The sequence below is a fragment of the Topomyia yanbarensis genome, chromosome 3, assembly GCF_030247195.1.
Source record: "Topomyia yanbarensis strain Yona2022 chromosome 3, ASM3024719v1, whole genome shotgun sequence".
Lineage (NCBI taxonomy): Eukaryota > Metazoa > Arthropoda > Insecta > Diptera > Culicidae > Topomyia > Topomyia yanbarensis.
In genome coordinates this window covers 50,021,058-50,165,236 of record NC_080672.1, presented here as the reverse complement: position 1 = coordinate 50,165,236, position 144,179 = coordinate 50,021,058, and the positions used below count along the sequence as shown (strand labels likewise).

General features: G+C 39.5%; 1 protein-coding gene across 1 annotated transcript; it reads left to right on the top strand.

Moving 5' to 3' along the window:
- The first annotated feature begins 60,696 nt into the window (after window positions 1-60,696).
- Window positions 60,697-132,026, top strand: LOC131690290 (MOXD1 homolog 2-like). The gene is made up of 7 exons (XM_058975949.1): window positions 60,697-61,410; window positions 84,074-84,530; window positions 110,433-110,588; window positions 120,605-120,883; window positions 121,750-121,935; window positions 129,857-130,684; window positions 131,211-132,026. The coding sequence occupies exons 2-7, from the start codon at window positions 84,240-84,242 to the stop codon at window positions 131,535-131,537; spliced, it is 2,067 nt and encodes a 688-aa protein (XP_058831932.1). The 5' UTR covers window positions 60,697-61,410; window positions 84,074-84,239; the 3' UTR covers window positions 131,538-132,026.
- Window positions 132,027-144,179: the final 12,153 nt, after the last annotated feature.

The following is a 144,179-nucleotide window of genomic DNA, read 5'->3' as shown; positions in this document are numbered from 1 at the left end:
TTTTGAGGGATTTGCGTCGAGCCGGCGCTAATCTATTCCGACAATAAGTTAGTGTCGGTTTCTGATGAGGCGAAGCCGAAACACAACAGATTATACAAAATCTCCTTAGTTTCATTTAAAAATCATAAAAAAATCAATATGTGATCCCCTAGTTTTAAGAAATTTAAAATGTAAAATAAAAGAAAATTGACACCTTTAAGCTAACGCTAACATACCTTATCAAATAAACGATTGAATGAAAAAGGACATGGTCACCGGCACCGCCTAATGGCAGTATTCTGCAATAATCTGTGTACCACTTCGATTCCCGGAAATTTTTTAGCGGTTTTCGTTTATACTGACACTAGACACTGTTGATGTTTCATGCTGTTTTTAGACATGCTTCGACGATTATTTTTCGATTTTCAACATTTCATGTACTCTGCCCCTTCGGAATTTTTCGAATATTGAAAAATCAATATTCGAACATTGCACTCCCTTTATGATGTCCGATCGAGAAAATTTAAGATGAACTTTCTCATTGATATCATCCCTATAGAACCACCCTATATCTCCATACAAACTTTGGTTTTCAACTCTGAAGCCCCGTTCCAATATTTTTCAAAAAATTTTAGATCAGAATTTTCCTGGAACCCCAAATGTTGACATTTTTTCATTCTGCTCTCCGATCTTATGTTGAACAGTGAATAAATGAAAACCAACTGAATTTACAAATCATATCTTGCATATGAAGCTTAAATTCATAAAATAAAACAAAAAAAAAAGTTTGACCCGATTATCCGGGGTGAGATTCTTTTTAAATCCCCGGATATCCGAGTTTCTAATTTCATGTTCCGAATTTTTACTAACATACCCGCGCAATAGGTTATCGATACCTTGTATTCCCGTTCGACAATCGTTGTTATCACTCGTATACGCGCATTCTAAAAAGAAATCCGATATTTCTTTGATCTATAATATTTCACGTTATCATAACTATTTGTCCATATTACTTGTTATCTCTCGGAGGCTTCCAACCCACCTCCCAATGTATTAATTTATTGTAAAGTTGATATAATGAAAGTTAGATGTTGCTATAAATGATACGATAAGTTCAAATTGCGTTCGATTAGAAGACATAGATTACTCTCGGCAGCCGGCTGCCGAGAGCTTAAAAAGCTCAAAAACTAAACAAGATCTTTTCTTTTTTGAGTAACCGTGTTCTCTAATACTAACTAAACAATTAGATAATAATCGATGCTCGCGATGCATCGCTTGCTTGGGACTAATCCTAGACATTAACATTTCTAAATCTCAAACTCAGCGACACCTATGAAAGAGTCTTCCGTTCAGTAGGTGAAACATCAACACATCCCGTCTACCCTACCATTTATCCTTCCCCGTGAGCTATGGAGATTGGGGCGGCCGGGAATGGTAGCATCATTTTGTTGAGGTTTTAATATGGGTCGGATTGGTAAGAATTTCTACTCCGCAATCCGCCAATATCATCGTCATGACGCAACGCAACGCATTTAATTATTGATTGATTTTAATAAAGATCTAGCAAACGGTGTAGAAAAAACTGCTTTTTTCGTTTTCCATTTTCGTACCATTCAACTCTAAATATCGTGCTCAATCTATTTCATATACATGTAATTATTTTTATCAAGAAAATCAGTTGTGTTGTACGGTAAGTTTTTTAAGACAAAATAAAATGTGGGTTTTTGTTAATTCACACTGCAAAATAACATGTGACATGTCCATTATCCTGCACTCCATTTCCGACAAAACTCCCCGTTCGCTTAATAGAATCCCGCTGGCAAAACTTCCCTCACCAGATAGACACAGCAAAGCCAACCGCTCCAGCACAATTGGCTTCTGACTGCTTAATGAAACGGAAAAATATCGATGGCGACCGCGGCATTATCCGCAATCTACACAGCTCAGTTCACTCAACAATAGAAAACCGCATCCTCGGCTGAAGTAACCTTGGCCAATAGAAAAAAAAATCCTTCCTATGTTTCTGATAGAGACTGTCAATTTGCCAACTCACTGCACAGTAGCACCACAACGAGGCGTGTTCTGGAGAGCAGACATCTAGTCTAGAAGAATGCATCCAGAATCTGCGTTTGCCCCGGTTGCATCATTTAGGGGAGGTGAGGTCAATTATGCGTCGTCGTCGTCGCCGTCGTTTCCATGCTCGTCGTGTGTCATTTTGTACTTCACAATGCTTATCGCTACCGATCAAAGACTCCATGCTGCTACCATCAAGGCAAGGCAAAAGTAAAAGCACTATATCTACCCACAAGACAACAGCGTGCAAGCAGCTGCTCCAAACAGCGGCAGCAACAGCAGCTACCGACCGCACTTGATGAGCACTTATCTGTTGACTTCTCGGCTCGTTTCTACACATGTTGTTTGATGAGAAGATACTGACGATTGCGCGAGAAGAGTTTCGCTCGACGCGGCGGGACCGAGCGGATGACAATATACCACAAAAGTTTATTTCACTTGTCACTTGACGGGACATTCACTTCATTGGCGGCAAACGAGGTTAAAACGAAAATAAGATGTAATTTGCTGATAATTTTCTTCTTCCCTGCGACAACCAACGGTTCACTTATGTGCGGACGGACGTGTGTGTGTGACGCTTGGCCGAGAATGGTAATTTGCGTACGTCGCCAGGCTAAAGAGTTTGACAGCAAAAATGGCACTTTGGAAAACGTGAAGTAAAACAGCACAGCACCACTTCTGAACTGGTTGATGGATGCTACCTTGAGAATGGTCAATTGGAGCAGGGAAATGGGCGATTGTTGAGTTTTGAAATTGCTGCACCGCGGATAATAAGCACGTGTGTTACGTGTGGGAAAATTCTCGGAAGCTGTGCAGTGCGTAGACAAACGGTGGAAAACAGGGCAAATGCAGGTTTTTTGTAATTATAGCAAGTTGACAAACACTTACCATGGTAAACTGTATTCATCATCAAGTCAATTGGCTTCCGACCCATAGCAGATATCGCTATAAAAATTCAATATTTACATCACGTATTTAACAAAACCATCATATCTATTGATTGCTGAGTAACTGTGTAGACTGCACCAATTAGGTTTAATTATCCAATGTGACAATCAAGCAGTTTTTTACAATTCCAAGCAATTCCGAGTAGTAATAAAGAAAATTTCTCTGCACCTAATTATCTTAAACCTTACACCGTCGGGTATTATTCCGAACAAACTATTCCATGTTCTAAATCCTGTGCTCATAATTTTTCGACCACCTCATGATAAAATGTTGCTGGACCCTTTCCCGGAAACCCCTATATTGCCGCCCATGTCCGAGACTAGTTCAACAACGAACAAATAAACCCATATAATATCTTAATTTAAGTTATCGTAACCGGTTGAGAAGGGACAACACAACAATAATTAGTGAGGAAAAACATGTGTAGAGAACACTCATTTGTATTAGATGACACTGAATGAGGCAGAATTTATGATTACTGCAGATACCGACCCCGGTCACCTCCTCCGGAGTCGATGTCACACAGCGTGTCCTCGGAATTGTCAATAAAAAAATGAAATGATAAAAAAGGAGAAGCATACAGAAACGCATCCGTCTCGGTTTGGTTGGGTTGTTGTTGTTGTTGATGTTGGCGGTTGGCGGTGAGAACGCTCGAGGATACGAAGAAAGCCGAACGAAGCGCTGCCATTCGACAGTCCCGCGGAGAAAAGGTAATGATTATAAATTAATCCCACCAAAAGGTATCTCAACAACGTCCCCCTGTGGGACGGAAGGTGTGCGACTCAGAATGAGTCCATCGTGGAGGGAGATCGCAAGAAAGAATATTCCTGAGAATTTCGACTGGTAACCGGAGCTAAAGCGAGGTAGCGCTAGCTCCGAAACGCAGCTTTAAACCCGTGGAGAATGCCCAATTAAATTTATCCATTCGAGATCTGTGGAGTATTTTTTACAGTGCAAACAAGCGCATGGTGGAGGAGTGTACTGTTAACCAAAACTGCAAAACCTTACAATTTTATAAACGTGGTAAAATAACAACAATTATCCCTACTGCACAACTATCAGCACTTTATTGATTTTTAAAGCTTCTTTCGTTTTCACTATGCGTACGACTTTGATGCTTTAGTTGTGACATTTTTAATTTGAACTAATTTAAATCCAGAGCTTATTATTTTTACTCATAGAGCAAACCAAATACATAGCGAGGGGAAGGGGGTTGTAAAAAACAATTTTTTTTGCGAATTTTGGTGAACTTGGCGTGAAGCAAATTTATCAAAACTTTTGTACATTATAGTGTAACATTTGCAGTGTTACCTGCCATTCAAAAACTACTTAAACGATTTCTTTCAAACTTTGCATACACATTCTATGTTAAAAATACCTAACCCCTACGTTGAGTTTTTGAGATAATTTTTCATTTTAGAGGGGTGTTTACTCACTTAAAGGCGAAATGTTTCGTGAAAAATAATAATTTTTATTTAAAATGAGTATAAACCCCCTTAATTGAAAATTATTCTCAAAAACTCAACGTAAGAGTTAGATATTTTTAACATAGAAAGTGTATGCAAAGTTTGAAAGTAATCGGTTATGTAGTTCTGGAATGGCCCGTAACACCGCATATCAGGTTTTTCCGGAGACATTCTACAAAAAGCTTCGTCACCGAGTCGTTTGTCGATATTTTTGCATAGAAAAATGACAGCACGTTATTGAAATGTTACACTATAACGTACAAAAGTTTTGATGAATTTTCTGCACGCAATCGCAAAATGTGTTTTTTTTTCACGCTGAAACCCTTTCCCCCATTAATAGATTAGTGCCAATTATAATTTTATAGTATTTATTTAGCAAATAAGATCCCACAATATTCCTCATCCATCATTTCGAAATTAGTAAATGAATTTACTTAGAAAGCGTGGAATGCACTATTTGAATGTTTGTTGGATTATTTCTTTATTCGTGCCTTAAACTCAAAAGTAACATCCCGACAGGCAAAATGCGAAGGACGAGAACTATTATTAAAAAGTTTCAACATCGCAAAATGCTTATTCGTTCCGATTAAGTATGGACAAAGTGATTCAGTTTAACTCCGTAGGTGCCAGAGCCGTAGCAATCTAAGGGACAAGGCAAGCTTCGACCCACCATGCGTTTTCCGTCGCACCACGCCACAGTGCACAGTGGTCCAGAATGCAAATTTAGCAGGAATTTCAACTTTTTGCTAAAATTAAATGACTTAGCCGTACAACATGTTTGGCAAAGTTGTTGTACTTTGCAAGGTCCTTCTTTTTGTTTAAACCGATGCTAGGGTGGTTCTAAATTTAGCAATATTTACAATAGAACTTATTAACGGTTTGAGATAGAGCTTTACTGTCTTCGATGAAGTTGTAGAGCAACACATTTTAGACAAATTTGCTGAAGACATGCAAGCTCTAGCTTTTATATTTTTCATTGCACGAGAAATTCAAATGTAAGCTTTAGGGTGTTCCTTAAAAAAACGGTTTTATTTCTATAACGTTTGATGTTTTTATTTTACGCTAAAGTACCCTTTGGACAATTTAAAAATTATTTAAGGGCGCATAATTTGATTTAAAACACCAACTACTTAACTTTTTTCGTTTTAAAGTAGAACTTTTATATAAAAATATAACTTTTTCAAATAGAATTATCTTCGATTCGGGCACTCAACATTGAATACTATTGCTTTCATATGAAATAGCATGCTTTGTAGTGTATATCACCAAAAAATCGCAAATACGATATTTTTTTATATCTTGCAATATTTACTCAAAAAATTGTTTATTTTTAGTAAAAAGTATGTATAACTTTCTAACGAGCGAAGCTAGAGGTTCAATATATTAAGACAAACTGTTCTCCTTCAAAATATCTGAAAGTATTTTAAAGTGATCTTAATGAAAAATCATAACTGCAAAAGTTATACAAAGAAAACCATTTTTTAAGAAACACCCTAATTTTTTTTGGTAAATTTCTTGTTAAACTAAAAGTATACGACATAGAGTTTCAGTGTCTTCGACAAAGCTTTTCAAAATTTCATTATCTTCAATTTTATGGAAGACAGCGAAACTCTATCTCGAACCATTAAAAAGTTGTTTTTCTGATTTAAAAAAAATTAGAACCACCCTACCCACTATTTAAAATAATAGAAAAGTATTGTAAAGTGCAATATTTTATCATGAAAACGAAACTACATTCTTTATATTATTCACCGTGAAAGTAATTTACACATATTACAAAGAGTCAATTCATGAAAAACCAAATTTTTAATATAACTTTTTCAGTTTTCATTTTTTTACAACCTATCCTTCAGATGTTTTTCAGAGTTTCTGAAGACGAACATTTTCTTCTAATACATCAAAACTCTAGTTTTTATTGTTCAGAAGATATAAGCACTTAATATTTCAAAAATAGAGTTTTTTAAATCAATTTTATGAAATTTTTAAAAATATCGTATTCGCCATTTTTTGCTTAATTATTCCTCTAATCGTGACCTTATTTATAGTTCAAAAAGAATTATCTTTTATTTGCCCCAAATGAGTGATATTGTTATTCAAAACAACCCCATTTTTGGCGAAAAAGTGCTCATAACTTTTCAACGCAAATAGCTAGATATATAGTGCCACGAAACAAATTATTCGCTTTGAAACAATCTTAAAGTTGTCTGAAGATTACTTCAGTTTTTAATGAATACAGCAAAAGTTATTGGAATAAAACTGTATTTCGAAGAAACACCCTAAGCTCCGACTGTAAATTTATTGTAAAATAAAAAGTATGACAGATAGAGCTTACATGTCTTCAGCAAACTTTTCCAAAATTTATTGTTCTGCAAATTCGCTGAAGGTCGTTTGGCTCTAGCTAGAATGAACAAAAAGTTAATTTTTTGATCTTGGTAAAATTAGAGCCACCCTAACTGTTGTTTTAACAAAAAGAGGGGGCTCATAATCTACGAAAACTTCTTCAAAGACTTAATAAAGCTAAGTTGTTTAGTTTTAGTAAAATCTCAAAATTCATGCTAAATTTGCATTCTGGACCACTGTACAGTGGGACGAGCCCAGATTTAAGTCCATATATGCGATATTCTTGCTAATATTTTTCTCGTATCAGCCCTCAGAGACATTTTCGCGAAATTTTAGGTGAATGAATTTTTGACAACTTTTTAAAGGGCATAAATCAAGTGTTTTTTGCATTATTCGAGCATAGGAACTATCCGGTTATTTTCGTTTTTCAAAGATATGGTTGATTTTATGCATTGCATTACTTCACCAAAATTATTATTATAGTAATTCTTATTATTATTACTGTGAATGGAGACGCCTGGTTATAACTGATATTAAATTTGAATAACCGCATTATAGCTAGAATAATGACACGAATACATGCACAACTTTCAGATAGTGTTGAGAGCATGGTCTTAGAGGGTTTTACTAGTGATTAAAAGCGAGGAGCCGAGTGAAAAGTATGGTTTTTTGAATGGTAAAGGTATTCAGAATGTTTAAAAATCAATAAATATTTTCAACCTATTGAAATATGTCATAAAATGTTTCTGGAACTATTACTTGCTAACTTACACAGTAACTGTCAAATTGAATGAACTCAGTTGAGTTCTAGAAAATTGGTAAGACTTTTTTGATCAGAATTTGTATAGCACTGATATATCTTAAAAGTAAGCAATGTTATTTAAATAAAATGAACCATACACGCGAAAAAAGGCATTTTGTTTTATTTTTATGTAAGATATGAAATAAGCAATCCAAAAAACACACCTGCGAAAAAACATCGTTAACCATCTTGTTGATTATTGAATGAAATGAAACATTCCACTAAGACGCTCAAAATGTTTGTTTTGAAAATTAAAGAAAATGTAGTTTTCATATCAAGCAACCCATTAATGAAACAAACATTCCAAAGTTGGTCGAACATATCTTATTTGATCCGTAAAAACTAAATAATCATTTCTGAAGCACCATAATGCGATGTAAATCAATTCGTTTCAATATAGAAAATGAATTCAGCTTACCATAATTACTATCGAAAAAATCATTATAAAAGCCAAAATACTTTTGAGCCACCCTAATAAGTAGTAAAGTTAATTTCTATTTTTATAACTAAAATAGGAAGTAAGCGTACAAAAAATTCTCTAAAGATTTTTTTTGAACTTTCGCAAAGATAATAATTATTTTGAGCCACCCTAATGTATAATGAAGGTCATTTTACAGGTGTTAATATCAAAAACGATTTGGCATACGGCAAATAAATTAATAGTAAATGTTCATTTTTAATATGTTTTAATATGAAATACGAGTTCAGCGTACCAATGTTACATATAACCGTCCTATTTGAACCGATACGCCAATGTTTTGACTTTAGTCCTCCTTTTGTACTAAGTCGTGCCACTGTACAGTGTGCATGCGCTTTTCTCGTACATGAAATAAATACTAGGAAGAAAGTTAGGAATAATCAAATAAAAAGCAATAAAGTGCTTATTTTTTTATTTCGATTATAGGAATTTTAACCTTAAGGTCTTTCGCCTCCTCGGGTTAGAAAAATCTCTTATGAAAAATTGCTAACCCCATGTGCGGGGTTGGGACTCGAACCCTGGTGCGCTGCATACAAGGCAATCGATTTACCAACTACGCTACACCCACCCCCATTTATTTGTTTAGTTTATACTGTGTTAATTAGTATCGGCCCGAAATTTCACCGCCGCAAACCGTCACAACACGCGTGTATGTGTTGACGGTTTACTACCCACTAAACGACCAGTGGGCGATATCAGGCAACTTTTCCACAGTGAGTATTTACTAGATTGTGGTCCAGTCCAGGAACGGCGACGTCGAGCCTTGTTGTGATATAGGAATTGGTCCGATAAAACAGTGCGATCCCAGTACAGCTTAAAAAGAAGTATTTCGCAGAACAGGCATAGGCAGATAACGGTAGTTCGGCACAATCTCTTCCAAAAGACCATGTTGTGACGCTCAATGTGGGCTGTGTTAGCTAATACGCAATAGTCTGGCATAATGAGCTCGATGGTCTGATCCAAACCGGACGAGTCTAGCTACTTGACCAACGCGTTCGAAGTTTGTATGGGATTGTTCGACAATTTATGTGTAAAAAGCCTACTAAGTTGCATTTTTACCGCTAGGTGGCACTGTATAAATCATTTTATCACTGCAAGTGAAAATTGGAAAGATAATTATCTTACCCATAACTTTTCCGAAGACTGTAAATCAATTTAAATTCATTTGGAGAAATTATTAAACTTTTAATGAAATGCTGTCTGAATCAGCTTTTTATTGAGCCTAACAACACATGATGGTGAATCATTAGTCGAATCCCACGAACTTTATTTTTTGCGAAATAATAGTTGGGTTTATGTGAATAGTATGTTTGGAACTATTTTAGAACATCATTTTTCAGTTCCATATTTCACAATACAGAGGGCGTCAACACTAAATTTTAAAAGATAGAATATGAACATGTTCACATGAATTACTGGAAAAGGTTTGATCCACAACTTTGTAGAAGACACCTAATTTCTATCTTTAACAAAAGCACTGTTTTGAGCGACTTAGTGGAATGTTATATTAAACACTTTAAACCGTTGTCTTCCGTTTTAATTCCACTATGATGCATCATAGTGGAATTAAAACGGAAGACAACGGTTTAAAGTGTTTAATTTCTATCACTTTCCGCTGGTGTCCTCTAGGTGGTGAAATGTAGAACTAAAATTTTATAGTTAAAAGATGACTCATAGTATGTTTTTAAATTCATTCAAATATACTATTTAGCTAACCCAACCAATATTTCGCAAAAAAAAGTTCATGTAAATCGACTACTGATACCATGTGCTGTTAGGCCTCATGCAACACTGACTCAGCCATAACTTCATTAAAAGTTTAATAACTTCTCCTAAGGAAGTTGGATTGATTTGCAGTCTTCGACAAAGTTGTAGAAAATTATATTATCTTTCTTATTATTATTTTCAGTAATAAACTGATTCCTACAGTGCTACCTAGCTGTGGAAATGCCAGTTAGGGGGCTTCCTCGATGTAAATGTATCTGATATGGCTAAAATATGGAGGAGACATTCCCGGTAGGACTAGGAATCGACTCAGACTCGGTGGGCATTTTCCACAAAATATTCTCGCCTGCGCTACGAATAGTGCCTGGATGTCGACTATTCCTTGCCCCCATGGCAATGTAAATCTCTCCAGCGCCGACTGAGGATAACGCATTCCTGCTTGTCTAAAAGGCTTCCTCAATTTTATCTCAAGAAATTCTAGGTCAGTTCATCATTACACGAATCATTTCGCATTCGTTGACCTCGCAGCCTCCAGTGTCGACCAGTCGTCCTGGCAGTAGCTGAACAGATCGGTATTTCTCTAGGCCAAACGCCATGCCGATGTCGTCACTAAGGCTTTCGATTAGTTCGATGACTACGACCAGTCGTTCTGTCGAGTCAGCATAGATCTTTAAATCGTCCATATGAAAGGTATGGGTCATCTCTTCCGGTGAGCTTTCTTCATACCTTATTGCGTGTTCTACTGAAGGTTTTAGACCGCAACACGTCTTTCTAACTTCTGAACTGCAGAGTTGTCGTCCTCCTCTCCATCGCCTGCTGCATAAACCTCACGACTACAGGATCAACTTTATACATCTCCAATACCTTGATGAGGAACGAGTGCGGTATGGAGTCGTATACTTTCTTGTAATCGGTGTAGACCCTACTGAGGGTGCGTTGGTTACACACAACTTTTTCAACAATAATTGCATCGATGATGGTTTGATCTTTGCAGTCATGTGTGTTTTTTCTTGCATCACTTCCATTCCTCTGTCAGGATGTTACTCTACTTACAGTGGGCCCATACGTATGTGGTGATGAAGGTGATCATGATCTTATGCAGACTTGGTCTGTACTTTGATGGGTTTAACGTGTTGCTGTTCTTGTGGAGAAGAATTATCATACCACTGGTGATTAAATCCGGCAATAAGCATGGTTCGCGTAACGCTCCGTTTAAACGTACAGCCATCGTAGGACGTACAACGGTCAGCTTCGTGTACCAAAATTCTTTAACTCGTCAATGTTGAACGGGGGCATCCCAAATACTGTCCCAAAAGCTACCCTGATAATATAAATTCGTAAGTATAATGAAATCGATCATGCAACGCACGAATTCATTCGTCGTTTTCTGCAACGAAGTATTTTCGTGCATTGTAAATAGTAGGTTTCGTTCATTTCATGAACAAGAATGGTCACTTGGTAACGAAAGCTTTCGTAAATTTTACACGTTTAATGTTCACTGCACGAATTTTATCGTTGATAACGACATGATTTTTCGTGAATGAAACGAAATATTTTGTTTATTTTGGATAAGCGTTTGTGTACATTACGAACGATTTCGTTTGTCGCACGAATTCATTTCGTTTATTTTAGAAAAGTTTTCGTATTTATTAGCCTCTTATTGTTTACAGTCGATCTCTTGGGATCGATGTTTGATAACATCGATTTTTTTTTTAATTTAAAAAAATAGATGTGGCCAAATAGATTTTATTGTAGTGCCAAGAAATGGCCGCTTGATGATCGAAAGTTTTCGTCAATTTAACTTATTTAGTTTACATTGCACGAATGTAATCGTTGATAACGACTTTATTTTTCGTGAATGAAACGAAATGTTGTGTTTATTTTAATAAATGTTTGTGTATATTATGAATAATCTCGTTGGTCGCACGAATTTATTTCGTTCATCTAAAAGAAGTTTTCGTATTTAATAGCATATTATTTTGAAATTGCTCCGGCAGAGAAAAACTCAAAACCAACGAGCAGGTCGCGATGGCTCAACTGAATCCGTACTGCTCCGGATTCTGGAACAACTGGAAGCGAAAGAGGTTCAGAAAATCTTCATGAAACTGTTGGACACGGATACGGTTACTAAATAGTCAGACCGAGCCGTCGTGATGATCAACAATTTTCTGACTATAGCAACAATGACTCAATATTCTACCTCTATTGAAGCTCTTTTGTCGTTGACGGTTTGACGAATGGTGCTCGTAAATATTATAAAGATATTCTTATATAGCAGCGAACAATTCGTTTGCCGAATGAAGCTGTTGCGTAATAAGCCAACAAAAATCATTTCGTGGTTTTCACGAAAAACTCGTAATAAAAAAAAATGTTTCAATGGAACTACGAACGATTCATCATATGTATGAAAAATTCTTATATTTTATGAAAGTTGTCTGTACGAAACTAATTCCTAGCGATTTACGAATATATTCTATCAGTGTAGTGACATCGCCGATATCCAGTAGGCCTTCGTTTCGAGCTGATCGTGGCTGATTTGGTCATAGAAGTGTAACGCCTTAGCCATTTTGATAAGACACTCTTTTGCTATTTTAGTGGGTCGAGTTTTTCCATCAGCTGGTGAGCTCCCTGCACGCGAAGCCCAGTAAGTGCAATGATTACAGCCACATTACGACATAATTTCGCCGATCTTTTGCCGTCTCTGTATGCTAATAGCCAAAAGCCTTCCAATAGCGGCACGTTTCTTCGAGATCCCACTCTCCAATCTACGCTACCATAGAGGTACTCGCCTTTCCCGGTGATACTGAGCCGGGTTGCCTCTAGGTGTAAGTCGGTATCCTTAACATCTAACGGTTGCCACTGCAGCACAGAATACTATCTTCTAGGTTCTGCACAAATTCCATACTGCAGCTTTGGGATCCTGGGGCGCGACATTGGGTCCGTGTCGCGATACTGTGCAACCGCTTAGTCGTTATTGAAGACCAAATCGTATAGTAGGTGCCAACCAAAGCGTGGGTCTTCTGGAAATGATCCTCTTTTTTCTTTTTATTAACGACTAAGAGTGAGTATCGTTTTCATTTTTTTGCTGTAACGAGCGAGATGGTGAAGGAATAGAAAAGCGTGGAATAGAGTCATATCAGCTAGCTTTGAGTTTCTTGAAGACTTAGCCGCAGGTGTCAGAACCGTCGCTTCCTTGAATACTATGGCTCTTAATATTAAATAATACTTCGTGTCTTCCAGTCCCTTGCTAATTGAATGTCATTGCAACATAAAAAGTTTAAATGACGTTAAATTTAACAAAAAAAAAAATTGCGCCCCCTCACGCAAAACAGAATTGATACGACTCTGTGATTTCAGATGGCGAAATGAACGATACCAACTATTTACAATGCACGAAAACATGAAAACGCTTCGGAAACAATAAATGTGGTTCGGACGAGTTTGGACTATTTTGACACGCAGCAGTCTGCTTTTTTTTGACTGATACTGAACTAAATTATATTCTAAATCCATAGTTTTTTTTGAGAAGTTTATGCTACACGATGAACTAACCCAGAGTGCGTACAACTACTTGGTCCCGTATAGCGTATTGAGAGTTTATTCTCAACACATGCTGGTTATGTTTTGATGCGGAATCGATCTTAATGCTGATCAACTTTTATTTCAATTCGTCGCCCAACACACACAAATTTTGTGCGCAACAGATTCTAGGTGGAATTTCATGTTTGCTCGGTTTATTGTATTTGCAAGCGGGTCTAACAATTGCTTCAACTATTCCCACTTTAACCGTTATGTGTCCAAAAAAATCACCTTTAACAGGCCGACGTGGGTACCCGGGTGCCCACAAATTGAAATGCTCATAACTATGGCTTTCTTTAACCGATTTGGACACTTTTAGATGTTTTGGATTCAGGAACTTGTACACTTTTGATTATGTGAAATTGAACCGGATGAATCAATTCGGCTCTTGGTAATCCGGATTTCCCGGAGAAATGTTCCGGTACTAGGGTATGATTTATGAATTTTAATAATGTCTTAGCAATATGAGTATCAAGACTCTTCAAATTGTCCCGGAAGTCTGTAATTTATTGTTACGAGATTATATGACAATTTGACCTTGGAATGGCCGCTCACGGCCCCACGGGAACCTGCTCCGGAATGTCCGTTCCGGGGTCAAACCACCAAATGGTTCCAAAACCACGACATACAGCCTACTGAAGCAATTCCAAGAATCTTGATACCCGTATTGCCAGTATTCCACAGAAATTCACAAATCTCAACACTGGAACATGCTTCTGGAAATCCGCATTCCCGGGAACTGAATGAAGTAATCCCTTTAATTTTTACCAAGTCTAAAAGTGGATGTGTTCCTGAAACATCCAAAAGTGTCTAAATCGGTTGGAAATTGCCTTAGTTATTGGGATATCAGTTTTGTGGGTACCCGGGTACCTTCGGCGGCCTGTTATGTTGTAAAAAACAATCAGGAGCCCCTCCTCACTCCCCGTCTTACTATATCAATAATATTATTAACCCAAAGACTTGAATGAAGTTCTAAGATGTCACAAAGTTTGAACTGGAGCTATGGATAAAACATTGGAATTTCATTAATGGAAACCTAAAAAGGTACCCAGGTACCCCATCGGACACATAACGGTTAAGAACGATAACGGAAGTGAATGATAAGTAACTATTTTTTGTGTAGATTCAATGAATAATTGCCAATCCATGGCTACCAGTCGCTCGGCGACAATTCCAGCTTCATTGGCAGGAGAATTTTCAAATAAACCCTTTGAGATGGCCAGATCGTTGTGAGGAACGCGGAAGTGCCGTATAAAATCCCCGATGTCATATTCAAGAAAAATATTATTTTATATAATGATTTTGACAGGCAGTTAATGTAATTGTTGCCAACACAAATTCTTGTATTGGTCATTTTACAGTGAACATCGATACTAAGAAGGATCGAACAGTAAGATATTTAGCATTAGGGTAATTTATTTAGACTGTTGGAATTATATATGTGGGTGTCGTCTCTAAATTGCTTACTTATTTTACTAGAAAGAGTTGATATGCTAGAAAGCAGAAAAAACGGTCCAAAATATGTCATAAAGTAGAAAAAATAATTCCAAATCCAATAATTCCTTCTCACAAAAGCAGCAGCTGATTTTTCCGCTCCCTTGACGATCGCCGACTTCTCCCATAAATAACGATCAATGAGCCCTTTACCATTCCGACAATATCACCCCAAACAAAACAGAAAAAAACGAAGTCCGACTAAACGAAGAAATGTTTGTATCCTTCATTCTTCATCCCGTTATTGATAACCTATAAAAAAGGGATTTTTCGAATCGAAGATGTTACCGTTCCGAACAGAGATATCTCACATTTTATCTCTCTATTTCTCAATACGTGCCGTGCTTGAACGATCTGGAGCTAATGCGAATGGAGTTTTAATCTTTTTCGACGCATAAAACCACACAATACCTCGAGATCGAAGTGCTCTCGCAGGCTGAAAATCAGTTGCGTAGGATGCAATCGAATCGATTCGCTTCGGGAGTTTCTTGTGCCAGCCAAGAAACAGTGCCCTTGAACAGATCGGAACCAGTAAGAGGTTTTGAGAATTGGGAGAAAAGAAATTAACCCTTGGATCGGATGATTGCAGGCATGCCAGCACCCCCAGCCAGTCATCCCAGTCTCTCAGTTAGTCAGTCAGTCAGTCAATAAGTGAGTGAGTGGAAGGTCTAGGGCACATAAATTATAGATTTGGCTATGGCTGGTATGATCCGGACCCAAAAAAAATTAGATTCCACTTCTTCACGGTTGAAAAACTGAAAGAAAGGAAGACCAGCACAATAACCGAAATATGTGCGCACTTAGCCTGGAAGATGATCAACCTAACCGGAGTGTGCCCAATGAGGAAATCGGTTAACGATATGTTTCGGTATGCTTTTTTCACGCTCGATTCGAGCTGGGAATAAATATTTATGTTTCTCGTTCATTAGCCGCACGGCGAAGGCTACGGGGACCGCGCACTTGACTGTGCTTCGGGTCGTATCGAAAAGGAGTGGAGCCGAACCTCTTCATGGCTGTTTAAGTTGTAATTTTTTTGTGCGGAGTTCGCTGCCGACTGAGACTGAGACTGAGCGACTCGTAAGGAGCGGAGAAATTAATCGACTGGCACCGGGAATCGCTTCCATCCGGTGTGGAATGTTTACGCTAGTTTGGTTTAATCAGATAATTAATTCATAAATTTATGTGGGAATCTGGGAGGCATCCCCGCATGGGGTGCATTTTGAAATGTCTATCCCTAGTGGTCCGATGGTTTCGTGATTTGAATACAGGTCGATCAGATGGTTGGGGGTGATATACTAGAAATCAGGCTGAAACATTTTATATTTTGTTGAAAAATCATTAAAGAGCCATCAAAAGAACTCCAGTAAATTCTCATCATGTTTCAACAGCGTTTAAACGAGCTTGGATAGTTTGGGTTACCACACAGAAATTCTTAAATGTTTAAAACAAACCTTCAAATAACTCTAGAAAAAAAAATCATTCACACATGGAAAAGTTTAACGTTCGCATTTTCCATTATATCTCGCATAGTTTGTTTTCAAAAGATTGTATCAATCTAATAAAACTACCAAAGCACTACCTCTTCTTGGCTAAACGCCGCTAAGCCGCTTGAATTATGGCAACCTCAGTGATCATAAACATAGCTTTTCTCTACCTGAGCCGGCTTAATCGGCTTCCAGCTACAGACCAACCGTGTGCTCGTGTTGCGCTTTCAGCCTCCTACACGATCAGCTGCGTAGAACGCTACCGAGAATCGCCTGCAGAAGATTTTCGTAAAACACGACCCTGCCTCTCTGCTTCTTTGCCATTTTTTTCTTTCTTCGCGGAGGATTTATGAGCCCTTATCTGTTCCAATTTGCACAACACTGAACCGAGCGGCGCTGCATAAAAGGCGAGCTTGCATTTTCTGCATAAAAGTGCACCTCGGCTCACATCAGAAAGGGCACAGCAAATTTGTTTCCCGCGCACCTTTCCACTCCCTTCTTTCATCGTAGTTGGAGGCGGATCCGGTATCGAATCCTACCTGTAGTAAGCAGATAAAAAGATAGATTGACATGTGACGAAGAACAGCAACAGCTCAGCGAAAATTTAAAATCGATTCGTATCTACTTAGGAAGATTAAATCCCTTCCCTCGTCCCAAGCAGTGGAAGACGTAAATGCAAACTGCGATCGCAGTTCGCAATTCATCAGTCGCGGATAAGATCTGTGCGAGCCCGGTTTGCCCCGCGCGTTGTATTCAACTTTCGGCCCTCAGATCGTCAATATGTCAGCTTAGCAAGTGAAACGCTGAAGTGCCGGTGACGGGGTACACGGTGCAAACAGGACTGAATGATGGGATTTATCGGTTGCATCTGCCGGTCGTGAATCGATGCAGATTAGTTGCTGTCAGTTTTGAATTTATTTTTTACCTCGCTACGATTGACAAATATATGAGTTTCTTCGAGGGAGATGCATTTGATTCGATTTCGCAACAGATCATACGCTACTGGTGGAAAGTTCCCATTGGAGGGGCGAGCATAGTGCAATTGGTAAGACGATTGCTCACCTGGGTTCGATCTGCAACCGCGCCATAAGGTTAGAAATTTGTGTAATCTGAAAAAGGTCTTAATTGAAAGGTCTAAAATTGAAACAAAAAATATCTTCCCATAGTAAAATGAACTGCGTCTAGGAAAGCCTTACACATAATTGCATAATCGTCCCAAAAAACATTAAAGAATTCAGATTTATGTTGGTAGTTCAGATATCTTCCGTTCTTTTTTTGTTTAAGCTGATACTGGAATAAAAGGTTGCTTTTGGAATTGTTTACGGGTTGCACGCAGATTTGCCACAGAGAAAGAAGCCAACGTTCATTCGAATTCGAGGGAACCCCGGCAGAGCCTGTGATAGTAACAACACAAACTGCATCGATTGAACTAGGAATTTTTCTACGAATTCGAATTATTCTAAGGTTTAAAACTTTTATACTCGAAACAATAATAATATAGGAAAGTTTTTTTCTTCGGTTTTTTCTTTTAGCTGGTTTGATTTCATAGTTTGCATAGCTACAACTAGACGACCTATTCACATATTTCACTAATCTTTGCATTAAAATTAAAAAAAAAAAATAAGTATGTATGATTGTTTTTTTATGTTTCTCGGTCCAACGGCATACTGTGACGGATCCAAAGGGAGAGTTCTGGAGGTCTTGACCTCCCCCCAAAAATTTTTAACTTCATGAGAAATTTTAAAATTGTTTCTATTGTAAATTCGTTCTAAATTCAAAATCATTCCAAACCAGTTTCAACAACCAAAACTGATTCTAATTAAATGCGGGTATTCAGGGCCGTGCGCAAAGGGGGGGGGTTAGGTGTTCATGAGGGTTTTGAATTACTTTTAAAAAATTATTAACTTCCTGTTCAGGAAAAAAATATACTGCAAACCGTTTTAACACATAAAATTTCATTTGAGTTCGGTCACTCTAGAAACAAGTCAATAATGAAACCACGAAACTTTGTGAGGGTGGCTGGAAAGGGATGTATATCAAGTTGGACGGCTTCTCTGAAAGATCGGTTCACGTTTCGACAAGCTTTGATATTAGCAACAGTAGTGAGTAGACAGCAGATGTCGGTCAGCGGGCTAGCAACGGCAGCTAAGGAGGAATAACACGAAGTTGGAGAAAATCGGGATATCGTATTCTAGAGAAATTTTACCGCCGATGATTATTCCATTGGAGTGGCAGCGAAAAGGATCGCGAAAATCGGCATCGGTATAGAGTGAAATACCGCCGCCGATAAATTCTCAGCACCAGCTAGCCGATAAATATGAACGACTAGCACCAAGAAGGATAAGAAACCCGGCGAAGATAGTTGTAAACAGATGTAAATTCTTATGGTCGACACCTTCGGATTTTTTTGGATCCAAACAAACTGGTAAGCAATAGTGGATAAATAGTAGTTACGTGTTACGTGCAGCAGAAAAGTGTTGCCGACTAGCAACAATGTTTTTCAAATATATTTTTCAGTTATTTGACACGGCTTAATGCGCTATCTAAACGGAGCCGTGGGTCTTTTATATAGTTACATGATGTAAAAATTCAAAAAATAATAAAACATGTTTTAATGGTTGACCGTCGGATGACGTGCGCTCGACTTGCCATTGAGTGTTGTGACCTTTTGAAGCCACGGTTAAACATTTGTTTACTCGCTAACTGCGTCTTGGAGGTCACTTATTTCTCTGTCATTATTGATTATGCCCATGTCATCAGCTTGATTAGCACCTTGTTGTTTGCGATCAAATATTCTTTTCTTCTTCTAGACCTTACCTTGAGGTTCTTGACGCAGATTTCGCAGGTATAATCTTTTGCCTGAACAGCAGTCATTTGGCAAATTTGGCAAACATTTGTGGTTCAGGTACTGCTATTGGAAATTTGAATTTATTTCCGTGGATAATCTTTTCATCATCTGTCTGAGCAGAGTTGTCCGCAATGTGGCGTCTGTTCACTAAATTGACATGTATTAATTTGTTCTTGATATGTGCAAAAAGTTTTCTGTTTAATAGTCCTATCGCACAACAAAAATACGGTTTGAAATACCTAGCAAGTGGTTTCTCAGTACATCCTCCGACATGAGGTTTTGATTGGCACTTTGCAAGTATGAGATACCACATCATGTAATCGAACCTTGATTTATCTTCCATCCTTATTCGTCGGAGTGTTGATTTTAGCGATGTAACAACATTTAAGTAGCACTGCAAAATAAATCTATTTGGTCCAATCACCTTTGAATGCCTGACATGGGCGAAGTGGATAAAGGCGACTTCCAGAAACTCTATTTTCTGTTTTCGCAAATGTTTCCCAATTCTCGTGAAGTCACACAGTGTTCGACCCGAGTTCCACTGCTTGCTTGTGTGAGTCACTCATCACGATAAATCAGTACGATAATAAGAACAAAAACTGGGTGCTTTATTCTACAAACAATGCACATAAAAGCCACTCGTTCGGTGACTCTCGAATCGATTGGCCAATTTTTCCAGTCCATGCAGTGTAACGTTAAAAAAATAGTGTCAATTAGTTGCTGAGGTTATCTTGCGCATTCTGCGTCTCGTCGAGGTTTCAGTATTTTTTCCCTTCTTTTGTGTTTCTGCGCGTTTTACGTTATCCGGTCAGTGAGCAGTGAGGCAGTGTTTTTTTTAAGTAAGCCGTCTAGATATCGTTATATATACAAGTTAAGTACCGCAATAATATCATAATATCTTGTCTATAATGACAGCTTGAGCTGGGCAATAGGCCCAGTGGTCGATCCAGAGGGATGGTCCTGGGGGTCTAGACCCCTCCCGAAAATTTTCAAATTGCTGAGAAATTTAGAAATAGTTTGAATTTTATATTCGTTTCAAACTAAAATCAAACCAAATTTGACCACCAATACTGATTTTCATTAAATGAGGTTTTTACGTACTACGTACTGTACAATCTAAATTCCGGAAAAAAATTTCTGGATCCGCTCCTGAATAGGCCCGTGTAAAAATGGCTTCCCCTAATAACGATTTGCCTCAAGTCAAGACGGATGTAGAAATAAAATCGCCTCCCCGACTGACAATGTACCCACCCTCCGCGACCGGGCCATTTGTGATCTTCTTCCAGACCAAAGACGAGAAATGTTTGAATCTATTGCAGATTTCTCGAGTTCTGACGGAACGATATTAAGCTGTAACAGACATATCAAAAAATTGCGAAGGATTACAGAGTATATGCACCAGTCAATCGAGTTGAAATCTGTGGAGTCGTATCTGATTCGAGTTTGAATTGCACGAATCTGCTAACACATGGCTGTTAAAGACCTCATGCTTCAGACAGGTGAAAATACTGTAGTGCAAACGTTTGCATTCAGCATCAGTTGCAGCTGACGGAAAGAGGACATTTATCAACTCAGATTCCTATCGAGTGATTTTCGCTGGATCAGCGCTACCTAACTACCTACTCCTTGACAAGGTTCGACAACCTGTTCGTCTTTTTATGCCACGGGTTATGAACTGCATTAATTGCAAACGATTGGGACAGACAGCCTCCCATTGTAGCAATAAGGCTCTTTGAGGGAAATGCGGTGGGAATCATTTGGATGATTCCTGTATAAGGTATGTTGAAAAATGTCACTATTGTGAGGGAAATCCACGTGATCTCTCGACATGTCCAGCGTTCAAACAGCTCGGGGAGAAACTAACGCGATCTTTTGCAGAAATGCTAAAGATAGGCACGCCTCTGGTCCCTACGAACATCTATATTAACTTGTCTACTGGCGAAAGTGACTGTGATCAACCCCAGGAGGGAATATCTTCTGCTGTGCCTAGAAGCAATAGAAAACGGAGAAACATTTCCTCTTCTAAGCCTCGTTGTAAAGGCCAGAAGGTGTCTTTTCAAAGATCCTCCAAAAACAACTACTCGTGCAAGTACTGGTGTAAAATCGAAGCAAGCCAGTCTTAGATACTTGAGCTCAGAATGTTCCCAGCAGCTTCCTGGCACATCAAAAACCGCATGTGTTCCCATGCCTCAGCCGGAGAAAGAAGCCAGCGCTGGATTCATGAAATTCTCATGAAATTGGAGGAATTCCACGGAGATCCGTCTTTAAAATCGTGACCGACCACCTTAGATTCCGATGAAACTTTACACGTTTCACCAGCATATAAGACTAAACATTTTCCACAGTCAATCAGATTATTTGGAGTCAAGAGTAATTTTTTCAACAGGCGTAAACGTTTCTACGTGCCTTAATTTCAAATATTTTTGTTCGATTACTGTATTTTATACAGCAAAACTACAGAACGTGTTACAGGGAATGAATACTTCTATACGAAAACATTATGCACTGAAAAAAATGCTGTGTCATTTTTCACAAAAATAAAAATCAAAATGTTAAAAATTTACACAGGTATTTAACGGCTTTCTCAGTCTTAATACCCTAGGCAAACGATTTGATTTTAGATTGCCCAATCTAAAATCAAATCGTTTGCCTGGAGTATTAAGACTGAGAAAGCCGTCAATATTCCGTAACCAGTCGACAAACACCCAATCATAACCTCAATATGGTTAAAAATTTAATTTGCAAAAAAGCATTTCTTCTATTTTTTTATATTTTTTCAACGAAAATCTAAATAGAAAAGAAACATTTTGAATGTGATTACATGTTGGAGAACTTATCGGTAAAAAAGTTTTTCTAACAATAACTTTATACATGTTTTTAAATGTCATACTAATTGACATACAAAACAGTAATTTTAGTACAGAATGTAATTCTAAGAATTATTTTAAATCAAAATGCACTAAACAAAATGTTCCTAAATGCGGTATTTGTCGAGATATTTGGAATTTTCCTCCAACAAAAACAAATAATTCGTGTAATTATGCCCTTTTAACAGTTATTCGCATTACCCCATCATAAAATGTCAACAACATAATGTTCGTCATTTTAATGACGTAAAAAAAACTATTTCAATGAATTTTTATCATGGAGAAGCTTTCAATAAAAAGTTTTCCTAACAACAACTTTTGACATATTTTTATAATTCATAGGGGGAAGTGGCCCAATTCGGACCGCTGGCCAATTCGGATCCGCAACTGTTTCTCAGTTATGGTAATATTATGAAAAGGGTATATATCATTTTCATATCCGTTATGTAGCTCTGTTCTATCACACAGAATTTTTCGGTTCTTAGTTGTCGGAGCGCTTTTTTTGAAAAATGTGTAAACCGAAAAGCAAGAAATTTTTGGTAACAACAGTTAATTGAATCAAGTGCATTATCGTGATTGTGGATCTACCAGATAATATCTTTTATTCAATATTTTGTTTTGGGCGAGACTATCAACGTTTTCGTTTAATCGGTGTGTGAATATGAGTTGGTCCAATTCGGACCTTTTGGCGTATATACGATCTGATACGCATTCACGAAAAACCTTTTGAGAAGAAAATGTCGCAGTCAGTCGAGCTTTCAGGAAAGCATAAATTTTTGAAAATAAATTGACTGATTTAGACGTTATAGTTCATAACCTGTTTTTGGGTAATTTGGGCTGAGCTCTTACTTTTTATTGTATATTTACTACAAAGTTTTATATATAAAAGAGAACTTTGTATTTCACGATTCGAAATTTATTGAAAATCAAATAGGAACAACTTAGGTCAAAATAGGAATTCATTTCTATTGAAAAAATAATCAATAATAAATGGGTGGTCCGAATTGGAACATGGGTTGGGGTAATTCGAACCTTTCATGTACTTTTGCGCAGAACCAATACGGTAAAAGATAGGAAAAAATCGCCTTAGAAAAAAATGTGCGCAATTGATCAGGATTCCAGGAAAAAATATTTAATTGTGAATTGGTTGGCACGTTCCAGTTCTATAGTTCATAAACCCTTACTAGGTCCGAATTGGCCCAATTCTCCCTACTATTTGTAGTAAAAAATCCAACTTTCTTTTTGAATCTGATTCATAATACCAGCTATTTTTTACTACGACCTTTTCATAAGTTGTTCGCGTTTCTCCATCAATAACAATAGGTTTTTCAATAGGTCCATAATATTTTCTGTAACTTTTCCTTTGAAATCCAGGCGATATTGTGAATCATTTGAGAGTTACATGAAAACATGATTCAACTATATAGTTTAATCATCAGACCCTATGGTTGAATAATAATAATAATCATAATTAGAAGTTCAATGAGTCTTGCAATATTTCTTGTCATAGTACTCTTGAAAATTGGCAAATTTTGCAGGACAATGGAAATTTAGGAATTCCAAGCCTTGCTTCATGGGGATGGATGAAGGATGTGACTTCCTTCGGGTGATATCTTGGGGCATGTCCAATCGTTATAAATTGAATAGGCATCTCCGACGTATTGGAGTCGTGGAAAGCAATCTCTGCGCTAAAGGTGAAGGTTATCGCGCATTAAACATGTTGTCTGGTCATCCGTCTAATGCTCTAGCGCCAGATCTCCTTTAAACAAATGCCTTCGACCTCGTTCCAGTCCGAGATGTACTGACTATCCTCGATCTCACCTATATGTCTTTCATATACATATTTTAAACACGCTAGATATCCAAATTTAGTTACTTCTTATCTTTTGGTTGACATTGTAAAAGCTACCGGGAAATCCGATCCCAAAAGAGTTCCAAGCGAATCCAAAGAGGCCAGTCGGCGATCCGGTTAATGATGTCCTACAGGTTTGGCAAATAGCTGCAAGTTTAATTTCTTTTTCCCTGTCATTGTTGTCCGCCCTCTCTTCACTTTCCCCAGATACGGTCTCTGCTACTCTTATGTTGGAATCAATCCCTTTTATGTATGTCTTTTGCCTTGCTTATAAAATGCCTAATAGTGTTTCTACTTGTTTCAATTTTCCATCAAATAATAGTTCTTGTTAAAAAATTATAAATGGTATATCTAGTCTTTAAGAATAATACATAGTTCTAACGGCTGCACTTCACTTCCGAAGGAAGACGTGACAACAGATTTTTCACCTCAGAAAACCTCTTTGACTGGGATTGAACCCACATACCGATTGGTGTGAGAAGCGATCACGCTTACCACGCTTTCTACTTACGTCTTCACTGTACCGTTAAAAGCAGCACAACGGCATATCAGACTAAACCAGAGTTGAACTGCTTGACCACATACACAAATTGCCTACCTGATCATAAATTTCAGAGGAAATTTTTACATTTGCTTGACCGGTAGACGACATTGACCGTGGAATATCTCCGTCCATGGAGTTGGAAGAAGTCGACAAGCTTCAATTGACTTCTCAGCCGATCCTTGAGGTACACTGATACTGATATTCCTTCATGAGCCACGCTTTTTGTACTGCCGCACCACGGCTGTAAATTATAAAAAATCGCATTCGAAATGTATTTACGCATTAACATTGTGGGGACCTGTTTTTATCAGACCCACGGTGTATTTAAGTCTGAAAAAATGATGGAATTGACGAAATTGGGACATATTTTTACTTTCTTTTTAATTTATCGAAGCTGTCAAAATGTTGTTTTTAGTCACTACACATAGCCTTATAACCCTTTCTTATTACTAATTAAAAATTTCTTTTAAGAAGATCTTCCGGTGCAACATTCAAAATTGATGTTTTTATTTTTGCCTATTTTGCATCTTTACGACAAGAAAAATGAGCTCAAGATCGTGAGCTTATGCGACCACTTTTGGTTGCTACTCCATTATTGATGGCGATTAGCTGAAATTACAAAGAGAATCAATAGATGATTATGCCTGGGAGTAACAAACAATCCTTTAATGTACAACTCCGCTTAATCCACCTTTGTTTTGTTGATCAATACCGGTGCCGACCAGGCCCGAACATATATCGCAGAAGTAAAGAAAAGAAATGTTAGTTCGATATTTTCTTTTGTTAGAGGCTGTATATACAAATACGCACTCCACAAATGTCACGAGAGAGATTGTTAGTAGAGATAAAGATTCGAAATTGTGATGCAGCTCATGTGCGATTCAGGATTTTAGGAGTCTTTGTGCTCCCGATCACCAGGAGGAGGTAATTAGGTACCTAAAATACGCTCTTGATATATCCTAATAGCAAAAAACGAGAAAATGACTGGAAATATACTTGATTCAAATATTATTTTTATGGAAGACTTTGTTGTTTTTGCGACCAGAATATCATCTCGATTAGCATCACCCGCGGACACGCGTTCCCTCACAATGCCATTAATTTATAGGGGCCTTTAAGAAAATAATAGCTCCAAAAATATAAAAATCTACAAACAACCGAGTACCGATGACAAATCCTATAATATCTCAACATGTTATCACAAAACCATGGCTTGATGTTATTTTACGTAAGCTCTTCCAATCAACATAAATTGCGACGCCAAGGTAAAGTGCTTCTTCAACAAGGTTTTTTTTGATTGGCAGTACAAATATTATTTTAGACAGTCATCGACAGGAAATTAGTCACCATCTGTCAACCTTCCTCCCGAACAAAGCAGTCTGGCTTAACACAATAACAATTAGCATGATTGAATTACCGCGACCGAAGACTCCAGGCAACCATCAAAAGCATAAATCTTTACCTATGTACACTTCAGCGCCAAAGGCAAGTCACAAACGCCATCCAATCCGCCTCCCTAACCGTCGGATCAAAAGTCACGCCAACGACCGAAGAATCCAAGGAAAACAAATCGAATAGCCACACAACTGACCCGAAACCCGCCGGCCGGCCGCAGATAATCCGTGAAGGTGCGCGCTAATGTATTCACCGATCACTCAAATTAATAGTGATTATGTAATTATTCAATTACTACCAGACGGATTGCTCTACCGGATGAGCTGAATAAATAATGTCAGAATCCGAAATGTAAATATAGTGGCTGTTGTTCGGTAAGGGTCTACACGAAAAAAAAAGACGGAAGAAACCGATGACCGTCAAAAGGACGGTCGATTCACCGCCAGCAGGAAAACCTGAGGCGGTGGTTTGTTAGTTGTCATGACAGAGCAAAAATGTGTATGCTTTTCGGGATTCTGGCAGAACAAGTGAGTTTTTTGTGCTCGAATGCGGGTCTCTATCCTGTTCAGGTGCACTCGCCGCCCTGTAGATGCTGAAATGAGTACCACCGTATGTATGTAAATATGTACTGATTCAAACAAAAGCTTCTGCACTCTGTGGTTGAAGTGGGCCAACTTAGCCACTGATGATCAGTGGAACTTAAAAAAAACCACCCTCACCACCCCGAAGGTTTCGCCAGAAGTAGATGGAATTTGGCAAGAAAAAATCCACACGATCATCGATTTTAATGGTGTTTGTGGGGCTGGGAGAGAAGTACCAAGTAGTGAGATGAACTTCACGGATCATGCAGTTGTGTTTAAGATGTTATTTCTGAGACGATATGAGGTCATTGTTTGGCGATGATGATCGAACCCTGATTGCGGAGTTTTTTGGCATGCAAATTTGACGGTCAGCGAGAATAAGTAGCTGATTGCTGCTTTGTTTGGCTTGACGTGTCGCCGCGATCAATAGCTCGGAGGAGCGTTGTTGGAGTACAAGGTGGTTGAAAGGTAGTAATTTTTATTGCGATGAGTGGTGGGTACAATCAATGTAAGGGGATCGATAATTTCGGTTGAAAAAATACTGCAGTAGATTGTGATGAAAAACGCTTGCTCGTAAGCATAAAACCTTATAAACATAAAACAGCTTGGAGGATTTGCGAGTTGTGATCTTCGGTTTGATTTTGTATATAGTTAAAATCTAATCGAAATTTTCTAAGTAGTACGTAATACAGCCTTTATTATTATATATTGTCTTCGATTTAATAAATTTTCGTACAGACTGAAATACTATACTAACTTAAGCCTATTTTCAATTTGAACATTTCTCTACTTAAGTTAAAGTCAAAATGATGAAAAACGCTGTTGAAGAGCTGACAGCAAACATCTACCGGGTTATTCTGGCCGTACTGCGTGCGATAAGTAGAGCGCCGAAAGAAGTCCATTCTCCGCAGAGACCTACCTGGAACGCTGAAGTTCAGCTTAGCGAGAAGCAGAGGGCAGTCAATGTTGTCAGCGAGAAGATCGAACACAAAAAGTCGCTGCAGAAAAACTCTCCTGTTTCGTAGCGTAGGCTGGTTGATAAGAGCACAACGATGCTCATACGGTGGTAGTTCAAATCTATTTCGCCAGGGAAGCCGTCGAAGGGCATACCGGACGAAGCTCTTTTGCACCCGTTCTATGCGATTAATCTGTACGGTGTGATACGGGGCCCAAACGATAACTCCATACTCTAGAATGCTGCGTACCAGACTGATGTACAGTTCCTTCAGGCAGTAGACGTCGTTGAAATCTTGGGTGTTTCGTTTGATGGGTCCTAGTACTGCTATCACACCAACTCATGATCCTATCTATGTCCATCTGAAGTGCACAACAATCTACCAGAGTTGTTATGATGCGATAAATTTTCAGATCATCTGCGTACATCACCTTACACGATGTCAATTCGCTGAAAATGTCATTCACAAAGAGCACGAAGAGAAGAGGTCCAAGGTGACTCCCTTTATTTGGGTATTCGTGAAAACAAATTAAGAGTGAGTGATAACGCATACTGCCTCCGACGACGAAATTGTTCTGTACGCGCTCGCGACTTGTACGGACATCAGCTGGAACGTCCTGTTCAGCTTTTCACGGTTCAGCTTGGTTTTCAGCGCAGGCAGGTACTCCATATCGCAATATCGATGACGAAACACATGATAGCAGACGTCACGTGCTGCTTCTCGGGCCGCCGACGTTTGGCATGATCCTCACTATTGCGTTAGTTGCCTTCACCGACTTTTTCTAGGCGTAGTCGACGTGGTCTTTGAAACTCAACCGGGCGTCAGTTATCACTCCCAATCTTTTCAGTGCATGCTTCGATGGAATCACGTGCCCTCCGACGTCAATCTGCATCCGCTGAACCGCCTTGCAGTTACTAATTAATAACACCTCCGCCTTGTGGTGAGCTACTTGCAGCTTGCTTCATTCAGTTCTCGATTACGTCTAATGTCTCCCTCTCCGACACCTCCACTTCGTCAAGCGTTGCACCCATCACCGTCAGTGACACGTCGTCCGCGAAACCCATGATTTTAACTTTCCCGGGCAGCCGCAGTGTCAAGACCCCATCGTACATCCCGTTCCAAAGATTTGGGCCGAGAATGGAGCCCTGAGGAACACCCGCTATCACTCGCATGGACTTCTGTCTTTCGTTCGTCTTGTACAGCAGCGCTTTGCTCTGAAAGTAGCTCTTCGGCATAGGCACGTTTCGGGGAAATTGCCTTCATTTAGACCCTTATGCAACACCATCCTGAACATTTCCGGATACGCCACGATCGCAGCTTTCAGCACCATGTTCGGTATTCCATCCGGACCGGAAGCTTTCTTTGATTTCAGGCGCTTCGATACTTCTGCGAGCTCATCGTTAGTCACTTGTCAATCGTCCGTGTTTGCTCCTTCTTCGCCGTAAAGTGTTGGTGGCCAGCTAGTTGGATCGTGCTTTGGGAAAAGACCCTAGACGATTATCTTCTGCTTGCTCGGCCACATTTCGGCTGGCGTCGTCGAGCCCTTATTTTTGCCATCACGACTCGGTATGCGTCGCCTCTTGGGATTAGTGTCTTCTTCTCGACACAGCTCCTTTTTGCTACGCTTGATTTCCCGTTTTAAAGCGAAAGCTACCCGAAACGCTGCCTTGCGCTTTTTTCTACCTGTCTCCAATATTTCTTTCTGAGCCCGTTTTCTGGTTCAGAGACAAGCAACGCGTAGCGTACTAAGCGTCTCGTCTCACCAGTAAGCTGGACACCATTTATTGCGTGCTTCCAGTTTTCGCAACATTGTGGCGTCTTGTTAGGTCAGCAGCATCCACGTTCTCGGTCTCGCCGTTCAGTCGAAGTGCATCAAACGAAGAGGTCTTTGTTGGAGGTTATCGTCTTCCATTTTCGCTCACCGGTCATCCTTCTCCGTACTGCAGCAGGGTTCTGCGGTAGCGGTAGCGAATCGTCTGGTGGTCGTTGTGTGTATTCTTCTCGCGTACTCTCCAATCCAGGTTCGCCGTCAGTGAAGGCCTACAGAATGTAACGTCGATAATAGACTCCTTCCCGTCTTTCCGAAATGTGTTAACGGAGCCTTCATTGCACAATTGTACGTCTAACTTTGCTAAGAAGCTTCCTGCAGGATGTACCCTCTTGTGTTGGTTACTCTACTGCCTCACTCCACAGCCCGAGCATTGAAGTAACCACCAATGACTACCGGCTTTCGGTCGATCAACTGTTAGATTAACTACTGCAGAATTAGGCTGAATTGCTCAACTGTCCATCGTGGAGGAGGGCAACAGCTACACACGAAAACGCCGTTAATTTTGGCGATCATGAAGCCTTCGAATGAGCGTTCTAGTAGGTACTTCTTGAATGGATTATCTACCCATAACTTGTGTTGCAGCCGTTTCCAATCTGTCCGCCACCCAGTCATCAAGGGGGACTTGATATGGATCTGCAATCAAAGCGACATCACACATAGTCTCTATCGTAGAATACCACAACAGTTGGTGTTCGGTGTCATAGTGACTTCGGCCTCTACGTGCAGTCTCTCGCAAGATGTTCTGTCTCCCAGCATTTCCAGCACATCCTTGATCCTTCCGATCCTTTGCAAGCCCCTGCCAAATGTACACAGCCCAAATACTTGAAGCATTTCCCCCGCTTGTTTATTCACTCGCGGGGCGGTTCTCAGTGGGTATCTTGCTCATCCAACTGTAAATTTTCCTACTTGCAGCGTTTTGTCAGCTGCGGTTACCGGAAAATGAATCATCACTGTCTGAGTACTTCCGTATTGCTTCTTTAACCGGGTCCTCAGATGCACCACACCTAGGTTGCACTGCTGCTTTAGTGCACTTCTCAGCTCATCTTCCATCGCGATCTGATTCAGGTCCTTGCACACAATCGCCGTCTCTGGGCTTAAGTTTTTAACTTCCCCCTCTTCACCCAGTGATTTTCTAATAATCTCCTGCATAGTCGAGCTATCGAAGCTTCAACACGAAGAGCATCGCACCTTTTTGGCTACGCCTGGTTCTTACCATGTTTCCCCCATATCACTTAGCTCCGGAACCTTCCTGACCTTCTTGATGAGCGCTGCACACGTCGTCGCGTCATTGGCTTTTCTTTTCTCTTCTGCTCCTCTTTTCTCTCTTCCTTTCGCTTTTGCTTTTTCCTGAGTTTCACCTTCCGACCTACAACAGTTCTCCAGCTTGAGTGGCGTGCTTGCCTTCGGCATTAAGAGCCACCTCGCGTGTCTTCCTTTTGGGTCCGCCTGGTTCTATGGTTCCTGACGAGGTTCTTGCTTTCTTTGGAGTCACGGAAACATGCGTGTTCTCCAGGCACGTAGCCAGAGGGGGGGCTAGGGGGCTAAAGCCCCCCCCGAAAATTTTCAAAAATAAATTTAAGAAACAACATGTTTTTCGGTGACTCTTAAAAAAATTGTATCTTGTTTGGTTTCAACAAATTAATGCGAGAATTGTGAGGAAGATTGCTATTTCGAACCACCGAAGACAGCGGTCAGGATATCTACTCAGTATGCTGAGTGTGATAAAACAGTTCCCTTCATATTGTGTGACTCGTCGGAAGACAAACGAAACTGTTACTTTAATTCTTGCTGTGGGGATCTGTCGAATGATTGAGTCGCAGAAGCAAGAAGTAGTGCTCCAGCCAAATACGGAGGCTATTGACTTCAGGTCTTTTCGCATAAGATCGATCTTATGCGAAAAGACCTGAAGTCAGTAGCCTCCGTATTTGGCTGGAGCAACATTAATGATGTGAAATATTTGCTGAAGGTGATTATGGAGGTTATGCTTACGAACATCGCCTTTAACGAGTTTAACCATGTCAGGCGTTCAGTGCTGATGCCATTTAACAAATTAGCCCAGGCGAAACCAGTCATTTTGCATAACAACTTGTAACATGTGGTTGATCTTCATATATATGGACGATGAGAAAATCAATGCTCGGCTACAAGATCTGATACCACTTACTTGCACCGTGGCTATTAAAAGATTCCTGTCACATTTGGAAAAAATGGTATTCATTATAAAGGACACATCTAGGAAGTATATTAAATGGTGTTTTTGTGGTGAAAATCTAGGTGAACAGACATATTTCCTCCAACCTGACCCTGCACGTAAAAACTGAATGCGATAGTATTATTTTACACATTATATCTTTGCATATACATAGTCTCCAAAACCATTTCCTGAAAAACAAACATTTGCCAAATTTTGGCTGCTGTTCGGATAATATTGACGGCAAAAACTGCGTCTAGTATCTCAAAATCAACGGTCGGCACCATCATTGAGGAAGTCGACACTCGTGACCCGTCAGAAATTCGCGAACATGGACATGGCAGTAACCACTATGATGATAAGGAAGTGTACGAGATAGAAATGAACACCACCGCGACACTGTTGGTTAGGAAAAATATTTCCCAGCCTAGTAAATAGTTCTCCACATGCAATCGCTAGTTGTTCGCACGAGATCTGTAGGACAACCATTTACGTTTTATCACTTTCATTGTTCACATCATGGAAATATATTGAAGACACAAGGCTTCATTTAGCTAATGCATTGAACCGAATAAAATAAACGAAATATATAATAAAATTGCAGAAGTTTTATAGAAAAGTGAGCTCAAAAACTGTCCCAAAATGAGAACTTTATAGCTAGTGGTTGTGTCTAACAAAACTCAGATATTATGTTATATATTAGCCAGAATAAAGTTAGTTAAAGCATAAGCAGATTGAATTTCTGTAATAGGTTAGTGCACTGTACGCTTAGTAGAAACATCAGGCATCTCACTCAAGCGTGCTAGACAAAAACATTTCCGTTAGTTGATGACAATATAGTCGAGAAGACAGTTTTTGTTTTCGCGTCATTTTAATGCAATAGTATTTCTGTTGACACTCAATTTCATTTTATGCGGAGAATGCGGTCCGTATTTAAACATTATTAGTCCGCAAAGTAGTGATATTTTAAACAATCGAACAATAAGCAAGAAAAATGCCAAAAAATAAACAAGCCAAAAAGTGGTAAAACAGCGGTTTTTCTGAGGTGTTCATCAACCCAAGAATTGTATACCGTCGTATATTACTAATGTTGTTCACATACAGAAACGTACATAGTAGCGGTAGGACTATCTGTTGTGATTTTATCCTTACTTTTCAACGGATGTCAATAGATGCTAAACCACATATTAGTCAATCAATCATAATAAACTTAATGTTGTAAGCAGCAGCATTTCTGTCTCTTTCGATGGTTTCCAATTAATGTCCATGTAAGTCTAAAACGACGTGACGATACAGTGAACAAACATCAGTAGCCTATCACGGAGAGCGACTAAAATGTTGTAACTAGTTGAGTCTACAGTCAATAAATTGGGATTAATGTTTCGATTTCATGTTTTCGTTTTATTTGTGTTCGTTATGGAATAAAATGAGAGAGATGAGCAGAGATCACGAAGAAAAAGAGAGAGAAAATAATAAATAAATTGAAATCGACCCAAGAGCAGCTGTTCTATATTTTCTGGGCACTCAACTACAGAACAACAGAAATCATCAAAGAAAGTTGGCCTTACACCTACGTTACTCTTCGACAGAGGTGAAGTAAGTGCGATGTATACCCGTCCATATGTCGGAATAAAGGGATGCTGAAATTATTGAGCTTGTTCATATTTATAATATTTCTTTTTTTTTCAATCTAAAATTTTATTTGAAACGGCTCAATGCGTTAGCACAACTGATCCGTGGGTCTTTTAATTTTTTTTACAATAAGTAAAAATAAAAAAAATCTAAGAATGTCGGTCTACCAGATCTTGTTGACGCAGTTTGCTGCTGCGTGTTGAGATCTTTTTCCTTGGCGGTGAGGCCGCTTGGTGGTCATTCAGTCTGCCTTCTCTCGCGTTATCGTTCCCGTCCATGTCGTCATCGGTACTGCTTTCTTCCTGTTCACGATCAGAGGTTCTTATTTGTTTCTTGTTCTTATGGGTCGCTGTTGTATATCCGTCTTCATCGGTATTTGCTTCTTTATTGGCGATGCTAGTTGTTGGTTTGGGAGCGGTTGTCATGGTCGTTGTACCTGCATTATTGGGTAATTGGATCGTTGTTTTAGGTTTATCTGAAGGTATCGGTGGCTGCTTGTTAGAGTTGGCTGTAGTAGATGAGTTTTGACTAGTTGCTTCGGCGCATGTTTTTCCGTAGTAGGCTGTATAGTTACAGAATTGGCATGTTGGGGTCTGCCCGGGATATGTAATTAGCGTTGTTTGCTTATAGGTCACGCCATCCTTCGGTGATTTGAATTCGATAGTCATGTAAGAAGGTATTGGTTTAGTCACTCGCATTCTCACAATACGAACGCCATTGGGAATGCCGGAGAAAAAATTTCTCCAGGTGTCATTCGTAATAGATTCTACTTCCCCATATTGCGACATGATTTGTTTGATGAAATCCTCCTTCGTGCGCGGGGCCAAATCATGGATACGCACGTCCACCATGTCGTTTTCCATATGCACGGGGATCTTGATTCTGGTGTTATTAAATTCGACCTCGTGTTGCATGTTGTCCTTTGCAATAAAGTTTTCGGCCTGTGCCAAGCTTCTAAACGTGATCAAAACACAGTTTTTACGTGATGTAGCTGAATGTAGGTAACTTCAGCGAGATTAAGCTCCATTTTCACTTTAACTAATTGTTCCACTTCCTTAACTGTTCGTGTTATCCCGTAGCACAGGCACTTTTGCTTCATTTGGCAAACTCATTTTACTCCGCAGCCGGGGGCAACGATACAATTTGTATGTGCACTGATATAGAACAATAGCTAGCTTGATTCACTGGTGCCTGTAGCCTGCTATAGCGTAGCAATTTTTTTTGCTTCTGCTTTTTGCGACATCAGAAGGTAGACCTTCTAGTTCTTTTGGTAATACATTTAACAAATTTCACGTACCGTCAAGTCCCCAGTTACCGTGCGTTTAGGTGGATTTGACGTGACTTCAAATCCTGTTTTTTTTTATCAAAATGAAAACCGCCCTCATAGTCACCGTAAAAATACCTATCTAAATACGTCACAATTTAGAAATAATATAAAACTATTACCAACAAAACGAGAATAAGTAGTTGAGGACATTTGTTTGGCACCAGTGCACGTTATATGATCAACTTACGGTGTATTTAAAATTTTGATTCAACTTTAGTTGGAATGTTTCAATAAAACGATGAAACGAAAGGATTTGGGATCTGGATCTCTCCGATGGATTTAGGGAGCTAGTTCTTTAAATTTCGTGATTTTGAAACTGCACGGTGAACGACACATGCACGGCGACTGGCGATTTGAAGGAAAATTAGAAGATATTAGTAATCAGTGTTTTCATTTGATTTGTAGACAATTTTCTTTAATCAATTAAATTGTGGGCAGTTTCCTTCAGTTGATTTAATCATTTAAATTTATATTTTGATCCTATTGATTACCAAAAATCCTTCCTAACTGGGGTTCTAATCTACCCGACCAAGGCTAGTCTTGAAAATAGTTTCATTTAAATAGAATATATCAAAAAATTGTGTTAGCATGATGCCTTGGAACTGGTAATACTCGCAGAACACCAGACAAAGAAAATAGAAGTTGAACCGTCTCCGCGCATCTACAAATCGCTTGCTAAATCAGAAGATTTTGTACGAATTTCGACATTCTCTTCGTTCGAACATTTTATGGATATTTTTCTACTCATTTCGGTTTAGCATCTTCTACGCCTTTTAAAGGTGTAGCTTGGAACACCTAGTGTTTTCCAGCACCGTCAAGCATTGTCATATTCGGTTAGCGCATAAATACTGTGAACACTAGAATATACTTTGTTGTAACGAGAGTAAGTACTATAACCTTTCTTGTGACAATGAACATATTTTTAGGATTGTCTTTGATTTGGAATTGATTTCATTATGAACTTTTCAAAATTTAATTTAGTTTCTAGTGACTATATCAAATTGTCAGAATTAAAAGCTTTATGTAAATTTTTTTAAGCCCCTCCCGAAACAAAATCCTGGCTACGGGCCTGGTGTTCTCCACTCCAACCAGTTGCTCCTTCTTGATGCTTTGTAGGGGCTATGAAGATAGTAGCCTTAGTCGACCCCAACGCTCGCTCAGCTACATCTACTCTTAGCGTTGGTGTTTCGAACTCCTTAATGGCAGACATAACGGATTCGGATAACAGTCTCCTTAATGTCTTTTGGGACATTGTTTCTCGCATCCACAAACTTGTGAAGCTCCTCCATCAAGCTTTTCGCTGTTACTACCTTCGGCTTCTGTGGAGTATTGCTCACCTCGTCTGCTCTGGATGCTGCTGATTTTGTTCCTTTGCCGAATAACATCAGCTGCTGTTGGAGGTGGCAACCTCGCTGAACCACCCCTGGTGAATACATTCGCCGCGCCTAATTCATATATCCACCTTATGGGCTCCCAACTCTGGGCCACTATCTCCACTAGTTGTACGAAGTCGCCTCTTGTGATCCCATGGTTATTTATGGAAGCAGTGAGGCTATGCTAGGGATGACACTATCCTTCATGGGAAGTAGCGTTATGAGCCGGACCTGCGTAAAATCGGGCATGGTCCATCCAAACCTAGTACCATCAACTAGTGGTTTTAATGGGACAGAGGCCGTCGTGATGTTTGCCCAATCCTCAACAAGTTTTCTTTAAGCGCAGTTTTTACCCAAAACATGCTTATTTTCATCCTAATCATGTAATGTTAAGCATATTTATTCGCAACGGACTTTGAATGTACTGTGATGAGAATGATAACGGAAAAGTACACGTTCATCACGTAAAATATAGTATGAACTCTTCACACACGTCATATTTGAGTGCCATAAAATAATGAAATTACGTTCCGGAAAAATATTATGCATTATATTGTTGCTAAGAAACTTTGAAAAGTTGACCCATTAGAAGCTTGTGTTGGAAGAAAGTGGAACATAAAAGTATTCGAAGATGTGTATCTTTTTATGAGATGGAATTTTTGTTTTCCTTTACATTTTTACATGAAAGCTTCCCTCATATCAATCTAAATTATTCTGCAGAATTTAGTGAAGAAATATTCTGCACAATGTTAAACTTTTAAATTAAAGAAATCTAGCTTTGGATAAAAAATAACCAGAAAAAATATATTTTCAAAGTTCATACCCTATCTCGAAATAAATAGGAATTCAGAAGTAGCATAAATCGCCTGCGACAAAGCCTAAAGCTCTTTACTGCATTGGATAAGGTATTTTAGTATGTATCTGAGTTTCAGTAGTCCAAACACGGTATCGCAAAGATTTCTGCTTAGAATACAGTACAGTATCTACCTAGCGAGTGAAACTGTTCCAATCTCATTTGACGACAATAGACAGCAGCACCACACGACCCTCGTGTGACTGTTTCATTTTGTGCAGTGGATATTTAACTAAACTAACTTTCCTGATTTGATAATCAAAAATCCCTTCTAAAGGTTTTAAAAGAAAATGACTTAAGCTGATAGACCTTCAACTCTTAACTTCTTCACAACTTGAACACCTTCCTTTGGGAATAAATCTAACAGTTATGTTTCGCCATTCTTTCGGGATATACCCGGTGGCAATACTGATATGCATAATATTTTTCAAAACATGTTTGAGATTATCCAATCCCTTTTGTAGTAGCACGGGAAAGATTCCATCTTTTCCTGGAAATTTGTATGGAGCAAAGCTGTCAACTGCTCATTTGATCTTAACTCTCCACCAAGGGGTTCCCCTAGTCGATTTAACAGTACGAAGCGAACAAGTTTCTTCGTAAGATTCTACTATGAACTAGTTTGTTGTATCCACGACGTTAACCGAGTCGAATAGTCGACTAATTGTAGAAAAATATCCATGAAATTTAGTCGTCAAGTTTTCCAAAAAGTTATCTTTATTTTAGGATTACGACATATTACGACAATTAGGGCACGGTGTGTATAATAAAACAATATTATGACAAAAAAATAAGCATCGCTGAATTGTTCATTATTGGATGAAAGAAACTTTTACCTTTAATTTAAAACTAATTCGGAAATAATCCACCGAGGGATCCCGAACAAATTATTTTTAGTTCAAATCTAAATATCATGATTTATGAAACATACTACATTAGGCTGTCCCAAAAAAATCGATGTGCAAAAAGTCATGGTGCTCAACTCTTTAATGGAAGATAGGCATATTTTAAGCACTTTCGTAGAACAAATCAAGTTTCTAAAAAAATATCTAGAGGTTATACAAATGCGATTTATGAAAAATGGCCATTTTTGAGTAAAATTGTCGTTTATAAGCGGTTTTCGTAATTTTTTCGAAGTCCGATTATTTTTTAAATATTTTTTATTTTTCTGTGCACCTTGGAGAATAAATTACATTTAAAAGTTTTTCATAAAAAGGGCTTATGTCAATGATAGAACAAAACGATCAATGATCAATGATTAAACAAAGCGAAAACAATATTTTTAGTCAATTATGAAGAAAATCCTCACTAACAATTTTTTTTTCATTTAACGAAAGGCATGTATTAGAAAGTACTATTAATTACAAAAGTTTTCGTGAATAAATATTGTGAAAATTCGGTCGGGAGGCTGAGATATAGCATTTTTAGTAAATGCTTTCAAACCATGAAACTTTGTCACATTTTTTTTAATTGGTCAATATTTCAACCTTAACTTGACCAGTGTAGGCATTTTGGGTGTCAAATAAAAAGGATTTCTCTCTATCTTACAAAATTTTTCTATATATGGAATTTACCATCTTATTGTAAGATAGTTATTGAGATATTTTTGGAATTGTGCATGATCAACAACTTTTTCGAATAAGAAGTGATAACTTTAATGATGCTATAACCAGTATAACATTCACGATTGATTAGATTTTTTTTATTAATGTAAATGTATGATAAGTCTTGTAATAAAACACTTAAATATAATTTTAGGAGCGCATCCACTGGAAAACAGACAGAGAATGAATGACCGGAACGGTGAGAATGAAGAAACTTCAGCTCTAGTATTTCCGTAGAGGGTCGCCTTGGGGAGATCTGATTTTTCCAGCATTTGTTGTTTTTTTCTTGCACTTTAATTTGTTTATAAAGTAGTTTGCCCATTTAAAATTATCGCCATTGGAAAAAGAGCCATTTTCAATCAAAAAACGCTTTTAATCCACCTAACAGTGTGATGAGACATTTCTTATAACTCTTATCACTCTCTTCGGATATTATATCGTTTGAGAACATTTAGAACTTGATGCTTCGCGATGTTTTTGATAACACATACTACATGGGATAGTGGCAGGACTCAGAGAATCACTCAAATCAGCATAGGACAACATCAGTGCTAGAAATCTCAAACCAAATCAATGGGAAGGCAAAAAAATGGCCCATAAAATAGACATACAAACGAATTATTGCTAATGCTCTGTTAATAAAATATCTAAATTCCTCAATCAATGCATTGTGGTGGGAAAACTGATTTTTCTAAAGGGGTTATGTATATTGTACTGAGCCAAAAAAAATCGATTTTTTTTTAATCGATTTGAAGTTTATACTTTACTCAAATTTCCAACGCGACTGAGAATTAAGAAATCAACGCTTTTTCTTTAAAAAACCCACCATTCCACTATGGGTCACAAGGGCGGTTTTTCGGTACAAAAATCAATAACTTCCAAACCGTTCATTTTAGAGAAATTATGCTGAGAGAATATTTTTGGAAATTAAATTTTCTTACTTTTAAAGCAAAATGTAGCTAGGGTGGTCCTCTCAAACATTCTTTTCGAAAAATTATGTTTAGAACTAAATGGTGTAGCAAGGTACTTACTTCAGCAAAGTTGTAGAAAAATGTTTTTCAAGTAACATTTTCAAATGCATCACAGTTATAGCATTATAGCATTATCGGTTTTCATGTTATAATTATTTTTCTTCTTTATCTTAGGGTGTCATTTTAGTGTTTCTGAAAAAGTCAGTTTTTTAACTATAACTTTTTAAATAGTTAGTCTATCTTCATACTCTCTATGAAGCAATTTTAGTACTTTTCATTGCGCATATTTCTGCTGAAGAATGTGAATCGATATCATTTTTCGTTATCGAATTACGATCATTTTTTAAATAAAAATGATAGTTTTCAATGACCTCTAACTGCAAAACTAAATTAGCTAAATTTGTACTCTTTTGAAAGTGCATCAAAAATGCTATAAAATATTTCAAAATCAAAGTCAGCATTTTTGCCCTTCGATGTCAAATATAAACAACAACACCACGAGTCGTGACAGTTTAATTGGTATCAATCTCATTCATGAATCGAATCGCAGTAGCCGACGACTGCTTTGATCAACGCGTGTAGTGCTTTGTATTATTAGTGCTGTTAAAACGGATAAAATAAAGTTGTTCGATCTCTGGAAAGTGGCCAAAGGTGAAAATAAAAATAAAATAAAAGTTGTGTTTGAGGAAATAATGAGATAATTTGATGTGGGACAAAATGAAAAAAATAAGTTCACTCAAGTATAAGTTTTTCGGTCCCACCTATCAGCATTGAAGTATCGCCCTTACGTTTTTTTACAATACCAATTTTACAATTGGTGGGGGTTTGGTGAAAATCGATCTTAATGTCTAAACGGCATAATTCCGAAACCGTAATTTTTGAAGTTTTAAAATTATGCAGAATTAATTTTTCAGAAAATAGTAACAGAGCAAATAAGTCCAAAAAAATCAATTTTTGTCAAACGTTATTTTTTCGAGTTTACATCAAATCTCAATGTTTCATGCATTATAATGTCATTTGGCATCAAAAATACAAATTTGATTTTGAAAATTTTTCATTTCAGTTTATATGGGAATTTGTGTGATTGCACTCTTCAACTCGTAACTCCGGAACCGGAAGTCCAATCAATAAAAAATTCAATAGCAGCCGATGGGAAGATTGTACCTTTCATTTGAGACTAACTTTGTGCAAATCGATCCAGCCATCTCTGATTAACAGAGGTCACATTTTTTCCACATACACACATACATACACATACACACACATACATACAGACATACATACACACAGACATTTTCCGATCTCGACGAACTGAGTCGATTAGCATATGACACTCGGTCCTCCGGTGAATGAGAAAGGCAAAAACATTTTAAGCAATTGTTGAAATTTATGCATTTTTTGTTGAGCAGTTGTTATGTTTCATAGAATTAAATCAATTTTAACTTCGCTTCCTATTAAATAAAGACCCTTATTACAGTACATCTCTACAAAAACGAGATCAATTTGAAAATAAATCTGAGGATTATGATTGATTACAGAACTCTGGAATTTTCTATTGGAATGTTTTCAGACAGGAATTTGATATTGATGCTATTAGACAACTGTGAAATCAAGACCAAGAGATCGGTTACATATCAGGACCCCATTCCGACAATTTATCAAAAGTCCTCATGATGTTTACAACAACAGGTTATCAATCTACGGATCAGATAATTGTTATTGTAATATTGAATTAAATCAGTCTGCATCAATAAATTTTCAACTTCAATCCAATTTTTTTTGGGTTTTGGGGGGGGGGGGTTGTATGGTGTTAAACCCCAAAACCTTCTCTTGGCTACGCCGTTGCTTGGAGTTATTTATTTCGCTTCTCATTTTCCGATATGTTTCAGATCGATCCGATGGTTATAAGTTAGCAAAATTGCAGTCAGAAAGTTCGCACAAATGAACATTTTTGTACTGATAAGTTATCAAGTTCCTTCCAGATAACTTGGAAGTGTTCGGTGATTATTTCTAGCGGTTGTAGATAGTAAAATGAAATACAAAATTCGTTTTATCGAAATAATGTTTGGCTTATTTCAATGGATTATTACTATATTGAACAATAAATAAGCGACAAAGAGTAATCAACAAACAACAAGCCATAACTTTTAAAGTATTCAAAATAGATATTTGAAGTCTTCAGTAACGTTATTCGCAAAAGTAAGAGCTACAAATTTGCTGAAGGCATCATTTCGATATAATCACTTCCAAAAAAATTTGTGAAAATATCTCACTCATAGGGGGATTAATCAGCAAAAGCACAATACCAAAAGAAAGGGCATATTGCCTCCATTAAATTCTCCGAAGATACTATTGACCTAAAATAAGCCGTTTTGGCGTTAATAATAGATTACATGTTTTTGGTCATATTTCTGGCTATGGGAAATGATAAAAATCTTTCGTCCGCATTTAATGTTAAATATCTCTTTTGATAATAGTACGATTTCAACAATCTATAGCTTGTTCGAAAGGTATTCGTTAAAGCTGTCTAAAAACATATAAATTGTTAATCTACATTGTCAATTTCGGCAGATAATCTAAAAAAACTGCAAAAAACGCCATTTTTGCGCATTCAAACATTCATATCTTGGAAACTAAACATCAGAATCAAAAACAAATTAATAGCGTTCATACTGTTTTTTAGTTCTTTCATTTAAAATTGGTTTGGATAAGATCGGTTCAGCCATTGCTGAGAAACACGAATGAGAATTTGTCCGTTACATACACACACACACAGACACACACACACACAGACATTGTCCCAAATCGTCGAGCTGAGTCGATTGGTATATAAGACTCGGCCCTCCGGGCCTCGGAAAAAATCTTGAAAGTTTGAGCGAATTCTATACATTTCTTTTATAAGAAATGTAAAAAACCCTTTTTTGCTCTTTGGGACCACTGTGCGTTCCGGTCATTCTTTCTCTTTCTGTGTTCCTACAATCTCCTGAAAAAGGAAAAAAAACAAAAACTCGTGTTAAAACAAGGAATATACACTCAAACCATTGTATATGTTATTGAATACATATGGCATAATTGATTATTTTGGCCCCTTTTTCTTTTTGCGATAGTTCGCTAAATTGAATTGAAAAAATAAAAATGTTCGTCGACCCTCGGTGGATTATTTTCAAACAAGTCTTAAATTAAAGGTAAAAAGATCTGCTATCGAATAGCGAAAGATTGAGCGATGCTTATTTTTTTGTAATAAGGTCATTTTATATACACACCGTGATGGGGACATTGAGATGACCGGAATATCTAAATTTATGGTCGAATAGTTTCAGTTTAATTTGGAAACTGCCAATTTCCCAGCTCATGCGAAACTCTTTCAGAGCAAAGCGTTATGTCTAAATTGGTCGGTTTCATACATTCAAAATATGGAGATTTGTACCACTTATGTACTCTATTACTTCATAGCCCATAATGAGTGGAAGTCCATTTCTACTACAATGTGATATAACGCTTTTGAAATCATCAGAAGGTGATGACCCGGCAGATATGCTGATTGATCTAAGTGAAAATTCGCCGAGAATAGTTATTAACTAAAGAAGCAGCATGATTTCAAAACAAGTGGATTTTATTATTAATCATAGCAACCCTGTTTGAATAGCTGCATCGGCGAGCGGTGGGTGGCGAGTCTAGTTTACACTTGCATAACTATGGAGCTATTCAAGCAGGTTTGCTATGATTAATAATAAAATCCACTTGTTTTGAAATCATACTACTTCTTTAGTTAATAACTTTTTTCAGCAAATTTTCGCTAACTTACAATGTTCCACGAATGTGTTCAGTAGAAGAATACGTTTAGAAATAAATAGTTTTCTCATGAATTGATTGATGAGGTGATTTTTTAGGAATTTATTTTAATTTTAACCGATTTTCCATACTAATTTCCACATAAACTTTGAAATTTTTGGAGGGTCCGTAGACACAACCGATCGGTACCAAAATCTGCACAATTACTAAGGGTCATAAAAGGAATCAGTAGAGCCTGGGGGAGATAAAAGTCAAAAATTGAACCAGTCTAAATTGTAGAACGCTCTTATACAAGAATGGTTTTCCTTCGTTGAAACTCTGCGGTTTTAGGGTTTTACAATAGCATTATCAAGATAGATTACGCTAGATTAAGAATGTTTTGAAACTATATTTTGATTTTATGGAGGTTTGAAAATTATGTCTCAACAAGAATTTCACAAATGAGCATCTTTTGCACTACCAATCTACTAAGTTTGATACTCCAATTCCAACAGCCCTCGAATTGCATGATATTTGCAATATTAAATCTTGGTGGATGATCTAAACTGATTATTAAATTTGTTTTGTTAAGTTCGCTATTCAACCACATTGGCTGTTGTATGCAGGATTCCCATGAACATTGACAAGTTTGTACCTGTGTACAAAATTTCGAGCGCGCGTTCAACCTCGAACATGCTTCGTCTCGATGTACAGGTTCGCCTCGAACATCGAACCCAAGCAAAAAAATGTGCAAACTCTAGTCCAAACATTCATGTACGTACACCGGGTGCGTATACGAGAGCGATTCGAACAAGGCAAAAAGAGTCAACGCTAGTGATGATGAGCGTGAAAAAGAGATAACTGGTGCCACGAACCTATGCGTACGTACTCCGTGTACGTGCATGGGGTTTAGTTTTGCAGGTGAACATATGCTCGTGTTTCGGTGAGAAATAGCGTGTTTGAGTTCGTACACGAATTGGGGGTTTAATATGAGTATAGAACCAGAGCGAACATTGTGTACGATGTTCATTTAAGAAGACTGGTTGTACACTTTCCAAAACACAATAAAGAACGTCATTGACATTCTGATATGACCTAGTGCTACGTTTCGATTATTATCTAACAATTCACGTACAAAGAGTGGTTTTACCAAAAATGTTTACCCTAGGGTGAAATTTTAGTGTTTACCCAATTTTTCTCCTTAGTGGGCAATATAGCATAGTAACAATAAAATATAAGGTGTGGCAAATCATTGAATTCTAATGTTAATTAATGAGAAAGGCACAATTACTCCACTAGGTGGATTGATACTGGATTTTATTTATGGAGTTTGCGAAGAGTAAAACCAATCTACCAGTCTATCTGATTTTTTTCAGAATTCTTTTGTTGCCATAATAGCCAGTTTGTGTATTTCTATTGTAATTTGAATAAAAACTGCGGTTTGATGGTACAAAATCGGAATCTTCGGTAAAAAATAAGTTTTTTTGAAAAAAAAAAAAATAATCCATGCTGAAATACTTAATTCCTTAAAACGACACAAGCCATAGCAACAACAATTTGTCTACACGACACTTTCGATTGCAATCAGGCAAATTCTTTTGCGACTACCGCAACTTTACGACCGTTGCTCGCTCGCTTGATATAGCTATAGCTTCCACGGAAAAGAAGGTCAACCGGAGGAATAAAACAATAAAACCCAAGCCACACATCACAAACCGTGAGGCGAAGTGTTTCACGCAGGCAACGCGGGCTAGGATGGGCTAGGTTAGTGAATGCCATTACTTGCTGCAATAGAAAAAGTCATAAACATTCGTCTGTTTCCTTTTCAGTTTGTTTTGCTAGATTTTAGTTTTAGGCTGTTGCCTATTTCTACCTTATCTACTCCTGCTACGGGATGCTTTTTAATAATTTCGAAATGGGAAGATCTACGCTTTTGTCGTTATATTTTTTACGATGGTAGCACACAAAAAAAATACGTTGCCTGACGATTCTTGTGAATCAGGAATGACAAATTCGTCCAGTAGCCTTAGCTCCGTCGCCATCATCATCATCATCGTCGTCGTCGCGATCAGCAACCACATCACCATTCGAATCCAGCCAAACGGCAAGAAAGGGAAAAGATGATAAACTCGTCGCCTCGGATTTGGGGGTTGGGCGAACCGTTTGTACGCGCGGTAGTTTGGTTGTTTGTCTGGGATTTTTGTTTATGAGAGTGTTTTGACCAAAAATCATAAGAATGATGATGCGGTTTAATTGAGAAGAAGCTCGCTGGGAGGGTTAAATGGTCGTGCCCCCTTTTTCCTTTATCAAAAATAGGATCGGTGCTTAAAATCTATTCTAGTTTGAACTTTCTTATGGTCCTGCAAGGGCGAAGCCGACTATGAGTAATGCATCGGGAGTCTCCGCCTTGAACGATAGATGCCAGATACGATTAAGATAGCATTGGAACTCTGTAATCTACCTCACTTAGGTTATGTTACCTAATATGTATTACTCATTTGCTATTTTTTATTTGGCTGTTCCAGAATCGGAGCAACAATAACTAGTATTGCTCAGTACTGTGTTTTTTCATTACTTTTAGCCATTGGTCTTCAAAACGTGTATGGCTTAGCATAAGATATCGGTGGTTATTTGTTTATTTTGATTGCAGTTAATGAATTTTACTTAGGGTTTTTCCTTATTTTAAAATTTTCTACTGATCCACAATATCAGATTCATAATTTTCAGCAGCGAAATTCAGTTTTGCCGCTTCCCTCAATCATTCACTTCCAAGCTGACTGGTGTGTGTGCCGATAGGATCTAAATCCTTTTTCGTGGTCCTCCAAAACGCGGTTTCAAGAATGATGACAACAATTTGCCTTCGTGCGCCAAAATATGATGAAATATCCAGTAAAAACAGTTGAGTCCTATTATCTAAATTATCCTTTTTCAACTCCCGAATAATAAAACTTAGCAAAGATTCCAATCAGAGCACTCTGCGAAAACGTCAGCAAATACAACGCTGATCGTCGTTGGTGGCAGACTCTGCTCTCAGTTAGTAGGATAGCCCTCTAATAAAATTTTAGCAAATTTATAAATCCTCCTCACACGCTAAGCACAGGATCATGTTTCTCGATAATATGCTACTGATTGGCAAATGGGTTTCGTAATGAATCCTCCAATAAAGCATTCCACTCGTATCTCCTTTACCATTCGAGTGTGGATAGTATCCCACATCAGCAGGCAAACCCTGAAACCTGAGTGCTGCGAGGAACATTCTGTGATAAAAGAAAATTATTCGATTTCCATGTCTATTTGCGGGTCCGAAGAACCTTTCGGCGCACGCTGCTGCTGGCTACTGACCATTGCTGCTGCTGCTGTTGCTGGCTACCAGTCTTATCAGCGACTCGGATTAAGCGAATGCGTTTCATCAATTAATTCAAAACATGATTTTCCCGGGAGCCGGTAAATTGGCGTCACCCTTTTGGTGTTGCTTCCTCCGATGGCTATGGGGCCTGGAGCACCTGAACCAATTATTATCTTATGGGTTGGCACAAGTATGCACAGCTGCGATGCGCGGTGCTTTTTTAAAAGGATTTCCTTGAGGAGCTATCGTTGCCAAATTTGTACAGATAAAATTAAGTGGTCCAAAGAGGAAAAATAAAGATGTTATATTATTCTCTCTACCAGGATCAATAAAAAACACACGTACTGCGTAAACATAGAAAAATAGTTACTTAAAAACTGAAGCAGTTGCAAGTTCAAATGATACCACTTATTTTTTAAATTAGATCTAACATTCACACATCGCATCTAAGAACACACGAATGAGTATACATATATGAAACGACGTGGTATAACCACTTCCAACTAAGCAGAACCATTATCTTTCGTGTTCCATTTTTTCATCCAGACCTTTCTGGCTGATTGGTGTTGCTTGCTTTACTAACCTCACTGTGGGCTCGTGCAGCACCTCCGCTTCCGCGAGGAATTAAAAAAAGAGTTTTCGAGCGATAAGCAAAAATGTTTGCCCTGCGGTCAAGCTAAGCAAATCCTGCTGGGGGGAAGTGTTCTGGAAATCATTTGGTGCACAACTTGAAATTAAGATAATCCTTACTGCGAGAATACGTACTAAGTAATTTGTTTTCTGCGTGCAAGATTTCAGCTAGAAAGTCCGGTTTTACGCGGGGATGTCGCATTCTAAGTACCAGGCCCGGCTTGAGACTACTCGGGGTCCCTACATTGAGAGGTCGTTGTTATTGTACAGGGGTAAAACAGATTTTCATACGATGAAATAATAAGGTATCACTTCACACAAGCGATGAATTTCAGCATTCCAAGTTTTAACCTAAGTTGCCTAAAATGAGCCATACCATAGTGGCAACTGTAAGGAAAACAAAATATCTAGAATTTTAAACGGCTTTTTACAGTCCTTAGTAAATTAAAATAACTTGTTTGTTTTTAAATCCCAACGTTTCGACGCCTTGTTTGTGCCTTCTTCAGGGGCAATATAGATTGCGGATTAATAGAGCAGACGAAGTTTACATTTCACAATTACAAATACAATTACAAATTACAATAACTTACAAAAAACTGATTATCGTTCCTTGTTAATATCACTGACATGTAAGTGGATGGTCAATATATTTGGATTTTGCTTTTCGCACGAACGCTGCAAATAATACACAATAAATTTGACGAACTACACATAAACTTTGACGAGCTATTTAAACTGAAACTGGACTTACTGCAATAACGGTTAAATTACACATTTGGTTAAATATTCTTTGGCTATGATCGATTTGTTTAGAACAGACGTACAAAATGGGTGAAATATAGTTCTCCAGTGTGGTAATTCTTCCAACGACAAACTCACAATATAATATTACATTAAAGTGACCCTATATGCGAGATATAGAGAGTGCGGCATCTCATCCGAAATTATACTATGGCGATATCTATCTGTAAAGTTAGAAAAATGTGTTTTCTTCTGTTGTGGATACAATACTTTTCCTGGAATTAAATTGTTTTCCATTACCAACGATATGTTTCTTACATTTAAAGTTTACATTTACATTTACAGTTTCCTTTACTACGCCAAAGCAGACAACTAGTATGATTTTATGTTTAACCTAACTGCGGGCCTTCCAAAAATTCCGAGCCCCCGGCCATAGCACGGTGTGCCCATGCGTGAAGACGGCACTGTCGAATTTCGCGCCAACTCGAACAAATATTGGCAGCACCCTATCAGATTTTAATGAAACTTTCTGTACATGAGAACTTTGTCATAAAAAGCCACTCTTCATATTTTTTTCCAGAAATGATCTGTCTTTCCAGAAATCTGATCAGACTGTCTTTTGAAAAGGGTTAAACTTTTATATCAATTATTTTCAAATGGCTATAGTTTAAAAATGACAAATCTTACAAAAAATGTTGTAGGAGTGATTTTGTAACCGCTGAGGTTACAAAATGTTTTTTTGTGTAAATTTTGTTGTATATCTGGATAATTTGTTATGGTGGTTGTGGTCGTAATATATTCGTTAGATTATTAGAAAAAATTGGTAGAAAACCGTATTGTTTAGTTTAGTATAACTCTCGTTGGTGGCAGTGGATGTCTCTCAATAGGTGGCTATGTGGGTGGTTGGCTGCAGTGAGGCAAAACAGATGATCGCGGAACGGTTGGAAAATGGAATGAGATGGGTCGAGTGATCATGATCGAGAGACTCTCGATCTTGATGTTTCGACCGTGGAAGCGAGAAGACGTGCTTAAGTTAGCTGCTAGATATTTTATCAAACCTGGATACGGTGAAACCGGCTGTAATAGCCCTGGTCGCTGGTGTGGTCTTCGACCGTCAGCTAAACGCAAATGACCAGACAAAACGTGCCTATCTCGCCCTGATCAGCTTTCGAGCTGGTGTGGCTAATCGTAAGAGCAGACACCAGGCCGTCGTCGCGGGTTCCCCGATTGTTAGTCGGTATTCGCTCCACCCGCTAAAAGCTAAGGACGACCGCGTGACCCGTAAGTCCGCCATTGCAGTGCGATTGGTCGCAAGCCATGTACGACCAACAACCGTATGACCATCGAAAACTTACCGCTGGACGGATAAACCTCCGTGACGTTGCTGAGTTGCTCATCGCCTCGCCGAGATTGATAACCATCAGAGAAAGCCATCATCGAAACCGCCGCCACCCCACCAGACACGTAGAATAGAGTATAAACCAAATTGTGAGTAGGAATATATTAATTGTTCATAACCTTCAAATCAATTATCCAGATCCGAAAACCCTCCCACAACTGAATACGACCCTGGGACCCGAGGACCAAAAGAGGCCTTCCGTGCCCACTAGACTGCCCAGAAAAATAATGAATTTTTGAAAACTCAATCGGTCCACCCCTGATTCGATTCCTAGTCCCATCAGGAGTTCTTGCACCAAATTTGAAGCAAATTGGACAAGTCTAGCTACCGGACCAACGTGCCTGAAGTTTGTATGAGATTTTTCGACAATTTACATTGAGAAAACCCACTATCTCGCATTTTTGCCGCTAGGTGGCACTGTATACATCGTATTATCACTATAAATGAAAATAAGAAAGACAATTTAATTGTCTACAACTTTGTCGGAGACCGCTAGTCAATCCAGTTTTGTTAAAAAAAGTTATTAAAATTTTAACGAAGTGATGTCTGAGTCAGTTTTCCATGGGGCCTAGCAATGCAAGGTTGTGTATCAGTACTCGAGTCCCGCAAACTATCCATTTTTGTGAAATAACCGTTAGGTTTAGCTCAATAGTATGTTCAGAATAATTATATCACATAATACGAGTTATGTTTTGGTTGGAAAATTTTAGTTCCACCTGTGACCACATAGAGGGCGCCAACACTAACATTTCATAGAAGAGAGATAGAATATCGTGATGTTCGAAAAACGCCTGTTCAACAACTTTGTGGAAGACACCTAATTTCTATCTCTCTCCGTTGAAACGTTAGAGTAGGCGCCCACTATGCGGTACAATGTGGAACTAAAATTTTTAAACCAAACCATAACTCCAATTATTTACTACAATTCTTCTGAACATACTATTGAGCTAAATATAACGGTTATTTCACAAAAATGACTATTTCGTATGAATCGAGTACTGATGCACAACCATACACTGCTGGGCCCTGTGGAAAACTGACTCAGACATCACTTCGCTAAAAGTTTAATAACTTCTTTTAACAAAACCGGATTGACTAGCAGTCTTCGACAAAGTTGTAAACAATTAAATTATCTTTCTTATTTTCACTTACAGTGATAATACGATGTATACAGTGCCACCTAGCGGCAAAAATGCGAGATAGTGGGTTTTCTCCATGTAAATTGTCGAAAAATCTCATACAAACTTCAGGCACGTTTTTTTTCCTGTCACTCTAGTGCCCGCCCCGGAACGTCCGTACCAGGCGTTGAGGCTTAAGCGGGTTCCCTTCAGGAACTGCAACGACCATTCAAAATTAGTCAAATTTTTTAGTAAAAATATTGAAAAAATTCTTCATCGATTTCTCCACTGAAAAAAATCGATTTTAAAATGTAAAGTCGATTTAAAAAAAACCATCTTTGATTTGAATGAAATTTTGTTCTAAGATAGGTAATTATCTTCCCCACCCCCACGGTTCAAGTTAAGCACTTTCAAGGAAAAAAAGTTATTTGAAAAAAAATCCTTGACCAAACTAATTTTCAGTGAATTTTTATCAAAAACTAAACCAATGAAAGTCATAATCATCTCAGAATCCAATTTCCCAACTGCTACTTGCCTGTTACATGCAAAAAGTATCAGTAACGAATTTGGTATAGCATCGCAGACTGGACTGGAACGAGGCCGAAGGGATTCGTTTAACGGAGATCTGGCGCTAAAGTACTTAGCGCACCACCAGACAACATGATCAATATCGCGATAACCGTACGCCGGAGATGGCTCTTCTACGTATAATGATTGTGCATGATCCGAGACATCACCCGAATGAAGTCATGACCCTTATCCATTCTCTTGGGCCAAGGTTTGTTGATACCTTTGGGATTCCTTAACTTCCATCGCTTCACGAAATTTGCCAATTTTCAAGCGTCCTCTGAGAAGAAATATTTAAAAACTCGTAGAAGTTACGCGATCTTTCATAAATATCACCTTCTAATGCCTAAATATTCACCTTCTCATTATCATTCTAATCCAAGTTCACCTTCTCATTATTCGGAATGGAGCACTGGGAAAGAATTCAAACTCAGATAATCTGCAATGATTTCTCAGATTAAGTACTCAAAAACTCCCATGCTTCCCCTGAAATACAAATAGTGCTTTCCATGCTCCATCAAACGGAGAGCCTCATGTAACTAAAACGAAGTGGGTATGGTCGTTGATAGGTAAATATAAAACCATCAATTTTGTGGGGAGAATGTTGACAGCGGAGCCTCTTCTATGATTGCACTCACCACTACTCTCATAATAATTAGCATACAAGCATTGCATAGCTGTCATCATATGACAAACGTTCTGTGTACTCCAATCACAGGATGAATCGAATACACAACGTAGGCCCTAGCCACCAGACGAAACATTGTTTCTCTGATGATCTGTCCGTTAATCCGTCGACGGTCCGGTGCCAATAATCGCTTAGGAGAGAAAACTGATTTTCCTCTTTCGTAAATTTATAGGCACATTAGAAGATCTTCCCAGAGTCTGACCCTCGCTCTTTAGCTTACAAGGAAACGTAGAAATTAGTCGTTGTCGGTGGCGTAGCGCTCTTTTGCATTATTTGAGCGTTCCTTAAAAGAATGTTTTAATTTTGTCCACACATAATTTATATGCGGGAAATGTCGAAAGATCATGCGGAGTCTCTTCACAGTAGGAAAACTTTTCATGATTCTCTCCGCATTTTCCACAGCGTGTCTTGTTTCTACAATAAATCGCCATAGGCCCAATTGTTTGCAACAACGGCAGGTCATGCCTCGCGGCACAAAAAGGCGAACAGGTAGACTAGCCCCGTCCAAAAGATCAAAGTTTGGAAGAGCAGATTCGGCGAAAGGTTCCAAATGGAGCTGATGTAAAATAAGTTGTTTTCATATACTCCTTTATTTTTCCTGAGCGCAATTGCTTGCGAACGAGAATTTTCACTGGCCGAAGCATAGGTTTCTTGAGCGAACCCCATACTTCGCAATTAAGACCCCTCACACCATCAATCTCTACTTCCAGGGCGAGTACATAGACAAGATACTTCGTATCGTACACGGCCGAGTAGTATTTAGTTAAATTTCGAATATATTGATGATGTTAAATGGCTTATCTTTTCCCTCATTCAAGTTTGTTATGAATATATACCAAATTCGTTATTGATACTTTTTGCATGTATCAGGCAACTAGCAGTTGAGAAATTTGATTCAGAGATGATTCTGACTTTCATTGGTTTAGTTTTCGATAAATATTGACTGAAAAAATAAATTCAGTTTAGATAAGCTAGTTTTTTTTTCAAATAACTTTTTTCCCAGTGCCCAACTTGAATTTTTGACCGTAGGTAGGAAACATTATTACCTATCTTGGAACAAAAATTTATCCAAATCAAAGATGGTTTTTTTTTGTAAATCGACTTTAAATTTTTAAAATCGTTTTTTTTTCAGTGTAAGAGTCTATGAAGAATTTTTTCAATATTTTTATTCAAAAATTTAACTAATTTTGTTAAAATCACTCTTACAACATTTTTTTATAAAAGTTGTCTTTTTTAGACTATAGCCATTTGAAAAAAATTGGTTTAGAAAGTTTGACCCTTTGAAAGAACAGTCTAAATCATTTTTGAAAAAAAAAAACAAAGTATGCAAAGTGGCTTTTTGTGACAAAGTTCTCATGTACAGAAAGTTTCATTAAAATCTGAGAGGGTGTTGCCAACTCTGACTATGATTTAGCGTGAAATATGTCTACTGCTAAGTACATAGTTATTGTTCTAACCTTGCAAAAGAGACGGGTAGTGCCTCGAATATTTCCAGGCTTGATCATATTCCACTTAAAGCTCAACTCACCGATTGGTACGCTGCAGTCGAATCTCTAAATAGATATTTAGTACGTAAATTGTATTTTTGATATTAATCATTAGCCTGTTACGAAATTTTAATGATTAATAGGCTCTTCCGTGGCAATATGACCCGACTCTGTTCAAAGGATTATTTAAAATGTACTATAAACTATAAAGACATTCGAGAAATACTAAGGCATAAGTTTTTCGCAAAGAAATGATTAGTTCGAAGTGGACGATCGTTTTCATAAGGAGAACATGTAATTTGCATCGAAACACCTTGTTCTGTCAGCGATCTGTACCTGTGGGAAACGAATAAAAAATCTTTAAAGCGCATATCAACTCCATTCGACAATAAATCAATTATTTAACCCCAATGGTGTCTGTAGAGCACCATACCTTTAATAGCTATAACTTTTGGTTTTTACAAGATTTGCTTATAAAAAACAAGTAATCTTCATTACTGTGGACTATCAGCTTTCATTTTAGCACTCACAATAGTTAGTAATAACAGTAGAACTGAAGTTACTGCCAATGAATTAACTGAATTCCGTTGAAGCAGTGCTGCCAAGGATAGGTTTAATTAAAGGTGAAAAATGATGTTTTGATATAATTTCGTTATCTTGCCATCGTATTAGAAATTGCCATGCAGTTGGAGTATATTATATTATATTTCCTGATTGTTCATCATATTATCATGAGTTAATCTGTTCCACAATATTCCGCCACGTCAGTCGGTCAGTTGCTGCTTGTCTCCAACCTCTCAGGTGCCCGATACTCGCCAGGTTCTGCTCCACTTGGTCCAGGAACGCTGCGCTCCTCTCCGTCTTGTACCTGCCGGGTTGGAGGTGAAAACCAACTCTGTGGGGTTGTTGTCCGGCATCCTCACAACATGCCCCGCCCACCGTACCCTTCCAGCTTGAGCTACTTTCCGGATACTTGGCTCACCATAGAATCGCGCAAGTTCGTGGTTCATCCTTCTCCTCCACACGCCATCCTCCTGCGTACCACCGAATATCGTTCTCAGCACCCTTCTTTCGAAGACTTCGAGTGCTTGCAGATCTTCCTCGAGCATTGTCCACGTTTCGTGCCCGTAGAGAACCACCGGTCTAATCAGTGTGTTGTACATGGCGCATTTCGTGCGGTGGATCTCAAAGTTTTGTGGAGCCCATAGTAAGCACGACTTCCTGAGATAATACGCCTTCTGATCTCCCGGCTGGTGTTATTGTCCGCAGTCACCAATGAGCCTAGATAGATGAACTCGTCAACCACCTCGAACTCGTCACCATCGATCGTAATACAACTGCCCAAGCGTTCCCTATCGCGATCGGTTCCTCCAGCCAGCATGTACTTCTTCTTAGACACATTTATCTTTAGTCCTACTCGTGCTGCTTCGCGCTTCAGTCGGGTATACAGATCTGCTACCGTTTCCTTGTTTGTACCGAGTATGTCCACGTTGTCAGCGAAGCACACGAACTGTCCGGACCTAGTGAAAATCGTGCCCGCATGTTGAACCCCGCTCTTCGCATTATACCTTCCAGCGCTATATTGAACAGCAGGCAGGACACAACACCTTACACCATCCATCGTAGCCTAAATCAGTCTTGTCAGCTTCCCAGGGAAGCCGTTTTCGTCCATCATTTTCCATAGCTCTACACGGTCCACCGTGTCATATGCGGCTTTAAAGTCGATGAACAAGTGATGTGTCGGGACCTGGTATTTACGGCATTTTTGGAGGATTTGCCGTATAGTAAAGATTTGGTCGTCTGTTGATCTGCCGTTGATGAAACAGCCTGATAACTCCCGACAAATCCATTTATCAGCGATGATAGCCGCCGGAACAGAATCTGGGATAGCACTTTGTAAGCGGAATTTGTCACTGTGATCGCTCTGTAGTTTTCACAGTCCAATTTGTCGCCTTTTTTGTATATCGGGGTGATGACCCCTTGCAGTTGGAGTATAGTAAATATTTTAGGAGTCAGTCGATTTACAACTTCCAAAGACACCGGTCACGAAATTCTGCCGCTGTCTGAGCCAGCGCAAAACGAACCACAACACAGTACTGTTATCTTGTGTGCATTGTCCTAAGAACAAGGGAAACCATTCGATCTACTTTTACATCTGCCAAAGTCCCTCTAAACAAGAGTAATAAACGAGCAAAGTGAACGACAGTTAGTGCGTCTAGAACAAAAGAACCATTGTATGTACTCCTGCCATCATGAGTGAATTTGATGAAAAAGCGCTGTTTCGACCCAACACAGCGGTTGCTGACTTGAGATTTTGTTCTACACGACCGAGTCTCCGTGAGCTGGAACATTTTGTGAAGGTGAACATGAAGCTTAGGCTTAAGGACGTCACCTATATTCAATATCATCATCTGCGCAGTGCAGTATTGATATCATTCACCACATTAGACCAAGCAAAGAAATTCGCTTTACAGAAAAACCTGAAACACGTGATTAAAAGCGACAGTGTTGAAATGAAGATCCCAGTGTACATAGAAAATGAATTTATAGATTGAGATTACATGATTTATCACCGCGTACTCCCTGCGAATCAATTACAAAATACATGTCGCAATTCGGAGAAGTGGAATCCGTTACACCTGATACTTGGAGAAACTTCTTCCCGGGTACTCCTAACGGTGTTCTTGTGGTGAGGATGCGAGTGGAAGGACCTATTCCCTCCCACTTGCCTATACAATTCAATTATAAAGGAACTAACATTAAACAGACCACGCTATGCACCCACGAAGGGCAGACACCTACGTGCAAATACTGCAACCAGATGGCACATCATGGAATACCTTGTGCGGAAGATGCTGAGGAGAATTCATGACAGCCAATTCCTCACACACCTTCGGAAAACCAATCCGAAACACAGACTTCAATACCATCACCAGAACCACAAACGGTTACCAATTTTGTGGCAGCTGTTCAGGCCATAATAACTGCTATAGAAGCAGCATCTAATGCTTCAGAATCAACTGTTAGCACCATCGACAAGGAAGCCAATACTAATGACAGCAGCTTTACTCTCGTAACCCGTAAAGGCAATAAGAAAGGAGCAACATCTGATCGTAAACATGTAGACACCATAGACGATGATGACATCGACGGAATAAAAAAATTAATCGACCCACAATATGCACTAGGCGAGCAGACAAATGGTACCTTACCCCGCGCAATAGAAAGTTGCGTGGAAGAGACCCGAAGGATACTTCATAATATTTTTTTATTCATTTTTATTTTTACATATTGTAATAATTTAATAGACCCGTGGCTCCGTTAAGTTACCACAATGAGCCGTGTCAAATAAACGAAATACAAAAAAAATATTTTAGGAGAATCGTTTTCAGCATAGGAATGCAAAGATTGAGCAGCTTGTAGGACTGAGCAAGAAGCATAGGGGCCGTTCATAAACCACGTAGACTCATCGTCCCCCAAAAGTCTACGTTTGTCTACGAGGGGGGTAGGGGGTCTTTGAAAAAGTCTACGTAGACTTTTATTTTTTGTTATTCTCGAATTACTAATTATATTTTTTTTATAATTTAATTTAATTTTTATTTATTGATTTAAAAAAAAATTATTTATTGATTTCGGTGGTTAAAGCAGTAGTGTAGTTAAACTTCTACAACAAAGTGTTTACTCGAGTTAATCAGTTTCTCTTGCAATCATTTACACTGATTTCAAAATCTTTAAACACCCGTTAAATTTTACGTCTTGACCATACGCAACTCCGTGCAAACCGGTTCTACTATATTTATCTTCGAAAATATTCGGAGTTAAGCTTTGATACCTTGCCATTATACTCTCAGGTGATACGGCTATTAATTACATAAGAAAAATAAATATTTTTGGGAAGATTTGAAAAGCTTCGTTCCCTTAATCAAATAAGGCAATTTAGATTATCTTATTATCTTAGAAATATTGAAATTTGTTCACGAAAAGTGAAATTTGTGTGCATGTTTGGTTTACTATTTTAGTTAAGATGATAGTACATATCGACAGTATTACTTTGTAATTGTTTCTTATAATTTAACAATTGTGAATGCACCAGTAAGGCTCAACAAGTGTTTAGTAGAGTTAGGTGGGGTAAAAGTGCGCGTGGGGCAAAAGTGCGCATAGGCCTTTAGAAGCACACAAGCGCTAGAATCTGGCAACTCTGTATGGATTTAGTATATCATTAAGTCAACTAATCGCACATATAAGCATGAAAGGTTTGAATATGGGGCTTGAAATTAAGGGGGAAGGACCATTTTTCGCTGCTTTGATGTAATTTTTCGAATTTTGGGAATCATATATAGGCTGTTTGAATAAATCAGAATCTATAAAACTACAATACCCTAAAAATCTTCAACATATGGTTCGTTGCGAGATATATTTGATTTGATGAAAAAAATTCAGTAATTTTCGTAACAATTTAATAAGTTAAAAAAAACTAACGGTGGGGTAAAAGTGCGCATAGAATATCCGTCCCAATAAAAGACGCGAATGAAGCTTTTTATAGGAAAGCTGAACTAATTTTTCCGTGATTTAAAGAAGGGACTATCATCCTCAATAACTGCGAGCTCACCGGTCAAATTACGACTGATATGAGCGGTTTAGGAACAAAAGCATCAGCATAACTAGTACCAAGGGAAAATATAGAGTGCCGAAAGCTCAGAGTAATTAAAAAAGAAACAAAAAACAATGAATATGTAAATAAAGATGTATTTCCAATATAAATAGCATATTCGCAAGAATTCTTGTTGTGATCCACCCAACTATGACAAATAATGATGTTACGAGGGGTGGCAGTTTGATCATGAACGACATTATCTAAAAGATGAAACATCCAAGTTTTTTCAACATAATGGAAAACTGAACAACATCAACCGAGGCAGAGGGAGGGGTACTTTTTATTTATGAAGGAAGAGTAAGAGGGGATGGATATCCTAAAATTGATTAGTATAATTTATGGGCGGTAATAAATCGGCTATTCAATCAGTGCGCACTTTTGCCCCGTGCTATGCGCACTCTTGCCCCGACCATGGGGTAAAAGTGCGCATTTGAGTATTCATGAGAAAATAATTATTTCTCAGATTACAAGCAAAACCAAGAGATATCCACTATTGTGTTTTGAAGATGTGTGATGAGTGTATTAATTTGTAATTATGCCGATTTTCTAGTGCTTTTCTACCAATAGTCATTTTACGAAAACTGTTAGGTGCGCACTTTTGCCCCACCTTACTCTAATTCTGCATTGTTGGTGTAGGTCGCACTTCGGCCAAATTTTGAACTAGTTATAGCAATATATCTTTTTACATATACTTGACTGACTAACCTTGAAAAGAAGTATTCCGCTACACAAACGTTGGAAAGCACCTTGAATTCGTATTAATTGATTTGATCAGTCATAGACAAAAAAACAATGTGAAAAACCTTTCTTTAGTATTTAAAAAGCTTGAAATAAATCTGAACGCTAATTTTTAATTGAACATTATAATGTGCTTCTTGCTAATTTCACATTTCCCGCGAATATTAAAAGTCTACGTAGACATTTGTCGGTGGGAGGGGGGGGGGGGTTGGTAAAAGTCTTCTAAGGTCTACTAGAGGGGAGGGGGGTTAAAAATTCTCAAATTTCGGTCTACGTGGTTTATGAACGGTCCCATATATCTTGAACGATACAGGTTTTTCGTGTTCCATGGCCCCAACAGTTCTAAGGAAAAATAATTTTGGAACCCTATATAAGGTAGAAAAAAAATTGGTCCAAAAAGGGTTTTTCTTGCCTTTTGAGGTCCAAAAAAGTCCTAGAAAACACTTTTTTAAGAGCATCAAATGAGTAGATCCCGTTAAACTCCTAGCTAAGAATTTTAATTTTTGTAGTGATGAAATGAAAAGTTCTTTCAACATCTACATTTACTTAACTTTAATACAACTTTCCAGAAGACAATAACAATTGCTGTATTGGAATTAAATTTATTCTACTTCACTCCGACTATGTCTCTGGCATTACCCACACTTCGTTTAATCGAAATCTATTGATGAAAAATTGGTTATAATCAAATTTGTCTATGAGGACACTATACCTTATATCGATTAATCGCATTTTAGTGATTCTGCTTCGTCTCATCAGTAGCTGACAGACGGACTTGACCACCAACTGGACACTGAATCCGAAAAATGTTACACAACTTATATGCACAACTAAACTCATCGAACGGGATTCCTAATAAAAACCACAACGAAGTCGAAACTTTTTTGGTCAATATGACAATATTCGTTTTCTCTCTAGAGATCAAATTGAATTGAACCATATTTCATCACATAGCAAATAGTAATTTGGTGTTCGTCCTTTAATCTAATAGCTATTGCTATACACTCTTCAGCTTTTCTGCTAAAAATTGTATAACGATTACTGGTGATTGAATTTCAAACTTTAAGAAATAATTCAAATTTTTCGTGATATTTTTAGCTTTGATAGCAGGGCTCATAGTTCATCTCTACTCGAATATTAATTCGTCCCAATTACTTTGAATTTTCGCTCAATAATTGTTGTTTATACGAGGCTATTCTTATTCAGTTAAAATACATGTTTACATGCATCGATTTGCAGATATCCCGTAAGTAATGGCTGCACGATTCATCTTACATTTCACCAAAAATGCAGAAACTTTGTTTTACCCAATTAATTTTTATGACAAATACTTTCTGTCTCCTCCATCGCTCTCGGCCCGATTTAGTGGAAAAAACCGCCTAAAGTGAACATGCCGAAACCTGTGTAACTGCAAGGGCTCGCACCATGAGAAACTGCCAAATTCTCACTCGAGCTCAAAGCTGCGTAACCGCGAAGAACACACCGCGGCAGGGCGACTGGCGGAGCCATCCAACGGCGCACTTATGCCGAACGACAAGACAAGACAGTGAGACACTATTGCTGTGTACCCAGCGAAACGTGGATGACAAGAGAAGAATGGCTGACGAAGGCACGTAAGCACAGAAAGAATGAAAACAAGGCCCAGCGGGAAGTGACTACGAATTGGGAAAACAATGCAGAAGCGAAGACAGTCAGTCACGCATGGCCAACTATGCGTCGAAAGTTCGCACCAATACCAACGCAAACACCGTCCGATCGGCTTCGGTTATGCTCGGCCTGGTTCGGCTGTTTCGGTGGTGGGGGTAAACAGCAAAGCGCAAGATAAGCAGGACTGTTCGAAACGGACCAGCATGGTTTCCCCCACCCCTGGCAGCCATCAAAGTGGTGGGAGGTGATTCGGCCAGGTTCGTTCCCTTCGGAGCCATCGAAGTCGAACGAATTCAATTAAATTTTAATCGTGTGAGTGTGTCATAGGCCCGCTTTACACGTTCAATATTTTTGTCAATACCAGTATTGACGGTATTGTTACAATATTTCAGTCCCGTTTGAAATCCACATCGTCAATAAAAAAAATTCCATTACACGTACAATACTTTTGTCAATACTCTCTAGTATTGACAAAAATATTGAACGTGTAAGGGCCGCTATACAGACCGGGACCGGCTTCGGAGTTACAGGGACCAAAGCATAACCCGTAATGATGAACGAGGGTGAGAACGTGTGTGCGAGTTGTTTATCGAGTCCGAAGGCCTGGTGCGTTTGAGTGGTGTCGTGAGGCAGGCGGCTGCAACAACAACAATCAAACTTGAGGTTTTCTGTTTTTGTTTCCCCCTCTGGTTCGGCGAATGTGTTTCAGTTTCATCGTGACATCGCTAGAGTTAAGTTGGATTTTTGCTGCGCGCCGTTCCGTTCGATTGTCGGGGCTAGATTTTCTGTTTGTTGTTGCTTCCTCTTGCTAAGGGGCCTTCGTCGTCGGATTAAGTGCAAGAGGAACTGGACCTGGAGTGTGCGTGTTTTTGAGATCGCTCTGAACGCAGACGGTTTCGCGTGTGTGTTTACCGTACGACGTGTCCGTGCATGATCGCGCGGTGGTGCAGAACTGGTGAAATTTTGACGCTATCGCAGAAGGCGCTGATTCGTGGTTAGTGAAATAGCCAAAAAAAAAAACCAAATGATTGATGGATTTGGCTGCAGTGTTTAGGTGTGACTAAACCGATTATGGATTATGCCAAATGCGAGCGAGTGGAAATTGGGGCGGTGATAAGCGGTGAAAGAAATTTAGCTGCTTGAGAGAGGGAGCGGTAATAGTGAGGTCAATGCCTGAAAATGTGATAAGTTAGCTGATGACGAAAAGCTAAAGCGAGCGCGAGTGATTAACGAAGCAAATATTTGAGGCGATATGAGTTCTTGAGCTGGTAGAGTGAAAACAATTGTTCAGGGTGGTGCTAGAGTGTGCTGGGAGTCGAGTTTCCGTTTTTATCAGTTCGGTGCAAATATTGGATTAAGACCACAGAGAACCGGCGAGTTGAAAAACTGTGGAGTGCTGTTTGTTAGGAAAACTTCCGGTGGTTGCTTATCAAGGTTGGTGTTCCGGAAATCGGTTTTATGCTAATATCTTTCCAACGCTTACATCAGACGCAGTAAATCTAAAACAAAAAACTGGATCGGAAACAATTTACCAAAGTCATAAAAGTGTGTGCATTGTCTTTCTATTTCCTGGCCTAGTCAGTGGATAGCTAAACCTATAAAAGAGGGCTTGCGTTGGGCTTTTATGAAGTTTCAGATAGCAGTTTTATGGGGCGCTTGAAACAAACGTTAGAAATAGAACTGAAGTGGATTTATGTGCCACTGGTGGCGATGCTTCTGGTGAACATCTCAAATACTTGAAATTGTTTCCCTGTGGTTTGGAGTGGGCAGAACACTGTTTGAAGAGGAAGCAGCTCCATTCCGAGTGCAAACGAATTGAAACAATTGTGAATTTCTGTAGCATTCGGCTAACAGTTATTGCTGTGGAATGTACGTGTGGGAACCTAATTGTATACAATTTTCGAATTCAATTAGATTACGAAAATGGTTGCACTCATAGGCAGAACAGTAAAAGCCCAGCGCCTTCGCTGTAGGCCGGTTAGGAATTCCTAGACCAGCTCAGACAGTAATGATGAAGCTGATGCCGGGGAAGAAAATATGATGAATCATATGAAAATTAGCTGCCTTTCTCAAGAGCGGCGAAGAGATGTGCGAAGCAAACAAACAAAGTAATAACACAGTTCGATTATTACCATCCCAAGACCGCGTTCGAGATGCTCACCAAGTAGGAAATCAATGGCAAATTAACGTTATGAATAATTGCTGCACGCCAGTGCTCGTTCGAGGAGGGAAACATTCCACAGGGCCTTAACCTAGTTGGGAGTTTCGGGGGGGGGGGACCACGGGATTTTCGGACTAGTCATCGCTTCCAGAGGTGGGCAGCTAACGATAGGGGTTAATCGCGCGGTCCACCGTTGTACCGATGGCGGCCGAAGCTTATAATTTATGGATATCGAGATCGCTAATTTGCTGGTGGGAGCAGCAAAAGCGACGGTGTCGGCGCATCTGTCGGGATATAAATTCTGCGCCGACGGACGGTGTCAGGCGCAAAACTGTCTCACACTCAGCTTCGCCAGAAGGGACCGTAAAAATAGAGATATTTATGTTTTCATAATCGCAGGAGTTGCTCGTGTGTTGTTTTGTGTGCAGATTTAGCTCTCCAGCCGGGGGGCGTGGGAGGTGGTGACATTCTTGTTCGGAACTGTAAACAAGTAGGAGCTCCGAGCAGCACATCTGACGGGCTGAGGTTGCGAAGATGTTAGTGGATACTTTTTAATTGGGAAGTTCGGTTTCATGATGCATGACTTTATTGGATTCCAGTCCAGTTCATTGATCTTTCAATGAAAATTTGATTTTTAATATAACACGTTCGACGAAATTTCCGCGTAGAGGAATCGTAAACGTTCAAATTTAAAAACAACCTGCCTCATCTGCCATCGATACGCTGATTCTAACCTAGCGTGTCGGTAGCATGGAAGATAAACATCATAAATATCATCTAATGGACCATAATCTCATCCAGACGATGTCTCTTTTAGCCAATTTGTGCCTACACGAGTTTCAAATTGACCTCCGCTTCCAACTTTTATTTTGAAACAGCTGCAACGCATTTGTTAACGTACTTTGCCTGCGAACTGTGCGTATCCAGCAGCCGCCAATACTTGGTCCGGTTGTTCAGAAGTAGGTGTCGACCTCGCCACTTAGCTCGACTAATATCGATCATTAAAAATAGAACGTGTTCGTCATTTCATAACGTTCAACACTGGCCTGGCATATATGTCAAGTCAGCATCATCTTCATCACCACCGTCATCTCCTTTTTTTTTTTTTTTTTTTCATAAAGACGCATCTGTTGGCCGAGTCGTGTATGTCATTTGCTAAACGACCTTTTCGCCTCGGTCCTCAACAGTCCTCCTCTGAGCCTGGGTTCCTTCGTGAATGAGATTGCAGTTACCAAGTCCACCCCCTGTCGCGATATTAATTAATTCCATATCGGACAGAAAGGGACCTCTCTAACCGGTGACACATGGCTGCTGCCATAGTGCAAGCAAATATCAATTCAATTCGTTCGGTTTTTTTCTCTGCGTTGAACCATGATGGAAAAGGGTTCTCTCCCGTGTACCGTGTGTCATATTTCCGTGCGAAGACGACTCCTACTTTTATTGCAATCATAAAATTCTATAAATTATTATTCTAGTTGAAGTGCGCGCACACACAGTGCTGGCAGACGGCGGCGACGCCGGCATAAAATTTAATAAGTCCCGGAATTCATAATTGATCAGTGCGTCATACGGAGACCGACTGCGGTTTTACGACAATAACGGACCCCTCCTCCCGGGTTCGGGAATCGGGCAGCAAAACGTGCACTGGATTGTTTTAAAACAAACAAAAGCCCTTGCGGAAGACAACAGGAAATTGGATTAACGGCGAACACATTTTGAGAGTTCGTGAGGGCGGTGATCGCGACCCGCACTAGATCAGCTAGTTGAGGGAGAAAATTTGATGTAAATATTTATCTCTTGATCCCGGGGAGAAAATGAACATCGTCGGAGCGCAACGAGAAAAACATTCGAAGAAGATTCCGTAAACAGAATACACTCCGCTGCTGGAGTGGTTTTACGCAAACCCTCACGTGTTCTTCGACTTAAGCTGTTGATCTCGCTACAGAGGATCAACCATATGGTCGAGCAACATCGAAAAATTTGTATATTTGGTGAAGAAAAACGTACGATTGTTATTCTAGGGTGCTTAAAGGAGGATGAATAATGGTCGGATGAGGTTTGCTGGTCGGGACCTGCTCGTTGGGTGTAGCAGAAGCAACAGCGAAATTCGGAGGCCATAAAGATAATGAAATACTTCCTTTTGACGATTGCTGGTTGCGTTTTGGAACTGCAACCGCAACCGTTCAAGTGGATGCGGATGATGGAAACCATCAGGCAACATCAAAGCGACACTACGCAGAGACCGGTTGGTCCTGCTGGCGGTGAAAATGTATGTTTCCCAGTAATAGAGTCGTTTCGGCTGCTGTAATTAGCCCGAAAGATTTGTTACGACCACACGGGAAACACTTAGACCGATTGGTAATTTGTTGCCATCAGCTTCCTTTCCCTCGAGTGTTCAGTAATTTATTGACAGATTGACAGTTGACAGAGTGTTAGTGAAAATATGAATCATTGCACTTACCTTGATATGAGCTTATCTCATACACGAGCACGGTAATTACCTTCCTTGCATCCTACGTCTCGGAAGAAAACATCATCAAAATCACGCCATCAGCTAGACGTATGTAATCACAATTACATTTCCCACACCAGACCACCCAAATGCCAAAACCGGAATCCTCCAGCGAGCTCGCCATATCGCATTACACAACATTAACGAACAAGTGTGTGCCCGTTCAGAGCTGAGTGGATCGGAGTTTCGTAACTCGACGCCGGCCGTTCCAATTTCAAACCGCAGAAGTTAGCGAACTGAAGCAACAACGCGAGACGAAGCGAGCGAGAGAGAGAGCGATAGAGTGCACGTAAAAAAATCCAGTTCGCAACTCGGGAAACGCCCGATAAATCTCGTCGGGTTGTAATTTAATTTCGATTCGATTAGAGACTTGGAAAGGCGCCATAATTGGCACCTTGGCGGCGGCACTGATCTGCGGCAGCATGCGACACCATCTGTGTGACCGCCGGAGGCTACCCAAGGACGTTTGCCAAGTTCGTTGCTTAGGCAGCTTTATTAGTTAAATTGTCCGCTGCTGCTGTTCAAAACTGGTCCACACTAATTATCGTTCATAATAGTTTTTTTTGCTTGCGATTGATTTCTCGACCCGGCGGCATTGAGAAAACGCAAGAAAAAGCACTCGATTACGCCATCTGCTGTCCGTAAGATTGGGCAAAAAATCCCAGCGTAAAAACGTCTTGTTCAATTAATATAAACATTTCAACGTGTTCAAATGTTATTCGAATGAGAGTGAAGTGTTGTTAATCGGAATATTTTTGACACCTTGTTTCGTGGAACTGGTTTAATTATTCGCATCACCACCATCGCAATCGAGGCCGCAAACCACAACAGACGGGATCATGCTGATGTCTCGGATGTCATTCTAGTTGGGGAGGGGGCGGTGGAAGACTGCAAACAGCTTGATCAGCATCCCTACAAACCGCGTCCGTTTTCGGTATAAATATTTATATAAAGGAAAGCAAACCTTCCGGCGCACACAGACTGTCAAAACATCATACGCCACGGCACCGATTTCGATCCGTTTTGCTCGTTTGACAGCTTCTTGCCACCGCAACCGCGCTGACACGTATAAGCGGTAATCCAATACTTCCCGCAAAAGGGGCTTTACACAAAAATTAATTTGTACCCCCAGCTCGGTCGAAAACGGGAGCAACAAAAAAACCCCTAATCGGCAACCTTGAAAGTTTCACGAGACCATACCCAGGGCCGTAGCAACAGCTCATTTTCTACGATGTCCCGATTCGAACCTCTAATGCCATATTTTATTTACCACACTTTTTCAAGCCCAATTTCTCCTCGGGAAGCTGCTGCCGGGACTCCTAAAGCCGGAGCCGAAGCCGGAGCTACTCTCCACTCGGCTGAGGATGTATTAAATTTCAAAGCAGCCTTTTTCGGCCTTCGCATCTCAACAACATCAGCAGCGGCAGCCGCCGCCACCACAGCTTCCAGGGACCGAAACGCGACTCAAAAGCAACGAGTAGAAAAATCTGAACGTGATCCGACGGACTTAAGTGCTCTTGCTTTCTCACTCGCCTTGGTCGCTGAACGCCAGCCAGACCCACATTCCCGCAGCGTTCTTGATCTTGCTGTTGAGGTATTCTACCGTTTTCTTGTTGGTTTTGTTGTTGTTTTTCTCCATCTCGTATTAGTGTTCATTTTTGGCTCGGTTGGCTAGTCTCGAAGGAATGCTGTTTTAGATGAAAACAGAGAGGGAGAGAGAAAAGGCGTAAGGAAGAAAACAAAATCTCAGAAAGCAGAGCGCGATGGGCCTAACAGAGTGTGTTTGAGAAAACTGGTTTTTCGAGAGTTTTCAAACAGCAACCACAGATATTTCCTGATAAATCACCGTTTAGTGTCAGTGCTGGTACACGGATCGGAAATGTTTGGATTTTTTTTTTGTTGGTGGGTCCACCGGTGACTCATGTCGCTCTCGGCGGTCTAATTGATGGTGGAAATCGGTGGAATAGTTTTGGGTTTGGTGGATTGAAGCGACCGACGGCGTAATCAACTTTCGGAAGTAAAATGTTTCAATTTGTGCGTTCCGACTCAGTTGTTTCCAAAAGATCGAATCGATTCGAAAATGTGGTCCGATACAAGCAACACTGGAGTATTGATGCTTAAATCAGATTATTCGCCGCAGCTACAGATGTTCTGCCAAATATGGAGTTGTACGTGTCAGCTTAGCCCGTATTTCCGATTAGAATGAAATAACAAGATTTTATGAGAATGCGATTTTATTAGCTAACTCCCAACTAACCAATAAGCATTATAACGTACTGGCTGATTTAATGCTCGTATTATGCCAAAAAACGCGATGTGCTAATACTGTGCATATATCGTTTTTGCGTTATTAATGCTATTATATTGCATCAGTGTACACATGTTAAATTTGAAAGCTTGAGATTGGCACTACTTACGCTATTAAAAATCTTGAATTGGTTGGATTCGCAACAATTTTTAATGTTTTCTTTTCAGTATGATGCGCAAAAAGAAATAACATTAAAATATTGTTTAGAACCGTAATTGACCCTTCTGATGCATTGTCATGAATATCCTTATCGGAATTACGTTTTTTCACACGATATGAATAATGTTTTATGAAAATTACCTTTAGTAATCCTGTAAAGCATACCTGCATTAAAGTCCCTTGAAGCATGTACGCGTGATATCAGCTTTATATACTGCCCATAATCGTAAGTCAGTCCCATGTTCTATGCGATTCCCTATCTACATGGGACTGACTTGCGATTATAGGCAATATATTATATATTAGATTATATAGACGTATAGTCTATGGAAAAAGTGATGATATTTTATTTCGGCTGTCGGCTGTTTGCATATATGATGTTAATATAGAGCTTGATTGCATTTGTTAATGCTACACTAGAGTTTCAATGCAACATAAGTGCAAATATATAGCCAACATTGTGCAATGGGCGAATGTTTATGGTTTAAACTTGGTTTGTGTTGTGAATTAGTTAGTAGCTATAATAGAAAATTATAGTATCAATGCTAGATATAGTCTTGATAGTTTTTTTGTAACTTTTTGATCGACTGGGGGTGTTTTATGTTTAGCTATTGGCTTTCTCAGTCTTGTATATATGTACCGAACAACTTAATTTTTGATTTATCCAACGTTTCGGCCTTTTTGGCGGCCTTTTTCAAGGAAAACTATAATAAAACTATATTAAATTATCTTGCTTTACAGTGTACGCAAGTAACTTAATATAGTTTTGTTGCAGTTTTCCTTGAAAAACCCGCCAAAAACGACCGAAACGTCGGTTAATCAAAAATTAAGTCATTTGATACATACATACACGACTGAGAAAGCCAATAGCCAAAGATAGTTTTTTGTTACGATCTTCTGATTCGGTTGTGAGCCTGAATTATGCAAGAAGTTCTGACTAAATAGCGGAAGCCTTCCGCCACTAATATCAATATCTTGTAGATTTATAGTATTGACCGGGATTGTTAGTAATTGATACTTCAGCCTTTAAAATAAACGACTCGTTTCGATGGAAGGTTAGATTATTGGAATAGGCACAGCATTGTAGTACACACGAACTCCTCGACTGGCTGACTGCAACTTCAGATGCCTTGCCAGATAAACAAAATTTACGTACTAGCATATCGGCCGATGCAAGATTGAATCTTTTTGCTACTGATGCGTTCCGCCGTATTTCGTAAGACACTGTCACTGCAAAAGCCATACATGGTAGTTGGGGATCTGAACAGCAACGAAATTAGATTTATAACATTGATAGAATATTTGTTTTTCTTTCCGGATTTATTCAAATAAAGTAGTATTTTTATGTTTATTCAAATAAACTAGTATTGTTACAATCTGGTTTACAAATTTGGCGGAATTAGGGAAATATTTCAGATTTCTGAAACCTAAGTTGTTTCCAGTTTGATGGTTACGGTAGTTTTATGTTACGTATGACCAAAATACTATGATTCAGTTGAGGGAAGCTTAACCACTGCGACCACTTTTTCGCACACTTGTATGATCTATACCTAAGATTGAGCAATTAGCTTGATGCAATTTCAGTTGCAGTAATTTGTTCTTCTATCTATATTTGTGTAAACTTATTCACTATAATTTTTTGAAAGCCAAAAGACCATCGGAGGTTAAGGATTTTTAAACATAACCCCTCGGGAATATTGTCTATAAGACAACGTTTTAGAACTTCTATTATTTTGGTTTAGGCAAGATTTGCCCACAAAAGCAAGTGAATTTAGTACCTATTACTATTAGATTGGATTCAATTGTAGCCGTGCTGCCAGGAACAGTTGTCGTTAACTGTGAAAATGTTGTGTTGGTGTATTCTTGTTCTCTTGAAATATTATAGAAAAATGATAAACCTGTTGAATACCTATTCCGAGAAACCCAACTAATGTAAATGCTCATGGAGAATTAAAATAAGCATCAGAAGAAATAAATTGAGCAGCTTACAGCATTGCAAAAGATGCGCCTGAGATAATCAAAACAAGTTTTTTGTTACATAAAGTTTGGATTGATTTATCGATTCGTCGCTTCAGTAATTAGCTCCAACTTGAGGCCAATTGGACGATGAACCCAAACTAACACTAAGTTGGGCACCAATTGGGGGCTGAATTGAAACAGTCCATCAACTTACTTGAAAATCAAAAGCAATAGATTTTTGTGATCCTTATCGGCTAAAGTTTCTCGGATTTTTTCTACATGCGCTAGAAAAAGTTGGGCCTTAATGGTATTCAATTTTAATTTTTTTGATTTGTCTATGGTCTACATTATTTAATGTGGTTTCTGTGCAGTTCTGATTATTTTTGCGTATAGAATTATTCACAGAGGAAGATTGATTAAAGAGTTATATATTTTTGACACATGTTAAAATCATTTTTATCCAATTAATGTGTTATACAAAGTAGATAACAAATTTCTTAAAATTAAAAGAGCTATGGAACTTACCCTTAAAATTATCTTTTTAAAGTGTTTGTGGTAAGCACGATATCTCCAGACTACGCTCACCAACCGATCTGATATATTCAGGATTTTTTTCATTATAACAATAAATTCTTAAACAACAGTTTTGCGATTTTTTATTGAAGTTATAGGGGAACGTTTCCGGATACAGGTCACCCGCTCTTTTGGAAGTGTGCTTATTTCTAGTGCTCTGAAACTTTTCGTTGCGTCACATCTTAAAACATGCTAGTGTTGTAGTGCACTTTGAACCAAAAACATCTTTTCGCAGTTTTTATGTTGAATATAGTGTTGAAAAGTCAGCTTAAAAATCATGTTCCAAATTAAGTGATTGTTTTTATCACTTAAAATCATCGAAATTTTTCTAGGTGGCCCATAACCGGGGATCAACAGATAATGCTTAGAAGTATTTATTTCAAATTTAATCAAAATACTTTCTCTAGAGGAAAGTTGGACATTTGTCACACCTTTCAAATTATGGAAACGAGCCCTGCTTTTCATGATCAATTATTTTGGTAAACTCACACTTATTTTCGTTTTGTGTTTAAAACTTTTCTTTTAAGAGCTAGCTACTATAGCAAGAAAAAACAGGTGAAAAAATCAGTTGAGCCGGTGCACTGGTTGCGGAGATATGGTGTTCACCGCAAACACTATAATCAGAGATGTTTTGGGTCAATAGCCGTACGTCGTTATTTTCGGAAGATTTCTCGTCTACACATAGGAACACTTAGCTGATTAGTGTGAGATATGATTTATGTTGTCCGACGCCTTTCGTCTGTCGTCTGTCGTCTGTCGCCTGTCGTCTGTCGTCTGTCGCCTGTCTTCTGTAAGATTTTCGTAGAATATATTATCGTAGCTTTTGTGCTATCATATGATAAACGCCATTTTGGGGTAAAATGAGTACCAAGTCACTTGTCCGAAAAACCTCTATAAATTGGAGTTATCGAAATTTTGAAATTTTTTATGTTTACTGAAATATGACGAAAAAAGTTTTTGGCTTCTAATAACTGTATCTTGGAAATGACTAGTTATGTTGAAGTTTCAGATTTTGTACTTCTATGTGAGAATGTCTGAGAAACACAATGGCATAAATTTAAAAAAAATCCGATGCGAGAAAAATTCAGTTTTAGTTTTAAACTTTAAAAAATCGTATTTAACAACACTGTAACCAAGAATTGCTCTATTTGCTAGATTTCTTCACCAAGTTCCTTAAAATGCGACTCACTGATTGTTTCTAAATTAAATTAGGTCGAAAATAAAAGTTAAAATTCAATGCCTTTTTCTTATAGAAAATTTTCCATGCTCAATTGTGGCACGTCTTGCATATTTTATCATGAATACACATTAATGACACGTGTTAGTGCGACTTTTGTTTACATTGTTAGCAAAAAAAACTCTTAATATAGTCAACCAATCTTTGTAATAGTTGACTCAATAATTCAAAACAAGTATCAATTGTCTTTTTTATTTTTTTGTACCATTTATAAAATCTTCAATTTCAAACTTTAAAATTTGTTTGTCTCGAGATATGCTAGATGGCGCTTGCCCCAAGGTGGCACAACAATGACGATATACAGAACTGCAGAGTGGGTCATGCTATGTACATAAAGGGGTTTTAGGAATAGTAGCGTATGCTGTTTGGTATATCTGTGCAGAATTTCGTGTATGATGGAACTGTATAAATATAACTTCCTTAAGTGAATGCTCAACTTCTACATTCAATAAACGTTGCATCTTGTGGTAATATTAAAATTCAACAGTCATTGAGCTGGACCGTAATATATACCCAGTTTACTGTAGAACGTCACTTTCCGACTTCGGACAAATCATACGTAACTGGAGCAAATTCTATACATTTCTTTGGTTTTAGTGCATTATTTCTCTGCAATGTTTTATTTATTCTGTACCATTTTTCACGCCGTATTGTTACTATCAAAATGTTTCAAGCAATACCAAATATATATATATATATATATATATATATCCGTCGTCGGTCTACTTGAGGAACAATGGTTAGGAATAATAATTTTTCAAATCGAAGCGAGAACTTGGCCTAAGAGGAACCAGAGGTGGGCCACAAGCATCTTTACCGTATTTTAGGATATTAGAAAGGAAATTTAGATGTGGCACTTACTTAACGGAAGGCCCCGACTCGGTGACATTCCCACAGGTATCACGGATTGGGTAGTGGGTAGGTGTTTAGACAGGATTCATACATCTGAGAATATAATTTTGCGTTGTGGAAGTTTTGTATCTACTTGGGTCTGAACAGTTTACTGATACTTTAGAATAAATATACACAGTTTAGGTGAAATATTTAGACTCTGGGTAACTGATTATCGAAAGTAAATTTAGTCACAATCAAAATAATTTCAAATTTAAATTTTTTTCATTTATGCCATACAATAGCGTTAGTAATGCGAAAAACGAGTTGTCAATCTCTGCACAGTCGTCTTTTCTGGAATTAGATCAGCATTATATTAGAACATAGTTCTTAACGGTGCTTAAAGATTGCTCTATATGCAGATATGAAGCAGATATTAGGCTTCGTTCTAATGCATATTGGTTACTAGGGAATGGTTCGGAAAACTAACAAGCGCGCTAAATTTTTTTTTTCAATTAATGTTCAACTGAAAAAAATTCGAAATGCATCACTCTTCAATCACGAAAAAGAAATTTTTTGCACACCGTTGGTAGAATTATCACGTAAATCAATCAGTAATATTCTAACAACGCCACGAATACTTAGATTGATTTTTTGAAAATGTTGTGTAGAAGGAAGCAAAAAGACAGATTTAATCGTTCTCAAAAATGGTCGCCTCTTTGAGTTTTCTAAGTTGAAGTAGAGCTTACTGTACTGATTTTTCGAAATACCAAGTATAGAGAAATCCATAGGAGTGGAGAATGTATAATTAACTTTAATAAAAAAGAAATTGCAAGTGATGTTACGCAGCTTTTTTCATTTAAACATGGAAAAAGACAGAATTAAATATGCTAGCGCTGTTCATCTCCATACTGAGGAGCAATTCCTACATGCCGAGAACTTTTTTAAATCACCTACTGGAACACCGCCAATATTATATTTTTCTTTATTACTCAACAAATTACTAAAAAATACATAAAAATAGTCAACACCAAAATTACTTGAATCGATAAATGATGGCGGCATCATTCAATGTTAGTCGTATTAGTCAGGTGCATGAGATCACATTGTAAATACGACTCAAAATTAGCCTGTATTTCGTATGCCAGCATATGATTGGAGTCTACCAGAATACGAAGAAATTAGAATAATTCAGTATTCGCTACTGGTAGAGTGCTATATGAGAAAAAAAAACTCGCTAACTCACGAATGAGCGAAATCAATATTCGGAAAGCTAGACGCCTTAAAAAGTCATGCATTTAATGTAGGCCAAATTATTTTGAAAGTTTTGAAATATCTCTTAAACGGTATTTGGAATCAAAACCCTCCAGATTTCACTGTTACGTAAATACGTAACTGATAATAGCATTGTTTAAAAGTTTATAAATGTAATCTGTCTATATTTGTGTTCTTAGGACTTAGGACTTATTATCTTATTATATTGAAATTTCCTACTGAGCGATGAATTTTAACCCGTTTCGTATTATATAGCAGATAAAAACATTTTAGATTGTGATTTCCTTGTGATATACGCCTCGCTCGTAACCACCATGCGTATTTATCACGCATAATCATTTATTCACAAAAGAATCGTTTCCACCATCACGTAAAACAGAACAAACCGCTTATCAACTCCTGATCAACTGTATCAAACACGCATGGCATCCCAAACTGTCCAACTTGTCTTGGACCAGGTGGCCCGCAAGAACGATGGATCAAACCAAAACCTAACGGATAGTTTCCGTTCAATTTCTCGCTCAAAAAACCGAGGAAATTGAACTCGATCACTTCTACCTGCCCAAACGTGGCAGTAGATTTCGACTTTCACAGATTCTTTCCACCATCTTCAAAGAGCAAACAATCGATCGGTTCCCGGAGATAACACACTCGGGGCCATTGTTACGCAGAGCTATACAATGTAGGTACTGATCGGGGCCCAGAAGCGAGACCAATCTGTGCTGCTTGACCATAAATGAACTAGTAAATGTGGTTGCTGTGATGACGTTCGTGTCTTCGTTTGATTTTTCCTCTTCTTCAATCACAAAGTTCAGGTATTTGACCAAAATTAACTCCGGCGGAATAACAAGCTGGATCTCGCTGTGTGTGTAAAGCGAAACCAAAATCTGGCCAGTGTAGTCAGCTTGCAGCGAAAAACGACGACGGCAAAACGGAATCAGAATAATAAAACAGAAATAAAATATTTTCTTACATCAATATTCCGGTTCTTTGTATTCATAATTCTTTTGTGTGTTTTGACAGCATTTATTCTATTATTTATAGAGAGAAAGAGATTGTTTCCTTCTTCGGAATGGAAGGTACTTTTTTTAAGGTTGCTGCGATGCACACCGATAGAAAGGACTTTCGTCTCCGAGCAGGGATAACAACGGACCGGAAAAACTATTCACCCGGACTGGTGGCTGTTGCTCGGTCAGCACAAACCGAACGACCAACCCAACCAACCAATGTTTGTTTATGTAAAATATGAATTTCTGTTTACACGCCTTTGTCCCTTTTGACTGACTGTCTGCCTGCCTGCCTGCCAGCCAGCCTCCTTGGATGACCGTTTCGCATCAGGGAAGATGCGATGATCATAAAATTTCACACCTTTTCTCATTTCCTTCGTGTCATTTTGCACACTCGTCCCACCGGTTGCTATTGTCATCGTCCTGACAGTTGTACCTCAAAATATTGTCATTTACTAGACAATAGTTGCTCGTTTCTCGGTTGTCTGCTTTTCCGGTGAATTCCTTTTAGATTTTTTTTCTGTTTCTTATTCTGTCGAGCAGTAAGGGGGTGGAGAAGTACAAGAATGATAAATCAAACAAACATTGCTCTTTTGCTTGCGTTGAGTTTATTTTTCTGCCAAAAATCATACCCTGTCCGAATCGTACAACCTCTCATTCAGGGAAATGCTCAGTCCAAATTGAATTCCGTTCCGAGAATTCTGACAAACTAGACAGTTCCCAGACAATGGGCGAGTATCATAAATTCTGCCGAGTTTCGGGGTAAAAGAGACACACAACCAAAATATTTATATTAATGAATCGAACGCTCCTCTTTTCCTGCGTTACTGCTGAGAACCGAAGACCGCCTGATCATAAACAACCATCCTGATCATGCAAACGTCGAGAACTTCATTTGATTTCCCCCACCCAGGCCCTGGCAGCAATGCGATGGGCGGGGAAGAATCCTTCTGACGGTTTGGTTGGGATGATTTATCGGTCAGCCGAACCCGGGGAAACTCTCCAAAGCGCGCACCGTAGAGACACTCGCATTTTAATGGGAGAATGAAAAACAAGAATCGAAATTTATGAAGTTATGAGGAACTCCCTTTGCCACAGACCGGTGAGACCCTGGCCCTGGGACTGAACCGGAGCAGAGCCGAACGTTGATTAAATGATTTCTGGTAGAGTTTAATTACCAGAAACTCTCCCCATCCGAGTTTCGATGGGTGGAACTAATTTCGTTTTTTTTTTTCTCGGCACCGTTCGAGAAATGAAACAAAATAAAATAAACTAAACTAAAGGCAGTTACTTTGCTGCGCCTTGTTTAGACTGGGTTTTATGTTGCGTGGTAATTAAATGCACGAAAGCTCCGGAAAAAATGCGTTGGTTTTGGGCATGGACCTTTGCTTCGGGTGGTGAAAATTGTGTAGGACGGGCACGAGAGCCACTTTTTTTAATTGTAGCCAACAATTATCCCAAATCGTTAAATTAGTTTCGAAGATCTTCGAAGCCGAAACCGTACAGGGTCTCGTCAGGTGCGGTGTGAAAACATTTTGAATACATTTTTTTTTGTTTAGCTGCCGGCGTCTGGAGGATTGACCACTGGTAGATGCTTCGGAAATTATCCCATATTAGAGCGATTAAATAATTCACCTTCTTAAAAGCCTGCGAGACGGTCAGTGTCTGGCATTGCTGACTCAGTGACGAGTTAAAAAGTGGGCAAAGAGGGCACAATAAAAAACTTTACGACTGTTCCAATAATTATCAAACAAAAAGTAACCTTTTTCGGTCGGTGCTGGAGGGTCCAAGGTGTTTTGGTTTTTCGGTGGTTTTAAGGTGCGTGTCTGACTCATCCCGGGCGGAGATCGCTCCGGGCGGAAGGATAGATAGTGGTGTGAAAGAGGTAATTGAGAGAGAATAACTCGCGCGGCGACAACGTTGGTGATGGCGTCACTTATCGAATGGTGCCTAGTTTGCTCGACGCGAACAGCTTCGGTCGGATGTAGATAACAAAACCGGACGGTGGCGCCGTGTGGCGACCGTCGCTATGGGGATGCATTGGAATTTTGCTTATTGGATGAATGGAACTTGTTTGTAGTAAATTATCAGGCAAAATAACTGGAATTAATGGTTTAGAAGCTGGTGGATCAGAGAACTAGAGCCGTTTGAGCGAAACTGCCAAATGCACAACTTTGTTTAAGCGTTGGTTGTGTCCGGGTTTACAAATCAAAATCTAAATTTGAAAAGATGTAAGGTCAAGTCCTCTACATTCCCTACAATTTTTTAAACTTGCTTCCGAAATTTAAAAAAAAATCAATTGCGTCACTTGTTGATCGGTAGTATTTACGCTTTTGAAGTAGACCTCGTTTTCAGTAGTGGAAATAACCAGCTAAAACAAGATTAAGATCCACAAAAGACTCGATCGAGGAATTAAGCAGATCAGGAATCTATAAAAGAACTTGCCCACACTGTAACAAAATATATGTAAGACAAACAAAGAGGAATTTAGAAATCAGATTCAAAGAACACAATGCAGAAACAACAAAGGCAGAAAAAGCTATGTCAAAAGGAACTCTACACCACTTCAAGTCAAATGTAGAAGAGCACGTTTGTAACTAAAATCATCAACTTACCATCGAAAATATCCGCATTTTACGACAAATCTTAAACTTTTAGAAACTGGATGTATGTGAAAGAATAGAAATGCCTAAACAAGATCCATCTACTCTGCTTAATAGAGACCATGGCAACCGATATTCATTGCTTTTCAAATTTATACCCAAACCGCCACAACAAGCAGCAGAAAACAGCGAGACACCTGGTACCTATTAAAAAAATTATTTCCCTTTTTACCGTTAGACGTGGTAGCTCTAAATTTATACGTAGTTTACTACCTATTCCATATAAAACTACTGTAACTGCTCCCACTGTTGGCAATAAACGACTCTGACAAAAACGACAAGACTAGATTTTCCTTTGAAGAAGGCCACCAAAAACGGCCGAAACGTCGAGCAATCTAAAATTAAATCGCTTGCCTAGAGTATTAAGACTGAGAAAGCCGTTAAATACATGAGAGTAACTGCTATAGTTTCCTTCAATACTAAACTGTACAAGCACGTATACGTTCAATTTTATAAAGAGAAGAGGTGTTAGATGTAACTCTCTGTTCTGACGGTATTACGCATGAGTTGGCAAACTGGATCGTACCTAAGCGAGAAAGCCCACCTTGTGGAGCTTTGTCTTAAAGCCAACGAGAATTCTTTTGGGAGAGTTGGCATGGCGAAGATAAAGGGCCGAGCTGGACCACACGCAAAGTGCCTGGAGAAGATGAAGATTATAATCGAAAGTTTGTACTCGCAGCATGAATCAGCGATCTGGCCGATCCCACCCTACAGTGAGGAAAATGATTATGTAAAAGAAACCCGAATAACCAACGAAGAGCTAATTGAGATGGTGAAAGCCACGAAAGTGAAGCAGCCGCAGAACTAGACGGAATCCCAAACCTGGTACTGAAAACAGCGATACAGGAGAACCAAGATATTTTCAGGACTACGCTGCAGCAATGCATCGTTGAGGGTAGCTTCCCCGATAACTGGCAATGTCAGAAGCTGGTGTTGTTGCCGAATCCGGCAAAACTATCTGTATAGGCCGTATAGGACAATATGTTTGCTGGATCTGGTCGGAAGACTATTAGAGAGTATAACCCTGAACAGGTTTACTAAGTGCATGAAGACTATGGACGGCCTGTCCAACATGCAGCTCGGTTTCCGAAAAGGCAGGACTATCGTGGATGGCATCAGAACTGTTATGGGAACTGCGGAGCGGCACAGTATCAGAGTCCCTAAGTACTTCTGCAGGATATTGAAGACCTACTTTCAAACGCTGATCAACGAGACAGACAAGGGAGATAGGAGAATGACAATTACGGGGGACTTTTTCTTCGGCCCGACGCTATCGAACGCGATGTATGATGAAGTATTGAAGGTGTCTCCAGTCGAAAAATCAATGGTTGGAGAGTTTGAGGTGCTCGGAATATAGACAATAGACTCAACGTAAGATTGGATGCGGAAGAAAAATCTGGCCATCATAAAGCAGAGCTGCTGTTGATTAGGCAGTTCCAAGGCGAAAATCACGGTCGAAAATTATATCGACTCAAAGCGTGTTCTGAAGCTATTGGGCGACTGAATTTTAATAGAAACGTTGATTTTGACGGTGAACAAAATGGAAAGAGTGATCACAGCTTTGGTTGGAATCATGCCAAACAATTCGGCGATAAGCAATAGCAAGAGGAGACTCTGGCGAGCGCATCAACGTCAAATCTCCGGTACGGTAGTCCGGGCTGGTTTCCAACAACAAAGACGAGTTTGAACAGCACGTTCAAGTGCCAGCACCTACCGGACCTTGTCATTGGAAACGATCTGCGAGATTACCAGAATGATTCTCGATGTATTGCTACTGGAGGAGGAACAGAGAAACACGACGAAAAACGCGGATTGGCACCATGAGGAATTGATCCCGAGCGGGTCTACGTAGATGAACAGGAAGCATGGAGAAGTCACCTTTTGTCTGACGCAATTTCTGTCAGACAATGCAATGGCTGCTACAGGAATTACCTGCACAGATTCGGATACGTGGAGTCCCCTCTCTGTTCAGAGTGCATAGACGTTGAAGAGACATCGGAGCCCCTGACTTTTGACTGTCCACGGATGATCAAGCGAGTCGATGAGTGAAATGATATGTAATAGCCCCGTGGAGTAGGCCGGATGCACCGTCGGGGACTGGTTTGAGTAGTCCGGGTCGACGCTCCAGAAGCCCGTGAGCAGGCTAGTTCCACCGCCGAGGACTATATCGAGTAGGTCGCGTGAAATTCTAGTAGATCGCGGCATAACGGTGAGCTAAATGGCCCACACAACGAGTATAGGTATGAGGAGAAATTCTGCCTCCGAGAAACTCTCAGTCGGAATTGGGTAGATTCACCACAGGATACTAACTATCCGAGTAGATCGCGACAAAACTGGAAGTTAATGGCTCACACAACAGGCATCGGTGGGGGGAGAAATTTCGCCGCCGAGAAACTCTCAGTCGGAATTGGGTAGATTCACCACTGGATACTAACTGTCCGAGTAGATCGCGACAAAACTGGAAGCTAATGGCTCACACAACAGGAATCGGTGTGGGGAGAAATTCCGCAAGAAGCTCTCAGTCGGAATTGGATAGATTACCCGCCGGATACTAAATGTCTGAGTTGATCGCGACAAAACTGGAAGCTAAATGGCTTACGCAACAGGCATCAGTGTGGAGAGAAATTCCGCCGCCAATAAACTCTCAGTCGGAATTGGGTAGATTAACCGCCGGATACTAACTATCCGAGTAGATCGCAACAAAACTGGAAGCTAAATGGCTTACACAACAGACATCTGTGTGGGGAGAATTTCGCCGCCAAGAAGCTCTCATTCGGAATTGGGTAGATTAACCACCGAATGCTAAATATCCGAGTGGATCCCGACAAAACTGGAAGCTAAATGGCTTACGCAACAGGCATCGGTGTGGGGAGAAATTCCGCAAGAAACTCTCAGTCGGAATTGAGTAGATTAACCGCCGGATACTAACTATGCGAGTAGATCGTGACAAAACTGGAAGCTAATGGCTCACACAACAGGCATCGGTGTGGGGAGAAATTCTGCCACCAAGAAACTCTCAGTCGGAATTGGGTTGATTGTCCACCAGATACTAGCTATCCGAGTAGATCGCGACAAAACTGGAAGCTAAATGGCTTACGCAACAGACATCAGTGTGGAGAGAAATTCCGCTGCCAAGAAACTCTCAGTCGGAATTGGGTTGATTGTCCACCAGATACTAACTATCCGAGTGGATCGCGACAAAACTGGAAGCTAAATGGCTTACGCAACAGGCATCGGTGTGGGGAGAAATTCCGCAAGAAACTCTCAGTCGGATTTGGGTAGATTAACCGCCGGATACTAACTATCCGAGTAGATCGCAACAAAACTGGAAGCTAATGGCTCACACAACAGACATCGGTGTGGGGAGAAATTCTGCCGCCAAGAAACTCTCAGTCGGAATTGGGTAGATTACCCGTCGGATACTAACTATCCGAGAAGATGGCGACAAAACTGGAAGCTAAATGGCTTACGCAACAGGCATCGGTGTGGAGAGAAATTCCGCCGACAAGAAACTCTCAGTCGGAATTGGGTAGATTCACCACCAGATACTAATTATCCGAGTGGATCGCCACAAAACTGAAAGCTAAATTGCTTGCGGAAAAGGGAGCTGAGTGGCTCACGGAAACAGAAGATAAATGGCTCATTGAGACGGGAGTTAATTGGCTATAGGCACTAGTGTCCAGGCATTTGAATCTTTTTAAACCTTACTCTCGTTAGAAAAGTCAAGTTTCAGAGTGATTGTATATCCTTTCTTTATATGAGAAAGGCCACTGAAAGACTGAAATACACTGACGATTCATTTCTCTGATGTGGTGACATACTTTGCAACCAGTTGGAGAGAAATGCAAAGATTTTAACCTTGTGTACGAAAGTGACCCCATTGGCTTTGTATCACTGCAGGACAACATTTGAATAGTGACACGAAGCTACGTCCTGCTAGAAGATCGTAGGGCCCTCGAGTTACTTCAACAGAGGAAGCAGACGCTTCTATGGACACTCCTAGAAGTAGATCACCCCGTTTACAGTCCCGGAAGTCACGAATGGCGCACTTCGTTTGCCACATAAGCAGATCGCTTCCCAAATAATGCATTTATTGGAAAATTTTTGAAGTTTCTGCTTCCTTACTTCATCCGGAACTTCAAATTTGTGGTAGCCGGTGAAGAACAGTAGCTGGAAGTCCGCCTTGACGTAAGTCTCATCATCCATGATGAGACAGTCAGCATCTGGGTGTACAGTTTCCGGGCCCGTGACTTTTTCACTATATTTTGCCGTTCGTCACGATTTGGAGCCTTCTCCACTTTGTCCTTGGTTTTCTGAACGAAAGACTGGAACAGATTCAGCTTTTTGACCACATTTCTGACCGAAGCATTGGAATCCCACTTAAACGCTTATGATCCTGATCACTAATAGAACATTGATTCTGACACATTTTTCTCTTTCCGTTCGATGCTCAGAGTTTGGTAATAGCGTTTAATCACACGACTCACCGTTGACTGCACAATTCCGAGTTTTTTCCGATGTTCCGATGAGAGAGTTGAGGCTTTCTAGGTGCAGGGAAATTAAATAGATCAAATTTGTCGGGTTGTAGCTGCGATTGTGTGTGTCTCGCGTTAGAGGCAGTGTACGATTACTGTCGCCAATGTGATAATCTTGTTTTCTTTCTGGGACGTCATCATATCCCAGGGGTAGCATAAGGGTGTGGGTGCATTGGGTCGAAGTCCCAAGGGTTGCAGGTTCGAATCCTGCGTCTGAGGGTATTTTATTCATATAATTGCTTACGCTAACTCAACATTTCTCCTGTTTTACCCGTCGGATACCAGCTAAAGGTTCTCAATAAAGTATTGGTACTTACGTCAAAAATCCAGAAAAAAATGAATTATTTGTTCCTATTGTTGCATTAATAAAAAGTGTTTATATTTTTTGCCGCCCTCTTCAAAGTAAATGTTGTGCTGAAACATAATTATTCAGAAATATTTGTAACGGCTTAACTACCGTTGTGCTAAAGTAAACAACAAAGTTTTGGCGCTTTCTGATTGGAAATATTCACTAAAATTTTGTATTCAAATGTGTTTAATGTACGATTGATACAAATAACAAAACGATTTTATTAAATTGGTCATTATCTGTAACCTGCTTGGTTGTGTACTATTCTCTCGGCGAGCGAGCATTTTATTGAATTGCCAGCACCGCCCATTTGATGACTATGAACGTTGTCTACGCATAAAACGAAGATATCTGAAACAGAAATCAGTAACATTTTGCGATGGCCCTTACCAAGGAGACCGCTCGAAAGTATACCGAATGGAAGGCTGCTCGCTTAAGACATTTGCACGGCAAGCGAAAGAAGCAGAAGCATTCGAAGGTGCGTGAAGGAGTCATATTCTTATCGAAGGTCGCTATTAAAGTGAATGCAAAAAGCTAAGATGAACTGAATATTGACTCGTTGAAGAGACCTAAATTTAGTCAAATCATTCCGGCTAGACCTCTCATATTACCCACCTACCTATTTTCGTTTGTTTTCCAATTCAAAATATTCTGAAATTGACTCCCAGTTTTCCAGAACGCCTCCTTAAATTTGAATTGTTCGAAACGACTGACAAATTCTCCTTAACGCCATCGAGCCATCTTACTTCAAACCCAGTCAATGTCTCATAGCTTACACGGTTTTTCACCTGAAAATGGGATTTTCCGCCGAGGCATTCCACTTCCTTTCCGGCAGCGGTTCGAGTTCGTTTCGAGATCTATGTTCGTAAGTGGTTTCCACCTAACACTTTTCCACCAGAACCCACCATGCCGCGCCGCCGCCTTGAAAGTCGAGACTGTGCGCAAACATGAGCTTTTAACCGGGGCACGTACCTGCCAAAGTACCGGCGCGTAGAAATTTGAACCCTTATCGTTCAATTTTATTGCCGTTTTCTGGTTTCATTTTCACCGGGTGCTTTTTGGCGATCAATATTTTATCGGGGAACGTTTGATTTTTAGATGCCCTGCCCCTGTCCCAAAATCCCCATACCTTCGTAGATTATTGGAAGAAAAACGTTGGCGCGGGGAAGAAAAAATCTGTTATCACACACCTACGTTTTTTCTCCTCTATCACTCCAACACGCACATATTGAATTTCACAACCGGAATGCGTGCTACCTACCTTCCACGGACACGGACACCGGAACCAGCGCCGGAGCATCTGACGGGGCGGTGATATGACGCGTTCGGAGTTTCGGATTAGCATTGCAAATTTCCTCCTAAACAGGTGGATGGAAGCGGGGTGGGGTGAAAGACTGCGAGCCATAGTCTACCACCCGGCAGCATTTTCCGCGGGAAGATATGTAATTTCCGCGCCAGTAATTTGGCGAAACTCGATATTCCTTTGTAGTGGCTGAGAATCATGACGCGATGGAGCGGCTCCCGCCTAGGTGTTGGAATCGAAGTTTTCCGTGTGGAGGGGGGGGGGGGGCTCGTGTGAAACGAGCATCGGTCGGTTGCCGCGCAGCATCAGTCGATAATGGAAATCTAATATCCGAAAGAATCTGAACAATTCCGATCGGTATCGGAACGGTATGGTAGCGGGCGCGTTCGGTAGTAGGTACGTGGCAAGCAGCAATTACTGGCGCGAAATTTATGGCCGGAATTTTGCTAATCTATTTTCCATCGGTGATTCCCTAATATAGGTGGTTGCCGTGTGCCAGCGAATCACGCTGCCAGAATCGCACAAAGTTGCACGGAAAAGAAAATGAATTTGGCGCAAACTTTTTAATCCAACTCGCAATCTTCCCTAATTCGGTTCCATTAAACCTACATCCTTATGTCACACGTCTGTATGCGGTGAAGGAATCGAAGTTTTCTCGTTTCCAACCACTCTATAGCCGATTTCGGCGTTCGTTCTTCAGGCGTAATTTTTTTTTTTATTTTTACTTTGGCGTGCCACATCCTGTCAGTCGAACAACAAACCAGTGAGTTTGAGCGCAAATTGTTCAAATTATCCTTCGGCAGTTAGTGTAGCTTTAAAATCTCGTGTGCTGATCCGGTTTTTTACTTTAGTCTGTCCGTATCACAGCCGAAAAGAGTGAGTGTGAGCGGAAGCGGACGAAAAAGAAGATATCTCACATTCTGAGGGTAGGGGGAAAACTTTTCCATGTTATTCTCGTCGTCGAAGCGGAAAGTTGCAGGAAAAGTTTGCCTTTTTTGTTCGATGTTTGTGCTACATTTAAAGTAAGACTGTTCCGTTTCAGAACGTGTGACGATCGTGCTTCATGTGCTAGAAGGAATTTTTTGAAAGGCTTTAGATTTGACATATTTTGACAAATTATACAGATTACGTAACGTCTTATGATGAACTTCACTGACTGAAACGTTAGAAACTAATTATTTTTTAAATATTTCTAACCACCTAATTGTCTGTCTCTTCGTTACAGATCTCCCACCAAGTGTGTTGCAGTGTTATGAAACAAAATCGCAGAATGAGTGAAAAACGGTGAAACCTGCGAAAATTGTGTCCGAAGCCAAATTAATCCAGTGTGAAATCAGAAAAAAAGATATAAATCAATCCAACACCCATCAACGCAAAATATTTCTCTCGAAATGAGCTCAACCAAAGTGCGATCGCAGCTGCCATCAAGCGTGATGGTGACGGTTCTGCTGTTGCTTCTGCTGGCCGTGGGTCCGGCTGCCGTGAGCGCTGCCCACTGGGATCACGCAGTCGATCTGGACGAAAACTATCGGCTGCTGTGGAGCATCAACAACCAGGACATCACCTTCGAGGTGCAGGCACGAACGCTCGGTTACGTGGGGCTAGGATTCTCCACCGACGGGTCGATCTACGGTGCGGACATCGTGATCGGTTGGGTCGATAACGGGCAGGTTCACTTTCAGGTAAGTGCTCCCTCACTCCTGGCCAAGGGCCTGAGTGCAAAATCATCACGCCCAGGTCGCGTGACTGGATGTGGCCGTGTTTTAAGCGGGGTCCGGTGTTTCGTGGTTATTTATTCGTTATATTTCTTTTTTTCGTCTGCTCGAGAAGGGGAGATAATTATCGGTTTTAGAAAGTTTTTGGATCGTTTGAGGTGGTATTCTGGTACAAGAAAAGGGATGACGATCGCTAAAGGGAACCCGCCCCGATTTGTTGGTTGATGAAGCCGCGGCTTTTTGAAGGAAGATGTGAGCTGTGAGATAATGTAGATGTGAAGATTGTTATCGGTTCGATTTTTTTTTTGGAGAGAAGCAGACCTCGTTTTGTCTTGTTGGTTGAAGCTAATTTATGGAATCCACCCACCGAGAAAGGAGTGTGCGTGTAGCGTTTAAGAAGTGATTCGCCGGTGTGGAGCCATTGTCGGGAGCAATGATCTTCATTAAATGTGTAGCACTGCTAAAGCGGTTGCGATTTGCGATGAGCAAAACATTCTGCTGACCTGAAATTCATCCTACAGGTTATAATTTTAAGTTGAGTGCTGAAGCGGCTCTTTTGATGAAGTTGATCAAATTAAGAAGATCTTCATAATTCACATTACACAACAGGACATATAGAAATAATTTTGTTTTCGATAAACATGTTAAAAGTAGAATCCAACTGCGTGACTTGCTTCATTAAAACGCTTTGGATTTCGATTTCGATTCATCAATACCTGTCAGACCGAATCGGCGAGCAGATAGACGCTGAATCCAAAACGGAAATACCAGTTGTCTTCACAAGCAAACAATTGATCATGGATGATGTCCCGCATGCACAAAATTGTAAAATCGGAACATGATTCGGCTAACAAGTCAATATGTTGCACCTTGCTACTCTCTAAAAGGAAAATTTGATTAAACTACTCTGTTTATGGAGGCCACAGTGCTAGTCATAAATTTGCGTTTCGAAATCGTCTCAGTCTGATGATCAAGTCACCCTGCGAGATACTGATGAGACGAAGCTGAAATGCAGTTAATGGTATCTCTATTTACAAAATATTTCTAATCCAATTTTCTGATTGAAAATATTTAAAACTATTTTAGTTATAAAAAATTCAATATCAGGTGACCAAAAGATTAAAAAATTTGCGAAATATAAATATCATTAAATCGGAAAATAAAGAAATGAATAAAAATAAGTATTAAAGATCGCAATTAGAGGACTAAAAAATTGTGAATTAGGACACCATAGAATAAAAATACCCAAAGCTTGGTAAATAAAAAGTTTTGACATCTGGAAATCAAACAGTTATTGATCCAACGATTAAGAAACAGAATATTAGGAATTCAGAAAATGAGAAAACATCAGTAAATTAGAAAATTTGCATATAAAAAGCTTAAAAAATAATTTGGGAATTAGTAGATTAATAATACAGTGAAGTAGGGAATCGAAAAATATGAAATTTAGGAGGTCAGTATATCAAGAAATCAGAATTTAGGAATTTAGAACATTGGCAATTTAGGAATGAAGGGATTTTTGAATTTAGGAATTTAGCAAATCTAGGTAATTTAGGGAATTTAAGGAGAAATTACGTAAAGCAAAAATTGCACAAAATTGACTCCTTCCATATAACGAATTTTTACAAATTTCTTTATCCCCACCTCCCCTATTACGTAACGAATTTCTCAAAAAAAATTTTTTTTTCTTCGGTAAAAACTTATTAATATTATAACTTACTCCTAATATTTTAACTTACTCCTCCTCCCCCATACGTCACATCATGTCACAATTTGTCAACCCGCCCTCTAAAAGCTTTACGTAATTTATGAATGGTCCCTTAGGGAATATGGGGAGTTTGGGGAATTTTGGGAATTTAGGCAATTTAGGGAGTTTAGGGAATTTGGGAAATTTAGCGAATTTAGGGAATTTAGAGAATTTAGGGAATTTAGAGAGTTTGGGGAATTTAGGGAATTCAGTGAATTTAGAGAATTTAGGGAATTTAGGGAATTTAGGGAATTTAGGGAGTTTAGAGAATTTAGGGGATTTAGGAAATTTAGGGAACTTGGGGAATTTAGTGAATTTAGGGAATTCAGGGAATTTAGGAAATTTAGGAAATTTAGGAAATTTAGGAAATTTAGGAAATTTAGGAAATTTAGGAAATTTAGGAAATTTAGGAAATTTAGGAAATTTAGGAAATTTAGGAAATTTAGGAAATTTAGGAAATTTAGGAAATTTAGGAAATTTAGGAAATTTAGGAAATTTAGGAAATTTAGGAAATTTAGGAAATTTAGGAAATTTAGGAAATTTAGGAAATTTAGGAAATTTAGGAAATTTAGGAAATTTAGGAAATTTAGGAAATTTAGGAAATTTAGGAAATTTAGGAAATTTGGGCAATTTAGGAAATTTAGGAAATTTAGGAAATTTAGGAAATTTAGGAAATTTAGGAAATTTAGGAAATTTAGGAAATTTAGGAAATTTAGGAAATTTAGGAAATTTAGGAAATTTAGGAAATGAAGGAAATTTAGGAAATTTAGGAAATTTAGGAAATTTAGGAAATTTAGGAAATTTAGGAAATTTAGGAAATTTAGGAAATTTAGGAAATTTAGGAAATTTAGGAAATTTAGGAAATTTAGGAAATTTAGGAAATTTAGGAAATTTAGGAAATTTAGGAAATTTAGGAAATTTAGGAAATTTAGGAAATTTAATAAATTTAGGAAATTTAGGAAATTTAGGAAATTTAGGAAATTTAGGAAATTTAGGAAATTTAGGAAATTTAGGAAATTTAGGAAATTTAGGAAATTTAGGAAATTTAGGAAATTTAGGAAATTCAGGAAATTTTTGGAAATTTTGGAAATTTTGGAAATTTAGGAAATTTAGGAAATTTAGGAAATTTAGGAAATTTAGGAAATTTAGGAAATTTAGGAAATTTAGGAAATTTAGGAAATTTAGGAAATTTAGGAAATTTAGGAAATTTAGGAAATTTAGGAAATTTAGGAAATTTAGGAAATTTAGGAAATTTAGGAAATTTAGGAAATTTAGGAAATTTAGGAAATTTAGGAAATTTAGGAAATTTAGGAAATTTAGGAAATTTAGGAAATTTAGGAAATTTAGGAAATTTAGGAAATTTAGGAAATTTAGGAAATTTAGGAAATTTAGGAAATTTAGGAAATTTAGGAAATTTAGGAAATTTAGGAAATTTAGGAAATTTAGGAAATTTAGGAAATTTAGGAAATTTAGGAAATTTAGGAAATTTAGGAAATTTAGGAAATTTAGGAAATTTAGGAAATTTAGGAAATTTAGGAAATTTAGGAAATTTAGGAAATTTAGGAAATTTAGGAAATTTAGGAAATTTAGGAAATTTAGGAAATTTAGGAAATTTAGGAAATTTAGGAAATTTAGGAAATTTAGGAAATTTAGGAAATTTAGGAAATTTAGGAAATTTAGGAAATTTAGGAAATTTAGGAAATTTAGGAAATTTAGGAAATTTAGGAAATTTAGGAAATTTAGGAAATTTAGGAAATTTAGGAAATTTAGGAAATTTAGGAAATTTAGGAAATTTAGGAAATTTAGGAAATTTAGGAAATTTAGGAAATTTAGGAAATTTAGGAAATTTAGGAAATTTAGGAAATTTAGGAAATTTAGGAAATTTAGGAAATTTAGGAAATTTAGGAAATTTAGGAAATTTAGGAAATTTAGGAAATTTAGGAAATTTAGGAAATTTAGGAAATTTAGGAAATTTAGGAAATTTAGGAAATTTAGGAAATTTAGGAAATTTAGGAAATTTAGAAAATTTAGGAAATTTAGGAAATTTAGGAAATTTAGGAAATTTAGGAAATTTAGGAAATTTAGGAAATTTAGGAAATTTAAAGGAATTTAGGAAATTTAGAGAATTTAGAGAATTCAGGGAGATTTGGGAATTTAGAGAATTTTGGTAATTTTTGGAATTTTGGGGATTTTGGGAATTTAGTAAATCTATTGAATTCGGAAAATTTAGGGAATGTAGAGAATTTAAGGAAATTGGAGAATTTATTGAATTTGAGGAATTTGAGAATTCAGGAATTAAAAGAATTTAGCGAATTTAACGAATTTAGAGAATTAAGCGAATTTAAGGAATATAGAGAATTTGGAGAGGTTAGGTAATTTAAGGAATTTAGGGAATTTCGGGAATTTAGTGAATTTCTCAAATTGAGGAATTTGGTAATTCAGGGAATTAAAAGAATTTAGCGAATTTAACGAATTTTGAGAATTAGGCGAATTTAAGGAATTTAGAGAATTTGGAGAGTTTAGGGAATTTAGGGAATTTAAGGAATTTAGGGAATCTAGGGAATTTCGGGAATTTTGTGAATTTCAGGAATTTGGGGATTTGAAGGAATTTAGGGAATTTGGGGAATTTAGGGAATTTGGGGTCTTTTGAGAATTTAGGGAATGTAGAGAATTTAGCTAATTTAGGGAATTTAGGTAATTTAGGGAATTTTGCGAATTTAGGGAATTTAGATAATTTAGTGAATTTCAGGGATTTTAGAGAATTTAAGAAATTTAGGGATTTTAGGGAATTTTGAAAATTTAGGAATTCAAGACTTTAAGAATTTGGGAAAATCGGAATTCAGGAACATAGGGATATAGGCATTTAGTAACTTAGGGCATTAATAATAAGGGAAAATCAGAATTCAAGTATTTAGGTTTTAAGCAATAAAGGAATTTAGAACATTAGGAATTCAGGAATGATTAATAAATTTAGCAATTTAGGGATTTTAAAGAAATAAGGGATTTTAAGAAATTTGAGGAATTTAGGAAATGTAAGCAATATAAGGAATTTTGAGAATTTATGGAATTTGTGGAATCTGGGGAATTTGGGGAATCTAGGAATTTTAGAGAACTTAGGGAATTTCGGTAATTTAGGGAATTTAGAGAATTTAGGAAATTTTAATAATTTTAAGAATTTAGGAAATATGTGGGTTAAATGGTATTTTAAAAATTCAGGGAATTTTGGGAATTTAGAGAATCTAGTGAATTTAGCGGATTTAGGGAGCTTCGAGAATTTGGCGAATTTAGGAAATTTATAAGACTTAGGAAATCTAGAGAATTTAGGAAATCTGAGGAATTTTAAGAATTTAATGAATTCAGGGAATTTAAGGAATTTATGTTATTTTGAGAATTTAGAGAATTTAGGAAGAGATTTTATGTCTTTATGAATATGGGAAACCGGAATTTTGGAATTTATGGATATGGAACATTCCGCTCGAAGTGATCAAAGCACGTGTAATTGACCTTCACGGATTTGAACCAATTTTGGAGAAATTATTCATCTAGCACGAATACATCCAAATACAAATTTTTGTGCCAATTTAGCTACCCCTCGGGCCACCCTCCGTTTTGACAATTTGGTAAAACGTTTGATTTTCTTTTGGTTATATATTCGGTTCTATTTGCTCTAAAATCAAACTGTAAGATGCTTTATGAAGGAAATTGTTCAATGAGTCTATAAAAAATATTACGATTTTTTCAGTTAAAAAATCAAATTTCATTTTTTCGCATTACATATATTTTAATTTTAAAATTTTAATTCTATCGTGTTCCTCCGACATTACATAAACAAGTCCGTTGGGGGGAATCTATAACTTCTCGAGCAGCTCGGTATCTCTCAAGAATAAGATAATTGTCTCCTCACTTCACGGGTCGTTGGCCAGAATGCCTCGGATTGAAGACGGTAATTGATGGAACAGGTTTTGAAACTCTAGGTAATCTACCAGAAGATGTTCCACGGTGAGTCTGGTTTGGCATACCTGGCAGACGCTCTCTTCGTGCCTGTCTCCAGCGAGGTGCCAATGAGTCGACTTCCTTCCCGACTCCAACTTTTTCTTGCAGCGTCAGTGTGGATCCTGACGTGGTTCGGGAAACGTTGGTTCATCAGTTCTAGAAATTTGGCCTGAGCGACCTCGGGGGAGGGCCTGCTCGTAGCGACCTGAATAGGTTGGTGTTCGGACTTCTCGTGTACCAGGGTCGGTCCCGGGTTCTGTGGAGGCGAGCTATTTCTTGGAGGTCTGTGCCTGTGTATTCCAGAAATATATTTTGGGCTGTTTTCAGGAGCGTACAAGTACTACCAGAAGTCTTTTCGAGAAATCCCAGAACGTTCTTGATTGTGATGTTAGCGGTTGCCCACCGAAAGGGCCACCGTTTTCTTCCACATGTGTTCGAGATTGTAGGCTACTGACTCCCACTCGGAAGAGACGATTGTTGAGGTAGTCCTTGATGTAATTCCCAAGTTTTCCGGTGACTCCCCAGCTAGCTAATTGCCGGAGAACCCCCTCGTGGTAAACTGTGTAATCAGTTTCTGTGAAATCTATTGGCGAGAACAAGCCAAGAGAACAAGTGAAATCTATTGGCGAGGGTTTTTGGGAGAATTTGCGCAACTTTTTTCTGATCGTATCAAGTCAAAACTTGTAGCACTGAAACACGTGTATTTTCTAAACAAATCGCTGTTAGGACTTTCCAAATCAGGGTTTTTGCATTGGGCCTGAGTCCCAAGTGTTGCAGGTTCGAATTCTGCATCTGGGGGGAATTTTTTCCACACAATTGCTTAACTAACCATTTCGATCTGCTTTCCTGATATCTGATATTACCAAAAAGTCTTAAATTAGGTATCAGGCATTTACGTCAAAACCCAAAATAAAAAAAAAAAAAAAGTTTGACCAGGATGCTGCCTATGCTGCTGATAATATTCCGCAGTGACGCCTTGCGCTTTTAGTGCAGCAGAGTTTGTTAAGGCGGTCTTCCGGGTTAACCAGGAGCAGGTCTGGAACGATCTGGGCTGCAGCTGATTTTTTGGTGGAGGATGCGTTTGTCTTGTTGGCGATTGAACACCAGCTTGCGACGATGGTGGCTATTCCGGCGGATGAAGAGTTCTCAGTGGGAGAAGATCTTGAATTGATCCAATCTTGTTCTCCGTGCCAAGCATCGCTTTCGTGGCCAGGTGCCACACTGCTTGGTGACACTCCATTCATCGGAAGTTCGCTGCCATGCTGGAGAACGTGCAGAGCCAGAAGCAGCGCTTGGGTGTTTTGCAGCGGATCAGCTAGATTAGTCAGATGCGCCAGATTGTCGTGGGATACCATGTAATACGACATACATTCGTGAGTTTTGACCATGTTTCGCATTTTCTGTAACGTTTTTCTTTGTCCGACGTTTCGATGCCGAATTATAGATCCGGAGCATCTACATCACAGTCGATATCTCTTTTCACAACAGTTTTCTATTCATTTGATAAAAAATTGTTCTAAAATTAACCCTCAAGGCACCCAACCCCTTTCTGTTCATGACCCCGCGGCGCCTCACCGCCAGACACGCACATTTTTCAAAACCCACTTAGCAAAAGATTTGGCCCCAAAAAGCCGCATTAATTATCACGCTCCAGAAAGAAGATGCAATGTACCAAAGCATTCCTATGCTCGCTTTGCTGGGTGCGTCCTCGGTGCACATAATCCACCGCACTCGCAGGCAAGAAACGCAGCATCTTTTGGCATAGTTTCTCCGTTCGCGGTTTTCAAATGAGCCGGAAAAAATAATTAATTTATTCATGAAATAAAAACTTATGATCACATTAGCGCGACGACGAATTCCGTTCGTTGTTGGCCACGAGATTGCAATCATGCTGCCGCCACTGCCGCCACCAGTTCCTAACTGCGCGTTTACAATTTAATTAATGTGGCTGAATGTTCAGAAACACGAGTCTCCCGTTCCAATGGCTCGGAAGCCCCAGTGCGCACCCGAAGAAGCGACTTCATTGTTTTTTTGTGTCCTGCTGAATAGGCCAGATTTGGGTTTGATGATAACGGGCTTTTTTTCGGGGTTTATTTCCTACAGCCCGAGCGCTCTGGGAAGGACCAAACAAGACGAGTTCCAATATTTGCGGAGCTATTTTGTGTGTGTGTTTTTACCCTCCGCTTGATTGGACGCTTGAGATAAGGGCTTTTCCGCCAGTTCTTCTCTTTTAGCGAAATCTTACTGTTTGCTTTTCGTTTCTTCCGAAGCGGACAGCGGCATCGGTGCCCTGAAACATGGAACTGTAATTAGTGGGCGTAGGACTCACCTCTCGTTCCGAAACATGACAGTTCCGTGGTCCGGTGGTGGTGGTAGTGGTGGAGGTCGTCAGACAGAGGGAAATGTCGATAATCAAACACCCGATCGTCCCGTTGTGTCGCTGCTGTTGCCGGTACTGCTGCTGATGTCGCCACCGCCGCCGCCTTCCAGGCACGAGTAGGTACAACATGAGAAAATTTATGTTGCGATACTTGTCGCGCCCGTGTCGTATTGTTACATGAAATAAATTAGCATGTGCGCGAGAGGTGAGATGCTAGGAGCGGGCGCCCACGCGCAAAAATCCGAACACGATGTTTTGTTTCAAGTTTGCTTGTTTTTTGCAGGGTCGGAATTTTCTTGTTTTGTGAATAATATCGTGTTCCTGAGTGTTAACTGGTACGGGAACGAGGGAGGCTCCGCCGCCGGGAGGGAAAATCAACACTTGAGTCTGAACGAGCCGAAGATATGACAAATCGGTATCGGGCGCGGGTTGCGTATGGGGATCTCAATGATCGATCGGTTTCCGTGAGAAGGAATGGAAGATCGGTTGTAGGTGGTTATTTTCTGGGTTTGTTTGTTTTACCCAACACAATGAATCGTGTTGACATTGTGTTGTTTCTGGTGCGGGAGGCAAGTTTGAATGCAAATCGCAGGAAGTTTCCTTTATTGTAATTTACTTTTTAACATATGCTCTTACACACGATAAGGGTTGAATTGACAGATTGACAGATTGACAGAATGACAAATTGACAAGACTATAACTATTTTTATACTTACCGGATGCTGCTAACCTGAACCACTATTCATTTTTTTCACGTACTCAATGCACACCCACCAAGAACTTGAAGTCCGGGAAGAAAGCAACTAACGAATTACTGCGACCCAATTAACTTTTCCGTACCTTCATCGTACTACAGAAATCAAACATTTACCAAAACAATAGAAGCTTACCACATCCCAGGAATGAACAAGTAAAACGGCATCGAAACAGTGCCAAAACCGCACACAAACTTACTGATTATTGCGGAAAGTTTCGCATCGAGTAACGTTTATGCTCTTTACCTGCTACAGCCAATGCCAGCAGCTCTCTCAACGAGAAACTTATATTTACTTTTCTTGATTTTGACTTGTTCGTTTCCGAATGCGGCTGCAGCGACCTGGTAAGCCACGTTTGATAGAATCAAGACGAGATTCGAATCGTTGATGGAGGAGTTTTTGATTCGATTTAGTGAAAGTTCGTTTTATTTTTTACTCTGATGACCGCATCAATTTGCAACGACTAAGATCACTAAGAATTCTTCGCGGAATGATGAGTTTCTCATAAATCTGTCTGTTGCGATTCCAATCGGGAAAAAAAAGCTGTAAGCAAATCCCTAACCCAGCAATTATCGAGACAAGTAAAAAGCTGTCATTAGTCCACGCAGTAGCCTCCACAGGATTTTGCGCCCTTGCGGGGATTCTGTTTGGCCAGTAAAAAAGTTCGGTTTTTATTACCCGGCAATAAATCAAACAAATTAGAGACAGAAGAATTTGCATTCAGTTTCAAGGTCTACGACTGCGTAGCAGCAGAGACAAACGGCAAACAGGAATATAAATATTTTACCTGAGGCAAGGATCGCAAATTTTAGCTTTTTTGTGTGCTTCTCTCCCTTAGATGCCGTTTGCGTGATTACCGAGCCGCTTCTGCCAGGGCGGCTAGCATACACACAAAAAATAAGCCAAAATACCTCCTACCAAATTAATGCTTCGTCTGTTTATCGGTTTCCTGGGGAAGTTTTAGGGTACCGATCATAAATCTATATTTTTCGGCTTAATGTTTGTTTGGAGGGCAGTGCTTTTGCAATAATGTGCATTTTTTTGCCTGTTCCATTCTTGCGAGGCTGATGTTTTCTGAAGGAAGCAAACCGAGCAGTGGCGGCCGTGGTTTGTGCTCTTCGTGGTAAATGGGACCGAAGTGTGTCCCTTAAGTGAATTTGGATATTCTCTCGTACGGCTTTAAATAACGAAATTTTTGCTGAAAGAATTCAGCAAAAGCAGCGGTGGCATAGGCTAGGGTTTTCAGTATTTACGATTGTAATCGGCGGGTGGTCGTTTGAAGCGGTAGCGGAGTGGTCGTACGTCATCGGAAGTTTTAGTTTAGAGTAGACGGAATTTGAAACTTTTGGAATAAGCGGATTGAAAGCCCTAACGGTTGGTAGGATTTACAGATATGGCAAAGTTGATACAATCTGCAGAATTGGCAGTGTTGGCAAAGTCGACAGCATTAACTGGATTGATAGAATTGACGGAATTAACAGTTGACTGAGTTAGAATGGATAGAATTGGCAGAGCTGATAGAGACGCAAGAGTTATGAGACTGGCAGATTTGTTAAAATTGATTGAAGTATCGGTAGGAAGATTTACCAGCATTGGCAGAGGTCACAGCACAGATTGCCAGACTGACAGATTGACAGACTGACAGACTGGCAGACTGACAGACTAACAGATTGACAAATTGACAGATTGACAGATTGACAGATCGACAGATTGACAGATTGACAGATTGACAGATTGACAGATTGACAGATTGACAGATTGACGGATTGACAGATTGACGGATTGACAGATTGACGGATTGACAGATTGACGGATTGACAGATTGACGGATTGACAGATTGACGGATTGACAGATTGACGGATTGACAGATTGACGGATTGACAGATTGACGGATTGACAGATTGACGGATTGACAGATTGACGGATTGACAGATTGACGGATTGACAGATTGACGGATTGACAGATTGACGGATTGACAGATTGACGGATTGACAGATTGACGGATTGACAGATTGACGGATTGACAGATTGACGGATTGACAGATTGACGGATTGACAGATTGACGGATTGACAGATTGACGGATTGACAGATTGACGGATTGACAGATTGACGGATTGACAGATTGACGGATTGACAGATTGACGGATTGACAGGCTGACGGATTGACAGGCTGACGGATTGACAGATTGACGGATTGACAGATTGACGGATTGACAGATTGACGGATTGACAGATTGACGGATTGACGGATTGACGGATTGACGGATTGACGGATTGACGGATTGACGGATTGACGGATTGACGGATTGACGGATTGACGGATTGACGGATTGACGGATTGACGGATTGACGGATTGACGGATTGACGGATTGACGGATTGACGGATTGACGGATTGACGGATTGACGGATTGACGGATTGACGGATTGACGGATTGACGGATTGACGGATTGACGGATTGACGGATTGACGGATTGACGGATTGACGGATTGACGGATTGACGGATTGACGGATTGACGGATTGACGGATTGACAGATTGACAGATTGACAGATTGACAGATTGACAGATTGACAGATTGACAGATTGACAGATTGACAGATTGACAGATTGGCAGATTGGCAGATTGGCAGATTGACAGATTGGCAGATTGACAGATTGACAGATTGACAGATTGACAGATTGACAGATTGACAGATCGACAGATTGGCAGATTGACAGATTGACAGATTGACAGATTGACAGATTGACAGATTGACAGATTGACAGATTGACAGATTGACAGATTGACAGATTGACAGATTGACAGATTGACAGATTGACAGATTGACAGATTGACAGATTGACAGATTGCTAGATCGAAATGTTGACAGATAAGCAGGCTTACTGTAGAAGAGTGTTCTGTTTACCTACTTTATGATGTCCCGTAGGAAAATCACAGTTTATAAATTGGCAGATTGACAGATTTGCAGATTCACAGCTTTAATTTTGAAGACTATCTTGCTTTATGATGTGCCGAAAGAAAACCACATCTTCACTGATGCAATATAAATTCTAGACTATTCTTTCCGGAGTGATTCAATTAGCTGTATAGTTCTTCTCCTCGCGTACACAGAGAGTTGACAGAGTTCCTCAAAGTTGATACAATTAATGGAGTTGCCAAAGTTGACCACCAACAACCAAAACTTGCCTAACAAAAAGCAACCCCGTTAAACCTTTCACTTTATCGGATCGAACCGACCGCCCGTAACATCCTTCTGCACTAATTAGTCCAATCGATGGTTTGCACACGCTTGTGCGAAATTATGCGCGAAAATTAATGCACGAGGCAATCAAACGCGACGCGCCTCCCCTCCGGGAGCCCCTTTCTGAAAAAGGGAGGTGTCGTTAACTTCAGGAAAGGTATTAAAAAATCAACTTACAAATCGCTTTCCCATTAAAGCTTAGCTCCTATCGCTGGGTCCATTTCTCATTTATTATTTACCTTTCCCGGTAAGTCAGCCTGCGCCCGATCTGCCCGCCGAAGTGTGCAGATGACCATGAAATTCCGGCTCGTATGCAGGTTGGTTCTTCGCACAACTGCATTTATGATTATTAAGCTTTTTTTTCTTCGCCACGAGATCCGTGCTGCAAGAACATGCTCCCGTGACAGGAAAGAAAGAGAGAGGCCAGCTCCGGTAGCCGTAGCCAGTTACGTGCTGCTTTTATGGGTACTTTTTGTCGTATTTATTTTCGCGAACCGCAAACCCAGTCATTCTGGAATGCTTCGGTTAATGGGAGCAGCTCCCAAGTGACCGTCAGCGATGGTAAACCCGTTCAGTGGGTGGTAGCCGTGTGTGCACAGGAAGGGCGATCTGGAAACTAATAAAAACAACGTGATGTGATTCCACGTTACACGTAGGACTCCAGCCCGTCAAAGCAGATTAAGTTTGCTTTTTTCTGTTCGCTTTCGTAAGACCGTTTCCGGACTTGCAGCGTGGAATTGTAAAATTCGTATTTAAAATAATAATGTTAATGGCAATCATAACCATCACGAACGATGAGGTTAATAATAATAAAAACAACCACGAAAGAGATTGACGGCCTAGTTTGGGTTCACTCGAAAAAGGGATTAGCATTTATTTCACGATGTTGCTTAAACTGGTCCCTTTTGGGCGGTACCCCAAAAGTAGGGTAACATTGCAGACATGCTTTTGGTAAATTAATTAAAGCCCACCGCGAATGTAGCGGCCGATGTCGGATCACGCCGCAAAGTAACGTCTATCAACGTTGAGCCGACTAGCAGACAGATAACAGAAAAAACAGTATGTTCCAAGTCAGGTAGGAAGGGCCACGAGAGGATGTAATCCTTTAGCTGGCAATTTTTTTCTTGTTCCCGGCAAATCTCCTCCGGATATAGTACAATTTCCGCTGTGGTCACCTGGTAGTAGCTTTTTTCCGTAGCCGTTGATCCCGAGTCCAGAGTAGTAAGCTTCCGGTCTGTGTTTTTTTTGCTCTATGGAAATTCATTTGGGACAGTTATCCTGCTGGATGGGAGCTGTTTCCTATCTCTTGAATGGAGGATGTAGCCATTTTAGAGATTAAAATATATTAAATTTCTACCCAGCACTTGGCGTGCGGTTAGCAGGTGCTTATGCATTTTGAGACTGAGGGAAAACAAGGCCGTATGCTGCGAGGTGGGAAATAATTTATCTTTCAAATGTGTAACAAAATTTAACATTGCAATATTGACAGATTAGCAGACTAACACGCCACTAGATTTTCGGATAGAATAATTTGAAATGAATTTTTACAAATTGACATGATCACATCTGGTATTACTCACGCAATATCAGATTGATTGATTAACCGATAGAATTATTGACAGAATGACGGATTGAAATATTGACCGATTAACCCATAGACCGTTTGACAGATTGATAGATTGACAGATTGACAGATTGACAGATTGACAGATTGACAGATTGACAGATTGACAGATTGACAGATTGACAGATTGACAGATTGACAGATTGACAGATTGACAGATTGACAGATTGACAGATTGACAGATTGACATATTGACATATTGACATATTGACATATTGACATATTGACAGAATTGACAGATAAGCAGACTTAATGTTGAAGAGTATCTAACTTACCTACTTTATGATGTGCCGTAAGAAAACCAAACTTTGACTAGAGCGATTTAAAAACTTTCCTTTTCTCATCGAAATGATTCAAGCAGCTGCATAGCTCCCCTCACCCAGTACACACTTTATAAAACAATTTAATATCACACACTTACCTATTCCGAAAATGGATAAACAAATCTTGAAGCTCGCACTTGGCAGCACCTGCACCCGAGACCGTTTGCTCTCTCTCTCTCTCTCTCTCTCTCTCTCTCTCTCTCTCTCTCTCTCTCTCTCTCTCTCTCTCTCTATCGCTCGGAAGCTACCAACCACAAACCATCACAGTTCTACTTCCGGCAAACTCCATCCTCCAGGAGACGTCCCAATACAATTTTTTGCCCCAAACCATCCACACACATGAGCCAAGCCAGCCAGTCAGCCAGCCAAAAAAAAATTGCTATCACTATCCAGTCAGCTTCAGAAGCAATCTCACACACATACCTGTCCTTTCACCCACTCCGGTTAACATACCTGAGAACACTTCTATCGAGTCTGGCGCGCGCTGGGTTGGGGCTACAATCTTCATTGTAAATTCGTCTGCTGGCTGCATCATCGCACTTGGACCAGCATAAGCAGTCCTCGCCAGACACTCCGTGCCGTGTCAGGTATTACGACCAAAAGGACTCATATCTCGGGTACAGACGATACTACTGCTAGTTTTTCCAGCTGTACCGTGGGTTCTCCTTCGGCGGATTGGCTGTGATAGAATGCGAGCGTACCGTGTATGCAAATTGTGGCGAACCTTCCTGTTTTGGCTTTCTCCCTGGTCGTTCGTACTTTGGTTTGACTTTTATGACCGTCCTTGGCGATTGGTGTTGATCCACGAGCATCTGGCCGCTTGCGAAGGGGGAGAACAATGGCAAATGGGAACTGTCACTGCCGATTCGGTCGTTCCCGTTTGCCGAATAATGGACTAAATTTGATTATTCCCCCGCTTTTCTTTGTCTGACGGAAAATTGCTACAAACCTCTCACGTGCTGATCATTTCCATCCCTGGAAACCGTTCCATCTGAAATCCATCAATAAGTTCGACGGTGCCGGGTGCTGCAGTTTGTTTGAAAAGAAAACAGAAAGATAAGCTCTTTTCTTCTTGCCAGTCGGACTGTAGCAGAATTTTCCAATTTCCATCCAGACACATATTCCTCTTCAAACTGTCAGTTGGTAGACGGACATTTACCGTCTGGTTCTGGTTATGATGACGGAAGAAAGGGTTGCCTGGAGTTTGTGTTTGCAGAAGGTTAGGCCGATTAGGGAAAAGTTTATTATTCGGTGGGATGTTTCCTTTTACTTCACATAAAAACATATCCCACCCGAAACTAGTTGCTCAAGTAATTTCGCCTTTAAATAGCTTTTCCAATTGAATTCCTTTACACTCAGTCGTACACGAGGACGACGACGTCTGTCGAACTCAATCTAAATGCAAATGTCAACCTCCCGGTGATATCGGTTGTCACAAAGTTTCCCAGCCACAGATATCACCGATTAAAGTACTCTTCTACCTGTCGACTGGTCCCAGATGACGAACATTTAGACCTTTAACCAGGTTCAATTCCTGCTGCTGTACGGGGCGGTCCCCCACGGGAACAATCTGGGTCACTAACTCGCCACCAACCGAAGCGCCAAACGCGTAGGACAATAGAAATGGAAATTTACTTCTTTTACGACCTGTCCTTATTAAAAATTCCACCGGGCGGAACATCTTTAAAAGCGGCGTGATTCCACTTCGGAGACGACGACCGTTATGCGGAACATTACAACCGAGCAAAGGAAGGGGAGGGACAGGAAAAATGTGGCGTGGGTGGGTGCTTAGATTGCACTAAGTCGTCCAGAAAGGCTTAAGATGTGCCAGAGCTGTCGCTGGGTGGTGTAGGATTTTCATAAATATTTTAGAATCGTTGCTTTTGTGACTTTTATTTCCGGTCCCGGTGTTGTTTTCGGCTTCTTCTTCGAATCGAAGCGTGCTGAAGGTTGTAAAGTTAGACTTTTCGCTATGGATGGAATCATGAAAACAAGGGTGACAACCGAAATTTGACGAGCCGTAGAACTGATGTCACAAATGTTGAAGTTTGAGGTATCGATCGGACTAGTCGAATTTGGCAGGATCTGTCAGAACTTGGACAAGATTTAGCGAAAAAACAGGAGTTGTACAATGTAGTAGATTTACATATTTTCCGAAATGTATAACGAAGATATCAGTGCTAACTCAAAGACAGAATTGACAGAATTGACAGAATTGAGAGAATTGACAGAATTGACAGAATTGACAGAATTGATAGAATTGACAGAACTGACAGAATTGACAAAATTGACAGAATTGACAGAATTGGCAGAATTGACAGAATTGACAGAATTGACAGAATTGACAGAATTGACAGAATTGACAGAATTGACAGAATTGACAGAATTGACAGAATTGACAGAATTGACAGAATTGACAAAATTGACAAAACCGACAAAATTGACAAAACCGACAAAATTGACAAAACCGACAAAATTGACAGAATTGACAGCACTAACCACACCACTTCACTACAATCATTCAAACAACATCCCCATTCACTACGACGCTTAAAGGTTGATGTCCCGCTTGTAAAGGACCCGAACAATAAAACTCACACAACCAGTAAGTAGGCCATTCTCGTGAAACAAGACAGCAAGCGTACCGCAAAATCGCAAAGAAAAACAAAAGAAGTTAGAAGCGCGTCAAACAGAACAAAAACAACGGAGTTAACTGGCGAGAAATGGAATAACAAGTTATGCAAATTATGATTCGCGCGCTGCTTGCTGGCTGGCTGACTGGTTGGTGAGTTCATTTTTTATTCTTTTTCTTATTTTTATTTGCCAACCTTACACTTTGTCCCTGTCTGTTCACGTACCCGAAACTCCTCCCCTTTTTTTATTTCCCGCGCTAGCTCCGAAGGTCGGCTGGGAAGTAACGAGCTTGTTAGGTTTGTTTGACTGATTCTGCGACTCTGCTGCAGGAGTTTTATGAAAATTTATCATAATTGATTTCTCGCAGGAAGCTCTTGCTTTTTGGGACGGGGAAACCTTTTTCTGCCGCTGCTGTCGTTTCGGGCTTGTTACGGCAGCCTCACTGACAACCGATTCGTCGAAGGAGACGACAGGCAAACAAACAAACAAACAGAGATCGTCTCAATCAATTTCGGGGGGTCCCTTCGGGTTCAAATTGATTCGAATCGACCGAAATTCCACTCAATTGATGTTTACGGCTTTCGCCGGAATTGGTTTGAGGTTTTCGCTCGTCGATCTATGTGTATGTGTGGGGGTCTACGCTACGCCATCAGAGTGAGGAAGCTTGATTGCTGTAATCATGATTTTTATTAGCAACGATTTAACTTGAGGCCGAATTCTTTCTGGTTTCGAAACATAGTTCAAGCGCACAAGTAAAAATAAATTGACTCAGATAAGCGCTCCGGTTACAGCTGTTCCGGGCGTAGTTTCAAAGAACTAGGACTGGTTGCTCCCGTTCAAGCGTGTGTTCAAACAACACACGAGAAGTAAACAGAAAGGGTGGAAATTGGGAACGCAGCTCGGAGACGCAGGCACTCGATGATGCTGGAACGGCGGCGAATCTAATTTCGGGCCATCTGTCTTGTTATTGTGGCGGTGTGTTTGTCTCTGGAAGCGTGCCCTGGACGGCAGATCGGGTCGAGTTGAAGGCAAAATCACTTCGCCGATTGGAACCAATTGAGAGTGATTTCGCGGTTTACGTTGATCAATTTGGGTCGCAGACAGTCGCAATGAATGCGAGTAACGGAGCGTGGTGGTAACTGTTGAACTTTTCTCTAACTGTTGTTTTTTTGCTTGGGGTTGAGAAGGTTTTTGTGTCGTCAAAAGACAGGAATGAAATTAGGATTCTTCCGTGGCGAGGCAAAAGAAGGGAAGCTCAAATAAAGTCTCGACACTAAGACTTGGATATTATTTTGTCCTTGTTCCACGAGTTTATTTCTCCGCTCTAATGAAGGGACCGAAGGATGAGTTCAAGGGACCTAATGGGAGTGTGGAAGTTTCGGCGTTTCAATTAGGAAATGGATATATATTTCGGAAAGTTTATGAACCCGGACAATCGGAAGCATTTTGGGGTATCTAATTGAATCCCTGCACCGGATTTAAATCCTAATTAATTTTCGCAAAGATCACAGAACATTTCCTTAATAACATTTCCATAAGAACTTAATTGGGTAAAAGACTGGCTGGAGAAGGTTTTGGTAAGTGTTTCTATGTTGATACAACTGGTTTCTATCTTTTTCGGCCAGTCTACCCAGCGTTCTGGGGAAAATTTTGCCTCCACCAAGGAACAAACATGTTTTTCACTCACCCACACTCTCCCAGTCTCCAATAAGAGGAGGGGGCGCAGAGTGTGACAATAACAGTAGCAATAATAATTTGCCACTCGCTGACATGCACACGGAATGCGCCGTCGCTCCTTCGCACAGCACAGATCTTGGCGACAACAAAGGCGACGAAGTTTGCAGACCCGCCGAAAAAGTTCTTCTTTTCCCGGAGCAAACTCTCGCCGTATTCTTGTGATTTCTCATTTGTTGACTCTGTACCGACTCTGCTTGGCAGCCGTAATAATCATAACCATCGTTGCCGCGTTTCTTGCAATGTTCCCGCGATGTCGCAGCTGGATTCATTTGTTTCGATAGGGCGACCAACTTGGGCTCTCCGACAGATGAGTGGGGGATGGGTACTGGATGAACAGCCTGAATTTTCATAAGCGAAGGAACGCAGCTTAAAAGATATATAGAGAGAGTGTGAGGTTAATGTTCTTGTTTTGAAGATGGCGCTTCGTTCCAGTTGGTGCTAGATGATGATGATGATGATGGTGCTCGGCAGCTTCATAATCATCTGGCTTCTTGTAGTAATCGTTTCGCATCGCACATGTGTGGTGCTTTCGGTAATTTCTATTAATTACGAGGAAAGTTCTCAGGGCATGGAGCTGACAGCATGCTAGTTCGCGTTGTACATAGAAAGAAAATAAGCGTGGTCTTGTTGAGAGAGGAAAAATGTAACAACAATGGGGTTTATCTGAAGCGTCAGTTTAATCACTGAAGCGGAAACTGATGGTACTCGTGCAAGTGTTATCGGCTGGTGGTGAACCGAGGATTTTACTGCGTGAGAACTAGTGCAACTTATATCAGGCTGACAAAAAGAGTCGAGTTCTAAGCTAATACTTTGCTTAGTTTGAGTTTTAAACTATTAACCAGCTTGAAATTAAGACCGATAGTCGGTAATCAAAAATCGGAAAACCTTGACATTTGATAGCTGACAGATTGAAAGATTGAGATTTAGAATTGACAGATTAAGATTGAGATGGACAGATTGACAGACGGATTGAAAGATTGACAGGTTGACAGATTTTCTGGTTGACAGATCGACAGATTGACAGATTGACAGGTTGACATTGACATATTGAGAGACTGACATATTGACAGGATGACAGATTGAAAGGTTGAAAGGTTGACAGCTTGGCAGATTAACAGGTTGACAGATTGACAGATCGACAGATTTACAAATCGACAGATTGACAGGTTGACAGAATGACAGATTGACAGAATGACAGATTGACAGAATGAAAGATTGACAGAATGAGATTGACAGAATGACAGAATGACAGAATGACAGATTGACAGTTTGACAGATTGACAGCTTGACAGCTTGACAGATTGACAGATTGACAGATTGACAGCTTGACAGCTTGACAGATTGACAGATTGACAGATTGATAGATTGACAGATTGACAAATTGACGGTCGACAGTTGACAGTTAACAGGTAACAGTTAACAGTTTACCGTTACTATTTAACAATAAACAGCTAACAGTTAACAATTAACTGCTAACAGTTATCATTTAACAGCATTACACTTTTCACAATCACAGTCGTTTTTTCACATTAACTCACTACACTAAACCTATTTCACGTGTTTCCACTGCTCAACTCGTACAATTTGATGTCCCGTGAGAAAACCGATTCAGCTAGTTTCATCATTTGAACGGGCTTCCTGTTTTGATATCACGGTTGGGTGCCTTATTAACCTATACACTACTGCTTGCATGCACATACACAAACCAACCCATGCCAGCAGCCGAACAGTCACCCATCACAAACGATGCGTTTGCTTCACATTTCATTTCCATTTAGCCCCCGCTGAATAAAAGCGCTGCGTCAAGTGTGTTGCTCATCAGTGTGGCTTTAGTCAACAGGAACTCTTCGGGGTCGAAGAAGGCAACCGTCGTAAATAGCAGCATTAAAGCTAAATGGATAAATTGAAAAATTGAAGAGGAGAATGAATAACGACGATTCACCCCACAAGCTGTCGTTCACTGCTCCGGCCCCACCATCAACCACAGATCATGCACATCTTCAGCGGCTGGACTGTGGGTGTGCTTGTGCGTTGTGGTGATGTACTTACCTGAGATTTCAATTAAAACAATTTTATTATTAGATTAAGTGGAAGGCAATGTATGCTTAAGCGCACACACATACACACCGGAAGCTTCCTTGTTGCTGTCGCTATGCTGCAAATGGCCCAGATGATAACAAGCTAGTGTTTGTGTGCGGGAGCAAGTGTGTAAAAATAATTATTTTTAATTAAGATTACTCCTGCTGGTTTGCTGCTGCACCCTTCTGCTTTTGTGTTCTCGGTATGAGCCGGTTCAAATCTGAAAGATTCCTTTGTCCATTTCGCCAGATGGGCGCGCACATAATCCGAATCGCAACAGGCTTTCCGTTACATAAAAGTGAAATATTTCTTGCTGGTTTGTTGTTGTTGGCTTGAAATATTCACCGTTTTTTTGGTGGCGGCGAGGGAAGGTGTAAGCCGTGCGTGAGAACGAGTCCAGTCGGTTTTTACTTTGTTTCGAGCATTTCGGAAACTCCAGCGGATTTTTTGGGTGCTGTAAGAGGCTTTGAACTCCATTAGTGGTGATCGATTTGGGATGGCTGATTCTTATCAAGGCAAGAAATTGGGCTTGAATGTTGAAGCCTGTTATAGTTAAACTAGTACCAAATTCTTGTTACTGTGTTACATTTCCATCTGCCTTCAGTTTCCCAAACTACCAATAATCCATTAAATTCTAATATTTAAATTGAATTCAACCTTCACTGTCAAGATTAGCACTTTGCTCCGAGAAGTCAATATTTCAACGCCCAAACCACGTTCTTGTTTCTCGAATGAAACATGTCCCTTTCTCCTACGGTGACCACCAAGTATGCCGCGATAGCTTCGCTTGAGTTCAAAAAGCCACCGAGGAATTACCGGACGACGATTTGAAACGAACTTTCAGTCTCGCCATGTCCCGCTCGTTTGGCCTCTAAAGGAGACGACGAAGAGAGACCATTCGACGAAAGGATTACAGTGTAATTAAGCTTTCAAATACTTTAAATATCTTTCGTCTCTTTAAATCCCTGTTCCAGAGGAATGCACCGAGCGGGAAGCTTAAGCGATTCTGAAATTCGACCGGGCCCCAGTATCGTTGTTTCGTTCGGCTGCGCATCACCGCTAAGAATGTCACCCCGATTATCCATCGGAGTGTCCAGATGACAAACGAAGATAAAGAAAATTCTTCCCACTGACGTGACGGGGCGCGGAATTGCGGTTGATTCGGTCGGGGAAAGCCGGAAGTTTCGGCTCAACATCTCTGCTTTGGGGATAATCACAGGCAAGTGTCACTGTTGGTACTACCCAGCGCAATCGACCGCTTTCCTTGCTAAGAAGCGGCTATTTTGCAGGGAGGCAGATTTTGAAAATGCTCGGCGGAAAAACGACAACAGCTGAACAACGGCAAGCAAGATTAATCGACAAAGTTTGGCCGCACAAGAGCACGGTCATTATCATTATCCTTATGGTGTGTGCGCTCTTTACTCTGCCCGACAAACCGCCCGGAGTAGGTGAAATGAGCGGTGTTTGGTATGTACCAATCTTGGACGGCGGCCTCCACTCAGGCATCATTCGCTGGTTATGTGATTAATTTTACACTCATTTTTGGCGAAAACTGCGGGCGCTTTGGTGTGTAAATTCGAGGGGTCACTGGATGCGAAACTGCTCGGTTTCGAATTAATCTCATTAGTAACTAGCACGTACTGGTGAATTTACAAATTGATTAATTAACAGATGTGCGGATTGACAAATTAACAAATTAGGAGATTGACAGATGGACAAACGGACAATTTGACAGATTGAAAAATTAACAGATTGACAAAGTAACAGATTAACAAAATGACACATTGACAGTGACAGTGACAGATTGACAGATTGACAAGTTGACAGGTTGACAGATTGGAAGATTGACAGATTGACAGATTGACAGATTGACAGATTGACAAATTGACAAATTGACAAATTGGCAAATTGACAAATTGATAAATTGACAAATTGACAAATTGACAAATTGACAAATTGACAAATTGACAAATTGACAAATTGACAAATTGACAAATTGACAAATTGACAAATTGACAAATTGACAAATTGACAAATTGACAAATTGACAAATTGACAAATTGACAAATTGACAAATTGACAAATTGACAAATTGACAAATTGACAAATTGACAAATTGACAAATTGACAAATTGACAAATTGACAAATTGACAAATTGACAAATTGACAAATTGACAAATTGACAAATTGACAAATTGACAAATTGACAAATTGACAAATTGACAAATTGACAAATTGACAAATTGACAAATTGACAAATTGACAAATTGACAAATTGACAAATTGACAAATTGACAAATTGACAAATTGACAAATTGACAAATTGACAAATTGACAAATTGACAAATTGACAAATTGACAAATTGACAAATTGACAAATTGACAAATTGACAAATTGACAAATTGACAAATTGACAAATTGACAAATTGACAAATTGACAAATTGACAAATTGACAAATTCACAAATTGACGAATTCACAAATTTACAAATTCACAAATTGACAGATTGACAGTTTGACAAATTAAAAAAATGATGTAATTTGATAGTTTAAAGACACCAATTTACAAGCGCAACATACATGTTGATGTCTGTGATGGAAACCAAACTGAACTGCAGCCCCCCGGTATCCGCTAAGTGGCTACATAACAATGAGGCCAATTTTTCATCTCCACACTGCCTCAAGCAGCAGTTTTGTACCAGGTGAGAGGCGCCTTCTCAAAAACATATCAAACTAATTACGCAGCGTGCCTTTCTTTCGCGCAGTGTTCGCTTCAACGATTGTCGTAACAGTTACGATTTATATCTCACGTCAGCGATGCAAGCCGTCCTTCCCGCGCCATCTCGCTAGCTCTGCATCAACACAAGCACTCACGCGAGCGTTTGCAATTAGACCAAAACTTAATTTAATATTTGATTATTACCAGTAAACATCGGTGGGGGCGCTGCAAACATCATATCAAGTCCGAAATGCCTCCGGGGAAAAAAGTTCAATTTACGACTGCCTTTCTCTACCCGTCTTCCAGCCCCTTCCCTGCAGCTGGTCGGTCATGTTTGCCAGCTTGACTACCGTTCGCTGGTCACGTAATGGACGTCGTCCATCATCTTCCGCACACACACCACACTCGTACACTTTCACGCAAGCACTACCCGGGAATATCGGGATCCAAGCTGTTTGCCTGACCCAATTCCTACTCCTTTCCGAACGTCCGAGACTGACAGTAGACGAAAGATGGCGGCATGAGGACGGTGATTAGCTGGAAGCGCAAACAACGGACTGCTGAAAATTGAGTCGCCACTTTGGGTGGGAAATCGCAGAACTAGAATCGCCAGTCAATCGATAGTCAACGGAAAATCAATTTATTTTTATGTTTCTCTTCACCTTTAACGGTAGTCGCACTACGCTTCCGCCAAGAGCGGTTTTAGTTCTATCAATGAACATATCCGGCTCCTGGTTTAGGAACAACCGTTTAGTGGAGACGTAAAAATCTTTCCTGTGGTATTCTGTGTACAGTGGTGTGAGAAAAAAACCGCACCGATTAGGAAGCTGGAAAACAATCGTTTTGATTGAAATCGATTTTCTTTCGTTATTGGCTTCCCCCGAAGCCGATGGATTGCTAGCCTCTGTGGTGCATGCCATGTGAGGTGTATCTTTCGAACTCTTGTAGATGGGCCGATTGATCCGTAATTGTGCTTCCGTCTCTGAGGACAATAGTGTCACCGGATACTCTCAACACCAGCGCATCAATAGATTTGCAATCAATCACTCAAGAGAATAAGGGTATTGCCACACTATGGAATGCAGTAAAGGGCCATGATTTAAGTAGTATTTGTAGAAATATGTAAGGATTGGATTTATGTGAGGCTGCTTCCATCTGCTGTGCTTCATCAATGACTTTTGATTGGTGGATGGACTGATTGACATATAAACAGATTCCAAAATTGAATGATTAACAGATTGGCCATTGGACGCATTATACAATTAACAGGTTGATATTTATTGCCGCAAGCTTGACATATTAATAAATTGACAGATTAACAGATTGACAGATTCCCCGATTGCCAGATTGACCGATTGCCAGATTGACCGATTGACAGATTGACAGATTGACAGATTGACAGATTGACAGATTGACAGATTGACAGATTGACAGATTGACAGATTGACAGATTGACAGATTGACAGATTGACAGATTGACAGATTGACAGATTGACAGATTGACAGATTGACAGATTGACAGATTGACAGATTGACAGATTGACAGATTGACAGATTGACAGATTGACAGATTGACAGATTGACAGATTGACAGATTGACAAATTGACAGATTGACATATTAGCAGATTGGCAGCTAGACAGATTGACTGTAAAATGAAATCCCGGTTTGAAAGGAACCCGAAGAGACACTGAGCCTTATATCGGCTTCCCAACGGGTCAATGTTGCTATAGATTCATTGTCCACAGGCTTCTCCATATTTCATTTTTATACTAATTATTACTATACTTTACTGTCATCCGGAAGAGATAGAAATCTTACCAGATCGATGAATTGAACGTTCTAATTTATCGCTGCATAGGAGAAAAATCTTTTAATTACATTTACATATTTTTTTCGATGGATCGTTTGAGCCTCGTTAGTATGCATCTCCATCCGCAGCCACAGTCTATTCGCCTTTCTTTCAATCGGATCGAACAAAGTATCGGATCCACATCAACCATCGAAGAAGGCAATAAACTTGTACGTCTAATTAAGACACCATCGATAAAGTGATCGATTTATGTTCGCTGGAAACCGGCATTGACCGGGCCCGGACAGAATGAGTGGTAAAAAGTGTCCAATTTCAGTGCCGCGGGCAGCTGCCGCTAAGAATGCAGATCTTAGCGATTAGTGACCTGCCGGTTTATTCCACTTTTTCCCAAAGCGTTCGCTCCTGTGCTCATCATGCTCACGCATATTGTAATCAAATTTACGCTGTAAACGCGAACATCCCACACACTCTGCCGCTCGGAGCTAGTTTCGGGAGCTAGAGCCTAATTTGAAAGACCGTTTCGTGACCATATCTTGATCTCCGTCCGTCCGTCCACACCGGTTCGGTGGAAAAGTCAGCGTGTCTGTGTATGCGAATTAATTAGCGACTCGCTCCGCCCTCGCACCTCCGTAATGGGATGAAGTCGCCAACGGTAGTTGGCCGGTTGAAATTCATAATTTATTCTAAATTTGCCTGTTCGTCTGATGGGAACGTTTTTGCGAGTGGGCAAACCAAGTGCCAGAATGATATATAGAGAGAACCGAGCGATTATTTATCTAATTTGTTTTTCCGCTTTTTTCCCTCTCCCCGCTACAGGACCGCCACTTCAAGATGAACAGTAACGGTGAGCCGCACGTTGATCCCTCGCAGGACTACATTCTACTGCTCGGGTACGAGAACGCCACCCACACGGTGCTGAGATTCCGCCGCAAGCTGGATACCTGCGATACCAATCAGGACGTTCCTATCACGGTGAGTAATTTAGTTTTACCGTCCATCACACCAGAGCGCTACGCGCGGGCTGATGAGGCGAAATTAAGTGCATTTGAGCTGGACTGGGCTGGGCTAGGTTAAGGGTATCTGAAAGTAAGGACCAGTTTGTACTATGTTCTTTTCGGAGGGAATTTAGATGGGTCAACGTTGGTGCGAGTATATCTATGCGGTCTAATGGATGACGTGTTTATCCAAGCGTGGCTAGAGTAGTAAATTGAGAAAAAAACTAATTTAGTCAAGTTGAGTGCTGATGAGGGATGAACATGGATGCATATATTATTCCGCTAGTTACTTTTATAGAGTATCGCACGCGTAAACAATCCGTGACTATAAAACTGAAACTATCAAAAAACAGCCAAAAAATAGCAAACATAGCAACAATATACTAATAGGAAAAATGTCATAAAAAGTATCAAGAGCTGCCAGCAATAATCGAAAATATTAAAAAACTAGTGAAATTGTGAAAACAAAAATAATAGCAAAATAACAAATATAGTAAATGTACCAAAAATATGTAACAAAAATATTAATTAAATTGGTAAAAACAACAATATAGCAAAAGTAACAAACCGTTCAGAAAAAAGCTCGCGCTATTTAGTTGTTGTTATGCTAGATTGGTATAAGAACAAAATGTACAAAATATAACACATCACTACAATTCTAAATGAAAATATGGAATATAGGAAATATTTCAAAAGAAAATTAAATGGGATGTTACAGATGAAATGTAAAAATGGTACACAATCAGAAAATAACAAAAAAAATATTGGAAATACTAGAAAAATGTGAAAATTTAAAGAAATCTACATTTAAAAGCGAAAAATTTAACGTAATATGAAAACTTATCTGAATAAGAAATTTAATACAAGAATAAAATGCTCAATTAGAATAAAATTAAAGGATTGAAAAATAAACAATAAAATTAGAAAGAGTTGCAAAATACAAAAATATTGCTCAAATTAGAAAGAATTACCCTATTTTGCAAAAATATACAGTATTTAACGAAATGCAAAACAACAAAAATATTATAGGCAGAATCAAAAGCTAGAATCAGAAAAAAAAATCAGAAATTAGCTTAAAAAAACAATTTAATTTTTTTTTTGATGGCTTAAAAAACTTTTTAACGACATTCAAATAAGAACTGAGTAGGAAAAGTTATGAAAAATTAGTACTCTAGTTAGAGCAAGGATGTGAAATACACAGATCGGAAGTTGCAGGGTCATCGGAAACAGGTCTAAAATCTTACGGGCTAATCTTTTGTCTTCTGCTGGCAGAAGTCGGGTTTAGGCAGCATTACTACAAATCGCTCAAGTCTACAAAACACAAAAACAGGCTTGTCCCTCTTTACCGTAAGAACGGTTCTCGCGGTAAAGAGGGACAAGTCTGTCTTTGCCAGGAGACATGTTGGTACACCAGAGTGATTCGGAGTAACACTGCTTAAACTCGACTCTTGCCGGCAGAAGACAAAAGATTAGTCTGTAAGATTCTAAGCCTAATGACTTCTACTAAATTCTAATGATAATGCCACTTCTACTTTTCTGTTCTGTATATTTCACAGCCTTGCTCTCACTTGAGTTCTATGGCCTTAAAAATTTCACTAAGCGTAAAAAATCCGCGGGTAAGAATGATTGCAATAATTAGACAAAATAAAAATAAATTAAATTGCAGGATTTAATAAAACTGCAATAAGAAAGAAAAAGAGAACAGGAAAGTTATTTAAATTGTAGAAGCGCTCAAAATTAAAAAAAATATATCTTCAAAAGGATTTTCAAAATTGAGAAATAATGGTGAAGTTGCAAAGCAAGTGAAAAACTGCGAATGATAGGTGTAAGTTATGGAAATCGTAAAAAGTTAAAAAATGGCAAACGTTTTAAAAGAAAATCAGGTTAGGAACAATAAAGAAAAAATTAAAAATAATTTAAGGAATAAAAAATAGTTTGTAGAAATGAGAGAAATTAAAATTTCCAATTTTTGGAAGGAATTAATAGGTCGTTCCCAAGTAATCATGAGTATCAGGCCATCGACCTATATTAATTATAAATTAGCTCTAATATTCCATAAAACACTCTTCCGGCATTTGAACCAGAATCGAGTTCTACATTAGCATTAGAATGCACAGACAAAATGTAGTATCTGTGGCAGCTGTTTATACGTATATAGAGCTGATATAACGCATGCCAGCCTTAAGGATCTTTGAAGCACGTGTGCTATACATGAGCATTTATTGCAATTATAGAACAAATATAAAGCCAATACAATGCTGCATTGCAATGCATTTGCTCTTGAGTGTTATAATCGATCTATGTCAAACATGTCCAATATAACCTAGATAGCAAGATCAGCACACATACCGTGAATGACGCGGCGAAGCCTACTAATGCTAATTTTCGTATCTATGTGAGCATCAAATTCGAATCAGATTGAAATATTCGTCCCCATAGTTCTTCTGTTTCTCCGTTTGGTTTATCATACTGAAAGTAACCAAAAGAGCTCTGTACCAAAGATTTTTTCCAGATGACTCATTCCGAATAAACACCCCACCGTTGGTAGTCAGCGACTACGACAAAAACGACACGATTAAATTTCCCTTGAAAAAGGCCGCCAAGCACGGACGAAACGTTGGGCAGTTTTAAAAATACGTTGTTTGCTCAAGCTAATTTGACTGAGGAAGCCATAAGTATTCACACATAGTAACCAAATGAAAGCGTCGCAAATTCTCTACGAAAAATGACAGCCCCTTGAAGCTGTCTAAAAGCATAAGCAGTGCCGATAACAGACTTACAATGTTGACAGTGTTCCATTACAATGTTAGGGAAATTCTGGACAAGAATGCAAAAATTATGTAAAATATTGACTACTCATTTGAATTCACATTGGTTTGTAAAATTACAAGTTTTATGTTAAACACAAAAAAGTAAAAATCAGAAAAAGCGAAATCTTGAAATACCGAACTTCAAATTTAACAATCGAACATTTAAGAAGGGGACATTACAAACAATTGAAGTATTGAAAAATGATTACATTATTATGATACGACTCTGATATACAACTTTGTCAATGCTACTGTTGTCAATAACTCGCCCATCATAACACATTTTTAATGATATCCAAAATGTGTTGTAATCAACTCATATATTATAACATCTTCCTTATTCTGATGAAAATGTGCATATATGTTCGCATGTACATATAGTAGTTCAATTAACATGAATTTGTATAAATTCTTCGAGGTCTTTCGATCATTTGTTTTATTATAGTCAGTCTTCCCAATTGAACATGGTATACAATGTTCGATCTGATTCTGTGCACATATTAAACCCACGCTTCATGTACGAACTCAAACATGCTATTTCGTACCTAAACACGTGCACATATTCGGCTGCACAACCGAACCCCATGTACGTACACGGTGTGCGTATACCTAGCGTACACACAGGTTCATGGCATCAGTTTTCTCTTTCTCACTCTTAACATCACTAGCGTTGACACGTTTTGCCTTGTGTGAATCGTTCTCGTGTGTGCACACGGTGTACGTACACGGATGTTTTAACTAAAGTTTGCACATCGTTCGCTTAGATTCGATTTGAACACAGGTACAAACTTGTTGATGTTTATGGGAAATCTGACTATAGCAAAAAAGCTATACATCTTCGCCAAAAACATAGAAGAGAATGCCACATTATATTTTAAATTAATTTTTTATTATATAAATAAATTATAAACTTTTGCTTTACTCCTAAGAAACGTATATACAAGTTGACGCAAGCAGCCCCATTGATATTTCTTTTTGTGGTTATTGAGCATTTTTCGTCAATAGATACCTAATTAAATTGTTTGCAAAATTTATCAAATCATAGAATTAACTAAAAGAGTGTCTGAATCAATCATATTTATTTTTTTTCAAATTTACTTTGGGATACACTTTAACTGCAACATGTTTCGAGTTCTATGAATACTATCCACGTATTTTATATTTTTTGTTCTGTTGACATAAGTACCAATCTGTTTATAAACAACACATAGAAAATCTTATAATTTTAACTATTACCTAAAAGTCTTGTCCATATTTCCATAGTTCTAAGTTCCTATTTAAGGTACGATGCAACCATGCTGGTATGGGAACGAATTGAAAGCAATATCAACATACAATTGAGACTCCCTTTTTTACAAAGTATCGATTTATTATTTTTTTGAAAACTTGACAGAACTGATATTTTATTTTGGGGATTGAATTGAAGTCGGTACCAAGCCAGCATTTCATACAAAACAAGCCCCATTACTTTTCGCTTTAGGATTCTTGGCATACAATGCCTGGATTAATTTGGCTATTGCCGACACACATTTGTGTAGTCATAATCGTGGCAAATTACTGCACTAATAAGGATTCATTATACGATTTAGTTTGAACTAGTTAAGATAAATTTTGTATAATGCACATACGTATGGTGTACCATTATGCGATTCCGATAAAAATTGTATGCTTATACGATTTTTTGTTGGTCATCCTGATTAACTGGGGTATGTAGCTAATTTTGTTAGTTTTGTGCCTAAAGATATAAGCCCCCTAAATTGTTTTGAGCTACATCCGATTGAAACCTAATGCAGCGCGAACTTTCACATGCATGAATTTGAAACCGTGTAAATATTAGAAACAAGGCAAAAAATTTGAAAATGTGTGAAATTAAAATTATTTACTGAATTGATGAAAAAATTAATACTTTGGAATGGTTGCAAAAATCGGATAAAAACAGTAAATTAAAGTAAATATGAAATCTTACGAAAATTTGAAAAAAATGCACAGAATAGGTTAAAATAACAGCAAAAACTGCAAAGCCATATAAAAGAGATAGCAAGATACCATAAAATAAAAAAATGCGAGTACCTAATTGATATTGCAGATATTGCAAAAGAATCGTTTGATTGGACGTACTAAAAAATGAAATGAACGAATTTAAATAATGCATAAATTAGAAGTGGTTACTAAAATAGTAAATTTTACAGGAAATGCAGAGATTTGAAAAATTAGGCAAAATTGTACAAATAAGGGACAAATCCTGAAAGCAAGAGAGAATTACTGAGAATAGAAAAGAATACTTAACATTAAGAGAAATGCAAGCATTGGGATTAGATTGTATGAAGTAAATCAAAGGAATGAATTGCAGTATTGAAAAACTTACCAAAAGTTTGAAAATTAAAACAAAAATTAGAAAAACAAACTAAAGTATTAAACAAACGGCAAAATTTAAAAATAAAATGCAAGAGCTAGAAAATAAGCGAGTACAAGGAAATATATTAAATTATTAAATAAATGTGAACAATCAGGACAAATTTCTAACATTAAATTGAAATTAAATGGTTACAAATAATAGGTAAAACCTTGCACAGCTATTAGTAATATATTCAAAAATTTGAAAAAAATTGCAGAATGGACACTATAGAAAACAAAACCTGTTTTATCCACCTAGTTATGCTATTGTGCCTTTCTCATTTCTCAAAACTATGATTCCATGGCTGGTTGTGTTCAATAAAATTGTATAAAATGCCACGATTTTGTAAAGCTACGTGCAGACGCTGTCATACTTGAAACTAAAAAGATTTTACTTAATTAGTTTATTAAGCATAAGTTTAATGTAGTCGGCTTGCTAGCTTATTTTGCCATGTGGGGTGGGTCTACGAGGGGGATGAAAAATACTATATTTTTCATTAAAGACTAAGATTATGAGTATAGAGTCAGCAATATATGAGAAACTGGTGTGTATCCCATTTCGGGGCTTGGCTATTTCCTCGGATCTTCCGGAATCCTCAATGTAGTCCATGAGACTCTGATTTGTAATAAGTGATTTGGACCAACAACTTCAAGCAATTTAGAACTCATCTCAGGTAGTTTTGCATCATTTAGATATGATTATTAGAGTGGCTAGAAAATGACATTTTTAAGCACAGCACTTTTTGAGTTCCTTTTGTGGTTTGGGAGCGGTCAGTTGCTTTCCGGGTTTGCGCATTGCGTTTAAAGTTGGTATGGGATTTTATATGGGGAAATCAATTATTTTGCATTTACGTTAATAAAGATCGCTATCTCACTCAATATGAGAAACCAGCTTTATAAAACGATAACTCAAACCTTGGTTAACAACTTTGTCGAAGACGGTAACTAGTTACGAGTTTTCAAAAAATAGTTATAACGATTTTAAAACTTATGGTTCAATCCAAATGCAGAAATTAATTATTTCTTCCAAATTTTGCACAGGCATTTGGGACCACAAAATGAACTCAAAAAGTGCTGTGCCCGCTAGTTTAAATCATTTGGAAGTTTTCCCATACAACCGCAAGCCACTCTAATAATTATACCCGTTTATATGAGAATTCTGCATGTGATCGCATACTTGAAACCGTAACACGGGAACCAGAACTCCGATTCAAATGAAACCTAATAGCAATAAATAGGGATGCTGTAGCTTTAATTTGCGACTATATTTAAAAAAAAATCGAGCAAGATATTTCTGAAAAGTAGGCTTGAATTCAATTCAGGAACACAGCCACTTTCCCGATGCTTCCGGTTCCGCCGATGGTGTTCAACGTGGTTAATGTGGGTGTGACTGGGCATCAGTGAGCTGAAACTATGATTCCAAACAAATAATAGCACCTTTCATGAAGTTTTGCATCTTTTATATAACATACTGATACCGATTTATATGGGATTTTCATGCGTTATCACACTCTTCAACCCGTAACTCCGCAACCATAAGTCGGCTCAGAATGAAATTCAATAGCAGCCTATGGTAATTTTGAAAGATGGGCATTTTTCCAAGGACTGTCGGAACCTTTTATGGTAGTCAATGTGGCCAACGAGCCTTCAAAGGGGAGATTGGGAAGAGGAGGGTTGATCACAGATGAAACCAATTTTATACCTTGATGCTCGGTTTCTGAAAATTGGTTCAGCCATCACCGAATAACTGATATGACTTTAATTCAGAAATATGCCCGAAGCCCGAGAATCTTTGATAGTGGACAATAACTTTAAAGAATCTTTAATTGGCCGTCAGTGATTTAGATCGTCGAATCGAAGTTTTTTGATGTCGATTTCAGATGGATTTTGATCCTCCGAGGTATTATGATTGTGACGATTTATATGGGAAATTCCTGTGTGACTTTACTAACCAACATATAATTTCGGAACCAATAATCAGCTCTGAATAAACTACAATAATAGTCAATAAAAGTGTTGTATCTTCCATTTAAAAACAATTTTTGTGAAAATCAGTCAAGAATTCCCTGAGAAAAAGGTGTGACATTACCTTAGAAATTTAGCCAATTCCCCGGAGGCATCAAGAACCGGTACCAATGTGGTCAAAGCTACTTCAATTGGTCATTAATGATCTAGACCCGCAAACCCAAGTAATGTTGCATACATTTTAATATGAATTTAATCATTTGGTCATCATGGTGGTACCAGTTTATATGGGAATTTTCTGTGTAACCGAACTCTTCAACCCATGACTCCGGAACCGGAAGTCCGATCAAAAAAAAAAAAACAATAGAAGCCGAGGTTGTACCTTTCATTTGAAACTAAGTTGGTGCAAATTGGTTCTGCCTGTCTGCCGAATCTTGTTGGCGCAGTTTGATGCTGCGCGTTGAGATCCTATTCCTTGGCGGTGAAGCATTAGTGCATTATCTGCCGCAGCCAGGATGGTCATTCGGTTTTCCGGGGTCTCGCGTTGTCGTTAGCGCCCATGTCGTCATCGGTACTGCTTTCTTGCTGTTAGCGGTTAGATGTTCTTATTTCATGGGCCTTTGATGCTTTAGTGTGGCTTCGCTATTTGATGATTAGATGGCTGTAGAACACAATATTGAGGAAGAAAAAAAACGATTTTTTTCGAAAAAGGCGCTGCTATGTTGACAGGTTAGTCGTTCGTTGATTAATTGTAAAGGGAGAATATTTTAAGAGCATCGCTTGAGTGGGGATCTTGAGGTGATTTTCTTTCAAATTGTGTCTTTCATGGTTTATTCATATCTAAGTTGAGGTAATTTTTCAGTTTATATTTTGAGAAATAATGTCAACTTTCATTTGCAGTTATTCAGGTTCATTTTAATGGCCAAACATGTAACTTCACGAGCAGTACCGTCTTTACGCATGGGCATACTGGGCCAGGGACAGGGGCCCCAAGATTTTGGGGGCCCCGCACTTAAGATGAATATAAAATCCTTCTGTAGACTATATTTCAAAGAAAAGTCGCACTCAATTGTTCATTACTTTTTATTGTGTGGGTAACAATAGATCAGTAGCAACTCGGAATCGCACATTGTACTGTATCAAGATGTTTTAAAAGCTTCAGAGCAGCAGGAAACGAGGCACAATATGACTATTGAACCAATTCAAACGTCAATCCAACATTTCGATTCAAGTTTTAATTTATTTTCAACAACAGCAATGAAATGTTTGGTACACCCTCTATAAAAAGTTTGAAAGGCAACGGACTTAGCCAACCAACCAGAAAATCTTGTTTGGCAAGCGATCTGTGGACATGGCAAAATATTATTTATATTTCTTCGTTACATCTGAGTCTGTCAATGGACAAATCCACATGGAAGCGTCCAAAAGTGACTTCTTGAGGTCTTACGAAGAATCGACACTTTTTGGTCGGATTTGGCATGTTGGCTTTTTGCTACTTTTTGAGTTGACCGTGAACCGTGAACCGTGACAGATCAACTTGATGAATTGACAGTTTTATTAGTGGTCAATTTCACTTAACTTAGATTCCAACACAAACTTCTGTTACCAAAAAAACCAAAACCATTCTACCGTTTGTCAAGCAAACCTACCAATTGATTCTGTTCCTACCGAAAAGCTCACCATCCCGCGATAACGAAACCCCTAAGGTCCGCCGTTGATACACCACCGAATAATTTCTCATCTTACACATTTTCCGTTCCTTGCGAAGGACACTGCACCGTGCGACCGGCTGCTTCTGCTGCTGTTGCTGCTGGACGGCGGTACTTTTTGGTCCCTTTCCCATATTCCGCCAACCGACCCCGAGTTCCCTTCCCCACCAGGAACAACCAAAAACTTCAAAATTGCTGCCCGCCGAGTGTGGCCGAGAGAGCTAGCAGAATTCGGCCAGCCAGGGTAGCGCGCTGGGAACGAGGGAGTGATGAATTTATGCAAATATCAAAATTGCGCTGTTATGAATGCAAATTTAAATTATAAAACGCTTATAACGAGCCAGCTCTGGCGGGAGGCCTCTGGAGGCGCTCACTCAAGTGACGCTCGACGGAGCCCCGGTCTGGTTTCTCGCGCGCCACTGTGATGGATGTGAGTGGCGGACGGTGTTTAGGTTTTTGGCCCCGCAAGGAGTTTGACGAATCTCTGCATCGCAAGTACTTGCGGTGTAAACGTTGTTTCCGGCGTTGGAAGTGGGGGAAGGACAAGGGGGTTGTGGTGGTGGTAGGTCACAGGATCTACGGATGAAGCGGAAGATGAATTTCATCCGGGAATGATGCAAAAAGGAAAAGTTTTGAAGGTTCGTCCGGGCCTTTTGTGGTAGAGCGGGCCCATGTCGACTGTTTGATAGCCGAAGCACGCGGGCAGCCCCCTGAGACCACCCTAGGCAGTTCAAGCGCCGGAAAGCAATATATAGAACAAACGCTTCATTGAGCAGCCAACCCCGGAAGGATGATGGCTTGTCTATCATATACTATTTATAGTCTGGTTTGTAGTGTAGCGAACAGCGAGCAGCGTGCTGCTCTGCCGGCAAGAAGAGATTTAAATAAATTTACATTTGAATAAGCTGATAATTGGAAAGGAATAAGTGCCAGACTCCGGAACAGACCTAGTCAGTGACAGTGCACAGTAGATCGTGGATAATGTATGCAAGCGCCAAGTCGGTTGAACTGTTATTTCTGCTGATGATGGCGAGCGGCGAGACGACGACGATGATGACGACAAAGTGTTCAATTTCCCATTCAACAACATTTCCTGCTTTTTCCTCTACTTTCAGAATGACACCATCCGCATCATCTACATGTACCACAACCGGGATCCGAAAAACGGTGCACAAGCCATCGGTACGTTGCCGGATCCGAACGAAGCTTTCAAGGATTCGGTGCCCATTTTCCTCACCCAGCGCGTCAACCAGGTGCCAATCGAGCTGGACTCGCGAACCCGCATCCTGGAGCTGCGCAATAAAGACGTCGAGATTCCGATGGGCGATGATAATCTGCGCTGGTGCAAGATGTTCAAGCTGGACCAGTTCGTTCGGAAGCAGCACATGATACGGGTAAGTCGTGTCTGTCGGTAACGTAGAGTCACTGCTATGTGTATGTGGTTTGTCAGTAACCGGGTGGGGGGAAATGAACCTGGATTGGAATGAAGGGAAGGTAGCCAATAAAACTGATTTTATTTATTCAAATCAAGCCATGACGTGCTGGTAGGCGGTAGGTGGCTCTTTGTCTTTTTCAGTTTCGACTAGACATGGAGCATTCCGAATCAAACAATTGAAGTAGTTACTTTCGTCGCACGGTTAGCCCTCCCAGCAGTGGGACGCTCTCGTAAATGGCTAATGGGGTTCAAGGCACAGAAACGATAAATTTTATGATCTATCAGCGTGGTTCCGACGATGCAGCGGCTTAGCGATCGGTGCGGGCTGGTCTGGCTACTCTCCGGGAGACGACATCCGTGCCAAAACTGCGGAATCAGCACATTTGTTTTCGCAAATGAATGCCATGCTGGATTCGTTGGTTTTACGTCGCGATGGGTCTCGTTTCTGGGGAGATAAATTGTAAATCATAGATTTTAGAGCCTGACCCATCATGTCAAACTGATTGAAAGTTTATGTATTTTCATGTACTTCGCATTTTTAATTTGACAAATTTGGGACAAATCGCGAACAAAATTTCCATGTCTGCTTGTCTGTGACTAAGCCATTAATTAAGTCGATTCTCACGAATTTCGCAACAATTAAAATAATCTTTGATTCCTGCGGCTCTTCACTCCCATAACAACGGCGACCACGAGGGGGGGGATGAACAAAACAGCAGGAAAACATTTTTGCATTTCTCGCGTATTCTTCGACTTCAACCACTGACTGATCAGCATTCTTTTCTCTTTTTCTTTTTCACCCCTTCCCTTTCTTTCCACGCACAGTACGAACCGGTGATCGAATCACGCTCCAACCTGCCCTTCATGAAGCACATCGTTCTGTACGAGTGTCAGGGCTCGACGCCGGAGCTGGAGATCATGTCCCGCGAGAACGGCCGGTCCTGCATCAAGTCGGAGAAGGAGCTGCTGACCTGTAATTCGATTGTGGCCGCCTGGTCCCGCGGTTCCGAGGTAAGTTTCGCCTAATTCAATATGCCGACGACGACACGGTCGTGGAAGACAAATCACGTGTCACCTGATTCATGCACACCACGGTGTTGACTGAATTGTGAAGGGAGTTGCGGTTGGGTTAAGGGGGTTTCCCCCCGTATCCGAGGGCCAAACAACAATGTTCCTCCGTTTTTTTTCTACCTCACATTTCTCTGTAAGGCGGCTGCCCCTTGCGGCGTGACGTTACCTATTCAGCATTCCGAATAGCGCGCAAATGTGCGCGCCCGCCGTTTGAAATCTTTATCATTGTTTTCATTCAAAGCGCTTTTTCACGATTATGAATTGTTTATTATTATGCTTTTATTTCATCTGATTTTTTTTCGCGGTGTTGTTCGGTGCGGACGGGCATCAATCTGTCATCTGTCGCGGCACTGCCGAAGGAATGTGCTAGCAGAGTACACCAACTCCGCTGCACGGTCTGTGCTCATGGAAATCGGCAAGGGACGGGGGGTCTCAGTAGGCGCACAGAAGCGTTCGGATGTAACAAATAAAAAAAAAAATAAACGGCATAATGGGCGTCGATCCGAGTGTGGAAGATGAGCGAGCGGGAGCGCAGTTGTGTTTGGTCGTTTAAAACTGTTTTGGAATAATAATTTTTCTGTTTGATGCCCATTATGCATTGTATGGGTGGTTGTTGGAGTTTGCGTTTTTTTTCGTTGGAAGACCGCGGGAGGTTTAATTTGCGATGAAGTGAGAAATATATGAATGGATAAATTGGATATATGTTTGCAGGATGGGATGATAGTATCTTTTCGGCAACTGGGCCGTGCACTGCATAAATAATTGTGCATCTCGAGAGGATTTTAATTATTTAGGGAAGCGAAGCAGGACGGAAACCATTTCAGGAGCTTATATGCAACCATTGTTTTGAGTTTCTTTAATAATGATGGCTCAGCTATAAAATTGACGAAAGGGTGGCAAGTTTTTGGATACAATCGACTGAAGAACAATTTTTTATTCACTGTAGTTGCCATGACCGTCACTGTGCATCTAGTAACGCTTACTTAGCACTCCAAAAGATTTTTTATTACTGCTGTACGGGGAATGTTTTTAGAAAATTTTTGACTATTGCTTCTGATGTGACTACTGACTATAAGTATTGCATGGGTAAGGGAGTTGGTAGTCTGGGTTGGGACGGGTATGTTTAGAAGGTAATATCTTGTTTCCATGACAATATTTTTTAGCTTGTAGTACACCATTTTGTAGATATATTATGTGGCTTAATGTCTGCGAATGGAAGTGTCGTATAGGTTGGAACACTTCAAACAATTTAAATAATTAAAGACAAATTAAAATTTATTGCATTAAATTTATTTTTTGGTTAATATTTATTTGTTAATTGGTAATTTTGAATGAGAATAAGTATCTGAAAGACGTATTTACTTCTATTTGACAAAGTTAATCACAGTTTTTACATGTAAAATTTGCACGCAATCTTGTACGCATGCGTAAGTGCATACACGGTGTTCCTAAAACCGTTATTAACAAAAAAGGACCATAAATTTTTCATACGGCATTCGAAAGATACAGTATCCAAGCATCTTCTCAGTGAATTTCAAAATGATCCATCGAGGGATTTGAGAGAAATTGCAATTTGAAGTTTTATGACACGTTTCATAAGGCTACCAGCAAACACCCACGGGTTTGGTCCTATCTCTACAAACAAAATTTTTTTTGCCTACTTATTTAGTACATGGCATTCGAAAGATATAGTAATCAAGTATATCTCCTGCAAGTTTGAAAATATTTCATTGACGGAATCGAAATTTATAACGGTTTGGATGTGGTATGCGGTCATAGATGGGTTTTCTACCAGACTTCAAGCGTGAATCCATATTTGTCCATTGACTATTTAGATCGTTTATACGTGCCGCGGTTTTTAAAGGAAAATCTGACCATTTAATTACATAAATATAATGTACAAAAGGTGTTATTTATATGGTACACTGAAAAATATGAAAAAAGGGTTGTCTACCAAACGTTAAATATAATGTGTAAATTAAAAAAAATGGATAAAAGTCGGAATGTTTACTTCAAAAGGCCATATTTCAATGGTTTGTTGACCGATTCTAATTATTTTTTCATTATTGAACAAGTAGACGTTTCTTCATTAATTTTCATTAAGAAGAATATGCAATCTGGAGAAGTTATTTCTTTGTTATTTAGTTACCTCCAGGGTCATTCGCCTTTTTATATACATTTCAAAAATACAACTCACTATAGATACACAAATAAATAAATAATCGAAAAATATCTGTGCCGACAATCTTGGGCGCACTGCTTTCTGCTTCTTGTGTTAATTTTCTTTCTTGGTAGTGACCAACGGTCTGGTTTACTCTCTGTCGCTTACTGATCATTCCGTATGCCTTCACCTTCCCTCGTGTCCATGTCGTCGTCGTTAGAGCTTTGATTTTCGCTGTTACATGTTTGGTATAAAGCCGTTGTTCATTTCTTCCCTAGCTATGTTAACTTTGGCTTGGGGATACCGTGGAATATTGTTAGTCCAGCATATATTTTTGACGGCTGTCTGAGGTGTATCAGCAGGTGACAAAGGCCGTTATAGTAGATGTATTTTCTTTAGTTGTTTTGGCGCATGGCTTACCGTAATGTGCCTTCTCATTACAGAACTGCCACGGTGGCGTATTTAGTTAACATCTTGAGATGATCTGCCCTCGAAACTCTAGTAAGTCGATATAGGTTGGTTAAGTTGCATTCGTATCACCCGAGCGCCGTACATAATGCCAGGGAAAAGATTTCTCCAATTGCCATTAGACACGGATTCCACTTCTTCATGCTTCGATATGAATCTTTCAATATAATCCGTGCTAGTACGAGGTGCCAAATCATGTAGACGAATTGCCGTTAGATCAAGGTCATACAAGGGGATCTCAATTTTGACGCTTTCATATCCGACTTCATGTTACATGTTGTTCTTCGCTACGAAGCTTTATGCCCCAACTAAGCAGATGAACGTTATTAGTACTACTTGTCTCGTATGATGTAGCTGTATTTGTAAAACTTCTGTAATAACAAGTTCCTTTTTCGCCTTGATCAACTGTTCCACCTCGCACATTGTAGGTCTAAGACGCGTCTGCGAAAAGTGGGCGAAATTTACTTTGTGGTTCAATCATTTCACTCACAGTTGGGGGTAACGGAACTTTACTGAGTCTATTTGTTACATGTACACGTTATAGTGGGTCGGCGCGGATAGTATTTTTTGTTCGTATGCTGTTCGCAAGCGATGCCCTTTTTGAGTTCTGATCTGTTCGAGATAAGGAAGTCCGGAGAAGTCTTGTAAACTTTAGAGAAGGTAAAAAAAATTAGAAACTAATTGTAATGGAATTAATACGATCTTTAGAGAATTTCTACAGCACTGCATAACCCGACGAGCAACCTTACGGTACATAACCAAAAACCATGAGCATAACTGTAGAAAGAAACGATATTCTTCATTTTTTACTCCGATTCTCAAATTTTGCCCCAAAATTTGCTAGAATAGATTCTGCGTCTTAAGTCGGTCCAAAAATTCTCCGTTGGTCGGCAGATGGGGAATGTTTGGAGGTTCTCCTTTCGTATGTACCACAGTGATGTTCTAGCGGCCTATCGCTTCCAACTAACTTATGGTGTCCGATGCTAGATCTGGCCATTATTTTTTCTGCATAATACTGCCGGATGAAGGCAACAAATTCCGGCTTTTTCTCCCCATTCACAGCAAATCCAAATTAAAAGAGCAGTGGACTCGGCGTTCCTTCCTCACCGATAACCACAGCAGTACCTTTTTTCCGGAAGACCCGTCGTGTGGCCGTCTAAAAATTCTCTCAACCATTATCTTCAGTTGTTGCTTCTGGGTGGTGGCCAGCTGCTCCGCGACGATGACCAGCTTGGACTTGCGCGTCCGCAGGACAATGCCTTGGACTGGCGGTACTTTTTGAAGATTCGTTCAGTCTCACTGATCTTTCGAGCCAAGGGGCGCCAGAACTGCGCCTAGTTCCCCTCGATTTTGTGTTTCAGCGCTTCTGCTGAACTTCCCGGTCGACTAGGATTTTCGGACGGCCACACAGTTTGCACCATCCTCCGTTCAACAAAGCAATAATCATGTACTTACCGGATTAGTGCATCCAAGCGATATGAATTGCCCCACGAGGGCGGATTTCTTCGCCCCGGGATGTAATCTTTATTCAAATACGTCAAATAATTCAATAGCGCTACTACGATTGGTATGCATGGGTGGATTCAGTCCTTATATATGCTGTTTTCGGTTTTAGAATCAAGTCGCCCTAGGTTCGCTCTAATGTTTACAATACAAAAGTGACAGTTCCGAGCGACCCTAGAGCAACACTGATCTAAAAACGAAATTAGCAATAGTTGCGTTAGAATGAAAACTGCCCCTGTGTTTGTGTGTGAGACAGTTCCATCGACGTATTGTAGCATGTTTTGTAGGCTGTCTCTGTTCACTGCCACTAACAATGTTGACGCATGTTAGGACATTGTTTAATTTTTTTTGAAAATTGGCTATTTTTTAAAGCATACATTTTCTCCATAAACTACGACTATGAAGATAGTAATCAGCTGTTAATTTTCGATAGGTTTGAACTTGAAGATGCAACATAACTCAAATCATTACTATGTTAAAAACACAGTTGTTAGTTGCATCATTCATTCCAGCAGCCCTGCCGCTCAATTATTTTCTATCTTGTTTTCCAGTCATTTTCAACTTCATTAACCCTGTGATTATCTCTCTACTGGGGTTCTGACTGGGTTTTTCAAGCTAAACTACCCTGAATATACTTCACACTGTTTATATATGCTTGCAAACTTCAACATTTACCCTAAACTGGCTACTACAGAGCACATGACGGTATAACGTGACGAATGAAAATTTTTTAAAGTCACGTAAATAAAAAAACTAAACGAAACATGACGGTATATATTACAAAATTCAAAGTTTGACAAAAAATCGTCCAAATTTGTTGGATACTATTATATGCTTTTTTTGGTCTCTACACGGTGGTACAAAATTCTGTGGAATCCTACAAAGGATTTTTTCTGAACTCAAGATTTTTATTCTGTGGTCTAAATATCTTCTCTGGTCCTATATTTCTATAAGCACCAGCAATATTTTACCCAGAGTACCAACTTCAAACGAAGTACCAAAAACTTAAGAGTAATTAGCGTTAGGGTTATCTTACGAATTTTATGATATTTTTACGAACTTTAGAGCTTTTTGTACAAACTTGTAGGTACTGGTCCAGTAGGTCGAACTCCGCTACTTCATCGGGTAAGATTAATCATTAGGCCGACTACCCTTGACCCGAGTGCCATCATATTGAAATTCGCTTGAAAAACAATTATGCCGACGCGAACCGGAGTGGTGAGGAAATCAAAACAATGATTTTACTTGTATTCGCGAAAATGTAGTATTTGGGCTAACAGCATTCGAGGGTAAAATTTAGCTTAATCGAGCATTCATGGTACGTCTAACTATATCTGGGACAATTGAATTCAGAGTAAAGGACCATTCGGGATAATGGAGAATTCAGCGAAATGACATTCGTTGCAATGGAATTCGGACTAATTGTGACTTGCTAGTGATAGAATTCGGAGTTATGGAATTGGGAGTAATGTATTATTCGGGGCAATGATATTTGGGACGATTGAATTCGGAGCTACGCGGCCTTTATGGTAATGGAATTGGGGATAATATTTCGCGGTATTTGGGGAATTCGCGGTATTGGAGGTTTGAAGGTAATGGCACTCCAACGTTTATAGAGAGTAAAACAGGACGGGAAGAAATTAGTGCTCAGAAAAAAACGGCTCAAGTGCACGTAAATTTTGAATTTATGCATATACCACGTGGACAATTTAGGAAAGGAAAGAGGTACCAAGAAGTCCAAGTTTGTTCCTGCAGAGGGGATGGGTGTATAGAATTGGTTCACGTTGACTAATTATATACCTTAACTCCTGTATTGTTACAAAATACGATATTAATTCGCATTATCATTGGCAGAAAAATATAAAATTGTTGGCAACTACCGTCACAATTTTTCAGTCCATGTGATTTTAAGAAGTTTAGTTTATCGCGAAATGTTTTATGTCTCATTTTCTATTAAAATAACAATATTGACTTAAAGTAAATTAAGTTTTAATTTTGTATTGGGAATTAAGATATAAATTACAAATTAAAATTACTGACTTTTTTTCCATTTCACTTTCCGAATTTTTTTGAAACATTTATTTGCAATTGCGACTTTGTTATTTTGATATTTATAGAACCATAAAATATCATTGGAATGTTCAAAAGTTAAAACCTAATAGAAGAACATCCATTTTAAGCTGACCGCAGATGAGGCGACAGAACACACGACACAAAAAATATTCTTATATGCAAGTAAATTGATGTCAGTGTTGCCAGTACAATATTGAAAGTGGCACTTACGAAAGCTTTGGTAAAAAATGCATACAAGCAAGTAAATATGGTCTATGTTCAACCACCAGTAGGCTAATTGTTTTCGCAATCAATTTAAAATACAACTCAAGTACCGGTTGTTTCCTTTCTCTTATTGTAATCTTATTAGTTGAAAAGTTATTACAGTTCTATCACTCTTATTGTGGTCATTAATTGTAGACGACCTATTAAAACCATTAACTAAAATAGGATACTTCGTGATTGGATTTGCAGATGATGTTATAATTCTCGTGAAGGGAAAATGTGACTATGTTATCTCAAATAGAAAGTAATCCTCATTGAACTGCATTTCGAAGTGGATTAAATAGAAGGGCCTGAACCTAAATCCCTTCAAAACAATAATAACCCCTTTTTGCTCGAAAAAGGAAATATTCCGTATCAACACTTTTACTCAACGTAACAATAACATAGATTTTTTTTTCGATATTTAGAATTTTCCAGAAATGGCACAATTTTAAATAGAAACATACATATAGAAATGTCATAGAAATCGACACAAAATTGCTTATTACAAAAAATTATGCATTAAAAAATTAAAATCCTACATCGCTGAAGGAACCAATTTTGAATATATTGTAACACTGTCAGATCAATGAAAAATCATTTGTTCGAGTCAAGGATGCAAAATGGCTACCTTTTCTGCGGCTGTAATTTTTCTGCCTACATTCTCATTTCTCTTTCGACAGTGCTGTCGTTCGCTATTACAGGACGCCCAGCGCTGTACGGCAGTCTATAAGCAAAGCAGTAACATGACAAGGAAATACTGCCCCCAGTACAGCCACCAGACGCGAGCGGTACAGCTTCTCTTTCCTTATCTTACACTTTTTAATATTTTTAATCTATTCAATATTTTCAATCACAAACGACAACAATAAATGCGGTTCGTTTACGCCACGACCAGCATCAACGCTTTCGTGTGCGGGCCTCTCCCTTTGACGGCGCAGAGAAAAGTGTACAAAGCGAGAGAACAATCTTTAATACGCCACACTCTCACCGAGCAGTCGGAGTACAGCAGCAAAACAAAAATTGATTCTACTGCTCTACGGGAAAATGTACTCGGTTTGGCTACCGTTCTGGCAAGATCTGTAGTGATGCGTCGCTGTAGCGGGCTGTACGGCTTGTGCAAATGTAAATATACCGAAAAAATGTAGTTTACCAGTACCTTTGGCATCCCTGGTTCGAGTTACATTTTCGACAAGTACGCTTCAGCACGCTCAGGGAATACATAAGAAACATTTCGTCACGATTGAAAATTGGAAGATATATTTATTATTATTGTATTCCATACTTTGGCTTTCTCTACAATTGTTCCTACAAACCGAATCGGGCACGTCTTTCACGCCGTTAATCGCCTATTTCATTGCTTCTCAAATAACCAAATGCAATTTTATAACTAACCTTTTTCCTTCCTCGCAGGGTTTCACCTTTCCGCTGGAGGCCGGCTATCCTCTGGACTCGTACCAGGCCCGTTTCTACATGATGGAAACGCACTACATGGGCTTCCAGAGCAACTCGATCGACATGCGCCCCCGGATGGACAACTCCGGACTCCGGCTGTACTATACGACCATCCTGCGGAAGCATGACGCCGGAGTGCTTTCGGTTGGAATTCAACCAAACTGGCGCCATATTATCCCGCCCGGCCAGGAGCGGGTCGTGTCCGAGGGTCACTGCATCGAAGAATGCACCCAGCGAGCGTTCCCCCGGCCGGGAATCAATATTTTCGCCGTTATGATGCAAACCAGTCACATGGGAAAACAGGTCCGGTTACGGCAGATTCGTTACCGCGAGGAACTGCCACCGATCGCACACGATTTAAACATCGATTCGAATTATCAGGAATTCCGCCGACTACACAGCCCCGTCAAAGCACTGCCCGGTGATCGGTTGATAGCGGAATGTTCGTACGATAGTACGGCTAGAAAAACCATTGCACTCGGAGGCTACACGTCCCGCGATGAAACCTGCCTAGTACTGAGTCTGTACTATCCTCGCCAGAAGGAGCTCACATCCTGCCACTCGATCCCTAGTCTACCAACGGTTCTGCATGCCGTCGGTATCAACGAGTTGGCCCCGGGAGCGAACCCAATCCGGATAGCTTCTCCACCGGAAATCGCCGGAATGACCCTGGAGGAACGCCTGCTTTCCTACGACTGGAGGGTCAACTTCAACGCGTTCCAGTATGTGATACGAAAAGGTGCCTTCAAACCTCTCTGCTGGAGTGCTCGCAACACCCCAATTCCGGTAAGTTCAGTTCTGCTACACGAACCATCCTACTTGTGAATAAATTAAAACCGCTCGGATGTGAAACTTTTCCTCGGAAACATCTTGACCCAAATTATCCTGCACCCCGAAGTGCAGAGCTTGCACTAAAGAAATGAATTTTCCCAACCCGTCAAAAATCAGAAAACCAAATCTGCATCTCTTCAAAGGGCTCTTATTCCGGGGGAAAAACTTTTGCTTCAGCAGTAGCTTTTTGTTTCTTTCTTACCCTTCCGCCCTCAGAAAATCACTAAGAGGATTATTTATTACGAAATAGTTTGCCAAGTACTTTATAAATCAATTTCATGCAAATATTGAGGTTTACCCCCCGTAACCGCTTTCCGCTTTAAACTACACAGATCCGATGCTATTTCCACCATACTGAACAGACGGCAGAAGAAAAACTTTGTCCCTTAGTTTCACCCGAGTTTAAATGCTTTGCCATCATTACTAACGATCACCCCCCTTTCTATTATTTTCACCCCAAACCAAAAAACAACAACAACAGGGCACGGACAACATAGACGCATACGCACCGAACCTAACCCGAATCTGGCGTCCGACGCCAACGTGCGGCGTTTCGGCCAATGGTGGCAGCTCCACCGGTGGCGGTTTCAACAGTGTGAACCGTTTCGTAACGGAACGGGAAACCAGTGTGCCCAGCTGGACGCTGCTGGACGAAGACGAAAGCAACAATGTGATTGAAGGGGCCGCGCGAAGCAAATCGATTCGCAGCTCGTCCGGGGCGACCGTGCTCAGCTCCGGTCTGGTCATCTCCAAGGTGGCACTGTTTGTGATCTTCATCAGCACGGTTAGGTTAGCAGCGCTGCTGTAGTGAGGAGCCGTGTTACAAAATATTGGAAAGCAGAATTCGGGGCAAACCACGCACCGAACCCCCTAGGGAGAGACCATAGAAAAACAAGACTGTTGTGTTAGTGGGTAGGGAACAATTGTGCGAGAGGGAGACAGTCCACAAAAAAGCAAAGAAGTGAATATTTTTGTACAGGTTTTACTTTAAGGAGCAGGTAGTTCTGTTCGTTTTTTTTTATAGGAAATCGCTAGTCATTTGAGCAGATTCTGTTACGTAGTGGTTAGTTGTCAGACAGAGGATCCGAACATGGAGGAAATATTTAAACGAAACAAACGAAGCGAAACACTAGCATTAGAGATGGAAGCGACGGAGAAGCGCTTGATTTTTTACCATTTTTGATACACTGAGCCAGTTGTTGAAGTTGTATATTTTGTACATAGGCTAGAAGATGCAATCATTGTATTATTTTGTATATAAAATAGGACTAATAATAAATTGCGAAATTTAATGAAAGTTAAAATTTAGCTTTTTCATCCGAAATGTTCTTGAATATTGCAAGCTTCCCATGGTAAGTTTAGCTGGCGTTTCAAACAGGCACACAGCATGAATTAGAACGAAATATTGTTGGTGTTCATTGTCTAGATGAAACATTTTCAGCTTCGCCGTATAATGACTACATCTTCGTTCTTGCTTTCGTCACTGCTGGTATCTTGTTGCATACGGTAGGTTTTTTTACGCGGTTGTTTGTGTTGTCGTTTAACGTGTTATTATTGTGAAAATCGGTTTTCTTTACTGTTCGTTTGACTGATTAATTTTTATTAACGTGACAAATAAATATTTTTGCATGCGTTTGCATTATGGGACCATTCATAAATTACGTAACGCCTTTAGGGGGGGAGGGGGTACGACAAGTTGTGACATAGGGGGGAGGGGGTGTTAACTAGATCGTTACGTAACATGTTTTCATCGAAGAAAAATTTTTTTTCTTGGAATTTGTTACGTAACAGGGGAGGGGTGGATGGAAAAAATTTGTGACAATTTGTTACATAGGGGGAGGGGGGGGGGGTTAATTTTGGGCAATTTTTGCGTTATGGGCAATTTTTGCGTTACGTAATTTATGAATGGTCCCTATTGGTAGTTTTGTATGTTGACATTGCTATTTCACAAATGTAATATTTAAGGGTGTGTGTGGGGGGGGGGGGGGGGGGGGTGTGGGCGAGAAAGGGTTTCAGCGTGAAAAAAAAAAACACTTTCTTGCGAATTTTTTGAGAACTTTGTGTGAAGCAAATTTATCAAAACTTTCGCATGTCATAGTATGTCATTTCAATAACATTCTGTAATTTTTCTATGCAAAAATATCGACAAACGATTCGATGACGAAGCTTTTTGTAGAACGCCTCTGAAAAAAACATGATTTACCTCCATTCAAAAAGTACTAAACCGATTTCTTTCAAAGTTTACACATACACATTCCACGTAAAAAAATACCTAACCACTACGTTGAATGAAATCGAAAACTGTGTCTCCTCCGCAGAGTTACAAATATTCAATTCATTTAATGAAAATTGAACTTATTCTGTCGCATTAATTTTCAATATTCAGTGACGCAACTGAAAACGTCAAACGAACAAACTGCCTATTTATTCAATACATGTTTTCAGTCCTCTTAGATTATTGCACGAAGCGAACGTTCAGCAATGAATCAAACGCATCAAAGTAAGCCCTGGCACCAGACTTTTCATGAACATCGACAAGTTTGTGCCTGTGTACAAAATTTCGTGCACGCGTTCAACCTCAAACATGCTTCGTCTCGATGCACCTGTACGCCTCAAATGTCGAACCCAAACGAATGATGTCCAAACTCTAGTTCAAACATCTGTGTGCGTATACCGGGTACGTACACGAGATCGGTTCACACAAGGCAAAAAAAGTCAACGCTAGTGATGATGAAAGTGAGAAGGAGAAAACTTATGCCACGTACCTGTGTGTAAGAGAACTGTACGCACACCGTGTACGTGCATGGAGTTCGGTAGTGCAGGCGAACATGCGCACGTGTTTTGGTACGAGTTCGTACACAAAATGTGGGTTTAATTTGAGCACAGAACCAGAGCGAATATTGTGTACGATGTTCATGTAGGAAGACTGCCTGGCACAATGTAATCGATGATAACTATTATTTTATATGCTTTACCAGTACTTGAAAACATTTTATAATTAGTGAATTGATTATTATCGTACGATATTAAACTGAATGAATTACATGGATTTTTGATTTAATATTTTGTTTTCATTCTCCATGGTTCATTTTCAGCCATTAAAAAGGGCTTCGATTATTTTTAACTTCACTCGGTCTTGCTATATTCAAAGCCCAATAATGTAAGAAAATACTTTGGAGGAAAATTACGGACAAACCATCATATTCTTAGCAAAAAAAATTTCAAACGAGAAATTATTTCTACTAATTTTACTACTACTGATGTGATCTGAAATGTTTCTTCGAGAATATATTCTCCAAGTAGCTGAACAGTTCGCTTAATGATCATTTTAAAGATTTGAGATTATTTTGTTAAGGATCAAACCTGAAGAAGAGAAGATTTTAATTTTAAATTTTATTTCTATTGATCTCGTAACTGACGAAGAACAACGCTATCGTGGCCCATATGTCAAGTGAATGTCAAGAACGTCAAAACGACGGGTCAGCGTCTGGTTTATTAATGGTTTTGGATCTGAATCTAGAAAATTGCAAGATTTCTTCACTCAGCGGAACTAAATGTTGTATTAGGCCCTTTTGAAAATTATTCGGATTATTTGCACATGTGTGTCAGTAGTTCAGTACATCCCATTGAAGTTAGTCGGAGTATGATTGGCAGGTTTCTGTCAGAAATCCTGCTTACTCCCTACTCGGCATCGGCTGTTTCATTTGAGTTGGAATTTTGACGAAAGTCATTCGAAAATCCGATTCAAATTCCAGTTGGGTATGACAGGGAGCTTTTTATTTTTACCTTCATTAATTGAACCGAATTTGGGAACTGTAAGACGAACTCTTAGGAGCGTTGAGATGAAATCAGGGGCGTGATAGTTACAACTTTAAAACATTTTAAGGTGAATTTGGTGTCAAAGTTTTAGTTTTTAAGCTTTGTAGGTCGTGTGTATATATGTAGCAAGCTATGTTTGCCAAAAAATTTCATTAATTGTTAAATATGTTGCAGAATAATCAAACTTTTCCCCAAACGTGCTTCTAATGAGATGAATAAAGGAGCGGCTATCCTATACGAGACTCTGATTACATTGGTCGGTGGTGCCAGGAAGAAATTCTCCAGATAATCAAAAACTTTCGAATAGTGGAAAGAATAGTTCGGAATGATCCCACCAGTTATCGCTAGTACGAATGAAAATATTTAACAAATATTAAAAGATTTTTTTCTACACCGTGTACACTGAAACCTCCATTTACGAACCAAACCGGGGGTTCGTAAATTGAATTAGTTCGTATAAAAGTGTTCGTTATTTGGGATTTAGTTCGCAAAAAAAAAGTTTGCTTCACATTCTTATTAATATTCGTTGGTTGAGCAATATTCTCGATAACCCTGATAATATGGGTATTTTTGAAACGGGCTTGACAAGTAGATACTGAAAATGGACAATTGGAACCGTTTTGAAATCCAAGATGGCGACTTCCGGTTGAGCAATATTCTCGATAACCCTAACAATATGGGTATTTTTGGAACGGGCTTGACAAGTAGATACTGAAAATGGACAATTGGAACCTTTTCGAAATCCAAGATGGCGACTTCCGGTTGAGCAATATTCTCGATAACCCTAACAATATGGGTATTTTTGGAACGGGCTTGATAAGTAGATGCTGAAAATGGACAATTGGAACCGTTTTGAAATCCAAGATGGCGACTTCCAGTTGAGCAATATTCTCGATAATCCTAACAATATGGGTATTTTTGAAACGGGCTTGACAAGTAGATACTGAAAATGGACAATTGGAACCGTTTTGAAATCCAAGATGGCGACTTCCGGTTGAGCAATATTCTCGATAACCCTAACAATATGGGTATTTTTGGAACGGGCTTGACAAGTAGATACTGAAAATGGACAATTGGAACCTTTTCGAAATCCAAGATGGCGACTTCCGGTTGAGCAATATTCTCGATAACCCTAACAATATGGGTATTTTTGGAACGGGCTTGATAAGTAGATGCTGAAAATGGACAATTGGAACCGTTTTGAAATCCAAGATGGCGACTTCCAGTTGAGCAATATTCTCGATAATCCTAACAATATGGGTATTTTTGGAACGGGCTTGACAAGTAGATACTGAAAATGGACAATTGGAACCGTTTTGAAATCCAAGATGGCGACTTCCGGTTGAGCAATATTCTCGATAACCCTAACAATAGTGGTATTTTTGGAACGGGCTTGATAAGTAGATGCTGAAAATGGACAATTGGAAACTTTTCCAAGTTCAATATGACGATTGCCGGTTGAGCATTATTCTTGATAACGAACAATATGGGTTCTATTTTCGTCATGCACTCGTCAACCCTATCCCGAAAATACCCATATTGTTGAGGTTATAGAGAATTGGATTCCAAAATAGTTCAATACATCGATTTCCGTCATGCACTCGTCAACCCCATTCCTAAAATACCCATATTGCTGAGGTTATAGAGAATTTATCTAAACCGGAAGTCGCTATCTTGGATTCCAAAATGGCTCAAGACATCGATTTCCGTCATGTACTCGTCAACCCCATTCCGAAAATACCCAACTTGTATTAGTAGCAATTAACTAAGTATATATAAGTATATAACTTCATGCTGTAATATACGAGCTCAAACTTTCCAGAAAGAGTTTGTTATTTCGAATTTAGTTCGTAAAAAAAGTTACGTGAATCGAATATTACGTAAAAAAAGAGTTCGTAAATGGAGGTTTCAGTGTACTAGATCTTCATAAAAACGAATCAGCGGTACTATAACAATATTCTAAATAAGCTGATTAATTTTCATGAAGATCTAACACACGGTGTGGAAAAAACTGCTCTCTTCGTTCATCCTTAACTTAATACAATTTCGAAAAACCTGACACAACGGTTTTCAGCCGTAACAGAACTTGGACAGAGGTAAGACTAAACAAGGTTCGCGTTGTTTTGTGTGACCCGAAGCAATCAAACACGGTTGCTATTTACGTTAGAATACCGCGTATATGTACCCTCACGGGACGTTGTGTTTGACGGCGTGGTCAGAGAGTCGAGTCTGACATTCGATTACATATTGAAGCACAGACTGTGCCATTTGATGATTCCCTTGCTTCAGCCTTTAATAAGCTACAGTGGTCTTGAACAAGGCTCTTGTTTAAGACCGCTTCTGTACAATTTCTACGCATGAGACATAGACCAATGTTATGGTAACTCATGCACGCTCAGAGAGCTTGCAGATGATGGCGTGGTTTTCATCAAAGAATGTAGAGCTATAGATTTGCAAAAACCGTTGTCCGGTATCTTACCTTGGAAAATTTGCCCACATGAGGTACAAAGCTGGATTCAAGTCCAAGTCCAAGTCCAAGTCCAAGTCCAAGTCCAAGTCCAAGTCCAAGTCCAAGTCCAAGTCCAAGTCCAAGTCCAAGTCCAAGTCCAAGTCCAAGTCCAAGTCCAAGTCCAAGTCCAAGTCCAAGTCCAAGTCCAAGTCCAAGTCCAAGTCCAAGTCCAAGTCCAAGTCCAAGTCCAAGTCCAAGTCCAAGTCCAAGTCCAAGTCCAAGTCCAAGTCCAAGTCCAAGTCCAAGTCCAAGTCCAAGTCCAAGTCCAAGTCCAAGTCCAAGTCCAAGTCCAAGTCCAAGTCCAAGTCCAAGTCCAAGTCCAAGTCCAAGTCCAAGTCCAAGTCCAAGTCCAAGTCCAAGTCCAAGTCCAAGTCCAAGTCCAAGTCCAAGTCCAAGTCCAAGTCCAAGTCCAAGTCCAAGTCCAAGTCCAAGTCCAAGTCCAAGTCCAAGTCCAAGTCCAAGTCCAAGTCCAAGTCCAAGTCCAAGTCCAAGTCCAAGTCCAAGTCCAAGTCCAAGTCCAAGTCCAAGTCCAAGTCCAAGTCCAAGTCCAAGTCCAAGTCCAAGTCCAAGTCCAAGTCCAAGTCCAAGTCCAAGTCCAAGTCCAAGTCCAAGTCCAAGTCCAAGTCCAAGTCCAAGTCCAAGTCCAAGTCCAAGTCCAAGTCCAAGTCCAAGTCCAAGTCCAAGTCCAAGTCCAAGTCCAAGTCCAAGTCCAAGTCCAAGTCCAAGTCCAAGTCCAGGTCCAAGTCCAAGTCCAAGTCCAAGTCCAAGTCCAAGTCCAAGTCCAAGTCCAAGTACAAGTCCAAGTCCAAGTCCAAGTCCAAGTCCAAGTACAAGTCCAAGTCCAGGTCCAAGTCCAAGACCCCAAACTACTAAATAAATGTTCACCAACATAACCTCAAGGAAAACATTCTAAAGATATTTATTTCAAATGACGAAGACCCATGCTGACCTGTTCATTCATCTGATGGTTTTACAACGTTGAAAGAAATTCTACACTCCTAATGAATCATTTTCTTTATAAACCAACACACTACCGGCACAACTCTCGCTAATTGTGCAATGCCAACAGCTTACAAGCACTTCCCAATCTGCGCAATCTTGTTATCAACTATTTTTCAGCCGAAAACTTTTGACAGTCCATTACGACCAACAACCGGGCACTTATTTACTGTGCATCTTCCCCACGCGCCAGCCCCGCGCTCTGAGAGGGCGAATAAATTGCGAAATTTAAACCGTAATGAAGCAAATCAGAATCGCCTCCAACAGGGCCATCCCGCTGGGTATGGTGTCTATTTCGGAGACAATTTGAAATATTTATCAGATCGAATGTTCTCTGGAGAAACAAATGCCGAGCCGGAAGCTGAACGGAAATCAGCAGAAGCGTCACGTCCTTGTTCCGGCAGCTGCCGTCACGATTACCCCGGCAATGGGGGTAGTGCCGTGCCGTGTAACGAAAAGAAGTAGAATCGTTTTCTATGTAAGCGGAAAGACCGGGGCGAACGAGAGTCGGATCGCTCTTAGCGGTGATAAGAAAAGCGCTTCGTCGAGTTGGCAGACATTGTTAAAATAAACATTTCGAAAGTGGAGAACATGGCCGGCACCGATGCTGAACCTTGTCAGCCTAAGGTGATAAAAACGCCGGAGAAGGACGATTCATTCCGTCTAGTATATAATTGGAAAGGATTTTGGTCACAATTTTTCCAATTTGCAGTAAAGCTCTTCTGAAATCTACACCCACTTCACAGCAGACATTCAGCATAAAACTGAAAACACGGGCCAATTCATTTCCCTCGATAATAACCCCGATAGCGTCCCGTTTCAATTACATGTCCTCCCGATCATCTGTCGCCATTTATTTCACCGGCAAAGCAAGTCCCTTCGAAATGCAATCTCTTCATCGTTTCGCGTTTTTTTTTCAGCGTCTTGCAGGACATAAGCTGTGGAGCTTGGGGCCGCCACGTTTCGGTTGGTGCGAGAATAAAGAACGCTTCATTTATTTATTCATTACTACGCTGAAAATTGCCCCCCTCCCCACCTTATTCTCCCTCCGGCTATCGCGCCAGGTCAGAATGACGGAAAGCGTTGCTGATAAGACCACGAAATGGGTACATCTAGCTGTTCAATTTTAGTAGCACCCAATCCAAACCATCGCCATGTTGGAGAAGCCGTGTGCCGGCGAGACGATCGGTGGTGAGCAGAGCGGAAAAGAAGAAGCGCACTTGAGATTGCAAATGAAATTCAAATGAAGCCGTGGACGAATAAAAATCACTGTTGACAAAAATGTAAATGAGACGCGAGTCGACTATCCGGTCTTGGTCCTGGCGGAGCGGGGCGACAGATGCGGGGACACTCGAGAGAGATGTTATGCATAAGGAGTGATTTCTGCTATCGGAAGTACGCTCGTTCAGGATGGATAGAGCCCCGTCTGAGGGTGTATTATTCTCACGGTCAAAGCAGAGCTATCGGATCAGACGGTGTTTGGAATATTGATTTTATACGTCTTTTTTGTCACATTTTCAAAGATTTTGAAATTTTGTGCGAATTGGGAATCGAGAAATTTGGATTAGATATTAGTCGCCAATTTGAGCTCATAGATTTTTACATAGAACAAACTAGCTGTACAATTTTTTTATGAAATGAAGCCCACTACGTTTTATAATATTTGTTATTGTTTTTTCTTTTACTAAAATTGGTTATTATTTCGTCATGTACGTTTTATGAGGAATGGTTTATTTATACGAGACTCATAAATTGTAAACGTTAATATTGTGACAAGCAAGCTGGTAAGCTCATAGTCAAGCCATGGGGCGGAGCTAACAATATAATAATATTTTCGCTCGCCGGAGCAATCATGATACAGATAATTACTGTTTTTACAAAATAATTTTTTTCGTTATTTTAAATAGTCGTACATTTTACAGAATTTAATTAAAAATTATTCTGGTTATTTCGTTTAGTATGACGTCACTCGCTTTCAAAAAACTGGCAAACTATACCCACAGAAAATTTGGAATGTGGGTCCCTGTATGAAAATGTGGAAGCATCCTACTTACAAAATAACAAAACCTATATTGTAACCTATGTGGTACCACGAGAAAACAGTCCACATTTTCATTTAAAGATAAAAAAAAATCTAAAATCAATAAACTATTAAATTGGCAGAAACTCTTTTAATCACTCAAAACAATGTTTCGCGATGTATTGGCGAAGCAATTGAATTGCTTTTATTGAAAAAAAAATATAGTTTCCGTTAACCATCGTTTCATAACCAAAAAGTAACTCAGGTTTAAATTAAATTTGGTTTCAGCTTGTTACAAATACCAGCGGATACACAATCAATTTAACGTAAAAAAACAAAATCCGCGATTACTGTTCGCGAATTGCAAGATAAATATTTCAACGAAAACTTCTTTCCCAGCCAAAGTTCCTGAAGCAAAAAATCGAAAATTGCTGATTGAATCAGTTTTGATTATTCTCGGTTCCCAAACAAACTGCCACTTCTGCAGTGAGCACTTTCTTGTACCTATAACTATTGCGGAAAAATCCATCCAGCCGAGGCGGTCCCGGAAAACAAGAAATGGTTCACTTTTTCCACTATCCTGGCCCACGCTTGTAGCACTTCCCCATTCCACCAACTCACCCTTAATCCGCTCAGCTAAACAAATATCGAAACATTATTTGACTTGTGCGATGTTTCGTTTTTCATCCTCACTGCTCCACAGTGTTTGGTCCAACTTTTACCTCCCAGCACCATAAGCACCCACCCAGCACAAAACTACATTTCATGCCCAAGCCGGGTTAAGCCGGGGATGGGTCGGAAAATTGCATCGCTTGGCAAACATACCATCAGGAAAAATTGCTAGTGACAGCAGAAGCGCAAATTCAAATCTTCGCCTTTTGCGCGGTGGTGCCACTCGTCGTCGTTGTCGTCATTGGTGGTAAGTACGCCAAATCGACTCTCCATTTGTGCGAGAGTACAAAAAAATGTATCACTCGGTGACTTTTACCGTTATCTGAAAAAGGAAAAACCTCTTCCAAGCCGCAAGTGGAAATCAATCGTTCTACACAAATCAGTAGGGTAAACTTCTCCGCTTCTCTTTGCTTGGCAGTTGCTACACTGCTTTCGTTGCGTCTTGATTGAGCAGTTTTGTTTCTTTTTCTGCATGATTTTAACGCTGGATTCGCTGTACGGAGTGGATCGTGGACACCGTGGTAGCTAGCGGCTATTTGGACATAGAATTATTTTGCTCTATTTGTGTCACGAATTTGCTCCTATTTTAAAATGGATTCTACGTTGAAAATCCGACCTCGAGAAAATTGTTCTTTGTGGTATGGAGATAAAACGTAATTTTAGAATGAGCTGCACCGGTGCAAGCCGCATTATAACAGATTTTGACAGTAGGCGTCATCTTTTCTATCCTATCGATTGATGTTAAGATTTTGACTTGGATATAGGCTTAAAAGAAAATCATCACTTAAATTAACTAAACTTCTCAATACAAATAGGTAGTACCGTAGCAAGAGCGGTTTTGGGTATTAATATATTACCGCAATCAAAGAAATCTCGTTAGAAGAACAACCTCAACCTTTGCTAAATGAGCATTTAATTTAGTATTTCTCGTGACTATTGTATGATCACTAAACGAGCAGCCGCTGGTACTCTAAAACGATTTGATTATATTTTCAGAGTCGCGCACAGTGGGACGAAATTTAAAAAAGCCGACCATTGATATTTGCGACGAAACTATTAGATATAGCGTTATTAGAACCTCTTCCCGTCAGCAGCGACCACTGCTGAATCTTTGCACTCCAATATCTTTACTGGCTAAAGTATGGAGTCTTTAAGACAGCCAGTCTCTGGTTTCAACAAATCAGTGCAGTTCAAACTCAAATCGGAAACGACACCAACTACCTCGACTTAGTTCGCTGGTACGTAAACTCTTTACTCCCTCGTAAAAGACTCGTAACCAGCAACAATACTTGCCTGTGTCAAACTATGTACCACCACTCTAAGCTCATCAGGGAGAGTTGTCGATAATTATGTCGCGACCGAACTCGAGAAATGTTCAATAGATTTAAAAAAATGCCTTCGATCCGAGGAGAGATTAAAATAGTATAGATATAGTTTCAGTCGGACAGCCAATTTTATTTCGACATCCATCTATTCTTGATATAAATCTTTGGCGAAGGAAATCATTTTTACTGTATCGATTTTGTTGGCTATTTTCGGAAAATTTGAGACTAAGAGAAACGAAAGCAATGAAATTGAAAGACGGATAGGTATTCTAGAGCGAATCAGTTATAAACTTATAACGGAAAACTAGGACTAGGCAGGCTCATATGGACATGGTCAAAAGGAAATGTGAAGAATTCTTTGCCTTCTGCTAAGTAGGAGTTGGGCGTTGCACCCAAGTCTACCGCATGGTCTATGGTGGAATATAACTCATCATCATGTTTTACCGCCGACGCCGGAAATCATTTTTGAACAGACCTCGAGGCCAGTGCAGGATGGTAGGAGAAACAATGAACCGGACAATCCTCTTGGTATGCTGCTACTATAAGTGAGTTTCTGTTATCCATGACCTCATCCAAGACACTTGCAGATTCAATCGTCGAAGGATAACCATGAAACCTTGTCGCTAAATCCGTTTCGTAGAGGTCCCAATCAAACGAGGTCAAATAACGATGATTCGAGCTCGCTTGCTATAAGCCACTTTGCCACCCCATGCGTAATACCGTCAGAGCAGAGAGTCACAGCTAAAAACTTTTCCCTGTCAGCTCTTGAAAATGTTGGGCGACTTCCTACATTTAGTATGTGCAAATTTGTTCGCCTTAAGTATTTCAACGCATAGGTGTCTTTCTAATTAATATCTGAGGTGTGGTGGGCATTTGCATCACTGCCGAGTATGAGGGAAATACATTTCTGTAACAGTATGATTCAACCCTTTGGAAATCATCAGTTGTTAGTAGGTATTAACCCGTACACGGTTAAACTATGTACGAATTAATTGCGCCTACTGCTTATTGTACCGTCCGGACATTATAGTCATGATGTTGCTCGTTTGACATGTGAGCAACGAATGATTCAAACGGCCACGCGGCCATCTCCATGTAAAAACTCGCCGTGTTTGATTGAGTCACTTGGGTCCTCTCTATTTGACGCCTCTGCCTGGAATAGACTGAGTATGAGAGTTTTCACATAAATACGTAAACAATATGGCAACATAATATCAGTTAATTCTGAATTGTTTGGTGGTCGAGTCTATCCAAAAAATAACAGATCCATTCGCATTCAAAATAGCGACGCGAAAACGTGACATCGATATATGTTACATTTTAGAATGACACGTAGTCCCAAATAGTACACTAAGACATTTTTGCCATTCGAGCCTTGGAAACTTGGGCTAAAAAAATAATGGACATCGTGCGGAAGCTAACCACTGGTAGTGACTAGTTTCACATCGAATATTGCGCAATATATTTTAAAGTTTATGTATTAGTTTGACTGCATTTCTGATTCTTTCCTGTATGCTAGATGCGAAAAAAATTGTTTTTATTGTGGTAGTGTATAAAATCGAACCGCCTTATTCTAAAACACGTATTACAACACTTAGCCTATCCTACCGTTTAACGATTGCTTTCATAGTGAACAAGCTAATACCGATCGCGCGTTGCTGCGACTTTCAACGAAATTGGTGGAAAACGCAATTTTTTTTCAAGCGCCATCTGGCGGGTAGATAATCCCCAACCAATAACACACAAACACGCTCCATAACAATTGTCTACTTCACAGTCTATTCTCAACCACCAAAGGCATCAGTCACAATACCAGTGTGCTCTCTGCTGCTATCCAAGCTAGCGCAAGCAGTTGCTTTTTTCTTGTGTGCTTTGTCTGAAGAGCAAAGGGAACCGTTACTATTATTCTATCAAGATGACTGAGTCCCGACAACAAAATGTGATTCTTCGGGCAAACACGGAGGCCATTGACTTCCGGTCTTTCCGCATAAGACCGAGTATTGGTGATGTGGAACATTTGCTGAAGGAGAAACTATGCAGCTTCGGTTTACAGACTTAAGTTTCATCCAGTTGGAGCACGTCAGACACGCGGTGCTGATAACTGCA

Coding starts and splice junctions, on each gene's coding strand:
- LOC131690290 (XM_058975949.1), top strand. CDS start 84,240: ATGAGCTCAACCAAAGTGCGATCGCAGCTGCCATCAAGCGTGATGGTG. Junction 121,936..129,856: donor CCTGGTCCCGCGGTTCCGAG/GTAAGTTTCGCC, acceptor CCTTCCTCGCAG/GGTTTCACCTTTCCGCTGGA. Junction 130,685..131,210: donor CTCGCAACACCCCAATTCCG/GTAAGTTCAGTT, acceptor CAACAACAACAG/GGCACGGACAACATAGACGC.